Raw genomic sequence first — 144,179 nt, 5'->3', positions numbered from 1 at the left:
ATGGAATGGATTGGAATGGAATGGAATGGAATGGAATGGAATGGAATGGAATGGAATGGAATTCAATAGAATAGAATGGAATGGAATGGAATGGAATGGAATGGAATGGAATGGAATGGAATCGAATGGAATCGAATGGAATCGAATGGAGTCGAATGGAATGGAGTGGAATAGAATGGAATCAACCCGAATAGAACGGAACGGAACGGAACGGAATGGAACGGAACGGAACGGAATGGAATGTAGTGAAATGGAATGGAATCGAATGGAATCGAATGGAACCAAATGGAATGGAATGGAAGGGAATGGAATGGAATGGAATGGAATGGAATGGAATCAACCCGAGTAGAATGTAATGGATTGGAATGGAATGGAATGGAATGGAATGGAATCGAGTGGAATGGAATGGAATGGAATGGAATGGAATGGAATGGAATGGAATGGAATCAACCCGAGTAGAACGGAATGGAATGGAATGGAATGGAATGGAATGGAATGGAATGGAATTCAATGGAATAGAATGAAATGGAATGGAATGGAATGGAATGGAATGGAATGGAATGGAATGGAATGGAATGGAATGGAATCGAATGGAATCGAATGGAATCGAATGGAATGGAGTGGAATAGCATGGAATCAACCCGAGTAGAATGGAATGGAATGGAACGGAACGGAAAGGAACGGAACTGAACGGAACGGAACGGAACGGAACGGAATGGAATGGAGTGAAATGGAATGGAATCGAAAGGAATCGAATGGAATGGAATGGAATGGAATGGAATGGAATCGAATGGAATCGAATGGAATCGAATGGAATGGAAAGGAATAGTATGGAATCAACCCGAGTAGAAAGGAATGGAATGGAATGGAATGGAATGGAATGGAATGGAATGGAATGGAATGGAATGGAATGGAATGGAATCGAAAGGAATGGAATGGAATGGAATGGAATGGAATGGAATGGAATGGAATGGAATGGAATGGAATCAACCCGAGTAGAATGGATAGGATTGGAATGGAATGGAATGGAATCGAATGGAATGGAGTGGAATAGAATGGAATCAACCCGTGTAGAATGGAATGGAATGGAACGGAATGGAACGGAACGGAACGGAATGGAATGGAATGGAACGGAACGGAATGGAATGGAGTGAAATGGAATGGAATCGAATGGAATCGAATGGAACCGAATGGAATGGAATGGAAGGGAATGGAATGGAATGGAATGGAATGGAATGGAATGGAATCAACCCGAGTAGAATGTAATGGAATGGAATGGAATGGAAAGGAATGGAATGGAATGGAATGGAATGGAATCAACTCGATTAGAACGGAATGGAATGGAATGGAATGGAATGGAATGGAGTGGAATGGAATGGAATGGAATTCAATGGAATAGAAAGGAATGGAATGGAATGGAATGGAAGGGAATGGAATGGAATGGAATGGAATGGAGTGGAATGGAGTGGAATGGAATCAACCCGAGTAGAATGGAATGGATTGGAATGGAATGGAATGGAATGGAATGGTATGGAATAGAATGGAATCGAATGGAATCGAATGGAATGGAATGGAATGAACCCGAGTAGAACGGAATGGAATGGAATGGAATGGAATGCAATGGAATGGAATGGAATGGAATGGAATGGAATGGAATGGAATGGAATGGAATGGAATGGAATGGAATGGAATGGAATGGAATGGAATGGAATAGAATGGAATGGAATGGAATGCAATGGAATGAACCCGAGTAGAATGGAACGGAATGGAATGGAATGGAGTGGAATGGAATGGAATGGAATGGAATGGAATGGAATGGAATGGAATGGAATGGAATGGAATGGAATCAACCCGAGTAGAATGGAACGGAATGGAATGGAATGGAATGGAATGGAATGGGATGGAATCAACACGAGTAGAACGTAATGGAATGGAATGGAATGGAATGGAATGGGATGGAATCAAACCGAGTAGAACGGAATGGAATGGAATGGAATGGAATGGAATGGAATGGAATGGAATGGAATGGAATTCAATGGAATAGAATGGAATGGGATGGAATGGAATGGAATGGAATGGAATGGAATGGAATCGAACGGAATCGAATGGAATCGAATGGAATGGAATGGAATGGATTGGAATGGTATGGAATGGAATGGAATGGAATGGAATTCAATGGAATAGAATGGAATGGAATGGAATGGAATGGAACGAACCCGAGTAGAACGGAATGGAATGGAATGGAATTGAATGGAATGGAATGGAATGGAATGGAATGGAATGGAATGAAATCAAGCCGAGTAGAATGGAATGCATTGGAATGGAATGGAATGGAATGGAATGGAATGGAATGGAATGGAATTCAATAGAATAGAATGGAAGGGAATGGAATGGAATGGAATGGAATGGAATGGAATGGAATGGAATCGAATGGAATCGAATGGAATCGAATGGAATGGAGTGGAATAGAATGGAATCAACCCGAATAGAACGGAACGGAACGCAACGGAATGGAACGGAACGGAACGGAATGGAATGTAGTGAAATGGAATGGAATCGAATGGAATCGAATGGAACCGAATGGAATGGAATGGAAGGGAATGGAATGGAATGGAATGGAATGGAATGGAATGGAATGGAATGGAATCAACCCGAGTAGAATGGAATGGATTGAAATGGAATGGAATGGAATGGAATGGAATGGAATGGAATCGAGTGGAATGGAATGGAATGGAATGGAATGGAATGGAATGGAATGGAATGGAATGGAATGGAATGGAATGGAACGGAATCAACCCGAGTAGAACGGAATGGAATGGAATGGAATGGAATGGAATGGAATTCAATGGAATAGAATGAAATGGAATGGAATGCAATGGAATGGAATGGAATGGAATGGAATGGAATGGAATGGAATGGAATCGAATGGAATCGAATGGAATCGAATGGAATGGAGTGGAATAGCATGGAATCAACCCGAGTAGAACGGAATGGAATGGAACGGAACGGAAAGGAACGGAACGGAACGGAACGGAACGGAACGGAACGGAATGGAATGGAGTGAAATGGAATGGAATCGAATGGAATCGAATGGAATGTAATGGAATGGAATGGAATGGAATGGAATGGAATGGAATGGAATACAATGGAATGGAATGGAATGGAATGGAATGGAATCGAATGGAATCGAATGGAATCGAATGGAATGGAAAGGAATAGTATGGAATCAACACGAGTAGAAAGGAATGGAATGGAATGGAATGGAATGGAATGGAATGGAATGGAATGGAATAGAATGGAATCGAAAGGAATGGAATGGAATGGAATGGAATGGAATGGAATGGAATGGAATGGAATGGAATGGAATCAACCCGAGTAGAATGGATTGGATTGGAATGGAATGGAATGGAATCGAATGGAATGGAGTGTAATAGAATGGAATCAACCCGTGTAGAACGGAATGGAATGAAACGGAATGGAACGGAACGGAACGGAATGGAATGGAACGGAACGGAACGGAATGGAATGGAGTGAAATGGAATGGAATCGAATGGAATCGAATGGAACCGAATGGAATGGAATGGAAGGTAATGGAATGGAATGGAATGGAATGGAATGTTATCAACCCGAGTAGAATGTAATGGAATGGAATGGAATGGAATGGAATGGAATGGAATGGAATGGAATGGAATGGAATGGAATCAACTCGATTAGAACGGAATGGAATGGAATGGAATGGAATGGAATGGAGTGGAATGGAATGGAATGGAATTCAATGGAATAGAATGGAATGGAATGGAATGGAATGGAAGGGAATGGAATGGAATGGAATGGAATGGAATCAACCCGAGTAGAATGGAATGGATTGGAATGGAATGGAATGGAATGGAATGGTATGGAATAGAATGGAATCGAATGGAATCGAATGGAATGGAATGGAATCCACCCGAGTAGAATGGAATGGATTGGAATGGAATGGAATGGAATGCAATGGAATTCAATAGAATAGAATGGAAGGGAATGGAATGGAATGGAATGCAATGGAATGGAATCGAATGGAATCGAATGGAATGGAGTGGAATAGAATGGAAACAATCCGAATAGAACGGAACGGAACGGAACAGAACGGAACTTAACGGAATGGAAAGGAATGGAGTGAAATGGAATGGAATCGAATGGAATCGAATGGAACTGAATGGAATGGAATGGAAGGGAATGGAATGGAATGGAATGGAATGGAATGGAATAGAATGGAATGGAATGGAATGGAATCAACCCAGGTAGAATGGAATGGATTGGAATGGAATGGAATGGAATGGAATGGAATGGAATCGAATGGAATCGAATGGAATGGAATGGAATGGAATGGAATTGAATGGAATGGAATGGAATGGAATGAAATTCTATGGAATAGAATGGAATGGAATGGAATGCAATTGAATGAACCCGAGTAGAACGGAATGGAATGGAATGGAATGGAATGGAATGGAATGGAATGGAATGGAATGGAATGGAATCGAATGGAATCGAAGGGAATGGAATGGAATGGAATCGAATGGTATAGAATGGAATGGAATGGAATGGAATGGAATGGAATGGAATGGAATGGAGTGGAATGGAATGGAATGGAATCAACCCGAGTAGAATGGAATGGATTGGAATGGAATGGAATGGAATGGAATGGAATGGAATGGAATTCAATGGAATAGAATGAAATGGAATGGAATGGAATGGAATGGAATGGAATGGAATCGAATGGAATCGAATGGAATGGAGTGGAGTAGAATGGAATCAACCCGAGTAGAACGGAATGGAATGGATCGGAATGGAACGGAATGGAACGGAATGGAACGGAACGGAACGGAACGGAACGGAATGGAATGGAGTGAAATGGAATGGAATCGAATGGAATCGAATGGAACCGTATGGAATGTAATGGAAGGGAATGGAATGGAATGGAATGGAATGGAACGGAATGGAAAGGAATGGAATGGAATGGAATCAACCCGAGTAGAATGGAATGGATTGGAATGGAATGGAATGGAATGGAATCGAATGGAATGGAATGGAATGGAATGGAATGGAATGGAATGGGATGGGATGGAATCAACCCGAGTAGAACGGAATGGAATGGAATGGAATGGAATGGAATGGAATGGAATGGAATGGAATGAAATGGAATTCAATGGAATAGAATGGAATGGAATGGAATGGAATGGAATGGAATGGAATGGAATGGAATCGAGCGGAATCGAATGGAATCGAATGGAATGGAATGGAATAGATTGGAATCAACCCGAGTATAAAGGAATGGAATGGAATGGAATGGAATGGAATATAATGGAATGGAATGTAATGCAATGAAATGGAATGGAATGGAATGGAATCGAATGGAATGGACTGGAATGAAAAGGAATGGAATGGAATGGAATGGAATGGAATGGAATGGAATCAACCCGAGTAGAATGGAATGGATTGGAATGGAATGGAATGGAGTGGATTCGAACGGAATGGAAAGGAATCGAATGGAATGGAAAGGAATGGAATGGACCCGAGTAGAACGGAATGGAATGGAATGGAATGGAATGGAATGGAATGAACCCGAGTAGAACGGAATGGAATGGAATGGAATGGAATGGAATGGAATGGAATGGAATGGAATGGAATGGAATGGAATGGAATCAACCCGAGTAGAATGGAATGGATAGGAATGGAATGGAATGGAATGGATTGGAATTCAATAGAATAGAATGGAAGGGAATGGAGTGGAATGGAATGGAATGGAATGGAATGGAATGCAATCGAATGGAATCGAATGGAATCGAATGGAATGGAGTGGAATAGAATGGAATAAACCCGAATAGAACGGAACGGAACGGAACGGAACGGAATGGAATGGAGTGAAATGGAATGGAAACAAATGGAATCGAATGGAACCGAATGGAATGGAATGGAAGGGAATAGAATGGAATGGAAGGGAATGGAATGGAATGGAATGGAATGGAATGGAATGGAATCAACCCGAGTAGAATGGAATGGATTGGAATGGAATGGAATGGAATGGAAAGGAATGGAATGGAATGGAATCGAATGGAATCGAATGGAATGGAATGGAATGGAATGGAATGGAGTGGAATGGAATGGAATCAACCCGAGTAGAACAGAATTGAATGGAAAGGAATGGAATGGAATGGAATGGAATGGAATGGAATGGAATGGAATGGAAGGGAATGGAATGGTATGGAATGGAATGGAATGAACCCGAGTAGAACGGAATGGAATGGAATGGAATAGAATTGAATGGAATGGAATGGAATGGAATGGAATGGAATGGAATCGAATGGAATCGAATGGAATCGAATGGAATGGAACGGAATGGAATGGAATCGAATGGAATCGAATGGAATGGAAAGGAATCGAATCGAATGGAATCAAATGGAATGGAATGGAATGGAATGGAATGGAATGGAATGGAATGGAATGGAATGGAATCAACCCGTGTAGAATGCAATGGATTGGAATGGAATGGAATGGAATGGAATGGAATTCAATGGAATCGAATGGATTGGAACGGAATAGAATGGAATCGAATGGAATCGAATGGAATGGAAAGGAATCGAATCGAATGGAATCGAATGGATTGGAATGGAATGGAATGGAATGGAATGGAATGGAATGGAATGGAATGGAATGGAATGGAATGGAATCAACCCGAGTAGAACGGAATGGAATGGAATGGAATGGATTGGAATGGTATGGAATGGAATGGAATGGAATGGAATTCAATGGAATAGAATGGAATGGAATGGAATGGAATGGAACGAACCCGAGTAGAACGGAATGGAATGGAATGGAATTGAATGGAATGGAATGGAATGGAATGGAATGGAATGGAATGGAATCAAGCCGAGAAGAATGGAATGGATTGGAATGGAATGGAATGGAATGGAATGGAATGGAATGGAATGTAATGGAATGGAATTCAATAGAATAGAATGGAAGGGAATGGAATGGAATGGAATGGAATGGAATGGAATGGAATCGAATGGAATCGAATGGAATCGAATGGAGTCGAATGGAATGGAGTGGAATAGAATGGAATCAACCCGAATAGAACGGAACGGAACGGAACGGAATGGAACGGAACGGAACGGAATGGAATGTAGTGAAATGGAATGGAATCGAATGGAATCGAATGGAACCAAATGGAATGGAATGGAAGGGAATGGAATGGAATGGAATGGAATGGAATGGAATGGAATGGAATGGAATGGAATGGAATGGAATGGAATGGAATGGAATCAACCCGAGTAGAATGGAATGGATTGGAATGGAATGGAATGGAATGGAATGGAATCGAGTGGAATGGAATGGAATGGAATCAACCCGAGTAGAATGGAATGGATTGGAATGGAATGGAATGGAATGGAATGGAATGGAATTCAATGGAATAGAATGAAATGGAATGGAATGGAATGGAATGGAATGGAATGGAATGGAATCGAATGGAATCGAATGGAATGGAGTGGAGTAGAATGGAATCAACCCGAGTAGAACGGAATGGAATGGATCGGAATGGAACGGAATGGAACGGAATGGAACGGAACGGAACGGAACGGAACGGAATGGAATGGAGTGAAATGGAATGGAATCGAATGGAATCGAATGGAACCGTATGGAATGTAATGGAAGGGAATGGAATGGAATGGAATGGAATGGAACGGAATGGAAAGGAATGGAATGGAATGGAATCAACCCGAGTAGAATGGAATGGATTGGAATGGAATGGAATGGAATGGAATCGAATGGAATGGAATGGAATGGAATGGAATGGAATGGAATGGAATGGAATGGGATGGAATCAACCCGAGTAGAACGGAATGGAATGGAATGGAATGGAATGGAATGGAATGGAATGGAATGGAATGGAATGGAATTCAATGGAATAGAATGGAATGGAATGGAATGGAATGGAATGGAATGGAATGGAATGGAATCGAACGGAATCGAATGGAATCGAATGGAATGGAATGGAATAGATTGGAATCAACCCGAGTATAAAGGAATGGAATGGAATGGAATGGAATGGAATATAATGGAATGGAATGTAATGCAATGAAATGGAATGGAATGGAATGGAATCGAATGGAATGGACTGGAATGAAAAGGAATGGAATGGAATGGAATGGAATGGAATGGAATGGAATGGAATGGAATGGAATGGAATCAACCCGAGTAGAATGGAATGGATTGGAATGGAATGGAATGGAGTGGATTCGAACGGAATGGAAAGGAATCGAATGGAATGGAAAGGAATGGAATGGACCCGAGTAGAACGGAATGGAATGGAATGGAATGGAATGGAATGGAATGAACCCGAGTAGAACGGAATGGAATGGAATGGAATGGAATGGAATGGAATGGAATGGAATGGAATGGAATGGAATGGAATGGAATGGAATGGAATGGAATGGAATGGAATGGAATCAACCCGAGTAGAATGGAATGGATAGGAATGGAATGGAATGGAATGGATTGGAATTCAATAGAATAGAATGGAAGGGAATGGAGTGGAATGGAATGGAATGGAATAGAATGGAATGCAATCGAATGGAATCGAATGGAATCGAATGGAATGGAGTGGAATAGAATGGAATAAACCCGAATAGAACGGAACGGAACGGAACGGAACGGAATGGAATGGAGTGAAATGGAATGGAATCAAATGGAATCGAATGGAACCGAATGGAATGGAATGGAAGGGAATAGAATGGAATGGAAGGGAATGGAATGGAATGGAATGGAATGGAATGGAATGGAATCAACCCGAGTAGAATGGAATGGATTGGAATGGAATGGAATGGAATGGAAAGGAATGGAATGGAATGGAATCGAATGGAATCGAATGGAATGGAATGGAATGGAATGGAATGGAGTGGAATGGAATGGAATCAACCCGAGTAGAACAGAATTGAATGGAAAGGAATGGAATGGAATGGAATGGAATGGAATGGAATGGAAGGGAATGGAATGGTATGGAATGGAATGGAATGAACCCGAGTAGAACGGAATGGAATGGAATGGAATAGAATTGAATGGAATGGAATGGAATGGAATGGAATGGAATGGAATGGAATCGAATGGAATCGAATGGAATCGAATGGAATGGAACGGAATGGAATGGAATCGAATGGAATCGAATGGAATGGAAAGGAATCGAATCGAATGGAATCGAATGGAATGGAATGGAATGGAATGGAATGGAATGGAATGGAATGGAATGGAATCAACCCGTGTAGAATGCAATGGATTGGAATGGAATGGAATGGAATGGAATGGAATTCAATGGAATCGAATGGATTGGAACGGAATGGAATGGAATCGAATGGAATCGAATGGAATGGAAAGGAATCGAATCGAATGGAATCGAATGGATTGGAATGGAATGGAATGGAATGGAATGGAATGGAATGGAATGGAATGGAATCAACCCGAGTAGAACGGAATGGAATGGAATGGAATGGATTGGAATGGTATGGAATGGAATGGAATGGAATGGAATTCAATGGAATAGAATGGAATGGAATGGAATGGAATGGAACGAACCCGAGTAGAACGGAATGGAATGGAATGGAATTGAATGGAAGGGAATGGAATGGAATGGAATGGAATGGAATGGAATTGAACGGAATGCAATGGAATGAAATCAAGCCGAGTAGAATGGAATGGATTGGAATGGAATGGAGTGGAATGGAATGGAATGTAATGGAATGGAATTCAATAGAATAGAATGGAAGGGAATGGAACGGAATGGAATGGAATGGAATGGAATGGAATCGAATGGAATCGAATGGAATCGAATGGAGTCGAATGTAATGGAGTGGAATAGAATGGAATCAACCCGAATAGAACGGAACGGAACGGAACGGAATGGAACGGAACGGAACGGAATGGAATGTAGTGAAATGGAATGGAATCGAATGGAATCGAATGGAACCAAATGGAATGGAATGGAAGGGAATGGAATGGAATGGAATGGAATGGAATGGAATGGAATGGAATGGAATGGAATGGAATGGAATCAACCCGAGTAGAATGGAATGGATTGGAATGGAATGGAATGGAATGGAATGGAATCGAGTGGAATGGAATGGAATGGAATGGAATGGAATGGAATGGAATGGAGTGGAATGGAATGGAATGGAATGGAATGGAATGGAATCAACCCAAGTAGAACGGAATGGAATGGACTGGAATGGAATGGAATGGAATGGAATTCAATGGAATAGAATGAAATGGAATGGAATGGAATGGAATGGAATGGAATGGAATGGAATGGAATGGAATGGAATGGAATCGAATGGGATCGAATGGAATGGAGTGGAATAGCATGGAATCAACCCGAGTAGAACGGAATGGAATGGAACGGAACGGAAAGGAACGGAACTGAACGGAACGGAACGGAACGGAACGGAATGGAATGGAGTGAAATGGAATGGAATCGAATGGAATCGAATGGAATGGAATGGAATGGAATGGAATGGAATCGAATGGAATCGAATGGAATCGAATGGAATGGAAAGGAATAGTATGGAATCAACCCGAGTAGAAAGGAATGGAATGGAATGGAATGGAATGGAATGGAATGGAATGGAATGGAATGGAATGGAATGGAATGGAATGGAATCGAAAGGAATGGAATGGAATGGAATGGAATGGAATGGAATGGAATGGAATGGAATCAACCCGAGTAGAATGGATTGGATTGGAATGGAATGGAATGGAATCGAATGGAATGGAGTGGAATAGAATGGAATCAACCCGTGTAGAATGGAATGGAATGGAACGGAATGGAACGGAACGGAACGGAATGGAATGGAACGGAACGGAACGGAATGGAATGGAGTGAAATGGAATGGAATGGAATGGAATCGAATGGAACCGAATGGAATGGAATGGAAGGGAATGGAATGGAATGGAATGGAATGGAATGGAATGGAATGGAATCAACCCGAGTAGAATGTAATGTAATGGAATGGAATGGAATGGAATGGAATGGAATGGAATGGAATGGAATGGAATGGAATCAACTCGATTAGAACGGAATGGAATGGAATGGAATGGAATGGAATGGAGTGGAATGGAATGGAATGGAATTCAATGGAATAGAATGGAATGGAATGCAATGGAATGAACCCGAGTAGAACGGAATGGAATGGAATGGAATGGAATGGAATGGAATGGAATGGAATGGAATGGAATCGAATGGAACGGAATCGAATGGAATGGAATGGAATTGAATGGAATGGAATAGAATGGAATGGAATGGAAAGGAATGGAATGGAATGGAATGGAATGGAATCGAATGCAATCGAATGGAATCGAAAGGAATGGAATGGAATAGAATGGAATGGAGTGGAGTGGAATGGAATGGAATGGAATGGAATGGAATGGAATGGAATGGAATGGAATGGAATGGAATGGAATGGAATGGAATCAACCCGAGTAGAATGGAATGGATTGGAATGGAATGGAATGGAATGGAATGAAATTCAATGAAATAGAATGAAATGGAATTAGAACGGAATGGAATCGAACGGAATCGAATGGAATAGAATTGAATGGAGTGGAATAGAATGGAATCGAATGGAATCGAATGGAACCGAAAGAATTGGAATGGAAGGCAATGGAAAGAAATGGAATGGAATGGAATGGAATCAACCCGAGTAGAATGGAATGGATTGGAATGGAATGGAATGGAATGGAATGGAATGGAATGGAATCGAATGGAATCGAATGGAATGGAATGGAATGGAATGGAATGGAATGGAATGGAATGGAATGGAATTGAATGGAATCGAATGGAATGGAATGGAATGGAATCTAATAAACCCGAGTTGAACGGAATGGAACGGAATGGAATGGAATGGAATGGATTGGAATGGAATGCAATGGAATTCAGTGGAATGGAATGGAATGGAATGGAATCAACCAGAGTAGAACGGAATGGAATGGAATGGAATGGAACGGAATGGAATGGAATGGAATGGAATGGAATGGAATGGAAAGGATTGAAATGGAATGGAATGGAATGGAATTCAATGGAAAAGAACGGGATCAACCCGAGTAGAAAGGAATGGAATGGAATGGAATGCAATGGAATGGAATGGAATGGAATGCAATGGAATGGAATAAACCCGAGTAGAATGGAATGGATTGGAATGGAATGGAATGGAATCGAATGGAATGGAAGGGAATCGAATGGAATGGAATGGAATGGAAAGGACCCGAGTAGAATGGAATGGAATGGAATGGAATGGAATGGAATGGAATGGAATGGAATGGAATGGAATGAACCCGAGTAGAACGGAATGGAATGGAATGGAATGGAATGGAATGGAATGGAATGGAATGGAATGGAATGGAATGGAATGGAATCAACCCGAGTAGAATGGAATGGATAGGAATGGAATGGAATGGAATGGAATGGAATTCAATAGAATAGAATGGAAGGGAATGGAATGGAATGGAATGGAATGGAATGGAATCGAATGGAATCGAATGGAATTGAATGGAATGGAGTGGAATAGAATGGAATGAACCCGAATAGAACGTAACGGACTGGAACGGAACGGAACGGAACGGAATGGAATGGAGTGAAATGGAATGGAATCGAATGGAATCGAATGGAACCGAATGGAATGGAATGGAATGGAATGGAATGGAATGGAATGGAATGGAATGGAATGGAATCGAATGCAATCGAATGGAATGGAATGGAATGGAATGGAATGGAATGGAATGGAATGGAATGGAATCAACCCCAGTAGAATGGAATGGAATGGAATGGAATGGAATGGAATGGAATGGAATGGAATGGAATGGAATGGAATGAAATTCAATGGAATAGAATGGAATGGAATGGAATGCAATGGAATGAACCCGAGTAGAACGGAATGGAATGGAATGGAATGGAATGGAATGGAATGGAATGGAATGGAATCGAGTGGAATGGAATGGAATGGAATCGAATGGCATGGAATGGAAAGGAATGGAAAGGAATGGAATGGAATGGAATGGAATGGAATGGAATGGAATCGAATGCAATCGAATGGAATCGAATGGAATGGAATGGAATGGAATGGAGTGGAGTGGAGAGGAATGGAATGGAATGGAATGGAATGGAATGGAATGGAATGGAATGGAATGGAATGGAATCAACCCGAGTAGAATGGAATGGATTGGAATGGAATGGAATAGAATGGAATGAAATTCAATGAAATAGAATGAAATGGAATGGAACGGAATGGAATCGAATGGAATCGAATGGAATAGAATTGAATGGAGTGCAATAGAATGGAATCGAATGGAATCGAATGGAACCGAATGGAATGGAATGGAAGGCAATGGAAAGAAATGGAATGGAATGGAATGGAATCAACCCGAGTAGAATGGAATGGATTGGAATGGAATGGTATGGAATGGAATGGAATGGAATGGAATCGAATGGAATCGAATGGAATGGAATGGAATGGAATGGAATGGAATGGAATGGAATTGAATGGATTGGAATCAACCCGAGTAGAATGAAATGGATAGGAATTCAATGGAATGGAATGGAATGGAATTCTATAGAATAGAATGGAATGGAATGGAATGGAATGGAATGGAATGGAATCGAATGGAATCGAATGGAATCGAATGGAATGGAGTGGAATAGAATGGAATCAACCGAAATAGAACGGAACGGAAAGGAACGTAACCGAACGGAACGGAATGGAATGGATTGAAATGGAATGGAATCGAATGGAATCGAATGGAACTGAATGGAACGGAATGGAATGGAATGGAAAGGAATAGTATGGAATCAACCCGAGTAGAAAGGAATGGAATGGAATGGAATGGAATGGAATGGAATGGAATGGAATGGAATGGAATGGAATCGAAAGGAATGGAATGGAATGGAATGGAATGGAATGGAATGGAATGGAATGGAATGGAATGGAATGGAATGGAATCAACCCGAGTAGAATGGATTGGATTGGAATGGAATGGAATGGAATCGAATGGAATGGAGTGGAATAGAATGGAATCAACCCGTGTAGAATGGAATGGAATGGAGCGGAATGGAACGGAACGGAACGGAATGGAATGGAACGGAACGGAACGGAATGGAATGGAGTGAAATGGAATGGAATCGAATGGAATCGAATGGAACCGAATGAAATGGAATGGAAGGGAATGGAATGGAATGGAATGGAATGGAATGGAATCAACCCGAGTAGAATGTAATGGAATGGAATGGAATGGAATGGAATGGAATGGAATGGAATGGAATGGAATGGAATCAACTCGATTAGAACGGAATGGAATGGAATGGAATGGAATGGAATGAAGTGGAATGGAATGGAATGGAATTCAATGGAATAGAATGGAATGGAATGGAATGGAATGGAAGGGAATGGAATGGAATGGAATGGAATGGAATGGAATGGAGTGGAATGGAATCAACCCGAGTAGAATGGAATGGATTGGAATGGAATGGAATGGAATGGAATGGTATGGAATAGAATGGAATCGAAAGGAATCGAATGGAATGGAATGGAATGAACCCGAGTAGAACGGAATGGAATGGAATGGAATGGAATGCAATGGAATGGAATGGAATGGAATGGAATGGAATGGAATGGAATGGAATGGAATGGAATGGAATAGAATGGAATGGAATGGAATGCAATGGAATGAACCCGAGTAGAATGGAACGGAATGGAATGGAATGGAGTTGAATGGAATGGAATGGAATGGAATGGAATGGAATGGAATGGAATGGAATGGAATCAACCCGAGTAGAATGGAATGGAATGGAATGGAATGGAATGGAATGGAATGGGATGGAATCAACCCGAGTAGAACGGAATGGAATGGAATGGAATGGAATGGAATGGGATGGAATCAACCCGAGTAGAACGGAATGGAATGGAATGGAATGGAATGGAATGGAATGGAATGGAATGGAATGGAATTCAATGGAATAGAATGGAATGCAATGGAATGGAATGGAATGGAATGGAATGGAATGGAATGGAATCGAACGGAATCGAATGGAATCGAACGGAATGGAATGGAATGGATTGGAATGGTATGGAATGGAATGGAATGGAATGGAATTCAATGGAATAGAATGGAATGGAATGGAATGGAATGGAATGGAACGAACCCGAGTAGAACGGAATGGAATGGAATGGAATTGAATGGAATGGAATGGAAAAGAATGGAATGGAATGGAATGGAATGGAATGGAATGGAACGGAATGCAATGGAATGAAATCAAGCCGAGTAGAATGGAATGCATTGGAATGGAATGGAATGGAATGGAATGGAATGGAATGGAATGGAATGGAATGGAATTCAATAGAATAGAATGGAAGGGAATGGAATGGAATGGAATGGAATCGAATGGAATGGAATGGAATCGAATGGAATCGAATGGAATCGAATGGAATGGAGTGGAATAGAATGGAATCAACCCGAATAGAACGGAACGGAACGGAACGGAATGGAATGGAACGGAACGGAATGGAATGTAGTGAAATGGAATGGAATCGAATGGAATCGAATGGAACCGAATGGAATGGAATGGAAGGGAATGGAATGGAATGGAATGGAATGGAATGGAATGGAATGGAATGGAATGGAATGGAATCAACCCGAGTAGAATGGAATGGATTGGAATGGAATGGAATGGAATGGAATGGAATGGAATGGAATGGAATCGAGTGGAATGGAATGGAATGGAATGGAATGGAATGGAATGGAATGGAATGGAATGGAACGGAATCAACCCGAGTAGAACGGAATGGAATGGAATGGAATGGAATGGAATGGAATGGAATTCAATGGAATAGAATGAAATGGAATGGAATGGAATGGAATGGAATGGAATGGAATGGAATGGAATGGAATGGAATGGAATCGAATGGAATCGAATGGAATCGAATGGAATGGAGTGGAATAGCATGGAATCAACCCGAGTAGAACGGAATGGAATGGAACGGAACGGAAAGGAACGGAACGGAACTGAACGGAACGGAACGGAATGGAATGGAGTGAAATGGAATGGAATCGAATGGAATCGAATGGAATGTAATGGAATGGAATGGAATGGAATGGAATGGAATGGAATACAATGGAATGGAATGGAATGGAATGGAATGGAATGGAATGGAATCGAATGGAATCGAATGGAATCGAGTGGAATGGAAAGGAATAGTATGGAATCAACACGAGTAGAAAGGAATGGAATGGAATGGAATGGAATGGAATGGAATGGAATGGAATGGAATGGAATCGAAAGGAATGGAATGGAATGGAATGGAATGGAATGGAATGGAATGGAATGGAATCAACCCGAGTAGAATGGATTGGATTGGAATGGAATGGAATGGAATCGAATGGAATGGAGTGGAATAGAATGGAACGGAACGGAACGGAATGGAATGGAACGGAACGGAACGGAATGGAATGGAGTGAAATGGAATGGAATCGAATGGAATCGAATGGAACCGAATGGAATGGAATGGAAGGTAATGGAATGGAATGGAATGGAATGGAATGTTATCAACCCGAGTAGAATGTAATGTAATGGAATGGAATGGAATGGAATGGAATGGAATGGAATGGAATGGAATGGAGTGGAATGGAATGGAATGGAATTCAATGGAATAGAATGGAATGGAATGGAATGGAATGGAAGGGAATGGAATGGAATTGAATGGAATGGAATGGAATGGAATGGAATGGAATCAACCCGAGTAGAATGGAATGGATTGGAATGGAATGGAATGGAATGGAATGGTATGGAATAGAATGGAATCGAATGGAATCGAATGGAATGGAATGGAATGGAATCAACCCGAGTAGAATGGAATGGATTGGAATGGAATGGAATGGAATGCAATGGAATTCAATAGAATAGAATGGAAGGGAATGGAATGGAATGGAATGGAATGCAATGGAATGGAATCGAATGGAATCGAATGGAATGGAGTGGAATAGAATGGAAACAATCCGAATAGAACGGAACGGAACGGAACAGAACGGAACTTCACGGAATGGAAAGGAATGGAGTGAAATGGAATGCAATCGAATGGAATCGAATGGAACTGAATGGAATGGATTGGAAGGGAATGGAATGGAATGGAATGGAATGGAATGGAATGGAATGGAATGGAATGGAATGGAATGGAATCAACCCAAGTAGAATGGAATGGATTGGAATGGAATGGAATGGAATGGAATGGAATGGAATCGAATGGAATCGAATGGAATGGAATGGAATGGAATGGAATTGAATGGAATGGAATGGAATGGAATGAAATTCTATGGAATAGAATGGAATGGAATGGAATGCAATTGAATGAACCCGAGTAGAACGGAATGGAATGGAATGGAATGGAATGGAATGGAATGGAATGGAATGGAATGGAATGGAATGGAATGGAATGGAATGGAATCGAATGGAATCGAAGGGAATGGAATGGAATGGAATCGAATGGTATAGAATGGAATGGAATGGAATGGAATGGAATGGAATGGAATGGAATGGAGTGGAATGGAATGGAATGGAATCAACCCGAGTAGAATGGAATGGATTGGAATGGAATGGAATGGAATGGAATGGAATTCAATGGAATAGAATGAAATGGAATGGAATGGAATGGAATGGAATGGAATGGAATGGAATGGAATCGAATGGAAACGAATGGAATGGAGTGGAGTAGAATGGAATCAACCCTAGTAGAACGGAATGGAATGGATCGGAATGGAACGGAATGGAACGGAATGGAACGGAACGGAACGGAACGGAACGGAATGGAATGGAGTGAAATGGAATGGAATCGAATGGAATCGAATGGAACCGTATGGAATGTAATGGAAGGGAATGGAATGGAATGGAATGGAATGGAACGGAATGGAAAGGAATGGAATGGAATGGAATCAACCCGAGTAGAATGGAATGGATTGGAATGGAATGGAATGGAATGGAATCTAATGGAATGGAATGGAATGGAATGGAATGGAATGGAATGGAATGGAATGGGATGGAATCAACCCGAGTAGAACGGAATGGAATGGAATGGAATGGAATGGAATGGAATGGAATGGAATGGAATGGAATGGAATGGAATTCAATGGAATAGAATGGAATGGAATGGAATGGAATGGAATGGAATGGAATCGAACGGAATCGAATGGAATCGAATGGAATGGAATGGAATAGATTGGAATCAACCCGAGTATAAAGGAATGGAATGGAATGGAATGGAATGGAATGGAATGGAAAATAATGGAATGGAATGTAATGCAATGAAATGGAATGGAATGGAATGGAATCGAATGGAATGGACTGGAATGAAAAGGAATGGAATGGAATGGAATGGAATGGAATGGAATGGAATGGAATGGAATGGAATGGAATCAACCTGAGTAGAATGGAATGGATTGGAATGGAATGGAATGGAGTGGATTCGAACGGAATGGAAAGGAATCGAATGGAATGGAAAGGAATGGAATGGACCCGAGTAGAACGGAATGGAATGGAATGGAATGGAATGGAATGGAATGAACCCGAGTAGAACGGAATGGAATGGAATGGAATGGAATGGAATGGAATGGAATGGAATGGAATGGAATGGAATGGAATGGAATGGAATCAACCCGAGTAGAATGGAATGGATAGGAATGGAATGGAATGGAATGGATTGGAATTCAATAGAATAGAATGGAAGGGAATGGAGTGGAATGGAATGGAATGGAATGGAATGGAATGCAATCGAATGGAATCGAATGGAATCGAATGGAATGGAGTGGAATAGAATGGAATAAACCCGAATAGAACGGAACGGAACGGAACGGAACGGAATGGAATGGAGTGAAATGGAATGGAATCAAATGGAATCGAATGGAACCGAATGGAATGGAATGGAAGGGAATAGAATGGAATGGAAGGGAATGGAATGGAATGGAATGGAATGGAATGGAATGGAATCAACCCGAGTAGAATGGAATGGATTGGAATGGAATGGAATGGAATGGAAAGGAATGGAATGGAATGGAATCGAATGGAATCGAATGGAATGGAATGGAATGGAATGGAATGGAGTGGAATGGAATGGAATCAACCCGAGTAGAACAGAATTGAATGGAAAGGAATGGAATGGAATGGAATGGAATGGAATGGAATGGAAGGGAATGGAATGGTATGGAATGGAATGGAATGAACCCGAGTAGAACGGAATGGAATGGAATGGAATAGAATTGAATGGAATGGAATGGAATGGAATGGAATGGAATGGAATGGAATCGAATGGAATCGAATGGAATCGAATGGAATGGAACGGAATGGAATGGAATCGAATGGAATCGAATGGAATGGAAAGGAATCGAATCGAATGGAATCGAATGGAATGGAATGGAATGGAATGGAATGGAATGGAATGGAATGGAATGGAATCAACCCGTGTAGAATGCAATGGATTGGAATGGAATGGAATGGAATGGAATGGAATTCAATGGAATCGAATGGATTGGAACGGAATGGAATGGAATCGAATGGAATCGAATGGAATGGAAAGGAATCGAATCGAATGGAATCGAATGGATTGGAATGGAATGGAATGGAATGGAATGGAATGGAATGGAATGGAATGGAATCAACCCGAGTAGAACGGAATGGAATGGAATGGAATGGATTGGAATGGTATGGAATGGAATGGAATGGAATGGAATTCAATGGAATAGAATGGAATGGAATGGAATGGAATGGAACGAACCCGAGTAGAACGGAATGGAATGGAATGGAATTGAATGGAATGGAATGGAATGGAATGGAATGGAATGGAATGGAATCGAACGGAATGCAATGGAATGAAATCAAGCCGAGTAGAATGGAATGGATTGGAATGGAATGGAATGGAATGGAATGGAATGTAATGGAATGGAATTCAATAGAATAGAATGGAAGGGAATGGAATGGAATGGAATGGAATGGAATGGAATGGAATCGAATGGAATCGAATGGAATCGAATGGAGTCGAATGGAATGGAGTGGAATAGAATGGAATCAACCCGAATAGAACGGAACGGAACGGAACGGAATGGAACGGAACGGAACGGAATGGAATGTAGTGAAATGGAATGGAATCGAATGGAATCGAATGGAACCAAATGGAATGGAATGGAATGGAATGGAATGGAATGGAATGGAATGGAATGGAATGGAATGGAATGGAATGGAATGGAATCAACCCGAGTAGAATGGAATGGATTGGAATGGAATGGAATGGAATGGAATGGAATCGAGTGGAATGGAATGGAATGGAATGGAATGGAAAGGAATGGAGTGGAATGGAATGGAATGGAATGGAATGGAATCAACCCGAGTAGAACGGAATGGAATGGAATGGAATGGAATGGAATGGAATGGAATGGAATTCAATGGAATAGAATGAAATGGAATGGAATGGAATGGAATGGAATGGAATGGAATGGAATGGAATCGAATGGAATCGAATGGGATCGAATGGAATGGAGTGGAATAGCATGGAGTCAACCCGAGTAGAACGGAATGGAATGGAACGGAACGGAAAGGAACGGAACTGAACGGAACGGAACGGAACGGAACGGAATGGAATGGAGTGAAATGGAATGGAATCGAATGGAATCGAATGGAATGGAATGGAATGGAATGGAATCGAATCGAATGGAATCGAATGGAATCGAATGGAATGGAAAGGAATAGTATGGAATCAACCCGAGTAGAAAGGAATGGAATGGAATGGAATGGAATGGAATGGAATGGAATGGAATGGAATGGAATGGAATCGAAAGGAATGGAATGGAATGGAATGGAATGGAATGGAATGGAATGGAATGGAATCAACCCGAGTAGAATGGATTGGATTGGAATGGAATGGAATGGAATCGAATGGAATGGAGTGGAATAGAATGGAATCAACCCGTGTAGAATGGAATGGAATGGAACGGAATGGAACGGAACGGAACGGAATGGAATGGAACGGAACGGAACGGAATGGAATGGAGTGAAATGGAATGGAATGGAATGGAATCGAATGGAACCGAATGGAATGGAATGGAAGGGAATGGAATGGAATGGAATGGAATGGAATGGAATGGAATGGAATGGAATCAACCCGAGTAGAATGTAATGGAATGGAATGGAATGGAATGGAATGGAATGGAATGGAATGGAATGGAATGGAATCAACTCGATTAGAACGGAATGGAATGGAATGGAATGGAATGGAATGAAGTGGAATGGAATGGAATGGAATTCAATGGAATAGAATGGAATGGAATGGAATGGAATGGAAGGGAATGGAATGGAATGGAATGGAATGGAATGGAATGGAGTGGAATGGAATCAACCCGAGTAGAATGGAATGGATTGGAATGGAATGGAATGGAATGGAATGGTATGGAATAGAATGGAATCGAAAGGAATCGAATGGAATGGAATGGAATGAACCCGAGTAGAACGGAATGGAATGGAATGGAATGGAATGCAATGGAATGGAATGGAATGGAATGGAATGGAATGGAATGGAATGGAATGGAATGGAATGGAATAGAATGGAATGGAATGGAATGCAATGGAATGAACCCGAGTAGAATGGAACGGAATGGAATGGAATGGAGTTGAATGGAATGGAATGGAATGGAATGGAATGGAATGGAATGGAATGGAATGGAATCAACCCGAGTAGAATGGAATGGAATGGAATGGAATGGAATGGAATGGAATGGGATGGAATCAACCCGAGTAGAACGGAATGGAATGGAATGGAATGGAATGGAATGGGATGGAATCAACCCGAGTAGAACGGAATGGAATGGAATGGAATGGAATGGAATGGAATGGAATGGAATGGAATGGAATTCAATGGAATAGAATGGAATGCAATGGAATGGAATGGAATGGAATGGAATGGAATGGAATGGAATGGAATCGAACGGAATCGAATGGAATCGAACGGAATGGAATGGAATGGATTGGAATGGTATGGAATGGAATGGAATGGAATGGAATTCAATGGAATAGAATGGAATGGAATGGAATGGAATGGAATGGAACGAACCCGAGTAGAACGGAATGGAATGGAATGGAATTGAATGGAATGGAATGGAAAAGAATGGAATGGAATGGAATGGAATGGAATGGAATGGAACGGAATGCAATGGAATGAAATCAAGCCGAGTAGAATGGAATGCATTGGAATGGAATGGAATGGAATGGAATGGAATGGAATGGAATGGAATGGAATGGAATTCAATAGAATAGAATGGAAGGGAATGGAATGGAATGGAATGGAATCGAATGGAATGGAATGGAATCGAATGGAATCGAATGGAATCGAATGGAATGGAGTGGAATAGAATGGAATCAACCCGAATAGAACGGAACGGAACGGAACGGAATGGAATGGAACGGAACGGAATGGAATGTAGTGAAATGGAATGGAATCGAATGGAATCGAATGGAACCGAATGGAATGGAATGGAAGGGAATGGAATGGAATGGAATGGAATGGAATGGAATGGAATGGAATGGAATGGAATGGAATCAACCCGAGTAGAATGGAATGGATTGGAATGGAATGGAATGGAATGGAATGGAATGGAATGGAATGGAATCGAGTGGAATGGAATGGAATGGAATGGAATGGAATGGAATGGAATGGAATGGAATGGAACGGAATCAACCCGAGTAGAACGGAATGGAATGGAATGGAATGGAATGGAATGGAATGGAATTCAATGGAATAGAATGAAATGGAATGGAATGGAATGGAATGGAATGGAATGGAATGGAATGGAATGGAATGGAATGGAATCGAATGGAATCGAATGGAATCGAATGGAATGGAGTGGAATAGCATGGAATCAACCCGAGTAGAACGGAATGGAATGGAACGGAACGGAAAGGAACGGAACGGAACTGAACGGAACGGAACGGAATGGAATGGAGTGAAATGGAATGGAATCGAATGGAATCGAATGGAATGTAATGGAATGGAATGGAATGGAATGGAATGGAATGGAATACAATGGAATGGAATGGAATGGAATGGAATGGAATGGAATGGAATCGAATGGAATCGAATGGAATCGAGTGGAATGGAAAGGAATAGTATGGAATCAACACGAGTAGAAAGGAATGGAATGGAATGGAATGGAATGGAATGGAATGGAATGGAATGGAATGGAATCGAAAGGAATGGAATGGAATGGAATGGAATGGAATGGAATGGAATGGAATGGAATCAACCCGAGTAGAATGGATTGGATTGGAATGGAATGGAATGGAATCGAATGGAATGGAGTGGAATAGAATGGAACGGAACGGAACGGAATGGAATGGAACGGAACGGAACGGAATGGAATGGAGTGAAATGGAATGGAATCGAATGGAATCGAATGGAACCGAATGGAATGGAATGGAAGGTAATGGAATGGAATGGAATGGAATGGAATGTTATCAACCCGAGTAGAATGTAATGTAATGGAATGGAATGGAATGGAATGGAATGGAATGGAATGGAATGGAGTGGAATGGAATGGAATGGAATTCAATGGAATAGAATGGAATGGAATGGAATGGAATGGAAGGGAATGGAATGGAATTGAATGGAATGGAATGGAATGGAATGGAATGGAATCAACCCGAGTAGAATGGAATGGATTGGAATGGAATGGAATGGAATGGAATGGTATGGAATAGAATGGAATCGAATGGAATCGAATGGAATGGAATGGAATGGAATCAACCCGAGTAGAATGGAATGGATTGGAATGGAATGGAATGGAATGCAATGGAATTCAATAGAATAGAATGGAAGGGAATGGAATGGAATGGAATGGAATGCAATGGAATGGAATCGAATGGAATCGAATGGAATGGAGTGGAATAGAATGGAAACAATCCGAATAGAACGGAACGGAACGGAACAGAACGGAACTTCACGGAATGGAAAGGAATGGAGTGAAATGGAATGCAATCGAATGGAATCGAATGGAACTGAATGGAATGGATTGGAAGGGAATGGAATGGAATGGAATGGAATGGAATGGAATGGAATGGAATGGAATGGAATGGAATGGAATCAACCCAAGTAGAATGGAATGGATTGGAATGGAATGGAATGGAATGGAATGGAATGGAATCGAATGGAATCGAATGGAATGGAATGGAATGGAATGGAATTGAATGGAATGGAATGGAATGGAATGAAATTCTATGGAATAGAATGGAATGGAATGGAATGCAATTGAATGAACCCGAGTAGAACGGAATGGAATGGAATGGAATGGAATGGAATGGAATGGAATGGAATGGAATGGAATGGAATGGAATGGAATGGAATGGAATCGAATGGAATCGAAGGGAATGGAATGGAATGGAATCGAATGGTATAGAATGGAATGGAATGGAATGGAATGGAATGGAATGGAATGGAATGGAGTGGAATGGAATGGAATGGAATCAACCCGAGTAGAATGGAATGGATTGGAATGGAATGGAATGGAATGGAATGGAATTCAATGGAATAGAATGAAATGGAATGGAATGGAATGGAATGGAATGGAATGGAATGGAATGGAATCGAATGGAAACGAATGGAATGGAGTGGAGTAGAATGGAATCAACCCTAGTAGAACGGAATGGAATGGATCGGAATGGAACGGAATGGAACGGAATGGAACGGAACGGAACGGAACGGAACGGAATGGAATGGAGTGAAATGGAATGGAATCGAATGGAATCGAATGGAACCGTATGGAATGTAATGGAAGGGAATGGAATGGAATGGAATGGAATGGAACGGAATGGAAAGGAATGGAATGGAATGGAATCAACCCGAGTAGAATGGAATGGATTGGAATGGAATGGAATGGAATGGAATCGAATGGAATGGAATGGAATGGAATGGAATGGAATGGAATGGAATGGAATGGGATGGAATCAACCCGAGTAGAACGGAATGGAATGGAATGGAATGGAATGGAATGGAATGGAATGGAATGGAATGGAATGGAATTCAATGGAATAGAATGGAATGGAATGGAATGGAATGGAATGGAATGGAATGGAATGGAATCGAACGGAATCGAATGGAATCGAATGGAATGGAATGGAATAGATTGGAATCAACCCGAGTATAAAGGAATGGAATGGAATGGAATGGAATGGAATGGAATGGAAAATAATGGAATGGAATGTAATGCAATGAAATGGAATGGAATGGAATGGAATCGAATGGAATGGACTGGAATGAAAAGGAATGGAATGGAATGGAATGGAATGGAATGGAATGGAATGGAATGGAATGGAATGGAATCAACCTGAGTAGAATGGAATGGATTGGAATGGAATGGAATGGAGTGGATTCGAACGGAATGGAAAGGAATCGAATGGAATGGAAAGGAATGGAATGGACCCGAGTAGAACGGAATGGAATGGAATGGAATGGAATGGAATGGAATGAACCCGAGTAGAACGGAATGGAATGGAATGGAATGGAATGGAATGGAATGGAATGGAATGGAATGGAATGGAATGGAATGGAATGGAATCAACCCGAGTAGAATGGAATGGATAGGAATGGAATGGAATGGAATGGATTGGAATTCAATAGAATAGAATGGAAGGGAATGGAGTGGAATGGAATGGAATGGAATGGAATGGAATGCAATCGAATGGAATCGAATGGAATCGAATGGAATGGAGTGGAATAGAATGGAATAAACCCGAATAGAACGGAACGGAACGGAACGGAACGGAATGGAATGGAGTGAAATGGAATGGAATCAAATGGAATCGAATGGAACCGAATGGAATGGAATGGAAGGGAATAGAATGGAATGGAAGGGAATGGAATGGAATGGAATGGAATGGAATGGAATGGAATCAACCCGAGTAGAATGGAATGGATTGGAATGGAATGGAATGGAATGGAAAGGAATGGAATGGAATGGAATCGAATGGAATCGAATGGAATGGAATGGAATGGAATGGAATGGAGTGGAATGGAATGGAATCAACCCGAGTAGAACAGAATTGAATGGAAAGGAATGGAATGGAATGGAATGGAATGGAATGGAATGGAAGGGAATGGAATGGTATGGAATGGAATGGAATGAACCCGAGTAGAACGGAATGGAATGGAATGGAATAGAATTGAATGGAATGGAATGGAATGGAATGGAATGGAATGGAATGGAATCGAATGGAATCGAATGGAATCGAATGGAATGGAACGGAATGGAATGGAATCGAATGGAATCGAATGGAATGGAAAGGAATCGAATCGAATGGAATCGAATGGAATGGAATGGAATGGAATGGAATGGAATGGAATGGAATGGAATGGAATCAACCCGTGTAGAATGCAATGGATTGGAATGGAATGGAATGGAATGGAATGGAATTCAATGGAATCGAATGGATTGGAACGGAATGGAATGGAATCGAATGGAATCGAATGGAATGGAAAGGAATCGAATCGAATGGAATTGAATGGATTGGAATGGAATGGAATGGAATGGAATGGAATGGAATGGAATGGAATGGAATCAACCCGAGTAGAACGGAATGGAATGGAATGGAATGGATTGGAATGGTATGGAATGGAATGGAATGGAATGGAATTCAATGGAATAGAATGGAATGGAATGGAATGGAATGGAACGAACCCGAGTAGAACGGAATGGAATGGAATGGAATTGAATGGAATGGAATGGAATGGAATGGAATGGAATGGAATGGAATCGAACGGAATGCAATGGAATGAAATCAAGCCGAGTAGAATGGAATGGATTGGAATGGAATGGAATGGAATGGAATGGAATGTAATGGAATGGAATTCAATAGAATAGAATGGAAGGGAATGGAATGGAATGGAATGGAATGGAATGGAATGGAATCGAATGGAATCGAATGGAATCGAATGGAGTCGAATGGAATGGAGTGGAATAGAATGGAATCAACCCGAATAGAACGGAACGGAACGGAACGGAATGGAACGGAACGGAACGGAATGGAATGTAGTGAAATGGAATGGAATCGAATGGAATCGAATGGAACCAAATGGAATGGAATGGAATGGAATGGAATGGAATGGAATGGAATGGAATGGAATGGAATGGAATGGAATGGAATGGAATCAACCCGAGTAGAATGGAATGGATTGGAATGGAATGGAATGGAATGGAATGGAATCGAGTGGAATGGAATGGAATGGAATGGAATGGAAAGGAATGGAGTGGAATGGAATGGAATGGAATGGAATGGAATCAACCCGAGTAGAACGGAATGGAATGGAATGGAATGGAATGGAATGGAATGGAATGGAATTCAATGGAATAGAATGAAATGGAATGGAATGGAATGGAATGGAATGGAATGGAATGGAATGGAATCGAATGGAATCGAATGGGATCGAATGGAATGGAGTGGAATAGCATGGAGTCAACCCGAGTAGAACGGAATGGAATGGAACGGAACGGAAAGGAACGGAACTGAACGGAACGGAACGGAACGGAACGGAATGGAATGGAGTGAAATGGAATGGAATCGAATGGAATCGAATGGAATGGAATGGAATGGAATGGAATCGAATCGAATGGAATCGAATGGAATCGAATGGAATGGAAAGGAATAGTATGGAATCAACCCGAGTAGAAAGGAATGGAATGGAATGGAATGGAATGGAATGGAATGGAATGGAATGGAATGGAATGGAATCGAAAGGAATGGAATGGAATGGAATGGAATGGAATGGAATGGAATGGAATGGAATCAACCCGAGTAGAATGGATTGGATTGGAATGGAATGGAATGGAATCGAATGGAATGGAGTGGAATAGAATGGAATCAACCCGTGTAGAATGGAATGGAATGGAACGGAATGGAACGGAACGGAACGGAATGGAATGGAACGGAACGGAACGGAATGGAATGGAGTGAAATGGAATGGAATGGAATGGAATCGAATGGAACCGAATGGAATGGAATGGAAGGGAATGGAATGGAATGGAATGGAATGGAATGGAATGGAATGGAATGGAATCAACCCGAGTAGAATGTAATGGAATGGAATGGAATGGAATGGAATGGAATGGAATGGAATGGAATGGAATGGAATCAACTCGATTAGAACGGAATGGAATGGAATGGAATGGAATGGAATGGAGTGGAATGGAATGGAATGGAATTCAATGGAATAGAATGGAATGGAATGCAATGGAATGAACCCGAGTAGAACGGAATGGAATGGAATGGAATGGAATGGAATGGAATGGAATGGAATGGAATGGAATCGAATGGAATGGAATCGAATGGAATGGAATGGAATTGAATGGAATGGAATAGAATGGAATGGAATGGAAAGGAATGGAATGGAATGGAATGGAATGGAATGGAATGGAATGGAATCGAATGCAATCGAATGGAATCGAAAGGAATGGAATGGAATGGAATGGAATGGAGTGGAGTGGAATGGAATGGAATCGAATGGAATGGAATGGAATGGAATGGAATGGAATGGAATGGAATGGAATGGAATGGAATGGAATGGAATGGAATCAACCCGAGTAGAATGGAACGGAATGGAATGGAATGGAATGGAATGGAATGGAATCAACCCGAGTAGAATGGAATGGATTGGAATGGAATGGAATGGAATGGAATGAAATTCAATGAAATAGAATGAAATGGAATTAGAACGGAATGGAATCGAACGGAATCGAATGGAATAGAATTGAATGGAGTGGAATAGAATGGAATCGAATGGAATCGAATGGAACCGAATGGAATGGAATGGAAGGCAATGGAAAGAAATGGAATGGAATGGAATGGAATCAACCCGAGTAGAATGGAATGGATTGGAATGGAATGGAATGGAATGGAATGGAATGGAATCGAATGGAATCGAATGGAATGGAATGGAATGCAATGGAATGGAATGGAATGGAATGGAATGGAATTGAATGGAATCGAATGGAATGGAATGGAATGGAATCTAATAAACCCGAGTTGAACGGAATGGAACGGAATGGAATGGAATGGAATGGATTGGAATGGAATGCAATGGAATTCAGTGGAATGGAATGGAATGGAATGGAATCAACCAGAGTAGAACGGAATGGAATGGAATGGAATGGAATGGAATGGAATGGAATGGAATGGAAAGGATTGAAATGGAATGGAATGGAATGGAATTCAATGGAATAGAACGGGATCAACCCGAGTAGAAAGGAATGGAATGGAATGGAATGCAATGGAATGGAATGGAATGGAATGCAATGGAATGGAATAAACCCGAGTAGAATGGAATGGATTGGAATGGAATGGAATGGAATGGAATGGAATGGAATGGAATCGAATGGAATCGAATGGAATCGAATGGAATGGAGTGGAATAGAATGGAATCAACCCGAATAGAATGGAACGGAAAGGAACGTAACCGAACGGAACGGAATGGAATGGATTGAAATGGAATGGAATCGAATGGAATCGAATGGAACTGTATGGAACGGAATGGAATGGAATGGAATGGAATGGAATGGAATGGAATGGAATGGAATCAACCCGAGTAGAATGGAATGGATTGGAAGTGAATGGAATGGAATGGAATGGAATGGAATTGAATGGAATCGAATGGAATGGAATGGAATGGAATCTAATCAACCCGAGTTGAACGGAATGGAACGGAATGGAATGGAATGGAATGGATTGGAATGGAATGCAATGGAATTCAGTGGAATGGAATGGAATGGAATGGAATCAACCCAAGTAGAACGGAATGGAATGGAATGGAATGGAATGGAATGGAATGGAATGGAATGGAAAGGAATGGAATGGAAAGGAATGGAATGGAATTCCATGGAATACAATAGAATGGAATGCAATGGAATGGAATGAACCCGAGTAGAACGGAATGGAATGGAATGGAATGGAATGGAATGGAATCGAATGGAATCGAATGGAATCGAATGGAATGGAATGGAATAGAATGGAATCAACCCGAGTAGAAAGGAATGGAATGGAATGGAATGGAATGGAATGGAATGGAATGGAATGGAATGGAATGGAATGCAACGAAATGGAATGGAATGGAATGGAATCGAATGGAATGGAATGGAATGGAATGGAATAGAATGGGATCAACCCGAGTAGAAAGGAATGGAATGGAATGGAATGCAATGGAATGGAATGGAATGGAATGCAATGGAATGGAATCAACCCGAGTAGAATGGAATGGATTGGAATGGAATGGAATGGAATCGAATGGAATGGAATGGAATGGAAAGGACCCGAGTAGAACGGAATTGAATGGAATGGAATGGAATGGAATGGAATGGAATGGAATGGAATGAACCCGAGTAGAACGGAATGGAATGGAATGGAATGGAATGGAATGGAATGGAATGGAATGGAATGGAATGGAATGGAATGGAATCAACCCGAGTAGAATGGAATGGATAGGAATGGAATGGAATGGAATGGAATGGAATTCAATAGAATAGAATGGAAGGGAATGGAATGGAATGGAATGGAATGGAATGGAATGGAATCGAATGGAATCGAATGGAATTGAATGGAATGGAGTGGAATAGAATGGAATGAACCCGAATAGAACGGAACGGACTGGAACGGAACGGAACGGAACGGAATGGAATGGAGTGAAATGGAATGGAATCGAATGGAATCGAATGGAACCGAATGGAATGGAATGGAATGGAATGGAATGGAATGGAATGGAATCAACCCGAGTAGAATGGAATGGATTGGAATGGAATGGAATGGAAAGGAATGGAATGGATTGGAATGGAATCGAATGGAATTGAATGGAATCGAATGGAATCGAATGGAATAGAATTGAATGGAGTGGAATAGAATGGAATCGAATGGAAACGAATGGAACCGAATGGAATGGAATGGAAGGCAATGGAAAGAAATGGAATGGAATGGAATGGAATCAACCCGAGTAGAATGGAATGGATTGGAATGGAATGGAATGGAATGGAATGGAATGGAATGGAATGGAATCGAATGGAATCGAATGGAATGGAATGGAATGGAATGGAATGGATTGGAATCAACCCGAGTAGAATGAAATGGATAGGAATTCAATGGAATGGAATGGAATGGAATTCTATAGAATAGAATGGAATGGAATGGAATGGAATGGAATGGAATGGAATGGAATCGAATGGAATCGAATGGAATCGAATGGAATGGAGTGGAATAGAATGGAATCAACCCGAATAGAACGGAACGGAAAGGAACGTAACAGAACGGAACGGAATGGAATGGATTGAAGTGGAATGGAATCGAATGGAATCGAATGGAACTGAATGGAACGGAATGGAAGGGAATGGAATGGAATGGAATGGAATGGAATGGAATGGAATGGAATGGAATGGAATGGAATGGAATCAACCCGAGTAGAATGGAATGGATTGGAATGGAATGGAATGGAATGGAATGGAATGGAATGGAATGGAATTCAATGGAATCGAATGGAATGGAATGGAATGGAATCTAATCAACCCGAGTTGAACGGAATGGAACGGAATGGAATGGAATGGAATGGATTGGAATGGAATGGAATGGAATGGAATGGAATGGAATGGAATGGAATCAACCCGAGTAGAATGGAATGGATTGGAATGGAATGGAATGGAATGGAATGGAATGGAATGGAATGGAATTGAATGGAATCGAATGGAATGGAATGGAATGGAATCTAATCAACCCGAGTTGAACGGAATGGAACGGAATGGAATGGAATGGAATGGATTGGAATGGAATGCAATGGAATTCAGTGGAATGGAATGGAATGGAATGGAATCAACCCGAGTAGAACGGAATGGAATGGAATGGAATGGAATGGAATGGAATGGAATGGAATGGAATGGAATGGAATGGAATTCAATGGAATACAATAGAATGGAATGCAATGGAATGGAATGAACCCGAGTAGAACGGAATGGAATGGAATGGAATGGAATGGAATGAAATGGAATGGAATCGAATGGAATGGAATGGAATGGAAAGGACCCGAGTAGAACGGAATGGAATGGAATGGAATGGAATGGAATGGAATGGAATGGAATGAACCCGAGTAGAACGGAATGGAATGGAATGGAATGGAATGGAATGGAATGGAATGGAATGGAATGGAATGGAATGGAATCAACCCGAGTAGAATGGAATAGATAGGAATGGAATGGAATGGAATGGAATGGAATTCAATAGAATAGAATGGAAGGGAATGGAATGGAATGGAATGGAATGGAATGGAATGGAATGGAATCGAATGGAATCGAATGGAATTGAATGGAATGGAGTGGAATAGAATGGAATGAACCCGAATAGAACGGAACGGACTGGAACGGAACGGAACGGAACGGAATGGAATGGAGTGAAATGGAATGGAATCGAATGGAATCGAATGGAACCGAATGGAATGGAATGGAATGGAATGGAATGGAATCAACCCGAGTAGAATGGAATGGATTGGAATGGAATGGAATGGAAAGGAATGGAATGGAATGGAATGGAATCGAATGGAATTGAATGGAATGGAATGGAATGGAATCAACCTGAGTTGAACGGAATGGAATGGAATGGAATGGAATGGAATGGAATGGAATGGAATGGAATCGAATGGAATTGAATGGAATCGAATGGAATGGAATGGAATGGAATGGAATCAACCTGAGTTGAATGGAATGGAATGGAATTCAATAGAATAAAATGGAAGGGAATGGAATGGAATGGAATGGAATGGAATGGAATGGAATCGAATGGAATCGAATGGAATTGAATGGAATGGAGTGGAATAGAATGGAATGGAAGGGAATCGAATGGAATGGAATGGAATGGAAAGGACCCGAGTAGAACGGAATGGAATGGAATGGAATGGAATGGAATGGAATGGAATGGAATGGAATGGAATGGAATGAACCCGAGTAGAACGGAATGGAATGGAATGGAATGGAATGGAATGGAATGGAATGGAATGGAATGGAATGGAATGGAATGGAATCAACCCGAGTAGAATGGAATGGATAGGAATGGAATGGAATGGAATGGAATGGAATTCAATAGAATAGAATGGAAGGGAATGGAATGGAATGGAATGGAATGGAATGGAATGGAATGGAATCGAATGGAATCAAATGGAATTGAATGGAATGGAGTGGAATAGAATGGAATGAACCCGAATAGAACGGAACGGACTGGAACGGAACGGAACGGAATGGAATGGAATGGAGTGAAATGGAATGGAATCGAATGGAATCGAATGGAACCGAATGGAATGGAATGGAATGGAATGGAATGGAATGGAATGGAATGGAATCGAATGGAATCGAATGGAATGGAATGGAATGGAATGGAATGGAATGGAATTGAATGGAATGGAATGGAATGGAATGGAATGGAATGGAATGGAATCAACCCCAGTAGAATGGAATGGAATGGAATGGAATGGAATGGAATGGAATGGAATGGAATGAAATTCAATGGAATAGAATGGAATGGAATGGAATGCAATGGAATGAACCCGAGTAGAACGGAATGGAATGGAATGGAATGGAATGGAATGGAATGGAATGGAATCGAATGGAATGGAATGGAATGGAATGGAATGGAAAGGAATGGAATGGAATGGAATGGAATGGAATGGAATGGAATGGAATGGAATGGAATCGAATGCAATCGAATGGAATCGAATGGAATGGAATGGAATGGAATGGAATGGAATGGAATGGAATGGAGTGGAGTGGAATGGAAAGGAATGGAATGGAATGGAATGGAATGGAATGGAATGGAATGGAATGGAATGGAATCAACCGGAGTAGAATGGAACGGAATGGAATGGAATGGAATGGAATGGAATCAACCCGGGTAGAATGGAATGGATTGGAATGGAATGGAATGGAATGGAATGAAATTCAATGAAATAGAATGAAATGGAATGGAACGGAATGGAATCGAATGGAATCGAATGGAATAGAATTGAATGGAGTGGAATAGAATGGAATCGAATGGAAACGAATGGAACCGAATGGAATGGAATGGAAGGCAATGGAAAGAAATGGAATGGAATGGAATGGAATCAACCCGAGTAGAATGGAATGGATTGGAATGGAATGGAATGGAATGGAATGGAATGGAATGGAATGGAATGGAATCGAATGGAATCGAATGGAATGGAATGGAATGGAATGGAATGGAATGGATTGGAATCAACCCGAGTAGAATGAAATGGATAGGAATTCAATGGAATGGAATGGAATGGAATTCTATAGAATAGAATGGAATGGAATGGAATGGAATGGAATGGAATGGAATGGAATCGAACTGAATCGAATGGAATCGAATGGAATGGAGTGGAATAGAATGGAATCAACCCGAATAGAACGGAACGGAAAGGAACGTAACAGAACGGAACGGAATGGAATGGATTGAAATGGAATGGAATCGAATGGAATCGAATGGAACTGAATGGAACGGAATGGAATGGAATGGAATGGAATGGAATGGAATGGAATGGAATGGAATGGAATCAACCCGAGTAGAACGGAACGGAAAGGAACGTAACAGAACGGAACGGAATGGAATGGATTGAAATGGAATGGAATCGAATGGAATCGAATGGAACTGAATGGAACGGAATGGAATGGAATGGAATGGAATGGAATGGAATGGAATGGAATGGAATGGAATTCAATGGAATACAATAGAATGGAATGCAATGGAATGGAATGAACCCGAGTAGAACGGAATGGAATGGAATGGAATGGAATGGAATGGAATCGAATGGAATCGAATGGAATCGAATGGAATGGAATGGAATAGAATGGAATCAACCCGAGTAGAAAGGAATGGAATGGAATGGAATGGAATGGAATGGAATGGAATGCAATGAAATGGAATGGAATGGAATGGAATGGAATGGAATGGAATGGAATGGAATAGAATGGGAACAAATCGAGTAGAAAGGAATGGAATGGAATGGAATGCAATGGAATGGAATGGAATGGAATGCAATGGAATGGAATCAACCCGAGTAGAATGGAATGGATTGGAATGGAATGGAATGGAATCGAATGGAATGGAATGGAATGGAAAGGACCCGAGTAGAACGGAATGGAATGGAATGGAATGGAATGGAATGGAATGGAATGGAATGGAATGAACCCGAGTAGAACGGAATGGAATGGAATGGAAAGGACCCGAGTAGAACGGAATGGAATGGAATGGAATGGAATGGAATGGAATGGAATGGAATGGAATGGAATGAACCCGAGTAGAACGGAATGGAATGGAATGGAATGGAATGGAATGGAATGGAATGGAATGGAATGGAATGGAATGGAATGGAATGGAATCAACCCGAGTAGAATGGAATGGATAGGAATGGAATGGAATGGAATGGAATGGAATGGAATGGAATTCAATAGAATAGAATGGAATGGAATGGAATGGAATGGAATGGAATGGAATGGAATCGAATGGAATCGAATGGAATTGAATGGAATGGAGTGGAATAGAATGGAATGAACCCGAATAGAACGGAATGGACTGGAACGGAACGGAACGGAACGGAATGGAATGGAGTGAAATGGAATGGAATCGAATGGAATCGAATGGAACCGAATGGAATGGAATGGAATGGAATGGAATGGAATGGAATGGAATGGAATGGAATGGAATCAACCCGAGTAGAATGGAATGGATTGGAATGCAATGGAATGGAAAGGAATGGAATGGAATGGAATGGAATCGAATGGAATTGAATGGAATCGAATGGAATGGAATGGAATGGAATGGAATCAACCTGAGTTGAACGGAATGGAATGGAATGGAATGGAATGGAGTGGAATGGAATGGAATGGAATGGAATCAACCCGAGTAGAATGGAATGGATTGGAATGGAATGGAATGGAAAGGAATGGAATGGAATGGAATGGAATCGAATGGAATTGAATGGAATCGAATGGAATCGAATGGAATAGAATTGAATGGAGTGGAATAGAATGGAATCGAATGGAAACGAATGGAACCGAATGGAATGGAATGGAAGGCAATGGAAAGAAATGGAATGGAATGGAATGGAATCAACCCGAGTAGAATGGAATGGATTGGAATGGAATGGAATGGAATGGAATGGAATGGAATGGAATGGAATGGAATCGAATGGAATCGAATGGAATGGAATGGAATGGAATGGAATGGATTGGAATCAACCCGAGTAGAATGAAATGGATAGGAATTCAATGGAATGGAATGGAATGGAATTCTATAGAATAGAATGGAATGGAATGGAATGGAATGGAATGGAATCGAATGGAATCGAATGGAATCGAATGGAATGGAGTGGAATAGAATGGAATCAACCCGAATAGAACGGAACGGAAAGGAACGTAACAGAACGGAACGGAATGGAATGGATTGAAGTGGAATGGAATCGAATGGAATCGAATGGAACTGAATGGAACGGAATGGAATGGAAGGGAATGGAATGGAATGGAATGGAATGGAATGGAATGGAATGGAATGGAATCAACCCGAGTAGAATGGAATGGATTGGAATGGAATGGAATGGAATGGAATGGAATGGAATGGAATGGAATGGAATGGAATGGAATTGAATGGAATCGAATGGAATGGAATGGAATGGAATCTAATCAACCCGAGTTGAACGGAATGGAAAGGAATGGAATGGAATGGAATGGATTGGAATGGAATGGAATGGAATGGAATGGAATGGAATGGAATCAACCCGAGTAGAATGGAATGGATTGGAATGGAATGGAATGGAATGGAATGGAATGGAATTGAATGGAATGGAATTGAATGGAATCGAATGGAATGGAATGGAATGGAATCTAATCAACCCGAGTTGAACGGAATGGAACGGAATGGAATGCAATGGAATTCAGTGGAATGGAATGGAATGGAATGGAATCAACCCGAGTAGAACGGAATGGAATGGAATGGAATGGAATGGAATGGAATGGAATGGAATGGAATGGAATGGAATGGAATGGAATGGAATTCAATGGAATACAATAGAATGGAATGCAATGGAATGGAATGAACCCGAGTAGAACGGAATGGAATGGAATGGAATGGAATGGAATGAAATGGAATGGAATCGAATGGAATGGAATGGAATGGAAAGGACCCGAGTAGAACGGAATGGAATGGAATGGAATGGAATGGAATGGAATGGAATGGAATGGAATGGAATGGAATGGAATGGAATGGAATGGAATGGAATGGAATGAACCCGAGTAGAACGGAATGGAATGGAATGGAATGGAATGGAATGGAATGGAATGGAATGGAATGGAATGGAATGGAATGGAATGGAATCAACCCGAGTAGAATGGAATGGATAGGAATGGAATGGAATGGAATGGAATGGAATTCAATAGAATAGAATGGAAGGGAATGGAATGGAATGGAATGGAATGGAATGGAATGGAATGGAATCGAATGGAATCGAATGGAATTGAATGGAATGGAGTGGAATAGAATGGAATGAACCCGAATAGAGCGGAACGGACTGGAACGGAACGGAACGGAACGGAATGGAATGGAGTGAAATGGAATGGAATCGAATGGAATCGAATGGAACCGAATGGAATGGAATGGAATGGAATGGAATGGAATCAACCCGAGTAGAATGGAATGGATTGGAATGGAATGGAATGGAAAGGAATGGAATGGAATGGAATGGAATCGAATGGAATGGAATGGAATGGAATGGAATGGAATGGAATGGAATGGAATCAACCTGAGTTGAACGGAATGGAATGGAATGGAATGGAATGGAATGGAATGGAATGGAATGGAATGGAATCGAATGGAATTGAATGGAATCGAATGGAATGGAATGGAATGGAATGGAATCAACCTGAGTTGAATGGAATGGAATGGAATTCAATAGAATAAAATGGAAGGGAATGGAATGGAATGGAATGGAATGGAATGGAATCGAATGGAATCGAATGGAATTGAATGGAATGGAGTGGAATAGAATGGAATGGAAGGGAATCGAATGGAATGGAATGGAATGGAAAGGACCCGAGTAGAACGGAATGGAATGGAATGGAATGGAATGGAATGGAATGGAATGGAATGGAATGGAATGGAATGGAATGAACCCGAGTAGAACGGAATGGAATGGAATGGAATGGAATGGAATGGAATGGAATGGAATGGAATCAACCCGAGTAGAATGGAATGGATAGGAATGGAATGGAATGGAATGGAATGGAATTCAATAGAATAGAATGGAAGGGAATGGAATGGAATGGAATGGAATGGAATGGAATGGAATCGAATGGAATCAAATGGAATTGAATGGAATGGAGTGGAATAGAATGGAATGAACCCGAATAGAACGGAACGGACTGGAACGGAACGGAACGGAATGGAATGGAATGGAGTGAAATGGAATGGAATCGAATGGAATCGAATGGAACCGAATGGAATGGAATGGAATGGAATGGAATGGAATGGAATGGAATCGAATGGAATTGAATGGAATGGAATGGAATGGAATGGAATGGAATGGAATGGAATGGAATTGAATGGAATGGAATGGAATGGAATGGAATGGAATGGAATGGAATCAACCCCAGTAGAATGGAATGGAATGGAATGGAATGGAATGGAATGGAATGGAATGGAATGGAATGGAATGGAATGGAATGAAATTCAATGGAATAGAATGGAATGGAATGGAATGCAATGGAATGAACCCGAGTAGAACGGAATGGAATGGAATGGAATGGAATGGAATGGAATGGAATGGAATCGAATGGAATGGAATGGAATGGAATGGAATGGAAAGGAATGGAATGGAATGGAATGGAATGGAATGGAATGGAATGGAATGGAATGGAATGGAATCGAATGCAATCGAATGGAATGGAATGGAATGGAATGGAATGGAATGGAATGGAATGGAATGGAATGGAATGGAGTGGAGTGGAGTGGAAAGGAATGGAATGGAATGGAATGGAATGGAATGGAATGGAATGGAATGGAATGGAATGGAATGGAATGGAATCAACCCGAGTAGAATGGAACGGAATGGAATGGAATGGAATGGAATGGAATCAACCCGGGTAGAATGGAATGGATTGGAATGGAATGGAATGGAATGGAATGAAATTCAATGAAATAGAATGAAATGGAATGGAACGGAATGGAATCGAATGGAATCGAATGGAATAGAATTGAATGGAGTGGAATAGAATGGAATCGAATGGAAACGAATGGAACCGAATGGAATGGAATGGAAGGCAATGGAAAGAAATGGAATGGAATGGAATGGAATCAACCCGAGTAGAATGGAATGGATTGGAATGGAATGGAATGGAATGGAATGGAATGGAATGGAATGGAATCGAATGGAATCGAATGGAATGGAATGGAATGGAATGGAATGGAATTGATTGGAATCAACCCGAGTAGAATGAAATGGATAGGAATTCAATGGAATGGAATGGAATGGAATTCTATAGAATAGAATGGAATGGAATGGAATGGAATGGAATGGAATGGAATGGAATCGAATTGAATCGAATGGAATCGAATGGAATGGAGTGGAATAGAATGGAATCAACCCGAATAGAACGGAACGGAAAGGAACGTAACAGAACGGAACGGAATGGAATGGATTGAAATGGAATGGAATCGAATGGAATCGAATGGAACTGAATGGAACGGAATGGAATGGAATGGAATGGAATGGAATGGAATGGAATGGAATGGAATCAACCCGAGTAGAACGGAACGGAAAGGAACGTAACAGAACGGAACGGAATGGAATGGATTGAAATGGAATGGAATCGAATGGAATCGAATGGAACTGAATGGAACGGAATGGAATGGAATGGAATGGAATTGAAAGGAATGGAATGGAATGGAATGGAATGGAATTCAATGGAATACAATAGAATGGAATGCAATGGAATGGAATGAACCCGAGTTGAACGGAATGGAATGGAATGGAATGGAATGGAATGGAATCGAATGGAATCGAATGGAATCGAATGGAATGGAATGGAATAGAATGGAATCAACCCGAGTAGAAAGGAATGGAATGGAATGGAATGGAATGGAATGGAATGGAATGGAATGGAATGGAATGGAATGCAATGAAATGGAATGGAATGGAATGGAATGGAATGGAATGGAATGGAATGGAATAGAATGGGAACAACCCGAGTAGAAAGGAATGGAATGGAATGGAATGCAATGGAATGGAATGGAATGGAATGCAATGGAATGGAATCAACCCGAGTAGAATGGAATGGATTGGAATGGAATGGAATGGAATCGAATGGAATGGAATGGAATGGAAAGGACCCGAGTAGAACGGAATGGAATGGAATGGAATGGAATGGAATGGAATGGAATGGAATGGAATGGAATGGAATGAACCCGAGTAGAACGGAACGGAATGGAATGGAATGGAATGGAATGGAATGGAATGGAATGGAATGGAATGGAATCAACCCGAGTAGAATGGAATGGATAGGAATGGAATGGAATGGAATGGAATTCAATAGAATAGAATGGAAGGGAATGGAATGGAATGGAATGGAATGGAATGGAATGGAATCGAATGGAATCGAATGGAATTGAATGGAATGGAGTGGAATAGAATGGAATGAACCCGAATAGAACGGAATGGACTGGAACGGAACGGAACGGAACGGAATGGAATGGAGTGAAATGGAATGGAATCGAATGGAATCGAATGGAACCGAATGGAATGGAATGGAATGGAATGGAATGGAATGGAATGGAATGGAATCAACCCGAGTAGAATGGAATGGATTGGAATGCAATGGAATGGAAAGGAATGGAATGGAATGGAATGGAATCGAATGGAATTGAATGGAATGGAATGGAATGGAATGGAATCAACCTGAGTTGAACGGAATGGAATGGAATGGAATGGAATGGAGTGGAATGGAATGGAATGGAATGGAATGGAATGGAATGGTATGGAATGGAATGGAATTCAATGGAATAGAATGGAATGGAATGGAATGGAATGGAATCAACCCGAGTAGAAAGGAATGGAATGGAATGGAATGGAATGGAATGGAATGGAATGGAATGAACCCGAGTAGAACGGAATGGAATGGAATGGAATGGAATGGAATGGAATGGAATGGAATGGAATGGAATGGAATGGAATCGAATGGAATGGAATGGAATGGAATGGAATGGAATGGAATGGAATGGAATGGAATGGGATCAACCCGAGTAGAAAGGAATGGAATGGAATGGAATGCAATGGAATGGAATGGAATGGAATGCAATGGAATGGAATCAACCCGAGTAGAATGGAATGGATTGGAATGGAATGGAATGGAATCGAATGGAATGGAATGGAATGGAAAGGAACCGAGTAGAACGGAATGGAATGGAATGGAATGGAATGGAATGGAATGGAATGGAATGGAATGGAATGGAATGGAATAAACTCGAGTAGAACGGAATGGAATGGAATGGAATGGAATGGAATGGAATGGAATGGAATGGAATGGAATGGAATGGAATCAACCCGAGTAGAATGGAATGGATAGGAATGGAATGGAATGGAATGGAATGGAATTAAATAGAATAGAATGGAATGGAATGGAATGGAATGGAATGGAATGGAATGGAATGGAATGGAATGGAATCAACCCGAGTAGAATGGAATGGATAGGAATGGAATGGAATGGAATGGAATGGAATTAAATAGAATAGAATAGAATGGAACGGAACGGAACGGAACGGAATGGAATGGAGTGAAATGGAATGGAATCGAATGGAATCGAATGGAACCGAATGGAATGGAATGGAATGGAATGGAATGGAATCAACCCGAGTAGAATGGAATGGATTGGAATGGAATGGAATGGAATGAAATGGAACGGAATGGAATGGAATGGAATCGAATGGAATTGAATGGAATCGAATGGAATGGAATGGAATGGAATGGAATCAACCTGAGTTGAACGGAATGGAATGGAATGGAATGGAATGGAATGGAATGGAATGGAATGGCATGGAATGGAATGGAATGGAATGGAATGGAATTCTATGGAATGGAATGGAATGGAATCAACCCGAGTAGAACGGAATGCAATGGAATGGAATGGAATGGAATGGAATGGAATGGAATGGTATGGAATGGAATGGAATTCAATGGAATAGAATGGAATGGAATGGAATGGAATGGAATCAACCCGAGTAGAAAGGAATGGAATGGAATGGAATGGAATGGAATGGAATGGAATGGAATGGAATGGAATGGAATGGAATGGAATGGAATGGAATTCAATGCAATAGAATGGAATGGAATGGAATGGAACGGAATGGAATGAACCCGAGTAGAACGGAATGGAATGGAATGGAATGGAATGGAATGGAATGGAATGGAATGGAATGGAATGGAATGGATTGGAATGGAATCGAATGGAATGGAATGGAATGGAATGGAATGGAATGGAATGGAATGGAATCGAATGGAATGGAATGGAATGGAATGGAATGGAATGGAATGGAATGGAATGGAATGGAATGGAATGGAATGGAATCAACCCGAGTAGAATGGAATGGATTGGAATGGAATGGAATGGAATGGAATGAAATTCAATGAAATAGAATGAAATGGAATGGAGTGGAATGGAACGGAATGGAATCGAATGGAATCGAATGGAATAGAATTGAATGGAGTGGAATAGAATGGAATCGAATGGAATCGAATGGAACCGAATGGAATGGAATGGAAGGCAATGGAAAGGAATGGAATGGAATGGAATGGAATGGAATCAACCCGAGTAGAATGGAATGGATTGGAATGGAATGGAATGGAATGGAATTGAATGGAATGGAATCGAATGGAATGGAATGGGATGGAATGGAATGGAATGGAATGGAATGGAATGGATTGGAATCAACCCAAGTAGAATGAAATGGATAGGAATTTAATGGAATGGAATGGAATGGAATTCAATAGAATAGAATGGAATGGAATGGAATGGAATGGAATGGAATCGAATGGAATCGAAGGGAATCGAATCGAATGGAGTGGAATAGAATGGAATCAACCCGAATAGAACAGAACGGAAAGGAACGGAACGGAACGGAACGGAATGGAATGGATTGAAATGGAATGGAATGGAATGGAATCGAATGGTACCGAATGGAACGGAATGGAAGGGAATGGAATGGAATGGAATGGAATGGAATGGAATGGAATGGAATGGAATGGAATGGAATGGAATGGAATGGAATGGAATGCAATGAAATGGAATGGAATGGAATGGAATCGAATGGAAAGGACTGGAACGAAATGGAATGGAATGGAATGGAATGGAATGGAATGGAATGGAATGGAATGGAATGGAATGGAGTTCAATGGAATAGAATGGAATGGAATGGAATGGAATGGAATGGAATGGAATCGAACGGAATCGAATGGAATCGAATGGAATGGAATGGAATAGAATGGAATCAACCCGAGTAGAACGGAATGGAATGGGATGGAATGGAATGGAATGGAATGGAATGGAATGGAATGGAATCGAATGGAATCAAACGGAATGGAATGGAATGGAATGGAATCGAATGGAATCTAATGGAATTGAATGGAATGGAATGGAATAGATAGGAATCAACCAGAGTAGTACGGAATGGAATGGAATGGAATGGAATGGAATGGAATGGAATGGAATGGAATGGAATAGAATTTAATGCAATGAAATGGAATGGAATGGAGTTGATTCGAATGGAATGTACTGGAATGGAATGGAATGCAATCAACCCGAGTAGAATGGAATGGATTGGAAAGGAATGGAATGGAATCGAATGGAATGGAATGGAATGGAATGAACCCGAGTAGAACGGAATGGAATGGAATGGAATGGAATGGAATGGAATGGAATGGAATGGAATGGAATGGAATGGAATCGAATGGAATGGAGTGGAATAGAATGGAATCAACCCGAATAGAACGGAACGGAAAGGAACAGAACGGAACTTAACGGAATGGAATGGAATGGAGTGGAATGGAATGGAGTGAAAAGGAATGGAATCGAATGGAATCGAATGGAACCGAATGGAATGGAATGGAAGGGAATGGAATGGAATGGAATGGAATGGAATGGAATGGAATGGAATCAACCCGAGTAGAATGGAATGGATTGGAATGGAATGGAATGGAATGGAATGGAATGGAATGGAATGGAATGGAATCGAATGGAATGGAATGGAATGGAATGGAATGGAATGGAATGGAATGGAATGGAATGGAATGGAATCGAATGCAATCGAATGGAATCGAATGGAATGGAATGGAATGGAATGGAATGGAATGGAGTGGAATGGAATGGAATGGAATGGAATGGAATGGAATGGAATGGAATGGAATGGAATGGAATCAACCCGAGTAGAATGGAATGGATTGGAATGGAATGGAATGGAATGGAATGGAATGGAATGGAATCGAATGGAATCGAATGGAGTGGAATGGAATAGAATGGAATGGAATGGAATGGAATGGAATGGAATGGAGTGGAATGGAATGGAATGGAATGGAATGGAATGCAATGGAAAGGAATGGAATGGAATGGAATGGAATCAACCCGAGTAGAATGGAATGGATTGGAATGGAATGGAATGGAATGGAATGGAATGGAATGGAATGGAATGGTATGGAATGGAATGGAATTCAATGGAATAGAATGGAATGGAATGGAATGGAATGGAATCAACCCGAGTAGAAAGGAATGGAATGGAATGGAATGGAATGGAATGGAATGGAATGGAATGAACCCGAGTAGAACGGAATGGAATGGAATGGAATGGAATGGAATGGAATGGAATCGAATGGAATGGAATGGAATGGAATGGAATGGAATGGAATGGAATGGAATGGAATGGAATGGAATCGAATGCAATCGAATGGAATCGAATGGAATGGAATGGAATGGAATGGAATGGAATGGAGTGGAATGGAATGGAATGGAATGGAATGGAATGGAATGGAATGGAATGGAATGGAATGGAATCAACCCGAGTAGAATGGAATGGATTGGAATGGAATGGAATGGAATGGAATGGAATGGAATGGAATCGAATGGAATCGAATGGAGTGGAATGGAATAGAATGGAATGGAATGGAATGGAATGGAATGGAATGGAGTGGAATGGAATGGAATGGAATGGAATGGAATGCAATGGAAAGGAATGGAATGGAATGGAATGGAATCAACCCGAGTAGAATGGAATGGATTGGAATGGAATGGAATGGAATGGAATGGAATGGAATGGAATGGAATGGTATGGAATGGAATGGAATTCAATGGAATAGAATGGAATGGAATGGAATGGAATGGAATCAACCCGAGTAGAAAGGAATGGAATGGAATGGAATGGAATGGAATGGAATGGAATGGAATGAACCCGAGTAGAACGGAATGGAATGGAATGGAATGGAATGGAATGGAATGGAATGGAATGGAATGGAATGGAATGGAATGGAATGGAATGGAATGGAATGGAATGGAATTCAATGCAATAGAATGGAATGGAATGGAATGGAATGGAATGGAATCGAACGGAATCGAATGGAATCGAATGGAATGGAATGGAATAGAATGGAATCAACCCGAGTAGAACGGAATGGAATGGGATGGAATGGAATGGAATGGAATGGAATGGAATGGAATGGAATCGAATGGAATCAAACGGAATGGAATGGAATGGAATGGAATCGAATGGAATCTAATGGAATTGAATGGAATGGAATGGAATAGATAGGAATCAACCAGAGTAGTACGGAATGGAATGGAATGGAATGGAATGGAATGGAATGGAATGGAATGGAATGGAATAGAATTTAATGCAATGAAATGGAATGGAATGGAGTTGATTCGAATGGAATGTACTGGAATGGAATGGAATGCAATCAACCCGAGTAGAATGGAATGGATTGGAAAGGAATGGAATGGAATCGAATGGAATGGAATGGAATGGAATGAACCCGAGTAGAACGGAATGGAATGGAATGGAATGGAATGGAATGGAATGGAATGGAATGGAATGGAATGGAATGGAATCGAATGGAATGGAGTGGAATAGAATGGAATCAACCCGAATAGAACGGAACGGAAAGGAACAGAACGGAACTTAACGGAATGGAATGGAATGGAGTGGAATGGAATGGAGTGAAAAGGAATGGAATCGAATGGAATCGAATGGAACCGAATGGAATGGAATGGAAGGGAATGGAATGGAATGGAATGGAATGGAATGGAATGGAATGGAATCAACCCGAGTAGAATGGAATGGATTGGAATGGAATGGAATGGAATGGAATGGAATGGAATGGAATGGAATGGAATCGAATGGAATGGAATGGAATGGAATGGAATGGAATGGAATGGAATGGAATGGAATGGAATGGAATCGAATGCAATCGAATGGAATCGAATGGAATGGAATGGAATGGAATGGAATGGAATGGAGTGGAATGGAATGGAATGGAATGGAATGGAATGGAATGGAATGGAATGGAATGGAATGGAATCAACCCGAGTAGAATGGAATGGATTGGAATGGAATGGAATGGAATGGAATGGAATGGAATGGAATCGAATGGAATCGAATGGAGTGGAATGGAATAGAATGGAATGGAATGGAATGGAATGGAATGGAATGGAGTGGAATGGAATGGAATGGAATGGAATGGAATGCAATGGAAAGGAATGGAATGGAATGGAATGGAATCAACCCGAGTAGAATGGAATGGATTGGAATGGAATGGAATGGAATGGAATGGAATGGAATGGAATGGAATGGTATGGAATGGAATGGAATTCAATGGAATAGAATGGAATGGAATGGAATGGAATGGAATCAACCCGAGTAGAAAGGAATGGAATGGAATGGAATGGAATGGAATGGAATGGAATGGAATGAACCCGAGTAGAACGGAATGGAATGGAATGGAATGGAATGGAATGGAATGGAATGGAATGGAATGGAATGGAATGGAATGGAATGGAATGGAATGGAATGGAATTCAATGCAATAGAATGGAATGGAATGGAATGGAATGGAATGGAATGAACCCGAGTAGAACGGAATGGAATGGAATGGAATGGAATGGAATGGAATGGAATGGAATGGAATGGAATGGAATGGATTGGAATGGAATCGAATGGAATGGAATGGAATGGAATGGAATGGAATGGAATGGAATGGAATCGAATGGAATCGAATGGAATGGAATGGAATGGAATGGAATGGAATGGAATGGAATGGAATGGAATGGAATGGAATGGAATGGAATCAACCCGAGTAGAATGGAATGGATTGGAATGGAATGGAATGGAATGGAATGAAATTCAATGAAATAGAATGAAATGGAATGGAGTGGAATGGAACGGAATGGAATCGAATGGAATCGAATGGAATAGAATTGAATGGAGTGGAATAGAATGGAATCGAATGGAATCGAATGGAACCGAATGGAATGGAATGGAAGGCAATGGAAAGGAATGGAATGGAATGGAATGGAATGGAATCAACCCGAGTAGAATGGAATGGATTGGAATGGAATGGAATGGAATGGAATAGAATGGAATGGAATCGAATGGAATGGAATGGGATGGAATGGAATGGAATGGAATGGAATGGAATGGATTGGAATCAACCCAAGTAGAATGAAATGGATAGGAATTTAATGGAATGGAATGGAATGGAATTCAATAGAATAGAATGGAATGGAATGGAATGGAATGGAATGGAATCGAATGGAATCGAAGGGAATCGAATCGAATAGAGTGGAATAGAATGGAATCAACCCGAATAGAACAGAACGGAAAGGAACGGAACGGAACGGAACGGAATGGAATGGATTGAAATGGAATGGAATGGAATGGAATCGAATGGTACCGAATGGAACGGAATGGAAGGGAATGGAATGGAATGGAATGGAATGGAATGGAATGGAATGGAATGGAATGGAATGGAATGGAATGGAATGCAATGAAATGGAATGGAATGGAATGGAATCGAATGGAAAGGACTGGAACGAAATGGAATGGAATGGAATGGAATGGAATGGAATGGAATGGAATGGAATGGAGTTCAATGGAATAGAATGGAATTTAATGGAATGGAATGGAATGGAATGGAATCGAACGGAATCGAATGGAATCGAATGGAATGGAATGGAATAGAATGGAATCAACCCGAGTAGAACGGAATGGAATGGGATGGAATGGAATGGAATGGAATGGAATGGAATGGAATGGAATCGAATGGAATCAAACGGAATCGAATGGAATGGAATGGAATCGAATGGAATCTAATGGAATTGAATGGAATGGAATGGAATAGATAGGAATCAACCAGAGTAGTACGGAATGGAATGGAATGGAATGGAATGGAATGGAATGGAATGGAATGGAATGGAATGGAATGGAATGGAATAGAATGGAATGCAATGAAATGGAATGGAATGGAGTTGATTCGAATGGAATGTACTGGAATGGAATGGAATGCAATCAACCCGAGTAGAATGGAATGGATTGGAAAGGAATGGAATGGAATCGAATGGAATGGAATGGAATGGAATGAACCCGAGTAGAACGGAATGGAATGGAATGGAATGGAATGGAATGGAATGGAATGGAATGGAATGGAATGGAATGGAATGGAATCGAATGGAATGGAGTGGAATAGAATGGAATCAACCCGAATAGAACGGAACGGAAAGGAACACAACGGAACTTAACGGAATGGAATGGAATGGAGTGGAATGGAATGGAGTGAAATGGAATGGAATCGAATGGAATCGAATGGAACCGAATGGAATGGAATGGAAGGGAATGGAATGGAATGGAATGGAATGGAATGGAATGGAATGGAATCAACCCGAGTAGAATGGAATGGATTGGAATGGAATGGAATGGAATGGAATGGAATGGAATGGAATGGAATCGAATGGAATGGAATGGAATGGAATGGAATGGAATGGAATGGAATGGAATGGAATGGAATGGAATCGAATGCAATCGAATGGAATCGAATGGAATGGAATTGAATGGAATGGAATGGAATGGAGTGGAATGGAATGGAATGGAATGGAATGGAATGGAATGGAATGGAATGGAATGGAATGGAATGGAATCAACCCGAGTAGAATGGAATGGATTGGAATGGAATGGAATGGAATGGAATGGAATGGAATGGAATCGAATGGAATCGAATGGAGTGGAATGGAATGGAATGGAATGGAATGGAATGGAATGGAGTGGAATGGAATGGAATGGAATGGAATGGAATGCAATGGAAAGGAATGGAATGGAATGGAATGGAATCAACCCGAGTAGAATGGAATGGATTGGAATGGAATGGAATGGAATGGAATGGAATGGAATCGAATGGAATGGAATGGAATGGAATGGAATGGAATGGAATGGAATGGAATGGAATGGATTGGAATCAACCCGAGTAGAATGAAATGGATAGGAATTTAATGGAATGGAATGGAATGGAATTCAATAGAATAGAATGGAATGGAATGGAATGGAATGGAATGGAATGGATTGAAATAGAATGGAATCGAATGGAATTGAATGGAACCGAATGGAACGGAATGGAATGGAATGGAATGGAATGGAATGGAATGGAATGGAATGCAATGAAATGGAATGGAATGGAATGGAATCGAATGGAATGGACTGGAATGAAATGGAATGGAATGGAATGGAATGGAATGGAATGGAATGGAATGGAATGGAATGGAATGGAATCAACCCGAGTTGAATGGAATGGATTGGAATGGAATGGAATGGAATCGAATGGAACAGAACGGAATGGAGTGGAATGGAATGGAATGGAATGGACCCGAGTAGAACGGAAAGGAATGGAATGGAATCGAATGGAATCAAATGGAATGGAATGGAATGGAATGAACCCGAATACAGCGGAATGTAATGGAATGGAATGAAATGGAATGGAAAGGAATGGAATCAACACCAGTAGAATGGAATGGATAGGAATGGAATGGAATGGAATGCAATGGAATTCAATAGAATAGAATGGAAGGGAATGGAATGGAATGGAATGGAATGGAATGGAATGGAATGGAATGGAATCGAATGGAATCGAATGGAATGGAGTGGAATAGAATGGAATCAACCCGAATAGAACGGAACGGAACGGAACAGAACGGAACTTAACGGAATGGAATGGAATGGAGTGAAATGGAATGGAATCGAATGGAATCGAATGGAACCGAATGGAATGGAATGGAAGGGAATGGAATGGAATGGAATGGAATGGAATGGAATGGAATGGAATCAACCCGAGTAGAATGGAATGGATTGGAATGCAATGGAATGGAAAGGAATGGAATGGAATGGAATGGAATCGAATGGAATTGAATGGAATCGAATGGAATGGAATGGAATGGAATGGAATCAACCTGAGTTGAACGGAATGGAATGGAATGGAATGGAGTGGAATGGAATGGAATGGAATGGAATCAACCCGAGTAGAATGGAATGGATTGGAATGGAATGGAATGGAAAGGAATGGAATGGAATGGAATGGAATCGAATGGAATTGAATGGAATCGAATGGAATCGAATGGAATAGAATTGAATGGAGTGGAATAGAATGGAATCGAATGGAAACGAATGGAACCGAATGGAATGGAATGGAAGGCAATGGAAAGAAATGGAATGGAATGGAATGGAATCAACCCGAGTAGAATGGAATGGATTGGAATGGAATGGAATGGAATGGAATGGAATGGAATGGAATGGAATGGAATCGAATGGAATCGAATGGAATGGAATGGAATGGAATGGAATGGATTGGAATCAACCCGAGTAGAATGAAATGGATAGGAATTCAATGGAATGGAATGGAATGGAATTCTATAGAATAGAATGGAATGGAATGGAATGGAATGGAATGGAATCGAATGGAATCGAATGGAATCGAATGGAATGGAGTGGAATAGAATGGAATCAACCCGAATAGAACGGAACGGAAAGGAACGTAACAGAACGGAACGGAATGGAATGGATTGAAGTGGAATGGAATCGAATGGAATCGAATGGAACTGAATGGAACGGAATGGAATGGAAGGGAATGGAATGGAATGGAATGGAATGGAATGGAATGGAATGGAATGGAATCAACCCGAGTAGAATGGAATGGATTGGAATGGAATGGAATGGAATGGAATGGAATGGAATGGAATGGAATGGAATGGAATGGAATGGAATTGAATGGAATCGAATGGAATGGAATGGAATGGAATCTAATCAACCCGAGTTGAACGGAATGGAAAGGAATGGAATGGAATGGAATGGATTGGAATGGAATGGAATGGAATGGAATGGAATGGAATGGAATCAACCCGAGTAGAATGGAATGGATTGGAATGGAATGGAATGGAATGGAATGGAATGGAATTGAATGGAATGGAATTGAATGGAATCGAATGGAATGGAATGGAATGGAATCTAATCAACCCGAGTTGAACGGAATGGAACGGAATGGAATGGAATGGAATGGATTGGAATGGAATGCAATGGAATTCAGTGGAATGGAATGGAATGGAATGGAATCAACCCGAGTAGAACGGAATGGAATGGAATGGAATGGAATGGAATGGAATGGAATGGAATGGAATGGAATGGAATGGAATGGAATGGAATTCAATGGAATACAATAGAATGGAATGCAATGGAATGGAATGAACCCGAGTAGAACGGAATGGAATGGAATGGAATGGAATGGAATGAAATGGAATGGAATCGAATGGAATGGAATGGAATGGAAAGGACCCGAGTAGAACGGAATGGAATGGAATGGAATGGAATGGAATGGAATGGAATGGAATGGAATGGAATGGAATGGAATGGAATGGAATGGAATGAACCCGAGTAGAACGGAATGGAATGGAATGGAATGGAATGGAATGGAATGGAATGGAATGGAATGGAATGGAATGGAATGGAATCAACCCGAGTAGAATGGAATGGATAGGAATGGAATGGAATGGAATGGAATGGAATTCAATAGAATAGAATGGAAGGGAATGGAATGGAATGGAATGGAATGGAATGGAATGGAATGGAATCGAATGGAATCGAATGGAATTGAATGGAATGGAGTGGAATAGAATGGAATGAACCCGAATAGAGCGGAACGGACTGGAACGGAACGGAACGGAACGGAATGGAATGGAGTGAAATGGAATGGAATCGAATGGAATCGAATGGAACCGAATGGAATGGAATGGAATGGAATGGAATGGAATCAACCCGAGTAGAATGGAATGGATTGGAATGGAATGGAATGGAAAGGAATGGAATGGAATGGAATGGAATCGAATGGAATGGAATGGAATGGAATGGAATGGAATGGAATGGAATGGAATCAACCTGAGTTGAACGGAATGGAATGGAATGGAATGGAATGGAATGGAATGGAATGGAATGGAATCGAATGGAATTGAATGGAATCGAATGGAATGGAATGGAATGGAATGGAATCAACCTGAGTTGAATGGAATGGAATGGAATTCAATAGAATAAAATGGAAGGGAATGGAATGGAATGGAATGGAATGGAATGGAATCGAATGGAATCGAATGGAATTGAATGGAATGGAGTGGAATAGAATGGAATGGAAGGGAATCGAATGGAATGGAATGGAATGGAAAGGACCCGAGTAGAACGGAATGGAATGGAATGGAATGGAATGGAATGGAATGGAATGGAATGGAATGGAATGGAATGGAATGAACCCGAGTAGAACGGAATGGAATGGAATGGAATGGAATGGAATGGAATGGAATGGAATGGAATGGAATGGAATCAACCCGAGCAGAATGGAATGGATAGGAATGGAATGGAATGGAATGGAATGGAATTCAATAGAATAGAATGGAAGGGAATGGAATGGAATGGAATGGAATGGAATGGAATGGAATCGAATGGAATCAAATGGAATTGAATGGAATGGAGTGGAATAGAATGGAATGAACCCGAATAGAACGGAACGGACTGGAACGGAACGGAACGGAATGGAATGGAATGGAGTGAAATGGAATGGAATCGAATGGAATCGAATGGAACCGAATGGAATGGAATGGAATGGAATGGAATGGAATGGAATGGAATCGAATGGAATTGAATGGAATGGAATGGAATGGAATGGAATGGAATGGAATGGAATGGAATTGAATGGAATGGAATGGAATGGAATGGAATGGAATGGAATGGAATCAACCCCAGTAGAATGGAATGGAATGGAATGGAATGGAATGGAATGGAATGGAATGGAATGGAATGGAATGGAATGGAATGGAATGAAATTCAATGGAATAGAATGGAATGGAATGGAATGCAATGGAATGAACCCGAGTAGAACGGAATGGAATGGAATGGAATGGAATGGAATGGAATGGAATGGAATCGAATGGAATGGAATGGAATGGAATGGAATGGAAAGGAATGGAATGGAATGGAATGGAATGGAATGGAATGGAATGGAATGGAATGGAATGGAATGGAATCGAATGCAATCGAATGGAATGGAATGGAATGGAATGGAATGGAATGGAATGGAATGGAATGGAATGGAATGGAGTGGAGTGGAATGGAAAGGAATGGAATGGAATGGAATGGAATGGAATGGAATGGAATGGAATGGAATGGAATGGAATGGAATCAACCCGAGTAGAATGGAACGGAATGGAATGGAATGGAATGGAATGGAATCAACCCGGGTAGAATGGAATGGATTGGAATGGAATGGAATGGAATGGAATGAAATTCAATGAAATAGAATGAAATGGAATGGAACGGAATGGAATCGAATGGAATCGAATGGAATAGAATTGAATGGAGTGGAATAGAATGGAATCGAATGGAAACGAATGGAACCGAATGGAATGGAATGGAAGGCAATGGAAAGAAATGGAATGGAATGGAATGGAATCAACCCGAGTAGAATGGAATGGATTGGAATGGAATGGAATGGAATGGAATGGAATGGAATGGAATGGAATGGAATCGAATGGAATCGAATGGAATGGAATGGAATGGAATGGAATGGAATTGATTGGAATCAACCCGAGTAGAATGAAATGGATAGGAATTCAATGGAATGGAATGGAATGGAATGGAATGGAATGGAATGGAATGGAATGGAATCGAATTGAATCGAATGGAATCGAATGGAATGGAGTGGAATAGAATGGAATCAACCCGAATAGAACGGAACGGAAAGGAACGTAACAGAACGGAACGGAATGGAATGGATTGAAATGGAATGGAATCGAATGGAATCGAATGGAACTGAATGGAACGGAATGGAATGGAATGGAATGGAATGGAATGGAATGGAATGGAATGGAATCAACCCGAGTAGAACGGAACGGAAAGGAACGTAACAGAACGGAACGGAATGGAATGGATTGAAATGGAATGGAATCGAATGGAATCGAATGGAACTGAATGGAACGGAATGGAATGGAATGGAATGGAATTGAAAGGAATGGAATGGAATGGAATGGAATGGAATTCAATGGAATACAATAGAATGGAATGCAATGGAATGGAATGAACCCGAGTTGAACGGAATGGAATGGAATGGAATGGAATGGAATGGAATCGAATGGAATCGAATGGAATCGAATGGAATGGAATGGAATAGAATGGAATCAACCCGAGTAGAAAGGAATGGAATGGAATGGAATGGAATGGAATGGAATGGAATGGAATGGAATGGAATGGAATGCAATGAAATGGAATGGAATGGAATGGAATGGAATGGAATGGAATGGAATAGAATGGGAACAACCCGAGTAGAAAGGAATGGAATGGAATGGAATGCAATGGAATGGAATGGAATGGAATGCAATGGAATGGAATCAACCCGAGTAGAATGGAATGGATTGGAATGGAATGGAATGGAATCGAATGGAATGGAATGGAATGGAAAGGACCCGAGTAGAACGGAATGGAATGGAATGGAATGGAATGGAATGGAATGGAATGGAATGGAATGGAATGGAATGGAATGGAATGAACCCGAGTAGAACGGAACGGAATGGAATGGAATGGAATGGAATGGAATGGAATGGAATGGAATGGAATGGAATCAACCCGAGTAGAATGGAATGGATAGGAATGGAATGGAATGGAATGGAATTCAATAGAATAGAATGGAAGGGAATGGAATGGAATGGAATGGAATGGAATGGAATGGAATCGAATGGAATCGAATGGAATTGAATGGAATGGAGTGGAATAGAATGGAATGAACCCGAATAGAACGGAATGGACTGGAACGGAACGGAACGGAACGGAATGGAATGGAGTGAAATGGAATGGAATCGAATGGAATCGAATGGAACCGAATGGAATGGAATGGAATGGAATGGAATGGAATGGAATGGAATGGAATCAACCCGAGTAGAATGGAATGGATTGGAATGCAATGGAATGGAAAGGAATGGAATGGAATGGAATGGAATCGAATGGAATTGAATGGAATGGAATGGAATGGAATGGAATGGAATGGAATCAACCTGAGTTGAACGGAATGGAATGGAATGGAATGGAATGGAGTGGAATGGAATGGAATGGAATGGAATGGAATGGAATGGTATGGAATGGAATGGAATTCAATGGAATAGAATGGAATGGAATGGAATGGAATGGAATCAACCCGAGTAGAAAGGAATGGAATGGAATGGAATGGAATGGAATGGAATGGAATGGAATGAACCCGAGTAGAACGGAATGGAATGGAATGGAATGGAATGGAATGGAATGGAATGGAATGGAATGGAATGGAATGGAATGGAATCGAATGGAATGGAATGGAATGGAATGGAATGGAATGGAATGGAATGGAATGGAATGGGATCAACCCGAGTAGAAAGGAATGGAATGGAATGGAATGCAATGGAATGGAATGGAATGGAATGCAATGGAATGGAATCAACCCGAGTAGAATGGAATGGATTGGAATGGAATGGAATGGAATCGAATGGAATGGAATGGAATGGAAAGGAACCGAGTAGAACGGAATGGAATGGAATGGAATGGAATGGAATGGAATGGAATGGAATGGAATGGAATGGAATGGAATAAACTCGAGTAGAACGGAATGGAATGGAATGGAATGGAATGGAATGGAATGGAATGGAATGGAATGGAATGGAATGGAATGGAATCAACCCGAGTAGAATGGAATGGATAGGAATGGAATGGAATGGAATGGAATGGAATTAAATAGAATAGAATGGAATGGAATGGAATGGAATGGAATGGAATGGAATGGAATGTAATGGAATGGAATGGAATGGAATCAACCCGAGTAGAATGGAATGGATAGGAATGGAATGGAATGGAATGGAATGGAATTAAATAGAATAGAATAGAATGGAACGGAACGGAACGGAACGGAATGGAATGGAGTGAAATGGAATGGAATCGAATGGAATCGAATGGAACCGAATGGAATGGAATGGAATGGAATGGAATGGAATCAACCCGAGTAGAATGGAATGGATTGGAATGGAATGGAATGGAATGAAATGGAACGGAATGGAATGGAATGGAATCGAATGGAATTGAATGGAATCGAATGGAATGGAATGGAATGGAATGGAATCAACCTGAGTTGAACGGAATGGAATGGAATGGAATGGAATGGAATGGAATGGAATGGAATGGCATGGAATGGAATGGAATGGAATGGAATGGAATTCTATGGAATGGAATGGAATGGAATCAACCCGAGTAGAACGGAATGCAATGGAATGGAATGGAATGGAATGGAATGGAATGGAATGGAATGGAATGGTATGGAATGGAATGGAATTCAATGGAATAGAATGGAATGGAATGGAATGGAATGGAATCAACCCGAGTAGAAAGGAATGGAATGGAATGGAATGGAATGGAATGGAATGGAATGGAATGGAATGGAATGGAATGGAATGGAATGGAATGGAATGGAATTCAATGCAATAGAATGGAATGGAATGGAATGGAATGGAATGGAATGAACCCGAGTAGAACGGAATGGAATGGAATGGAATGGAATGGAATGGAATGGAATGGAATGGAATGGAATGGAATGGAATGGATTGGAATGGAATCGAATGGAATGGAATGGAATGGAATGGAATGGAATGGAATGGAATGGAATCGAATGGAATGGAATGGAATGGAATGGAATGGAATGGAATGGAATGGAATGGAATGGAATGGAATGGAATGGAATGGAATCAACCCGAGTAGAATGGAATGGATTGGAATGGAATGGAATGGAATGGAATGAAATTCAATGAAATAGAATGAAATGGAATGGAGTGGAATGGAACGGAATGGAATCGAATGGAATCGAATGGAATAGAATTGAATGGAGTGGAATAGAATGGAATCGAATGGAATCGAATGGAACCGAATGGAATGGAATGGAAGGCAATGGAAAGGAATGGAATGGAATGGAATGGAATGGAATCAACCCGAGTAGAATGGAATGGATTGGAATGGAATGGAATGGAATGGAATTGAATGGAATGGAATCGAATGGAATGGAATGGGATGGAATGGAATGGAATGGAATGGAATGGAATGGATTGGAATCAACCCAAGTAGAATGAAATGGATAGGAATTTAATGGAATGGAATGGAATGGAATTCAATAGAATAGAATGGAATGGAATGGAATGGAATGGAATGGAATCGAATGGAATCGAAGGGAATCGAATCGAATGGAGTGGAATAGAATGGAATCAACCCGAATAGAACAGAACGGAAAGGAACGGAACGGAACGGAACGGAATGGAATGGATTGAAATGGAATGGAATGGAATGGAATCGAATGGTACCGAATGGAACGGAATGGAAGGGAATGGAATGGAATGGAATGGAATGGAATGGAATGGAATGGAATGGAATGGAATGGAATGGAATGGAATGGAATGCAATGAAATGGAATGGAATGGAATGGAATCGAATGGAAAGGACTGGAACGAAATGGAATGGAATGGAATGGAATGGAATGGAATGGAATGGAATGGAATGGAATGGAATGGAGTTCAATGGAATAGAATGGAATGGAATGGAATGGAATGGAATGGAATGGAATCGAACGGAATCGAATGGAATCGAATGGAATGGAATGGAATAGAATGGAATCAACCCGAGTAGAACGGAATGGAATGGGATGGAATGGAATGGAATGGAATGGAATGGAATGGAATGGAATCGAATGGAATCAAACGGAATGGAATGGAATGGAATGGAATCGAATGGAATCTAATGGAATTGAATGGAATGGAATGGAATAGATAGGAATCAACCAGAGTAGTACGGAATGGAATGGAATGGAATGGAATGGAATGGAATGGAATGGAATGGAATGGAATAGAATTTAATGCAATGAAATGGAATGGAATGGAGTTGATTCGAATGGAATGTACTGGAATGGAATGGAATGAAATCAACCCGAGTAGAATGGAATGGATTGGAAAGGAATGGAATGGAATCGAATGGAATGGAATGGAATGGAATGAACCCGAGTAGAACGGAATGGAATGGAATGGAATGGAATGGAATGGAATGGAATGGAATGGAATGGAATGGAATGGAATGGAATGGAATCGAATGGAATGGAGTGGAATAGAATGGAATCAACCCGAATAGAACGGAACGGAAAGGAACAGAACGGAACTTAACGGAATGGAATGGAATGGAGTGGAATGGAATGGAGTGAAATGGAATGGAATCGAATGGAATCGAATGGAACCGAATGGAATGGAATGGAAGGGAATGGAATGGAATGGAATGGAATGGAATGGAATGGAATGGAATCAACCCGAGTAGAATGGAATGGATTGGAATGGAATGGAATGGAATGGAATGGAATGGAATGGAATGGAATGGAATGGAATCGAATGGAATGGAATGGAATGGAATGGAATGGAATGGAATGGAATGGAATCGAATGCAATCGAATGGAATCGAATGGAATGGAATGGAATGGAATGGAATGGAATGGAGTGGAATGGAATGGAATGGAATGGAATGGAATGGAATGGAATGGAATGGAATGGAATGGAATCAACCCGAGTAGAATGGAATGGATTGGAATGGAATGGAATGGAATGGAATGGAATGGAATGGAATCGAATGGAATCGAATGGAGTGGAATGGAATAGAATGGAATGGAATGGAATGGAATGGAATGGAATGGAGTGGAATGGAATGGAATGGAATGGAATGGAATGGAATGCAATGGAAAGGAATGGAATGGAATGGAATGGAATCAACCCGAGTAGAATGGAATGGATTGGAATGGAATGGAATGGAATGGAATGGAATGGAATGGTATGGAATGGAATGGAATTCAATGGAATAGAATGGAATGGAATGGAATGGAATGGAATCAACCCGAGTAGAAAGGAATGGAATGGAATGGAATGGAATGGAATGGAATGGAATGGAATGAACCCGAGTAGAACGGAATGGAATGGAATGGAATGGAATGGAATGGAATGGAATGGAATGGAATGGAATGGAATGGAATGGAATGGAATGGAATGGAATTCAATGCAATAGAATGGAATGGAATGGAATGGAATGGAATGGAATGGAATGAACCCGAGTAGAACGGAATGGAATGGAATGGAATGGAATGGAATGGAATGGAATGGAATGGAATGGAATGGAATGGAATGGATTGGAATGGAATCGAATGGAATGGAATGGAATGGAATGGAATGGAATGGAATGGAATGGAATCGAATGGAATCGAATGGAATGGAATGGAATGGAATGGAATGGAATGGAATGGAATGGAATGGAATGGAATGGAATGGAATGGAATCAACCCGAGTAGAATGGAATGGATTGGAATGGAATGGAATGGAATGGAATGAAATTCAATGAAATAGAATGAAATGGAATGGAGTGGAATGGAACGGAATGGAATCGAATGGAATCGAATGGAATAGAATTGAATGGAGTGGAATAGAATGGAATCGAATGGAATCGAATGGAACCGAATGGAATGGAATGGAAGGCAATGGAAAGGAATGGAATGGAATGGAATGGAATGGAATCAACCCGAGTAGAATGGAATGGATTGGAATGGAATGGAATGGAATGGAATAGAATGGAATGGAATCGAATGGAATGGAATGGGATGGAATGGAATGGAATGGAATGGAATGGAATGGATTGGAATCAACCCAAGTAGAATGAAATGGATAGGAATTTAATGGAATGGAATGGAATGGAATTCAATAGAATAGAATGGAATGGAATGGAATGGAATGGAATGGAATCGAATGGAATCGAAGGGAATCGAATCGAATAGAGTGGAATAGAATGGAATCAACCCGAATAGAACAGAACGGAAAGGAACGGAACGGAACGGAACGGAATGGAATGGATTGAAATGGAATGGAATGGAATGGAATCGAATGGTACCGAATGGAACGGAATGGAAGGGAATGGAATGGAATGGAATGGAATGGAATGGAATGGAATGGAATGGAATGGAATGGAATGGAATGGAATGCAATGAAATGGAATGGAATGGAATGGAATCGAATGGAAAGGACTGGAACGAAATGGAATGGAATGGAATGGAATGGAATGGAATGGAATGGAATGGAATGGAGTTCAATGGAATAGAATGGAATGGAATGGAATGGAATGGAATGGAATGGAATCGAACGGAATCGAATGGAATCGAATGGAATGGAATGGAATAGAATGGAATCAACCCGAGTAGAACGGAATGGAATGGGATGGAATGGAATGGAATGGAATGGAATGGAATGGAATGGAATCGAATGGAATCAAACGGAATCGAATGGAATGGAATGGAATCGAATGGAATCTAATGGAATTGAATGGAATGGAATGGAATAGATAGGAATCAACCAGAGTAGTACGGAATGGAATGGAATGGAATGGAATGGAATGGAATGGAATGGAATGGAATGGAATGGAATGGAATGGAATGGAATGGAATAGAATGGAATGCAATGAAATGGAATGGAATGGAGTTGATTCGAATGGAATGTACTGGAATGGAATGGAATGCAATCAACCCGAGTAGAATGGAATGGATTGGAAAGGAATGGAATGGAATCGAATGGAATGGAATGGAATGGAATGAACCCGAGTAGAACGGAATGGAATGGAATGGAATGGAATGGAATGGAATGGAATGGAATGGAATGGAAAGGAATGGAATGGAATCGAATGGAATGGAGTGGAATAGAATGGAATCAACCCGAATAGAACGGAACGGAAAGGAACACAACGGAACTTAACGGAATGGAATGGAATGGAGTGGAATGGAATGGAGTGAAATGGAATGGAATCGAATGGAATCGAATGGAACCGAATGGAATGGAATGGAAGGGAATGGAATGGAATGGAATGGAATGGAATGGAATGGAATGGAATCAACCCGAGTAGAATGGAATGGATTGGAATGGAATGGAATGGAATGGAATGGAATGGAATGGAATCGAATGGAATGGAATGGAATGGAATGGAATGGAATGGAATGGAATGGAATGGAATGGAATGGAATGGAATCGAATGCAATCGAATGGAATCGAATGGAATGGAATTGAATGGAATGGAATGGAATGGAGTGGAATGGAATGGAATGGAATGGAATGGAATGGAATGGAATGGAATGGAATGGAATGGAATGGAATGGAATGGAATGGAATGGAATCGAATGGAATGGAATGGAATGGAATGGAATGGAATGGAATGGAATGGAATGGAATGGAATGGAATCGAATGCAATCGAATGGAATCGAATGGAATGGAATTGAATGGAATGGAATGGAATGGAGTGGAATGGAATGGAATGGAATGGAATGGAATGGAGTGGAGTGGAATGGAAAGGAATGGAATGGAATGGAATGGAATGGAATGGAATGGAATGGAATGGAATGGAATGGAATGGAATCAACCCGAGTAGAATGGAACGGAATGGAATGGAATGGAATGGAATGGAATCAACCCGGGTAGAATGGAATGGATTGGAATGGAATGGAATGGAATGGAATGAAATTCAATGAAATAGAATGAAATGGAATGGAACGGAATGGAATCGAATGGAATCGAATGGAATAGAATTGAATGGAGTGGAATAGAATGGAATCGAATGGAAACGAATGGAACCGAATGGAATGGAATGGAATGGAATGAACCCGAGTAGAACGGAATGGAATGGAATGGAATGGAATGGAATGGAATGGAATGGAATGGAATGGAATGGAATGGAATCGAATGGAATGGAGTGGAATAGAATGGAATCAACCCGAATAGAACGGAACGGAAAGGAACACAACGGAACTTAACGGAATGGAATGGAATGGAGTGGAATGGAATGGAGTGAAATGGAATGGAATCGAATGGAATCGAATGGAACCGAATGGAATGGAATGGAAGGGAATGGAATGGAATGGAATGGAATGGAATGGAATGGAATGGAATCAACCCGAGTAGAATGGAATGGATTGGAATGGAATGGAATGGAATGGAATGGAATGGAATGGAATGGAATCGAATGGAATGGAATGGAATGGAATGGAATGGAATGGAATGGAATGGAATGGAATGGAATGGAATCGAATGCAATCGAATGGAATCGAATGGAATGGAATTGAATGGAATGGAATGGAATGGAGTGGAATGGAATGGAATGGAATGGAATGGAATGGAATGGAATGGAATGGAATGGAATGGAATGGAATGGAATCAACCCGAGTAGAATGGAATGGATTGGAATGGAATGGAATGGAATGGAATGGAATGGAATGGAATCGAATGGAATCGAATGGAGTGGAATGGAATGGAATGGAATGGAATGGAATGGAATGGAATGGAATGGAGTGGAATGGAATGGAATGGAATGGAATGGAATGCAATGGAAAGGAATGGAATGGAATGGAATGGAATCAACCCGAGTAGAATGGAATGGATTGGAATGGAATGGAATGGAATGGAATGGAATGGAATCGAATGGAATGGAATGGAATGGAATGGAATGGAATGGAATGGAATGGAATGGAATGGATTGGAATCAACCCGAGTAGAATGAAATGGATAGGAATTTAATGGAATGGAATGGAATGGAATTCAATAGAATAGAATGGAATGGAATGGAATGGAATGGAATGGAATGGATTGAAATAGAATGGAATCGAATGGAATTGAATGGAACCGAATGGAACGGAATGGAATGGAATGGAATGGAATGGAATGGAATGGAATGGAATGCAATGAAATGGAATGGAATGGAATGGAATCGAATGGAATGGACTGGAATGAAATGGAATGGAATGGAATGGAATGGAATGGAATGGAATGGAATGGAATGGAATGGAATGGAATCAACCCGAGTTGAATGGAATGGATTGGAATGGAATGGAATGGAATCGAATGGAACAGAACGGAATGGAGTGGAATGGAATGGAATGGAATGGACCCGAGTAGAACGGAAAGGAATGGAATGGAATCGAATGGAATCAAATGGAATGGAATGGAATGGAATGAACCCGAATACAGCGGAATGTAATGGAATGGAATGAAATGGAATGGAAAGGAATGGAATCAACACCAGTAGAATGGAATGGATAGGAATGGAATGGAATGGAATGCAATGGAATTCAATAGAATAGAATGGAAGGGAATGGAATGGAATGGAATGGAATGGAATGGAATGGAATGGAATGGAATGGAATCGAATGGAATCGAATGGAATGGAGTGGAATAGAATGGAATCAACCCGAATAGAACGGAACGGAACGGAACAGAACGGAACTTAACGGAATGGAATGGAATGGAGTGAAATGGAATGGAATCGAATGGAATCGAATGGAACCGAATGGAATGGAATGGAAGGGAATGGAATGGAATGGAATGGAATGGAATGGAATGGAATGGAATCAACCCGAGTAGAATGGAATGGATTGGAATGCAATGGAATGGAAAGGAATGGAATGGAATGGAATGGAATCGAATGGAATTGAATGGAATCGAATGGAATGGAATGGAATGGAATGGAATCAACCTGAGTTGAACGGAATGGAATGGAATGGAATGGAATGGAGTGGAATGGAATGGAATGGAATGGAATCAACCCGAGTAGAATGGAATGGATTGGAATGGAATGGAATGGAAAGGAATGGAATGGAATGGAATGGAATCGAATGGAATTGAATGGAATCGAATGGAATCGAATGGAATAGAATTGAATGGAGTGGAATAGAATGGAATCGAATGGAAACGAATGGAACCGAATGGAATGGAATGGAAGGCAATGGAAAGAAATGGAATGGAATGGAATGGAATCAACCCGAGTAGAATGGAATGGATTGGAATGGAATGGAATGGAATGGAATGGAATGGAATGGAATGGAATGGAATCGAATGGAATCGAATGGAATGGAATGGAATGGAATGGAATGGATTGGAATCAACCCGAGTAGAATGAAATGGATAGGAATTCAATGGAATGGAATGGAATGGAATTCTATAGAATAGAATGGAATGGAATGGAATGGAATGGAATGGAATCGAATGGAATCGAATGGAATCGAATGGAATGGAGTGGAATAGAATGGAATCAACCCGAATAGAACGGAACGGAAAGGAACGTAACAGAACGGAACGGAATGGAATGGATTGAAGTGGAATGGAATCGAATGGAATCGAATGGAACTGAATGGAACGGAATGGAATGGAAGGGAATGGAATGGAATGGAATGGAATGGAATGGAATGGAATGGAATGGAATCAACCCGAGTAGAATGGAATGGATTGGAATGGAATGGAATGGAATGGAATGGAATGGAATGGAATGGAATGGAATGGAATTGAATGGAATCGAATGGAATGGAATGGAATGGAATCTAATCAACCCGAGTTGAACGGAATGGAAAGGAATGGAATGGAATGGAATGGATTGGAATGGAATGGAATGGAATGGAATGGAATGGAATGGAATCAACCCGAGTAGAATGGAATGGATTGGAATGGAATGGAATGGAATGGAATGGAATGGAATTGAATGGAATGGAATTGAATGGAATCGAATGGAATGGAATGGAATGGAATCTAATCAACCCGAGTTGAACGGAATGGAACGGAATGGAATGGAATGGAATGGATTGGAATGGAATGCAATGGAATTCAGTGGAATGGAATGGAATGGAATGGAATCAACCCGAGTAGAACGGAATGGAATGGAATGGAATGGAATGGAATGGAATGGAATGGAATGGAATGGAATGGAATGGAATGGAATGGAATTCAATGGAATACAATAGAATGGAATGCAATGGAATGGAATGAACCCGAGTAGAACGGAATGGAATGGAATGGAATGGAATGGAATGAAATGGAATGGAATCGAATGGAATGGAATGGAATGGAAAGGACCCGAGTAGAACGGAATGGAATGGAATGGAATGGAATGGAATGGAATGGAATGGAATGGAATGGAATGGAATGGAATGGAATGAACCCGAGTAGAACGGAATGGAATGGAATGGAATGGAATGGAATGGAATGGAATGGAATGGAATGGAATGGAATGGAATGGAATGGAATCAACCCGAGTAGAATGGAATGGATAGGAATGGAATGGAATGGAATGGAATGGAATTCAATAGAATAGAATGGAAGGGAATGGAATGGAATGGAATGGAATGGAATGGAATGGAATGGAATCGAATGGAATCGAATGGAATTGAATGGAATGGAGTGGAATAGAATGGAATGAACCCGAATAGAGCGGAACGGACTGGAACGGAACGGAACGGAACGGAATGGAATGGAGTGAAATGGAATGGAATCGAATGGAATCGAATGGAACCGAATGGAATGGAATGGAATGGAATGGAATGGAATCAACCCGAGTAGAATGGAATGGATTGGAATGGAATGGAATGGAAAGGAATGGAATGGAATGGAATGGAATCGAATGGAATGGAATGGAATGGAATGGAATGGAATGGAATGGAATGGAATCAACCTGAGTTGAACGGAATGGAATGGAATGGAATGGAATGGAATGGAATGGAATGGAATGGAATCGAATGGAATTGAATGGAATCGAATGGAATGGAATGGAATGGAATGGAATCAACCTGAGTTGAATGGAATGGAATGGAATTCAATAGAATAAAATGGAAGGGAATGGAATGGAATGGAATGGAATGGAATGGAATCGAATGGAATCGAATGGAATTGAATGGAATGGAGTGGAATAGAATGGAATGGAAGGGAATCGATTGGAATGGAATGGAATGGAAAGGACCCGAGTAGAACGGAATGGAATGGAATGGAATGGAATGGAATGGAATGGAATGGAATGGAATGGAATGGAATGGAATGAACCCGAGTAGAACGGAATGGAATGGAATGGAATGGAATGGAATGGAATGGAATGGAATGGAATGGAATGGAATCAACCCGAGCAGAATGGAATGGATAGGAATGGAATGGAATGGAATGGAATGGAATTCAATAGAATAGAATGGAAGGGAATGGAATGGAATGGAATGGAATGGAATGGAATGGAATCGAATGGAATCAAATGGAATTGAATGGAATGGAGTGGAATAGAATGGAATGAACCCGAATAGAACGGAACGGACTGGAACGGAACGGAACGGAATGGAATGGAATGGAGTGAAATGGAATGGAATCGAATGGAATCGAATGGAACCGAATGGAATGGAATGGAATGGAATGGAATGGAATGGAATGGAATCGAATGGAATTGAATGGAATGGAATGGAATGGAATGGAATGGAATGGAATGGAATGGAATTGAATGGAATGGAATGGAATGGAATGGAATGGAATGGAATGGAATCAACCCCAGTAGAATGGAATGGAATGGAATGGAATGGAATGGAATGGAATGGAATGGAATGGAATGGAATGGAATGGAATGGAATGAAATTCAATGGAATAGAATGGAATGGAATGGAATGCAATGGAATGAACCCGAGTAGAACGGAATGGAATGGAATGGAATGGAATGGAATGGAATGGAATGGAATCGAATGGAATGGAATGGAATGGAATGGAATGGAAAGGAATGGAATGGAATGGAATGGAATGGAATGGAATGGAATGGAATGGAATGGAATGGAATCGAATGCAATCGAATGGAATGGAATGGAATGGAATGGAATGGAATGGAATGGAATGGAATGGAATGGAATGGAGTGGAGTGGAATGGAAAGGAATGGAATGGAATGGAATGGAATGGAATGGAATGGAATGGAATGGAATGGAATGGAATGGAATCAACCCGAGTAGAATGGAACGGAATGGAATGGAATGGAATGGAATGGAATCAACCCGGGTAGAATGGAATGGATTGGAATGGAATGGAATGGAATGGAATGAAATTCAATGAAATAGAATGAAATGGAATGGAACGGAATGGAATCGAATGGAATCGAATGGAATAGAATTGAATGGAGTGTAATAGAATGGAATCGAATGGAAACGAATGGAACCGAATGGAATGGAATGGAAGGCAATGGAAAGAAATGGAATGGAATGGAATGGAATCAACCCGAGTAGAATGGAATGGATTGGAATGGAATGGAATGGAATGGAATGGAATGGAATGGAATGGAATGGAATCGAATGGAATCGAATGGAATGGAATGGAATGGAATGGAATGGAATTGATTGGAATCAACCCGAGTAGAATGAAATGGATAGGAATTCAATGGAATGGAATGGAATGGAATGGAATGGAATGGAATGGAATGGAATGGAATCGAATTGAATCGAATGGAATCGAATGGAATGGAGTGGAATAGAATGGAATCAACCCGAATAGAACGGAACGGAAAGGAACGTAACAGAACGGAACGGAATGGAATGGATTGAAATGGAATGGAATCGAATGGAATCGAATGGAACTGAATGGAACGGAATGGAATGGAATGGAATGGAATGGAATGGAATGGAATGGAATGGAATCAACCCGAGTAGAACGGAACGGAAAGGAACGTAACAGAACGGAACGGAATGGAATGGATTGAAATGGAATGGAATCGAATGGAATCGAATGGAACTGAATGGAACGGAATGGAATGGAATGGAATGGAATTGAAAGGAATGGAATGGAATGGAATGGAATGGAATTCAATGGAATACAATAGAATGGAATGCAATGGAATGGAATGAACCCGAGTTGAACGGAATGGAATGGAATGGAATGGAATGGAATGGAATCGAATGGAATCGAATGGAATCGAATGGAATGGAATGGAATAGAATGGAATCAACCCGAGTAGAAAGGAATGGAATGGAATGGAATGGAATGGAATGGAATGGAATGGAATGGAATGGAATGGAATGCAATGAAATGGAATGGAATGGAATGGAATGGAATGGAATGGAATGGAATAGAATGGGAACAACCCGAGTAGAAAGGAATGGAATGGAATGGAATGCAATGGAATGGAATGGAATGGAATGCAATGGAATGGAATCAACCCGAGTAGAATGGAATGGATTGGAATGGAATGGAATGGAATCGAATGGAATGGAATGGAATGGAAAGGACCCGAGTAGAACGGAATGGAATGGAATGGAATGGAATGGAATGGAATGGAATGGAATGGAATGGAATGGAATGGAATGGAATGAACCCGAGTAGAACGGAACGGAATGGAATGGAATGGAATGGAATGGAATGGAATGGAATGGAATGGAATGGAATGGAATCAACCCGAGTAGAATGGAATGGATAGGAATGGAATGGAATGGAATGGAATTCAATAGAATAGAATGGAAGGGAATGGAATGGAATGGAATGGAATGGAATGGAATGGAATCGAATGGAATCGAATGGAATTGAATGGAATGGAGTGGAATAGAATGGAATGAACCCGAATAGAACGGAATGGACTGGAACGGAACGGAACGGAACGGAATGGAATGGAGTGAAATGGAATGGAATCGAATGGAATCGAATGGAACCGAATGGAATGGAATGGAATGGAATGGAATGGAATGGAATGGAATGGAATCAACCCGAGTAGAATGGAATGGATTGGAATGCAATGGAATGGAAAGGAATGGAATGGAATGGAATGGAATCGAATGGAATTGAATGGAATGGAATGGAATGGAATGGAATGGAATGGAATCAACCTGAGTTGAACGGAATGGAATGGAATGGAATGGAATGGAGTGGAATGGAATGGAATGGAATGGAATGGAATGGAATGGTATGGAATGGAATGGAATTCAATGGAATAGAATGGAATGGAATGGAATGGAATGGAATCAACCCGAGTAGAAAGGAATGGAATGGAATGGAATGGAATGGAATGGAATGGAATGGAATGAACCCGAGTAGAACGGAATGGAATGGAATGGAATGGAATGGAATGGAATGGAATGGAATGGAATGGAATGGAATGGAATCAACCCGAGTAGAATGGAATGGATAGGAATGGAATGGAATGGAATGGAATGGAATTAAATAGAATAGAATGGAATGGAATGGAATGGAATGGAATGGAATGGAATGGAATGTAATGGAATGGAATGGAATGGAATCAACCCGAGTAGAATGGAATGGATAGGAATGGAATGGAATGGAATGGAATGGAATTAAATAGAATAGAATAGAATGGAACGGAACGGAACGGAACGGAATGGAATGGAGTGAAATGGAATGGAATCGAATGGAATCGAATGGAACCGAATGGAATGGAATGGAATGGAATGGAATGGAATCAACCCGAGTAGAATGGAATGGATTGGAATGGAATGGAATGGAATGAAATGGAACGGAATGGAATGGAATGGAATCGAATGGAATTGAATGGAATCGAATGGAATGGAATGGAATGGAATGGAATCAACCTGAGTTGAACGGAATGGAATGGAATGGAATGGAATGGAATGGAATGGAATGGAATGGCATGGAATGGAATGGAATGGAATGGAATGGAATTCTATGGAATGGAATGGAATGGAATCAACCCGAGTAGAACGGAATGCAATGGAATGGAATGGAATGGAATGGAATGGAATGGAATGGAATGGAATGGTATGGAATGGAATGGAATTCAATGGAATAGAATGGAATGGAATGGAATGGAATGGAATCAACCCGAGTAGAAAGGAATGGAATGGAATGGAATGGAATGGAATGGAATGGAATGGAATGGAATGGAATGGAATGGAATGGAATGGAATGGAATGGAATGGAATTCAATGCAATAGAATGGAATGGAATGGAATGGAATGGAATGGAATGAACCCGAGTAGAACGGAATGGAATGGAATGGAATGGAATGGAATGGAATGGAATGGAATGGAATGGAATGGAATGGAATGGATTGGAATGGAATCGAATGGAATGGAATGGAATGGAATGGAATGGAATGGAATGGAATGGAATCGAATGGAATGGAATGGAATGGAATGGAATGGAATGGAATGGAATGGAATGGAATGGAATGGAATGGAATGGAATCAACCCGAGTAGAATGGAATGGATTGGAATGGAATGGAATGGAATGGAATGAAATTCAATGAAATAGAATGAAATGGAATGGAGTGGAATGGAACGGAATGGAATCGAATGGAATCGAATGGAATAGAATTGAATGGAGTGGAATAGAATGGAATCGAATGGAATCGAATGGAACCGAATGGAATGGAATGGAAGGCAATGGAAAGGAATGGAATGGAATGGAATGGAATGGAATCAACCCGAGTAGAATGGAATGGATTGGAATGGAATGGAATGGAATGGAATTGAATGGAATGGAATCGAATGGAATGGAATGGGATGGAATGGAATGGAATGGAATGGAATGGAATGGATTGGAATCAACCCAAGTAGAATGAAATGGATAGGAATTTAATGGAATGGAATGGAATGGAATTCAATAGAATAGAATGGAATGGAATGGAATGGAATGGAATGGAATCGAATGGAATCGAAGGGAATCGAATCGAATGGAGTGGAATAGAATGGAATCAACCCGAATAGAACAGAACGGAAAGGAACGGAACGGAACGGAACGGAATGGAATGGATTGAAATGGAATGGAATGGAATGGAATCGAATGGTACCGAATGGAACGGAATGGAAGGGAATGGAATGGAATGGAATGGAATGGAATGGAATGGAATGGAATGGAATGGAATGGAATGGAATGGAATGCAATGAAATGGAATGGAATGGAATGGAATCGAATGGAAAGGACTGGAACGAAATGGAATGGAATGGAATGGAATGGAATGGAATGGAATGGAATGGAATGGAATGGAATGGAGTTCAATGGAATAGAATGGAATGGAATGGAATGGAATGGAATGGAATGGAATCGAACGGAATCGAATGGAATCGAATGGAATGGAATGGAATAGAATGGAATCAACCCGAGTAGAACGGAATGGAATGGGATGGAATGGAATGGAATGGAATGGAATGGAATGGAATGGAATCGAATGGAATCAAACGGAATGGAATGGAATGGAATGGAATCGAATGGAATCTAATGGAATTGAATGGAATGGAATGGAATAGATAGGAATCAACCAGAGTAGTACGGAATGGAATGGAATGGAATGGAATGGAATGGAATGGAATGGAATGGAATGGAATAGAATTTAATGCAATGAAATGGAATGGAATGGAGTTGATTCGAATGGAATGTACTGGAATGGAATGGAATGAAATCAACCCGAGTAGAATGGAATGGATTGGAAAGGAATGGAATGGAATCGAATGGAATGGAATGGAATGGAATGAACCCGAGTAGAACGGAATGGAATGGAATGGAATGGAATGGAATGGAATGGAATGGAATGGAATGGAATGGAATGGAATGGAATGGAATCGAATGGAATGGAGTGGAATAGAATGGAATCAACCCGAATAGAACGGAACGGAAAGGAACAGAACGGAACTTAACGGAATGGAATGGAATGGAGTGGAATGGAATGGAGTGAAATGGAATGGAATCGAATGGAATCGAATGGAACCGAATGGAATGGAATGGAAGGGAATGGAATGGAATGGAATGGAATGGAATGGAATGGAATGGAATCAACCCGAGTAGAATGGAATGGATTGGAATGGAATGGAATGGAATGGAATGGAATGGAATGGAATGGAATGGAATGGAATCGAATGGAATGGAATGGAATGGAATGGAATGGAATGGAATGGAATGGAATCGAATGCAATCGAATGGAATCGAATGGAATGGAATGGAATGGAATGGAATGGAATGGAGTGGAATGGAATGGAATGGAATGGAATGGAATGGAATGGAATGGAATGGAATGGAATCAACCCGAGTAGAATGGAATGGATTGGAATGGAATGGAATGGAATGGAATGGAATGGAATGGAATCGAATGGAATCGAATGGAGTGGAATGGAATAGAATGGAATGGAATGGAATGGAATGGAATGGAATGGAGTGGAATGGAATGGAATGGAATGGAATGGAATGGAATGCAATGGAAAGGAATGGAATGGAATGGAATGGAATCAACCCGAGTAGAATGGAATGGATTGGAATGGAATGGAATGGAATGGAATGGAATGGAATGGTATGGAATGGAATGGAATTCAATGGAATAGAATGGAATGGAATGGAATGGAATGGAATCAACCCGAGTAGAAAGGAATGGAATGGAATGGAATGGAATGGAATGGAATGGAATGGAATGAACCCGAGTAGAACGGAATGGAATGGAATGGAATGGAATGGAATGGAATGGAATGGAATGGAATGGAATGGAATGGAATGGAATGGAATGGAATTCAATGCAATAGAATGGAATGGAATGGAATGGAATGGAATGGAATGGAATGAACCCGAGTAGAACGGAATGGAATGGAATGGAATGGAATGGAATGGAATGGAATGGAATGGAATGGAATGGAATGGAATGGATTGGAATGGAATCGAATGGAATGGAATGGAATGGAATGGAATGGAATGGAATGGAATGGAATCGAATGGAATCGAATGGAATGGAATGGAATGGAATGGAATGGAATGGAATGGAATGGAATGGAATGGAATGGAATGGAATGGAATGGAATCAACCCGAGTAGAATGGAATGGATTGGAATGGAATGGAATGGAATGGAATGAAATTCAATGAAATAGAATGAAATGGAATGGAGTGGAATGGAACGGAATGGAATCGAATGGAATCGAATGGAATAGAATTGAATGGAGTGGAATAGAATGGAATCGAATGGAATCGAATGGAACCGAATGGAATGGAATGGAAGGCAATGGAAAGGAATGGAATGGAATGGAATGGAATGGAATCAACCCGAGTAGAATGGAATGGATTGGAATGGAATGGAATGGAATGGAATAGAATGGAATGGAATCGAATGGAATGGAATGGGATGGAATGGAATGGAATGGAATGGAATGGAATGGATTGGAATCAACCCAAGTAGAATGAAATGGATAGGAATTTAATGGAATGGAATGGAATGGAATTCAATAGAATAGAATGGAATGGAATGGAATGGAATGGAATGGAATCGAATGGAATCGAAGGGAATCGAATCGAATAGAGTGGAATAGAATGGAATCAACCCGAATAGAACAGAACGGAAAGGAACGGAACGGAACGGAACGGAATGGAATGGATTGAAATGGAATGGAATGGAATGGAATCGAATGGTACCGAATGGAACGGAATGGAAGGGAATGGAATGGAATGGAATGGAATGGAATGGAATGGAATGGAATGGAATGGAATGGAATGGAATGGAATGCAATGAAATGGAATGGAATGGAATGGAATCGAATGGAAAGGACTGGAACGAAATGGAATGGAATGGAATGGAATGGAATGGAATGGAATGGAATGGAATGGAGTTCAATGGAATAGAATGGAATGGAATGGAATGGAATGGAATGGAATGGAATCGAACGGAATCGAATGGAATCGAATGGAATGGAATGGAATAGAATGGAATCAACCCGAGTAGAACGGAATGGAATGGGATGGAATGGAATGGAATGGAATGGAATGGAATGGAATGGAATCGAATGGAATCAAACGGAATCGAATGGAATGGAATGGAATCGAATGGAATCTAATGGAATTGAATGGAATGGAATGGAATAGATAGGAATCAACCAGAGTAGTACGGAATGGAATGGAATGGAATGGAATGGAATGGAATGGAATGGAATGGAATGGAATGGAATGGAATGGAATGGAATGGAATAGAATGGAATGCAATGAAATGGAATGGAATGGAGTTGATTCGAATGGAATGTACTGGAATGGAATGGAATGCAATCAACCCGAGTAGAATGGAATGGATTGGAAAGGAATGGAATGGAATCGAATGGAATGGAATGGAATGGAATGAACCCGAGTAGAACGGAATGGAATGGAATGGAATGGAATGGAATGGAATGGAATGGAATGGAATGGAAAGGAATGGAATGGAATCGAATGGAATGGAGTGGAATAGAATGGAATCAACCCGAATAGAACGGAACGGAAAGGAACACAACGGAACTTAACGGAATGGAATGGAATGGAGTGGAATGGAATGGAGTGAAATGGAATGGAATCGAATGGAATCGAATGGAACCGAATGGAATGGAATGGAAGGGAATGGAATGGAATGGAATGGAATGGAATGGAATGGAATGGAATCAACCCGAGTAGAATGGAATGGATTGGAATGGAATGGAATGGAATGGAATGGAATGGAATGGAATCGAATGGAATGGAATGGAATGGAATGGAATGGAATGGAATGGAATGGAATGGAATGGAATGGAATCGAATGCAATCGAATGGAATCGAATGGAATGGAATTGAATGGAATGGAATGGAATGGAGTGGAATGGAATGGAATGGAATGGAATGGAATGGAATGGAATGGAATGGAATGGAATGGAATGGAATGGAATCAACCCGAGTAGAATGGAATGGATTGGAATGGAATGGAATGGAATGGAATGGAATGGAATGGAATCGAATGGAATCGAATGGAGTGGAATGGAATGGAATGGAATGGAATGGAATGGAATGGAATGGAATGGAGTGGAATGGAATGGAATGGAATGGAATGGAATGCAATGGAAAGGAATGGAATGGAATGGAATGGAATCAACCCGAGTAGAATGGAATGGATTGGAATGGAATGGAATGGAATGGAATGGAATGGAATCGAATGGAATGGAATGGAATGGAATGGAATGGAATGGAATGGAATGGAATGGAATGGATTGGAATCAACCCGAGTAGAATGAAATGGATAGGAATTTAATGGAATGGAATGGAATGGAATTCAATAGAATAGAATGGAATGGAATGGAATGGAATGGAATGGAATGGATTGAAATGGAATGGAATCGAATGGAATTGAATGGAACCGAATGGAACGGAATGGAATGGAATGGAATGGAATGGAATGGAATGGAATGGAATGCAATGAAATGGAATGGAATGGAATGGAATCGAATGGAATGGACTGGAATGAAATGGAATGGAATGGAATGGAATGGAATGGAATGGAATGGAATGGAATGGAATGGAATGGAATCAACCCGAGTTGAATGGAATGGATTGGAATGGAATGGAATGGAATCGAATGGAACAGAACGGAATGGAGTGGAATGGAATGGAATGGAATGGACCCGAGTAGAACGGAAAGGAATGGAATGGAATCGAATGGAATCAAATGGAATGGAATGGAATGGAATGAACCCGAATACAGCGGAATGTAATGGAATGGAATGAAATGGAATGGAAAGGAATGGAATCAACACCAGTAGAATGGAATGGATAGGAATGGAATGGAATGGAATGCAATGGAATTCAATAGAATAGAATGGAAGGGAATGGAATGGAATGGAATGGAATGGAATGGAATGGAATGGAATGGAATCGAATGGAATCGAATGGAATGGAGTGGAATAGAATGGAATCAACCCGAATAGAACGGAACGGAACGGAACAGAACGGAACTTAACGGAATGGAATGGAATGGAGTGAAATGGAATGGAATCGAATGGAATCGAATGGAACCGAATGGAATGGAATGGAAGGGAATGGAATGGAATGGAATGGAATGGAATGGAATGGAATGGAATCAACCCGAGTAGAATGGAATGGATTGGAATGGAATGTAATGGAAGGGAATGGAATGGAATCGAATGGAATCGAATGGAATGGAATGGAATGGAATGGAATGGAACGGAATGGAATGGAATCAACCCCAGTAGAATGGAATGGAATGGAATGGAGTGGAATGGAATGGAATGGAATGGAATGGAATGAAATTCATTGGAATAGAATGGAATGGAATGGAATGCAATGGAATGAACCCTAGTAGAACGGAATGGAATGGAATGGAATGGAATGGAATGGAATGGAATGGAATGGAATGGAATCGAATCGAATGGAATCGAATGGAATGGAATGGAATGGAATCGAATGGAATAGAATGGAATGGAATGGAAAGGAATGGAATGGAATGGAATGGAATGGAATGGAATGGAATGGAATCGAAAGCAATCGAATGGAATGGAATGGAATGGAATGGAATGGAATGGAATGGAATGGAGTGGAGTGGAGTGGAATGGAATGGAATGGAATGGAATGGAATGGAATGGAATGGAATGGAATGGAATGGAATGGAATGGAATGGAATGGAATGGAATGGAATCAACCCGAGTAGAATGGAGTGGAATGGAATGGAATGGAATGGAATGGAATCAACCCGAGTAGAATGGAATGGATTGGAATGGAATGGAATGGAATGGAATGAAATTCAATGAAATAGAATAAAATGGAATGGAACGGAATGGAATCGAATGGAATCGAATGGAATGGAATTGAATGGAGTGGAATAGAATGGAATCGAATGGAATCGAATGGAACCGAATGGAATGGAAAGGAAGGGAATGGAATGAAACGGAATGGAATGGAATGGAATGGAATCAACCCGAGTAGAATGGAATGGAATGGAATGGAATGGAATGGAATGGAATGGAATGGAATGGAATTCAATGGAATGGAATGGAATGGAATGGAATGGAATGGAATGGAATGGAATCGAATGGAATCGAATGGAATCGAATGGAATGGAGTGGAATAGAATGGAATCAACCCGAATAGAACGGAACGGAAAGGAACGGAACGGAACGGAACGGAATGGAATGGATTGAAATGGAATGGAATCGAATGGAATCGAATGGAACCGAATGGAACGGAATGGAAGGGAATGGAATGGAATGGAATGGAATGGAATGGAATGGAATGGAATGGAATCAACCCGAGTAGAATGGAATGGATTGGAATGGAATGGAATGGAATGGAATGGAATGGAATGGAATGGAATGGAATTGAATGGAATCGAATGGAATGGAATGGAATGGAATCTAATCAACCCGAGTTGAACGTAATGGAACGGAATGGAATGGAATGGAATGGATTGGAATGGAATGCAATGGAATTCAGTGGAATGGAATGGAATGGAATGGAATCAACCCGAGTAGAACGGAATGGAATGGAATGGAATGGAATGGAATGGAATGGAATGGAATGGAAAGGAATGGAATGGAATGGAATGGAATGGAATTCAATGGAATACAATAGAATGGAATGCAATGGAATGGAATGAACCCGAGTAGAACGGAATGGAATGGAATGGAATGGAATGGAATGGAATCGAATGGAATCGAATGGAATCGAATGGAATGGAATGGAATAGAATGGGATCAACCCGAGTAGAAAGGAATGGAATGGAATGGAATGGAATGGAATGGAATGGAATGGAATGGAATGGAATGGAATGGAATGCAATGAAATGGAATGGAATGGAATGGAATCGAATGGAATGGAATGGAATGGAATGGAATAGAATGGGATCAACCCGAGTAGAAAGGAATGGAATGGAATGGAATGGAATGGAATGCAATGGAATGGAATCAACCCGAGTAGAATGGAATGGATTGGAATGGAATGGAATGGAATCGAATGGAATGGAAGGGAATCGAATGGAATGGAATGGAATGGAAAGGACCCGAGTAGAATGGAATGGAATGGAATGGAATGGAATGGAATGGAATGGAATGGAATGGAATGGAATGGAATGGAATGAACCCGAGTAGAACGGAATGGAATGGAATGGAATGGAATGGAATGGAATGGAATGGAATGGAATGGAATGGAATGGAATGGAATGGAATGGAATCAACCCGAGGAGAATGGAATGGATAGGAATGGAATGGAATGGAATGGAATGGAATTCAATAGAATAGAATGGAAGGGAATGGAATGGAATGGAATGGAATGGAATCGAATGGAATCGAATGGAATTGAATGGAATGGAGTTGAATAGAATGGAATGAACCCGAATAGAACGGAACGGACTGGAATCGAACGGAACGGATCGGAATGGAATGGAGTGAAATGGAATGGAATCGAATGGAATCGAATGGAACCGAATGGAATGGAATGGAATGGAATGGAATGGAATGGAATGGAATGGAGTGGAATAGAATGGAATCAACCCGAGTAGAATGGAATGGATTGGAATGGAATGGAATGGAATGGAATGGAATGGAATGGAATCGAATGGAATTGAATGGAATGGAATGGAATGGAATGGAATGGAATGGAATGGAATGGAATGGAATGGAATCAACCCGAGTTGAACGGAATGGAATGGAATAGAATGGAATGGAATGGAATGGAATGGAATGGAATGGAATGGAATGGAATCAACCCGAGTAGAACGGAATGCAATGGAATGGAATGGAATGGAATGGAATGGAATGGAATGGAATGGAATGGAATGGAATGGAATGGTATGGAATGGAATGGAATTCAATGGAATAGAATGGAATGGAATGGAATGGAATGGAATCAACCCGAGTAGAAAGGAATGGAATGGAATGGAATGGAATGGAATGGAATGGAATGGAAAGAAATGGAATGGAATTCAATGCAATAGAATGGAATGGAATGGAATGGAATGGAATGGAATGAACCCGAGTAGAACGGAATGGAATGGAATGGAATGGAATGGAATGGAATGGAATGGAATGGAATGGAATGGAATGGAATGGAATCGAATGGAATGGAATGGAATGGAATGGAATCGAATGGAATCGAATGGAATCGAATGGAATCGAATGGAATGGAATGGAATGGAATGGAATGGAATGGAATGGAATCAACCCGAGTAGAATGGAATGGATTGGAATGGAATGGAATGGAATGGAATGAAATTCAATGAAATAGAATGAAACGGAATGGAATGGAATGGAACGGAATGGAATCGAATGGAATCGAATGGAGTAGAATTGAATGGAGTGGAATAGAATGGAATCGAATGGAATCGAATGGAACCGAATGGAATGGAATGGAAGGCAATGGAAAGGAATGGAATGGAATGGAATGGAATCAACCCGAGTAGAATGGAATGGATTGGAATGGAATGGAATGGAATGGAATGGAATGGAATGGAATGGAATCAACCCGAGTAGAATGGAATGGATTGGAATGGAATGTATTGGAATGGAATGGAATGGAATGGAATGGAATCGAATGGAATCGAATGGAATGGAATGGAATGGAATGGAATGGAATGGAACGGAATGGAATGGAATCAACCCCAGTAGAATGGAATGGAATGGAATGGAATGGAATGGAATGGAATGGAATGAAATTCAATGGAATAGAATGGAATGGAATGGAATGCAATGGAATGAACACGAGTAGAACGGAATGGAATGGAATGGAATGGAATGGAATGGAATGGAATGGAATGGAATGGAATCGAATCGATTGGAATGGAATGGAATGTAATGGAATGGAATGGAAAGGAATGGAATGGAATGGAATGGAATGGAATGGAATGGAATCGAATGCAATCGAATGGAATGGAATGGAATGGAGTGGAATGGAATGGAATGGAATGGAGTGGAGTGGAGTGGAATGGAATGGAATGGAATGGAATGGAATGGAATGGAATCGAATGGAATCGAATGGAATGGAATCAACCCGAGTAGAATGGAACGGAATGGAATGGAATGAAATGGAATGGAATCAACCCGAGTAGAATGGAATGGATTGGAATGGAATGGAATGGAATGGAATGAAATTCAATGAAATAGAATGAAATGGAATGGAACGGAATGGAATCGAATGGAATCGAATGGAATAGAATTGAATGGAGTGGAATAGAATGGAATCGAATGGAATCGAATGGAACCGAATGGAATGGAAAGGAAGGGAATGGAATGAAACGGAATGGAATGGAATGGAATGGAATCAACCCGAGTAGAATGGAATGGAATGGAATGGAATGGAATGGAATGGAATGGAATTCAATAGAATAGAATGGAATGGAATGGAATGGAATGGAATGGAATGGAATGGAATGGAATGGAGTGGAATGGAATGGAGTGGAATAGAATGGAATCAACCCGAGTAGAATGGAATGGATTGGAATGGAATGGAATGGAATGGAATGGAATGGAATCGAATGGAATTGAATGGAATGGAATGGAATGGAATGGAATGGAATGGAGTGGAATGGAATGGAATGGAATGGAATGGAATCAACCCGAGTTGAACGGAATGGAATGGAATGGAATGGAATGGAATGGAATGGAATGGAATGGAATGGAATGGAATGGAATGGAATGGAATGGAATCAACCCGAGTAGAACGGAATGCAATGGAATGGAATGGAATGGAATGGAATGGAATGGAATGGAATGGAATGGAATGGAATGGTATGGAATGCAATGGAATTCAATGGAATAGAATGGAATGGAATGGAATGGAATGGAATCAACCCGAGTAGAAAGGAATGGAATGGAATGGAATGGAATGGAATGGAATGGAATGGAATGGAAAGAAATGGAATGGAATTCAATGCAATAGAATGGAATGGAATGGAATGGAATGGAATGGAATGAACCCGAGTAGAACGGAATGGAATGGAATGGAATGGAATGGAATGGAATGGAATGGAATGGAATGGAATGGAATGGAATCGAATGGAATGGAATGGAATGGAATGGAATCGAATGGAATCGAATGGAATCGAATGGAATCGAATGGAATGGAATGGAATGGAATGGAATGGAATGGAATGGAATCAACCCGAGTAGAATGGAATGGATTGGAATGGAATGGAATGGAATGGAATGAAATTCAATGAAATAGAATGAAACGGAATGGAATGGAATGGAACGGAATGGAATCGAATGGAATCGAATGGAATAGAATTGAATGGAGTGGAATAGAATGGAATCGAATGGAATCGAATGGAACCGAATGGAATGGAATGGAAGGCAATGGAAAAGAATGGAATGGAATGGAATGGAATCAACCCGAGTAGAATGGAATGGATTGGAATGGAATGGAATGGAATGGAATGGAATGGAATGGAATGGATTGGAATCAACCCGAGTAGAATGAAATGGATAGGAATTTAATGGAATGGAATGGAATGGAATGGAATGGAATCAACCCGAGTAGAATGGAATGGATTGCAATGGAATGGAATGGAATCGAATGGAACAGAACGGAATGGAATGGAATGGAATGGAATGGAATGGACCCGAGTAGAACGGAAAGGAACGGAATGGAATCGAATGCAATCAAATGGAATGGAAAGGAATGGAATGAACCCGAGTAGAGCGGAATGGAATGGAATGGAATGAAATGGAATGGAAAGGAATGGAATCAACCCGAGTAGAATGGAATGGATAGGAATGGAATGGAATGAAATGCAATGGAATTCAATAGAATAGAATGGAAGGGAATGGAATGGAATGGAATGGAATGGAATGGAATGGAATGGAATCGAATGGAATCGAATTGAATGGAGTGGAATAGAATGGAATAATCCCGAATAGAACGGAACGGAACGGAATGGAATGGAGTGAAATGGAATGGAATCGAATGGAATCGAATGGAACCGAATGGAATGGAATGGAAGGGAATGGAATGGAATGGAATGGAATGGAATGGAATGGAATCAACCCGAGTAGAATATAATGGAATGGAATGGAATGGAATGGAATGGAATGGAATGGAATGGAATGGAATCAACTCGATTAGAACGGAATGGAATGGAATGGAATGGAATGGAATGGAGTGGAATGGAATGGAATGGAATTCAATGGAATAGAATGGAATGGAATGGAATGGAATGGAATGGAATGGAATGGAATGGAATGGAATGGAATGGAATGGAGTTCAATGGAATAGAATGGAATGGAATGGAATGGAATGGAATGGAATGGAATGGAATGGAATGGAATCGAATGGAATCGAATGGAATCGAATGGAATGGAATGGAATAGAATGGAATCAACCCGAGTAGAACGGAATGGAATGGAATGGAATGGAATGCAATGAAATGGAATGGAATGGAATGGAATCGAATGGAAAGGACTGGAACGAAATGGAATGGAATGGAATGGAATGGAATGGAATGGAATGGAATGGAATGGAATGGAATGGAGTTCTATGGAATAGAATGGAATGGAATGGAATGGAATGGAATGGAATGGAATGGAATGGAATGGAATGGAATCGAATGGAATCGAATGGAATGGAATGGAATAGAATGGAATCAACCCGAGTAGAACGGAATGGAATGGAATGGAATGTAATGGAATGGAATGGAATGGAATCGAATGGAATCAAACGGAATCGAATGGAATGGAATGGAATCGAATGGAATCTAATGGAATTGAATGGAATGGAATGGAATAGATAGGAATCAACCAGAGTAGTACGGAATGGAATGGAATGGAATGGAATGGAATGGAATGGAATGCAATGGAATGGAATGGAATGGAATGGAATGGAATAGAATGGAATGCAATGAAATGGAATGGAATGGAGTTGATTCGAATGGAATGGACTGGAATGGAATGGAATGGAATGGAATGCAATCAACCCGAGTAGAATGGAATGGATTGGAAAGGAATGGAATGGAATGGTATGGAATGGAATGGAATGGAATGGAATGAACCCGAGTAGAACGGAATGGAATGGAATGGAATGGAATGGAATGGAATGGAATGGAATGGAATGGAATGGAATGGAATCGAATGGAATGGAGTGGAATAGAATGGAATCAACCCGAATAGAACGGAACGGAAAGGAACAGAACGGAACTTAACGGAATGGAATGGAATGGAGTGGAATGGAATGGAGTGAAATGGAATGGAATCGAATGGAATCGAATGGAACCGAATGGAATGGAATGGAAGGGAATGGAATGGAATGGAATGGAATGGAATGGAATGGAATGGAATCAACCCGAGTAGAATGGAATGGATTGGAATGGAATGGAATGGAATGGAATGGAATGGAATCGATTGGAATCGAAAGGAATCGAATGGAATCGAATGGAATGGAATGGAATGGAATGGAATGGAATGGAATGGAATGGAATGGAATGGAATCGAATGCAATCGAATGGAATGGAATGGAATGGAATGGAATGGAATGGAATGGAATGGAGTGGAATGGAATGGAATGGAATCGAATGGAATGGAATGGAATGGAATGGAATGGAATGGAATGGAATGGAATGGAATGGAATGGAATGGAATGGAATGGAATGGATTCAACCCGAGTAGAATGGAACGGAATGGAATGGAATGGAATGGAATGGAATGGAATCAACCCGAGTAGAATGGAATGGATTGGAATGGAATGTAATGAAATGGAATGGAATGAAATTCAATGAAATAGAATGAAATGGAATGGAATGGAATGGAACGGAATGGAATCGAATGGAATCGAATGGAATAGAATTGAATAGAGTGGAATAGAATGGAATCGAATGGAATCGAATGGAACCGAATGGAATGGAATGGAAGGCAATGGAAAGGAATGGAATGGAATGGAATGGAATCAACCCAAGTAGAATGGAATGGATTGGAATGGAATGGAATGGAATGGAATGGAATGGAATGGAATGGAACGGTATGGAATGGAATCGAATGGAATGGAATGGAATGGAATGGAATGGAATGGAATGGAATGGAATGGAATGGAATGGAATGGATTGGAATCAACCCGAGTAGAATGAAATGGATAGGAATTTAATGGAATGGAATGGAATGGAATTCAATAGAATAGAATGGAATGGAATGGAATGGAATGGAATGGAATGGAATGGAATGGAATCGAATGGAATCGAATGGAATCGAATGGAATGGAGTGGAATAGAATGGAATCAACCCGAATAGAACGGAACGGAAAGGAACAGAACGGAACTTAACGGAATGGAATGGAATGGAGTGAAATGGAATGGAATCGAATGGAATCGAATGGAACCGAATGGAATGGAATGGAATGGAATGGAATGGAATGGAATGGAATGGAATGGAATGGAATGGAATGGAATGGAATGGAATGGAATGGAATGGAATCAACCCGAGTAGAATGGAATGGATTGGAATGGAATGTATTGGAATGGAATGGAATGGAATGGAATGGAATCGAATGGAATCGAATGGAATGGAATGGAATGGAATGGAATGGAATGGAACGGAATGGAATGGAATCAACCCCAGTAGAATGGAATGGAATGGAATGGAATGGAATGGAATGGAATGGAATGGAATGGAATGAAATTCAATGGAATAGAATGGAATGGAATGGAATGCAATGGAATGAACCCGAGTAGAACGGAATGGAATGGAATGGAATGGAATGGAATGGAATGGAATGGAATCGAATCGATTGGAATGGAATGGAATGGAATGGAATGGAATGGAAAGGAATGGAATGGAATGGAATGGAATGGAATGGAATGGAATCGAATGCAATCGAATGGAATGGAATGGAATGGAATGGAATGGAATGGAATGGAATGGAGTGGAGTGGAGTGGAATGGAATGGAATGGAATGGAATGGAATGGAATGGAATCGAATGGAATCGAATGGAATGGAATCAACCCGAGTAGAATGGAACGGAATGGAATGGAATGAAATGGAATGGAATCAACCCGAGTAGAATGGAATGGATTGGAATGGAATGGAATGGAATGGAATGAAATTCAAAGAAATAGAATGAAATGGAATGGAACGGAATGGAATCGAATGGAATCGAATGGAATAGAATTGAATGGAGTGGAATAGAATGGAATCGAATGGAATCGAATGGAACCGAATGGAATGGAAAGGAAGGGAATGGAATGAAACGGAATGGAATGGAATGGAATGGAATCAACCCGAGTAAAATGGAATGGAATGGAATGGAATGGAATGGAATGGAATGGAATGGAATGGAATGGAATGGAATTCAATAGAATAGAATGGAATGGAATGGAATGGAATGGAATGGAATGGAATGGAAAGGAATCGAATGGAATCGAATGGAATCGAATGGAATCGAATGGAATGGAGTGGAATAGAATGGAATCAACCCGAATAGAACGGAACGGAAAGGAACGGAACGGAACGGAACGGAATGGAATGGATTGAAATGGAATGTTATCGAATGGAATCGAATGGAACCGAATGGAACGGAATGGAAGGGAATGGAATGGAATGGAATGGAATGGAATGGAATGGAATGGAATGGAATGGAATGGAATGGAATGGAATGGAATGGAATCAACCCGAGTAGAATGGAAAGGATTGGAATGGAATGGAATGGAATGGAATGGAATGGAATGCAATGGAATTGAATGGAATCGAATGGAATGGAATGGAATGGAATTGAATCTAATCAACCCGAGTTGAACGTAATGGAACGGAATGGAATGGAATGGAATGGATTGGAATGGAATGCAATGGAATTCAGTGGAATGGAATGGAATGGAATGGAATCAACCCGAGTAGAACGGAATGGAATGGAATGGAATGGAATGGAATGGAATGGAATGGAATGGAATGGAATGGAATGGAAAGGAATGGAATGGAATGGAATGGAATGGAATGGAATTCAATGGAATACAATAGAATGGAATGCAATGGAATGGAATGAACCCGAGTAGAACGGAATGGAATGGAATGGAATGGAATGGAATCGAATGGAATCGAATGGAATGGAATGGAATAGAATGGAATCTACCCGAGTAGAAAGGAATGGAATGGAATGGAATGGAATGGAATGGAATGGAATGGAATGGAATGGAATGGAATGGAATGCAATGGAATGGAATGGAATGGAATGGAATGGAATGGAATGGAATGGAATAGAATGGGATCAACCCGAGTAGAAAGGAATGGAATGGAATGGAATGCAATGGAATGGAATGTAATAGAATGCAATGGAATGGAATCAACCCGAGTAGAATGGAATGGATTGGAATGGAATGGAATGGAATCGAATGGAATGGAAGGGAATCGAATGTAATGGAATGGAATGGAAAGGACCCGAGTAGAACGGAATGGAATGGAATGGAATGGAATGGAATGGAATGGAATGGAATGGAATAGAATGGAATGGAATGGAATGGAATGAACCCGAGTAGAACGGAATGGAATGGAATGGAATTGAATGGAATGGAATGGAATGGAATGGAATGGAATCAACCCGAGTAGAATGGAATGGATAGGAATGGAATGGAATGGAATGGAATGGAATTCAATAGAATAGAATGGAAGGGAATGGAATGGAATGGAATGGAATCGAATGGAATCGAATTGAATTGAATGGAATGGAGTGGAATAGAATGGAATGGACCCGAATAGAACGGAACGGATTGGAACGGAACGGAACGGAACGGAATGGAATGGAGTGAAATGGAATAGAATCGAATGGAATCGAATGGAACCGAATGGAATGGAATGGAAGGGAATGGAATGGAATGGAATGGAATGGAATGGAATGGAATGGATTGGAATCAACCCGAGTAGAATGAAATGGATAGGAATTTAATGGAATGGAATGGAATGGAATTCAATAGAATAGAATGGAATGGAATGGAATGGAATCGAATGGAATCGAATGGAATTGAATGGAATGGAGTGGAATAGAATGGAATCAACCCGAATAGAACGGAACGGAAAGGAACAGAACGGAACTTAACGGAATGGAATGGAATGGAGTGAAATGGAATGGAATCGAATGGAATCGAATGGAACCGAATGGAATGGAATGGAAGGGAATGGAATGGAATGGAATGGAATGGAATGGAATGGAATGGAATGGAATGGAATCAACCCGAGTAGAATGGAATGGATTGGAATGGAATGTATTGGAATGGAATGGAATGGAATGGAATGGAATAGAATGGAATCGAATGGAATGGAATGGAATGGAATGGAATGGAATGGAACGGAATGGAATGGAATCAACCCCAGTAGAATGGAATGGAATGGAATGGAATGGAATGGAATGGAATGGAATGGAATGGAATGGAATGGAATGAAATTCAATGGAATAGAATGGAATGGAATGGAATGCAATGGAATGAACCCGAGTAGAACGGAATGGAATGGAATGGAATGGAATGGAATGGAATGGAATGGAATCGAATCGATTGGAATGGAATGGAATGGAATGGAATGGAATGGAAAGGAATGGAATGGAATGGAATGGAATGGAATGGAATGGAATCGAATGCAATCGAATGGAATGGAATGGAATGGAATGGAATGGAATGGAGTGGAGTGGAGTGGAATGGAATGGAATGGAATGGAATGGAATGGAATGGAATGGAATCGAATGGAATCGAATGGAATGGAATCAACCCGAGTAGAATGGCACGGAATGGAATGGAATGAAATGGAATGGAATCAACCCGAGTAGAATGGAATGGATTGGAATGGAATGGAATGGAATGGAATGAAATTCAATGAAATAGAATGAAATGGAATGGAACGGAATGGAATCGAATGGAATCGAATGGAATAGAATTGAATGGAGTGGAATAGAATGGAATCGAATGGAATCGAATGGAACCGAATGGAATGGAAAGGAAGGGAATGGAATGAAACGGAATGGAATGGAATGGAATGGAATCAACCCGAGTAGAATGGAATGGAATGGAATGGAATGGAATGGAATGGAATGGAATGGAATGGAATGGAATGGAATGGAATTCAATAGAATAGAATGGAATGGAATGGAATGGAATGGAATGGAATGGAATGGAATGGAATGGAATCGAATGGAATCGAATGGAATCGAATGGAATGGAGTGGAATAGAATGGAATCAACCCGAATAGAACGGAACGGAAAGGAACGGAACGGAACGGAACGGAATGGAATGGATTGAAATGGAATGGAATCGAATGGAATCGAATGGAACCGAATGGAACGGAATGGAAGGGAAAGGAATGGAATGGAATGGAATGGAATGGAATGGAATGGAATGGAATGGAATGGAATGGAATGGAATGGAATCAACCCGAGTAGAATGGAATGGATAGGAATGGAATGGAATGGAATGGAATGGAATGGAATGCAATGGAATTGAATGGAATCGAATGGAATGGAATGGAATGGAATCTAATCAACCCGAGTTGAACGTAATGGAACGGAATGGAATGGAATGGAATGGATTGGAATGGAATGCAATGGAATTCAGTGGAATGGAATGGAATGGAATGGAATCAACCCGAGTAGAACGGAATGGAATGGAATGGAATGGAATGGAATGGAATGGAATGGAATGGAATGGAATGGAATGGAAAGGAATGGAATGGAATGGAGTGGAATGGAATGGAATTCAATGGAATACAATAGAATGGAATGCAATGGAATGGAATGAACCCGAGTAGAACGGAATGGAATGGAATGGAATGGAATGGAATGGAATGGAATGGAATCGAATGGAATCGAATGGAATGGAATGGAATAGAATGGAATCAACCCGAGTAGAAAGGAATGGAATGGAATGGAATGGAATGGAATGGAATGGAATGGAATGGAATGGAATGGAATGGAATGGAATGCAATGGAATGGAATGGAATCGAATGGAATGGAATGGAATGGAATGGAATAGAATGGGATCAACCCGAGTAGAAAGGAATGGAATGGAATGGAATGCAATGGAATGGAATGTAATAGAATGCAATGGAATGGAATCAACCCGAGTAGAATGGAATGGATTGGAATGGAATGGAATGGAATCGAATGGAATGGAAGGGAATCGAATGTAATGGAATGGAATGGAAAGGACCCGAGTAGAACGGAATGGAATGGAATGGAATGGAATGGAATGGAATGGAATGGAATAGAATGGAATGGAATGGAATGGAATGAACCCGAGTAGAACGGAATGGAATGGAATGGAATTGAATGGAATGGAATGGAATGGAATGGAATGGAATGGAATCAACCCGAGTAGAATGGAATGGATAGGAATGGAATGGAATGGAATGGAATGGAATTCAATAGAATAGAATGGAAGGGAATGGAATGGAATGGAATGGAATCGAATGGAATCGAATTGAATTGAATGGAATGGAGTGGAATAGAATGGAATGGACCCGAATAGAACGGAACGGACTGGAACGGAACGGAACGGAACGGAATGGAATGGAGTGAAATGGAATAGAATCGAATGGAATCGAATGGAACCGAACGGAATGGAATGGAATGGAATGGAATGGAATGGAATGGAATGGAATGGAATGGAATAGAATCGAATGGAATGGAATGGAATGGAATGGAATGGAATGGAATGGAATGGAATGGAATGGAATGGAATGGAATCAACCCCAGTAGAATGGAATGGAATGGAATGGAATGGAATGGAATGGAATGGAATGGAATGGAATTCAATGGAATAGAATGGAATGGAATGGAATGCAATGGAATGAACCCGAGTAGAACGGAATGGAATGGAATGGAATGGAATGGAATGGAATGGAATGGAGTGGAATCGAATCGAATGGAATCGAATGGAATGGAATGGAATGGAATGGAATGGAATGGAATGGAAAGGAATGGAATGGAATGGAATGGAATGGAATGGAATGGAATGGAATGGAATGGAATGGAATGGAATGGAATGGAATGCAATCGAATGGAATCGAATGGAATGGAATGGAATGGAATGGAATGGAATGGAATGGAATGGAGTGGAGTGGAATGGAATGGAATGGAATGGAATGGAATGGAATGGAATGGAATGGAATGGAATGGAATGGAATCAACCCGAGTAGAATGGAACGGAATGGAATGGAATGGAATGGAATGGAATCAACCCGAGTAGAATGGAATGGATTGGAATGGAATGGAATGGAATGGAATGAAATTCAATGAAATAGAATGAAATCGAATGGAACGGAATGGAATCGAATGGAATCGAATGGAATAGAACTGAATGGAGTGGAATAGAATGGAGTCGAATGGAATCGAATGGAACCGAATGGAATGGAATGGAAGGCAATGGAAAGAAATGGAATGGAATGGAATGGAATCAACCCGAGTAGAATGGAATGGATTGGAAAGGAATGGAATGGAATGGAATGGAATGCAATGAAATGGAATGGAAGGGAATGGATTCGAATGGAATGGAATGGAATGGAATGGAATAGAATGGGATCAACCCGAGTAGAAAGGAATGGAATGGAATGGAATGGAATGGAATGGAATGGAATGGAATGGAATGGAATGCAATGAAATGGAATGGAAGGGAATGGAATCGAATGGAATGGAATGGAATGGAATGGAATAGAATGGGATCAACCCGAGTAGAAAGGAATGGAATGGAATGGAATGGAATGGAATGCAATGGAATGGAATCAACCCGAGTAGAATGGAATGGATTGGAATGGAATGGAATGGAATCGAATGGAATGGAAGGGAATCGAATGGAATGGAATGGAATGGAAAGGACCCGAGTAGAATGGAATGGAATGGAATGGAATGGAATGGAATGGAATGGAATGGAATGGAATGGAATGGAATGGAATGAACCCGAGTAGAACGGAATGGAATGGAATGGAATGGAATGGAATGGAATGGAATGGAATGGAATGGAAAGGAATGGAATGGAATGTAATGGAATCAACCCGAGTAGAATGGAATGGATAGGAATGGAATGGAATGGAATGGAATGGAATTCAATAGAATAGAATGGAAGGGAATGGAATGGAATGGAATGGAATGGAATGGAATGGAATCGAATGGAATCGAATGGAATTGAATGGATTGGAGTGGAATAGAATGGAATGAACCCGAATAGAACGGAACGGACTGGAACGGAACGGAACGGAATGGAATGGAGTGAAATGGAATGGAATCGAATGGAAACGAATGGAATGGAATGGAATGGAATGGAATGGAATGGAATGGAGTGGAATAGAATGGAATAAACCCGAGTAGAATGGAATGGATTGGAATGGAATGGAATGGAATGGAATGGAATGGAATGGAATGGAATGGAATCGAATGGAATTGAATGGAATGGAATGGAATGGAATGGAATGGAATGGAATTCAATGCAATAGAATGGAATGGAATGGAATGGAATGGAATGGAATGAACCCGAGTAGAATGGAATGGAATGGAATGGAATGGAATGGAATGGAATGGAATGGAATGGAATGGAATGGAATGGAATGGAATCGAATGGAATCGAATGGAATGGAATGGAATGGAATGGAATGGAATGGAATGGAATGGAATGGAATGGAATCAACCCCAGTAGAATGGAATGGAATGGAATGGAATGGAATGGAATGGAATGGAATGGAATGGAATGGAATGGAATGGAATTCAATGGAATAGAATGGAATGGAATGGAATGCAATGGAATGAACCCGAGTAGAACGGAATGGAATGGAATGGAATGGAATGGAATGGAATGGAATGGAGTGGAATCGAATCGAATGGAATCGAATGGAATGGAATGGAATGGAATGGAATGGAATGGAATGGAAAGGAATGGAATGGAATGGAATGGAATGGAATGGAATGGAATGGAATGGAATGGAATGGAATCGAATGCAATCGAATGGAATGGAATGGAATGGAATGGAATGGAATGGAATGGAATGGAATGGAATGGAATGGAGTGGAGTGGAATGGAATGGAATGGAATGGAATGGAATGGAATGGAATGGAATGGAATGGAATGGAATCAACCCGAGTAGAATGGAACGGAATGGAATGGAATGGAATGGAATGGAATCAACCCGAGTAGAATGGAATGGATTGGAATGGAATGGAATGGAATGGAATGAAATTCAATGAAATAGAATGAAATCGAATGGAACGGAATGGAATCGAATGGAATCGAATGGAATAGAACTGAATGGAGTGGAATAGAATGGAGTCGAATGGAATCGAATGGAACCGAATGGAATGGAATGGAAGGCAATGGAAAGAAATGGAATGGAATGGAATGGAATCAACCCGAGTAGAATGGAATGGATTGGAAAGGAATGGAATGGAATGGAATGGAATGCAATGAAATGGAATGGAAGGGAATGGAATCGAATGGAATGGAATGGAATGGAATGAAATGGAATAGAATGGGATCAACCCGAGTAGAAAGGAATGGAATGGAATGGAATGGAATGGAATGGAATGGAATGGAATGGAATGCAATGAAATGGAATGGAAGGGAATGGAATCGAATGGAATGGAATGGAATGGAATGGAATAGAATGGGATCAACCCGAGTAGAAAGGAATGGAATGGAATGGAATGGAATGGAATGCAATGGAATGGAATCAACCCGAGTAGAATGGAATGGATTGGAATGGAATGGAATGGAATCGAATGGAATGGAAGGGAATCGAATGGAATGGAATGGAATGGAAAGGACCCGAGTAGAATGGAATGGAATGGAATGGAATGGAATGGAATGGAACGGAATGGAATGGAATGGAATGGAATGAACCCGAGTAGAACGGAATGGAATGGAATGGAATGGAATGGAATGGAATGGAATGGAATGGAAAGGAATGGAATGGAATGGAATGGAATCAACCCGAGTAGAATGGAATGGATAGGAATGGAATGGAATGGAATGGAATGGAATTCAATAGAATAGAATGGAAGGGAATGGAATGGAATGGAATGGAATGGAATCGAATGGAATCGATTGGAATTGAATGGAATGGAGTGGAATAGAATGGAATGAACCCGAATAGAACGGAACGGACTGGAACGGAACGGAACGGAATGGAATGGAGTGAAATGGAATGGAATCGAATGGAATCGAATGGAAACGAATGGAATGGAATGGAATGGAATGGAATGGAATGGAATGGAGTGGAATAGAATGGAATAAACACGAGTAGAATGGAATGGATTGGAATGGAATGGAATGGAATGGAATGGAATGGAATGGAATGGAATGGAATCGAATGGAATTGAATGGAATGGAATGGAATGGAATGGAATGGAATTCAATGCAATAGAATGGAATGGAATGGAATGGAATGGAATGGAATGAACCCGAGTAGAATGGAATGGAATGGAATGGAATGGAATGGAATGGAATGGAATGGAATGGAATGGAATGGAATGGAATCGAATGGAATCGAATGGAATGGAATGGAATGGAATGGAATGGAATGGAATGGAATCGAATGGAATGGAATGGAATGGAATGGAATGGAATGGAATGGAATGGAATGGAATGGAATGGAATGGAATCAACCCGAGTAGAATGGAATGGATTGGAATGGAATGGAATGGAATGGAATGAAATTCAATGAAATAGAATGAAACGGAATGGAATGGAATGGAACGGAATGGAATCGAATGGAATCGAATGGAATAGAATTGAATGGAGTGGAATAGAATGGAATCGAATGGAATCGAATCGAACCGAATGGAATGGAATGGAAGGCAAAGGAAAGGAATGGAATGGAATGGAATGGAATCAACCCGAGTAGAATGGAATGGATTGGAATGGAATGGAATGGAATGGAATGGAATGGAATGGAATGGAATGGAATCGAATGGAATCGAATGGAATGGAATGGAATGGAATGGAATGGAATGGAATGGAATGGAATGGATTGGAATAAACCCGAGTAGAATGAAATGGATAGGAATTTAATGGAATGGAATGGAATTGAATGGAATGGAATCAACCCGAGTAGAATGGAATGGATTGCAATGGAATGGAATGGAATCGAATGGAACAGAACGGAATGGAATGGAATGGAATGGAATGGAATGGAATGGAATGGAATGGAATGGAAAGGAATGGAATCAACCCGAGTAGAATGGAATGGATAGGAATGGAATGGAATGGAATGCAATGGAATTCAATAGAATAGAATGGAAGGGAATGGAATGGAATGGAATGGAATGGAATGGAATGGAATGGAATGGAATGGAATCGAATGGAATCTAATGGAATGGAGTGGAATAGAATGGAATCATCCCGAATAGAACGGAACGGAACGGAATGGAATGGAGTGAAATGGAATGGAATCGAATGGAATTGAATGGAACCGAATGGAATGGAATGGAAGGGAATGGAATGGAATGGAATGGAATGGAATGGAATCAACCCGAGTAGAATATAATGGAATGGAATGGAATGGAATGGAATGGAAAGGAATGGAATGGAATGGAATCAACTCGATTAGAACGGAATGGAATGGAATGGAATGGAATGGAATGGAATGGAGTGGAATGGAATGCAATGGAATTCAATAGAATAGAATGGAAGGGAATGGAATGGAATGGAATGGAATGAAATGGAATGGAAAGGAATGGAATCAACCCGAGTAGAATGGAATGGATAGGAATGGAATGGAATGGAATGCAATGGAATTCAATAGAATAGAATGGAAGGGAATGGAATGGAATGGAATGGAATGGAATGGAATGGAATGGAATGGAATCGAATGGAATGGAATGGAATGGAATGGAATAGAATGGGATCAACCCGAGTAGAAAGGAATGGAATGGAATGGAATGGAATGGAATGCAATGGAATGGAATCAACCCGAGTAGAATGGAATGGATTGGAATGGAATGGAATGGAATCGAATGGAATGGAAGGGAATCGAATGGAATAGAATGGAATGGAAAGGACCCGAGTAGAATGGAATGGAATGGAATGGAATGGAATGGAATGGAATGGAATGGAATGGAATGGAATGGAATGGAATGAACCCGAGTAGAACGGAATGGAATGGAATGGAATGGAATGGAATGGAATGGAATGGAATGGAATGGAATGGAAAGGAATGGAATGGAATGGAATGGAATCAACCCGAGTAGAATGGAATGGATAGGAATGGAATGGAATGGAATGGAATGGAATTCAATAGAATAGAATGGAAGGGAATGGAATGGAATGGAATGGAATGGAATGGAATGGAATGGAATGGAATCGAATGGAATCGAATGGAATTGAATGGAATGGAGTGGAATAGAATGGAATGAACCCGAATAGAACGGAACGGACTGGAACGGAACGGAACGGAACGGAATGGAATGGAGTGAAATGGAATGGAATCGAATGGAATCGAATGGAAACGAATGGAATGGAATGGAATGGAATGGAATGGAATGGAATGGAGTGGAATAGAATGGAATAAACCCGAGTAGAATGGAATGGATTGGAATGGAATGGAATGGAATGGAATGGAATGGAATGGAATGGAATCGAATGGAATTGAATGGAATGGAATGGAATGGAATGGAATGGAATTCAATGCAATAGAATGGAATGGAATGGAATGGAATGGAATGGAATGAACCCGAGTAGAATGGAATGGAATGGAATGGAATGGAATGGAATGGAATGGATTGGAATGGAATGGAATGGAATGGAATGGAATGGAATGGAATGGAATCGAATGGAATCGAATGGAATGGAATGGAATGGAATGGAATGGAATGGAATGGAATGGAATCGAATGGAATGGAATGGAATGGAATGGAATGGAATGGAATGGAATGGAATGGAATGGAATGGAATGGAATGGAATGGAATGGAATGGAATCAACCCGAGTAGAATGGAATGGATTGGAATGGAATGGAATGGAATGGAATGAAATTCAATGAAATAGAATGAAACGGAATGGAATGGAATGGAACGGAATGGAATAGAATGGAATCGAATGGAATAGAATTGAATGGAGTGGAATAGAATGGAATCGAATGGAATCGAATCGAACCGAATGGAATGGAATGGAAGGTTAAGGAAAGGAATGGAATGGAATGAAATGGAATCAACCCGAGTAGAATGGAATGGATTGGAATGGAATGGAATGGAATGGAATGGAATGGAATGGAATGGAATGGAATGGAATCGAATGGAATGGAATGGAATGGAATGGAATGGAATGGAATGGATTGGAATAAACCCGAGTAGAATGAAATGGATAGGAATTTAATGGAATGGAATGGAATTGAATGGAATGGAATCAACCCGAGTAGAATGGAATGGATTGCAATGGAATGGAATGGAATCGAATGGAACAGAACGGAATGGAATGGAATGGAATGGAATGGAATGGAATGGAATGGAATGGAATGGAATGGAAAGGAATGGAATCAACCCGAGTAGAATGGAATGGATAGGAATGGAATGGAATGGAATGCAATGGAATTCAATAGAGTGGAATGGAAGGGAATGGAATGGAATGGAATGGAATGGAATGGAATGGAATGGAATCGAATGGAATCTAATGGAATGGAGTGGAATAGAATGGAATCATCCCGAATAGAACGGAACGGAACGGAATGGAATGGAGTGAAATGGAATGGAATCGAATGGAATTGAATGGAACCGAATGGAATGGAATGGAAGGGAATGGAATGGAATGGAATGGAATGGAATGGAATCAACCCGAGTAGAATATAATGGAATGGAATGGAATGGAATGGAATGGAAAGGAATGGAATGGAATGGAATCAACTCGATTAGAACGGAATGGAATGGAATGGAATGGAATGGAATGGAATGGAGTGGAATGGAATGCAATGGAATTCAATAGAATAGAATGGAAGGGAATGGAATGGAATGGAATGGAATGAAATGGAATGGAAAGGAATGGAATCAACCCGAGTAGAATGGAATGGATAGGAATGGAATGGAATGGAATGCAATGGAATTCAATAGAATAGAATGGAAGGGAATGGAATGGAATGGAATGGAATGGAATGGAATGGAATGGAATGGAATCGAATGGAATCGAATGGAATGGAGTGGAATAGAATGGAATCAACCCGAATAGAACGGAACGGAACGGAACAGAACGGAACTTAACGGAATGGAATGGAATGGAGTGAAATGGAATGGAATTGAATGGAATCGAATGGAATCGAATGGAATGGAATGGAAGGGAATGGAATGGAATGGAATGGAATGGAACGGAATGGAATGGAATGGAATGGAATGGAATGGAATGGAATGGAATCAACCCGAGTAGAATGGAATGGATTGGAATGGAATGGAATGGAATGGAATGAAATTCAATGAAATAGAATGAAATGGAATGGAACGGAATGGAATCGAATGGAATCGAATGGAATAGAACTGAATGGAGTGGAATAGAATGGAGTCGAATGGAATCGAATGGAACCGAATGGAATGGAATGGAAGGCAATGGAAAGAAATAGAATGGAATGGAATGGAATCAACCCGAGTAGAATGGAATGGATTGGAAAGGAATGGAATGGAATGGAATGGAATGGAATGGAATCAACCCGAGTAGAATGGAATGGATTGCAATGGAATGGAATGGAATCGAATGGAACAGAACGGAATGGAATGGAATGGAATGGAATGGAATGGAATGGAATGGAATGGAATGGAATGGAATGGAAAGGAATGGAATCAACCCGAGTAGAATGGAATGGATAGGAATGGAATGGAATGGAATGCAATGGAATTCAATAGAATAGAATGGAAGGGAATGGAATGGAATGGAATGGAATGGAATGGAATGGAATGGAATGGAATGGAATCGAATGGAATCTAATGGAATGGAGTGGAATAGAATGGAATCATCCCGAATAGAACGGAACGGAACGGAATGGAATGGAGTGAAATGGAATGGAATCGAATGGAATTGAATGGAACCGAATGGAATGGAATGGAAGGGAATGGAATGGAATGGAATGGAATGGAATGGAATCAACCCGAGTAGAATATAATGGAATGGAATGGAATGGAATGGAATGGAAAGGAATGGAATGGAATGGAATCAACTCGATTAGAACGGAATGGAATGGAATGGAATGGAATGGAATGGAATGGAGTGGAATGGAATGCAATGGAATTCAATAGAATAGAATGGAAGGGAATGGAATGGAATGGAATGGAATGAAATGGAATGGAAAGGAATGGAATCAACCCGAGTAGAATGGAATGGATAGGAATGGAATGGAATGGAATGCAATGGAATTCAATAGAATAGAATGGAAGGGAATGGAATGGAATGGAATGGAATGGAATGGAATGGAATGGAATGGAATCGAATGGAATGGAATGGAATGGAATGGAATAGAATGGGATCAACCCGAGTAGAAAGGAATGGAATGGAATGGAATGGAATGGAATGCAATGGAATGGAATCAACCCGAGTAGAATGGAATGGATTGGAATGGAATGGAATGGAATCGAATGGAATGGAAGGGAATCGAATGGAATGGAATGGAATGGAAAGGACCCGAGTAGAATGGAATGGAATGGAATGGAATGGAATGGAATGGAATGGAATGGAATGGAATGGAATGGAATGAACCCGAGTAGAACGGAATGGAATGGAATGGAATGGAATGGAATGGAATGGAATGGAATGGAAAGGAATGGAATGGAATGGAATGGAATCAACCCGAGTAGAATGGAATGGATAGGAATGGAATGGAATGGAATGGAATGGAATTCAATAGAATAGAATGGAAGGGAATGGAATGGAATGGAATGGAATGGAATGGAATGGAATGGAATGGAATCGAATGGAATCGAATGGAATTGAATGGAATGGAGTGGAATAGAATGGAATGAACCCGAATAGAACGGAACGGACTGGAACGGAACGGAACGGAACGGAATGGAATGGAGTGAAATGGAATGGAATCGAATGGAATCGAATGGAAACGAATGGAATGGAATGGAATGGAATGGAATGGAAAGGAATGGAGTGGAATAGAATGGAATAAACCCGAGTACAATGGAATGGATTGGAATGGAATGGAATGGAATGGAATGGAATGGAATGGAATGGAATCGAATGGAATTGAATGGAATGGAATGGAATGGAATGGAATGGAATTCAATGCAATAGAATGGAATGGAATGGAATGGAATGGAATGGAATGAACCCGAGTAGAATGGAATGGAATGGAATGGAATGGAATGGAATGGATTGGAATGGAATGGAATGGAATGGAATGGAATGGAATGGAATGGAATCGAATGGAATCGAATGGAATGGAATGGAATGGAATGGAATGGAATGGAATGGAATCGAATGGAATGGAATGGAATGGAATGGAATGGAATGGAATGGAATGGAATGGAATGGAATGGAATGGAATGGAATCAACCCGAGTAGAATGGAATGGATTGGAATGGAATGGAATGGAATGGAATGAAATTCAATGAAATAGAATGAAACGGAATGGAATGGAATGGAACGGAATGGAATAGAATGGAATCGAATGGAATAGAATTGAATGGAGTGGAATAGAATGGAATCGAATGGAATCGAATCGAACCGAATGGAATGGAATGGAAGGTTAAGGAAAGGAATGGAATGGAATGAAATGGAATCAACCCGAGTAGAATGGAATGGATTGGAATGGAATGGAATGGAATGGAATGGAATGGAATGGAATGGAATGGAATGGAATGGAATGGAATCGAATGGAATGGAATGGAATGGAATGGAATGGAATGGAATGGATTGGAATAAACCCGAGTAGAATGAAATGGATAGGAATTTAATGGAATGGAATGGAATTGAATGGAATGGAATCAACCCGAGTAGAATGGAATGGATTGCAATGGAATGGAATGGAATCGAATGGAACAGAACGGAATGGAATGGAATGGAATGGAATGGAATGGAATGGAATGGAATGGAATGGAATGGAATGGAATGGAAAGGAATGGAATCAACCCGAGTAGAATGGAATGGATAGGAATGGAATGGAATGGAATGCAATGGAATTCAATAGAGTGGAATGGAAGGGAATGGAATGGAATGGAATGGAATGGAATGGAATGGAATGGAATCGAATGGAATCTAATGGAATGGAGTGGAATAGAATGGAATCATCCCGAATAGAACGGAACGGAACGGAATGGAATGGAGTGAAATGGAATGGAATCGAATGGAATTGAATGGAACCGAATGGAATGGAATGGAAGGGAATGGAATGGAATGGAATGGAATGGAATGGAATCAACCCGAGTAGAATATAATGGAATGGAATGGAATGGAATGGAATGGAATGGAAAGGAATGGAATGGAATGGAATCAACTCGATTAGAACGGAATGGAATGGAATGGAATGGAATGGAATGGAATGGAGTGGAATGGAATGCAATGGAATTCAATAGAATAGAATGGAAGGGAATGGAATGGAATGGAATGGAATGAAATGGAATGGAAAGGAATGGAATCAACCCGAGTAGAATGGAATGGATAGGAATGGAATGGAATGGAATGCAATGGAATTCAATAGAATAGAATGGAAGGGAATGGAATGGAATGGAATGGAATGGAATGGAATGGAATGGAATGGAATCGAATGGAATCGAATGGAATGGAGTGGAATAGAATGGAATCAACCCGAATAGAACGGAACGGAACGGAACAGAACGGAACTTAACGGAATGGAATGGAATGGAGTGAAATGGAATGGAATTGAATGGAATCGAATGGAATCGAATGGAATGGAATGGAAGGGAATGGAATGGAATGGAATGGAATGGAACGGAATGGAATGGAATGGAATGGAATGGAATGGAATGGAATGGAATCAACCCGAGTAGAATGGAATGGATTGGAATGGAATGGAATGGAATGGAATGAAATTCAATGAAATAGAATGAAATGGAATGGAACGGAATGGAATCGAATGGAATCGAATGGAATAGAACTGAATGGAGTGGAATAGAATGGAGTCGAATGGAATCGAATGGAACCGAATGGAATGGAATGGAAGGCAATGGAAAGAAATAGAATGGAATGGAATGGAATCAACCCGAGTAGAATGGAATGGATTGGAAAGGAATGGAATGGAATGGAATGGAATGGAATGGAATGGAATGGAATGGAATCGAATGGAATCGAATGGAATAGAATGGAATGGAATGGAATAGAATGGAATCAACCCGAGTAGAAAGGAATGGAATGGAATGGAATGGAATGGAATGGAATGGAATGGAATGCAATGAAATGGAATGGAAGGGAATGGAATCGAATGGAATGGAATGGAATGGAATGGAATAGAATGGGATCAACCCGAGTAGAAAGGAATGGAATGGAATGGAATGGAATGGAATGGAATGCAATGCAATGGAATGGAATCAACCCGAATAGAATGGAATGGATTGGAATGGAATGGAATGGAATCAAATGGAATGGAAGGGAATCGAATGGAATGGAATGGAATGGAAAGGACCCGAGTAGAATGGAATGGAATGGAATGGAATGGAATGTAATGGAATGGAATGGAATGGAATGGAATGAACCCGAGTAGAACGGAATGGAATGGAATGGAATGGAATGGAATGGAATGGAATGGAATGGAATGGAATGGAAAGGAATGGAATGGAATGGAATGGAATCAACCCGAGTAGAATGGAATGGATAGGAATGGAATGGAATGGAATGGAATGGAATTCAATAGAATAGAATGGAAGGGAATGGAATGGAATGGAATGGAATGGAATGGAATGGAATCGAATGGAATCGAATGGAATTGAATGGAATGGAGTGGAATAGAATGGAATGAACCCGAATAGAACAGAACGGACTGGAACGGAACGGAACGGAACGGAATGGAATGGAGTGAAATGGAATGGAATCGAATGGAATCGAATGGAAACGAATGGAATGGAATGGAATGGAATGGAATGGAATGGAATGGAGTGGAATAGAATGGAATCAACCCGAGTAGAATGGAATGGATTGGAATGGAATGGAAAGGAATGGAATGGAATGGAATGGAATGGAATCGAATGGAATTGAATGGAATGGAATGGAATGGAATGGAATGGAATTCAATGCAATAGAATGGAATGGAATGGAATGGTATGGAATGGAATGGAATGAACCCGAGTAGAATGGAATGGAATGGAATGGAATGGAATGGAATAGAATGGAATGGAATGGAATGGAATGGAATCGAATGGAATCGAATGGAATGGAATGGAATGGAATGGAATGGAATGGAATGGAATGGAATCGAATGGAATGGAATGGAATCGAATGGAATGGAATGGAATGGAATGGAATGGAATGGAATGGAATGGAATCAACCCGAGTAGAATGGAATGGATTGGAATGGAATGGAACGGAATGGAATGAAATTCAATGAAATAGAATGAAACGGAATGGAATGGAATGGAACGGAATGGAATCGAATGGAATCGAATGGAATAGAATTGAATGGAGTGGAATAGAATGGAATCGAATGGAATCGAATCGAACCGAATGGAATGGAATGGAAGGCAAAGGAAAGGAATGGAATGGAATGAAATGGAATCAACCCGAGTAGAATGGAATGGATTGGAATGGAATGGAATGGAATGGAATGGAATGCAATGGAATGGAATGGAATCGAATGGAATCGAATGGAATGGAATGGAATGGAATGGAATGGAATGGAATGGAATGGAATGGATTGGAATAAACCCGAGTAGAATGAAAAGGATAGGAATTTAATGGAATGGAATGGAATTGAATGGAATGGAATCAACCCGAGTAGAATGGAATGGATTGCAATGGAATGGAATGGAATCGAATGGAACAGAACGGAATGGAATGGAATGGAATGGAATGGAATGGAATGGAATGGAATGGAATGGAATGGAATGGAATGGAATGGAAAGGAATGGAATCAACCCGAGTAGAATGGAATGGATAGGAATGGAATGGAATGGAATGCAATGGAATTCAATAGAATAGAATGGAAGGGAATGGAATGGAATGGAATGGAATGGAATGGAATGGAATGGAATGGAATGGAATCGAATGGAATCGAATGGAATGGAGTGGAATAGAATGGAATCATCCCGAATAGAACGGAACGGAACGGAATGGAATGGAGTGAAATGGAATGGAATCGAATGGAATTGAATGGAACCGAATGGAATGGAATGGAAGGGAATTGAATGGAATGGAATGGAATGGAATGGAATCAACCCGAGTAGAATATAATGGAATGGAATGGAATGGAATGGAATGGAAAGGAATGGAATGGAATGGAATCAACTCGATTAGAACGGAATGGAATGGAATGGAATGGAATGGAATGGAATGGAGTGGAATGGAATGCAATGGAATTCAATAGAATAGAATGGAAGGGAATGGAATGGAATGGAATGGAATGAAATGGAATGGAAAGGAATGGAATCAACCCGAGTAGAATGGAATGGATAGGAATGGAATGGAATGGAATGCAATGGAATTCAATAGAATAGAATGGAAGGGAATGGAATGGAATGGAATGGAATGGAATGGAATGGAATGGAATGGAATCGAATGGAATCGAATGGAATGGAGTGGAATAGAATGGAATCAACCCGAATAGAACGGAACGGAACGGAACAGAACGGAACTTAACGGAATGGAATGGAATGGAGTGAAATGGAATGGAATTGAATGGAATCGAATGGAACCGAATGGAATGGAATGGAAGGGAATGGAATGGAATGGAATGGAATGGAACGGAACGGAATGGAATGGAATGGAATGGAATGGAACGGAATGAAATTCAATGGAATAGAATGTAATGGAATGGAATGCAATGGAATGAACCCGAGTAGAACGGAATGGAATGGAATGGAATGGAATGGAATGGAATGGAATGGAATCGAATCGAATGGAATCGAATGGGATGGAATGGAATGGAATCGAATGGAATAGAATGGAATGGAATGGAAAGGAATGGAATGGAATGGAATGGAATGGAATGGAATGGAATGGAATGGAATGGAATCGAATGCAATCGAATGGAATCGAAAGGAATGGAATGGAATGGAATGGAATGGAATGGAGTGGAGTGGAATGGATTGGAATGGAATGGAATGGAACGGAATGGAATGGACTGGAATGGAATGGAATCAACCCGAGTAGAATGGAATGGATTGGAATGGAATGGAATGGAATGGAATGAAATTCAATGAAATAGAATGAAATGGAATTAGAACGGAATGTAATCGAATGGAATCGAATGGAATAGAATTGAATGGAGTGGAATAGAATGGAATCGAATGGAATCGAATGGAACCGAATGGAATGGAATGGAAGGCAATGGAAAGAATTGGAATGGAATGGAATGGAATCAACCCGAGTAGAATGGAATGGATTGGAATGGAATGGAATCCAATGGAATCGAATGGAATGGAATGGAATGGAATGGAATGGAATGGAATGGAATGGAATGGAATGGATTGGAGTCAACCCGAGTAGAATGAAATGGATAGGAATTTAATGGAATGGAATGGAATGGAATTCTATAGAATAGAATAGAATGGAATGGAATGGAATGGAATGGAATGGAATGGAATCGAATGGAATCGAATGGAATCGAATGGAATGGAGTGGAATAGAATGGAATCAACCCGAACAGAACGGAACGGAAAGGAACGTAACGGAACGGAACGGAATGGAATGGATTGAAATGGAATGGAATCGAATGGAATCGAATGCAACCGAATGGAACGGAATGGAAGGGAATGGAATGGAAAGGAATGGAATGGAATGGAATGGAATGGAATGGAATCGAATGGAATGGAATGGAATGGAATCTAATCAACCCGAGTTGAACGTAATGGAACGGAATGGAATGGAATGGAATGGAATGGAATCAACCCTAGTAGAACGGAATGGAATGGAATGGAATGGAATGGAATGGAATGGAATGGAATGGAATGGAATGGAAAGGAATGGAATGGAATGGAATGGAATGGAATTCAATGGAATACAATAGAATGGAATGCAATGGAATGGAATGAACCCGAGTAGAACGGAATGGAACGGAATGGAATGGAATGGAATGGAATCGAATGGAATCGAATGGAATCGAATGGAATGGAATGGAATAGAATGGAATCAACCCGAGTAGAAAGGAATGGAATGGAATGGAATGGAATGGAATGGAATGGAATGGAATGGAATGGAATGGAATGGAATGCAATGAAATGGAATGGAATGGAATGGAATCGAATGGAATGGAATGGAATGGAATGGAATAGAATGGGATCAACCCGAGTAGAAAGGAATGGAATGGAATGGAATGGAATGCAATGGAATGGAATGTAATAGAATGCAATGGAATGGAATCAACCCGAGTAGAATGGAATGGATTGGAATGGAATGGAATGGAATCGAATGGAATGGAAGGGAATCGAATGGAATGGAAAGGAATGGAAAGGACCCGAGTAGAACGGAATGGAATGGAATGGAATGGAATGGAATGGAATGGAATGGAATGGAATGGAATGGAATGAACCCGAGTAGAACGGAATGGAATGGAATGGAATGGAATGGAATGGAATGGAATGGAATGGAATGGAATGGAATCAATCCGAGTAGAATGGAATGGATAGGAATGGAATGGAATGGAATGGAATGGAATTCAGTAGAATAGAATGGAAGGGAATGGAATGGAATGGAATGGAATGGAATGGAATCGAATGGAATCGAATGGAATTGAATGGAATGGAGTGGAATAGAATGGAATGGACCCGAATAGAACGGAACGGACTGGAACGGAACGGAACGGAACGGAATGGAATGGAGTGAAATGGAATGGAATCGAATGGAATCGAATGGAACCGAATGGAATGGAATGGAATGGAATGGAATGGAATGGAATGGAATGGAATGGAATGGAATCGAATGGAATCGAATGGAATCGAATGGAATGGAATGGAATGGAATGGAATGGAATGGAATCAACCCCAGTAGAATGGAATGGAATGGAATGGAATGGAATGGAATGGAATGGAATGGAATGGAATGGAATGGAATGGAATGGAATGGAATGAAATTCAATGGAATAGAATGGAATGGAATGGAATGCAATGGAATGAACCCGAGTAGAACGGAATGGAATGGAATGGAATGGAATGGAATGGAATGGAATGGAATGGAATCGAATCATAAGGAAGGGAATGGAATGGAATGGAATGGAATGGAATGGAATGGAATGGAATGGAATGGAATGGAAAGGAATGGAATGGAATGGAATGGAATGGAATGGAACGGAATAGAATGCTATCGAATGGAATCGAATGGAATGGAATGGAATGGAATGGAATGGAATGGAGTGGAGTGGAGTGGAGTGGAGTGGAATGGAATGGAATGGAATGGAATGGAATGGAATGGAATGGAATGGAATGGAATGGAATGGAATGGAATGGAATGGAATCAACCCGAGTAGAATGGAACGGAAAGGAATGGAATGGAATGGAATGGAATCAACCCGAGTAGAATGGAATGGATTGGCATGGAATGGAATGGAATGGAATGAAATTCAATGAAATAGAATGAAATGGAATGGAACGGAATGGAATCGAATGGAATCGAATGGAATAGAACTGAATGGAGTGGAATAGAATGGAATCGAATGGAACCGAATTGAATCGAATGGAATGGAATGGAAGGCAATGGAAAGAAATGGAATGGAATGGAATGGAATCAACCCGAGTAGAATGGAATGGATTGGAATGGAATGGAATGGAATGGAATGGAATGGAATGGAATGGAATCTACCCGAGTAGAATGGAATGGATTGGAATGGAATGGAATGGAATGGAATGGAATGGAATGGAATGGAATTGAATGGAATCGAATGGAATGGAATGGAATGGAATCTAATCAACCCGAGTTGAACGGAATGGAACGGAATGGAATGGAATGGAATGGATTGGAATGGAATGCAATGGAATTCAGTGGAATGGAATGGAATGGAATGGAATCAACCCGAGTAGAACGGAATGGAATGGAATGGAATGGAATGGAATGGAATGGAATGGAATGGAATGGAATGGAATGGAATGGAATGGAAAGGAATGGAATGGAATGGAAAGGAATGGAGTTCAATGGAATACAATAGAATGGAATGCAATGGAATGGAATGAACCCGAGTAGAACGGAATGGAATGGAATGGAATGGAATGGAATGGAATGGAATGGAATGGAATCGAATGGAATCGAATGGAATCGAAAGGAATGGAATGGAATAGAACGGAATCAACCCGAGTAGAAAGGAATGGAATGGAATGGAATGGAATGGAATGGAATGGAATGCAATGGAATGGAATGGAATGCAATGAAATGGAATGGAATGGAATGGAATGCAATGAAATGGAATGGAATGGAATGGAATCGAATGGAATGTAATGGAATGGAATGGAATAGAATGGGATCAACCCGAGTAGAAAGGAATGGAATGGAATGGAATGCAATGGAATGGAATGGAATGCAATGGAATGGAATCAACCCGAGTAGAATGGAATGGATTGGAATGGAATGGAATGGAATCGAATGGAATGGAATGGAATGGAAAGGACCCGAGTAGAACGGAATGGAATGGAATGGAATGGAATGGAATGGAGTGGAATGGAATGGAATGAACCTGAGTAGAACGGAATGGAATGGAATGGAATGGAATGGAATGGAATGGAATGGAATGGAATGGAACGGAAAGGAATGGAATCAACCCGAGTAGAATGGAATGGATAGGAATGGAATGGAATGGAATGGAATGGAATTCTATAGAATAGAATGGAAGGGAATGGAATGGAATGGAATGGAATGGAATGGAATGGAATGGAATGGAATGGAATGAACCTGAGTAGAACGGAATGGAATGGAATGGAATGGAATGGAATGGAATGGAATGGAATGGAATGGAATGGAATGGAATGGAATCAACCCGAGTAGAATGGAACGGAATGGAATGGAATGGAATGGAATGGAATCAACCCGAGTAGAATGGAATGGTTTGGAATGGAATGGAATGGAATGGAATGAAATTCAATGAAATAGAATGAAATGGAATGGAACGGAATGGAATCGAATGGAATCGAATGGAATAGAACTGAATGGAGTGGAATAGAATGGAATCGAATGGAACCGAATGGAACCGAATGGAATGGAATGGAAGGCAATGGAAAGAAATGGAATGGAATGGAATGGAATCAACCCGAGTAGAATGGAATGGATTGGAATGGAATGGAATGGAATGGAATGGAATGGAATCAACCCGAGTAGAATGGAATGGATTGGAATGGAATGGAATGGAATGGAATGGAATGGAATGGAATGGAATGGAATTGAATGGAATCGAATGGAATGGAATGGAATGGAATCTAATCAACCCGAGTTGAACGGAATGGAACGGAATGGAATGGAATGGAATGGATTGGAATGGAATGCAATGGAATTCAGTGGAATGGAATGGAATGGAATGTAATCAACCCGAGTAGAACGGAATGGAATGGAATGGAATGGAATGGAATGGAATGGAATGGAATGGAATGGAATGGAAAGGAATGGAATGGAATGGAAAGGAATGGAATTCAATGGAATACAATAGAATGGAATGCAATGGAATGGAATGAACCCGAGTAGAACGGAATGGAATGGAATGGAATGGAATGGAATGGAATGGAATGGAATGGAATCGAATGGAATCGAATGGAATGGAATGGAATAGAATGGAATCAACCCGAGTAGAAAGGAATGGAATGGAATGGAATGGAATGGAATGGAATGGAATGCAATGAAATGGAATGGAATGGAATGGAATCGAATGGAATGTAATGGAATGGAATGGAATAGAATGGGATCAACCCGAGTAGAAAGGAATGGAATGGAATGGAATGCAATGGAATGGAATGGAATGCAATGGAATGGAATCAAACCGAGTAGAATGGAATGGATTGGAATGGAATGGAATGGAATCGAATGGAATGGAATGGAATGGAAAGGACCCGAGTAGAACGGAATGGAATGGAATGGAATGGAATGGAATGGAATGGAATGGAATGAACCTGAGTAGAACGGAATGGAATGGAATGGAATGGAATGGAATGGAATGGAATGGAATGGAATGGAATGGAATGGAATGCAATGGAATGGAATGGAATCAACCCGAGTAGAATGGGATGGATAGGAATGGAATGGAATGGAATGGAATGGAATTCAATAGAATAGAATGGAAGGGAATGGAATGGAATGGAATGGAATGGAATGGAATGGAATCAACCCGAGTAGAATGGAATGGATTGGAATGGAATGGAATGGAATGGAATGGAATGGAATGGAATGGAATCGAATGGAATTGAATGGAATCGAATGGAATGGAATGGAATGGAATGGAATCGAATGGAATCGAATGGAATCGAATGGAATGGAATGGAATAGAATGGAATCAACCCGAGTAGAAAGGAATGGAATGGAATGGAATGGAATGGAATGGAATGGAATGCAATGAAATGGAATGGAATGGAATAGAATCGAATGGAATGTAATGGAATGGAATGGAATAGAATGGGATCAACCCGAGTAGAAAGGAATGGAATGGAATGGAATGCAATGGAATGGAATGGAATGCAATGGAATGGAATCAACCCGAGTAGAATGGAATGGATTGGAATGGAATGGAATGGAATCGAATGGAATGGAATGGAATGGAAAGGACCCGAGTAGAACGGAATGGAATGGAATGGAATGGAATGGAATGGAATGGAATGAACCTGAGTAGAACGGAATGGAATGGAATGGAATGGAATGGAATGGAATGGAATGGAATGGAATGGAATGGAATGGAATGGAATCAACCCGAGTAGAATGGAATGGATAGGAATGGAATGGAATGGAATGGAATGGAATTCAATAGAATAGAATGGAAGGGAATGGAATGGAATGGAATGGAATGGAATGGAATGGAATCGAATGGAATCGAATGGAATTGAATGGAATGGAGTGGAATAGAATGGAATGAACCCGAATAGAACGGAACGGACTGGAACGGAACGGAAGAGAACGGAATGGAATGGAGTGAAATGGAAAGGAATCGAATGGAATCGAATGGAACCGAATGGAATGGAATGGAATGGAATGGAATGGAATGGAATGGAATGGAATGGAATGGAATCAACCCGAGTAGAATGGAATGGATTGGAATGGAATGGAATGGAATGGAATGGAATGGAATGGAATGGAATCGAATGGAATTGAATGGAATCGAATGGAATGGAATGGAATGGAATGGAATCAACCCGAGTTGAACGGAATGGAATGGAATGGAATGGAGTGGAATGGAATGGAATGGAATGGAATGGAATGGAATGGAATGGAATGGAATGCAATGGAATGGAATCAACCCGAGTAGAACGGAATGCAATGGAATGGAATGGAATGGAATGGAATGGAATGGAATGGAATGGTATGGAATGGAATGGAATTCAATGGAAAAGAATGGAATGGAATGTAAGGGAATGGAATCAACCCGAGTAGAAAGGAATGGAATGGAATGGAAAGGAATGGAATGGAATGGAATGGAATGGAATGGAATGGAATGGAATGGAATGGAATCGAATGGAATCGAATGGAATCGAATGGAATGGAATGGAATGGAATGGAATGGAATGGAATGGAATGGAATCAACCCGAGTAGAATGGAATGGATTGGAATGGAATGGAATGGAATGGAATGGAATGAAATTCAATGAAATAGAATGAAATGGAATGGAATGGAATGGAACGGAATGGAATCGAATGGAATCGAATGGAATAGAATTGAATGGAGTGGAATAGAATGGAATCGAATGGAATCGAATGCAACCGAATGGAATGGAATGGAAGGCAATGGAAAGGAATGGAATGGAATGGAATGGAATCAACCCGAGTAGAATGGAATGGACTGGAATGGAATGGTATGGAATGGAATGGAATGGAATGGAATCGAATGGAATGGAATGGAATGGAATGGACTGGATTGGAATGGAATGGAATGGAATGGATTGGAATCAACCCGAGTAGAATGAAATGGATAGGAATTTAATGGAATGGAATGGAATGGAATTCAATAGAATAGAATGGAATGGAATGGAATGGAATGGAATGGAATGGAATGGAATCGAATGGAATCGAAGGGAATCGAATGGAATGGAGTGGAATAGAATGGAATCAACCCGAATAGAACGGAACGGAACGGAATGGAATGGATTGAAATGGAATGGAATCGAATGGAATCGAATGGAACCGAATGGAACGGAATGGAATGGAATGGAATGGAATGGAATGGAATGGAATGGAATGGAATGGAATGGAATGGAATGGAATGCAATGAAATGGAATGGAATCGAATGGAATCGAATGGAATGGACTGGAACGAAATGGAATGGAATGGAACGGAATGGAATGGAATGGAATGGAATGGAATGGAATTGAATGGAATGGAATGGAGTTCAATGGAATAGAATGGAATGGAATGGAATGGAATGGAATGGAATGGAATGGAATCGAATGGAATGGAATGGAATGGAATGGAATAGAATGGAATCAACCCGAGTTGAACGGAATGGAATGGAATGGAATGGAATGGAATGGAATGGAATGGAATGGAATGGAATGGAATGGAATCGAATGGAATCAAATGGAATCGAATGGAATGGAATGGAATCGAATGGAATCGAATGGAATTGAATGGAATGGAATGGAATAGAATGGAATCAACCAGAGTAGAACGGAATGGAATGGAGTGGAATGGAATGGAATAGAATGGAACGGAATGGAATGGAATAGAATGGAATGCAATGAAATTGAATGGAATGGAGTTGATTCGAATGGAATGGACTGGAATGGAATGGAATGGAATGGAATGCAATCAACCCGAGTAGAATGGAATGGATTGGAAAGGAATGGAATGGAATCGAATGGAATGGAATGGAATGGAATGAACCCGAGTAGAACGGAATGGAATGGAATGCAATGGAATGGAATGGAATGGAATGGAATCAACCCGAGTAGAATGGAACGGAATGGAATGGAATGGAATGGAATGGAATCAACCCGAGTAGAATGGAATGGATTGGAATGGAATGGAATGGAATGGAATGAAATTCAATGAAATAGAATGAAATGGAACGGAACGGAATGGAATCGAAAGGAATCGAATGGAATAGAATTGAATGGAGTGGAATAGAATGGAATCGAATGGAATCAAATGGAACCGAATGGAATGGAATGGAAGGCAATGGAAAGAAATGGAATGGAATGGAATGGAATCAACCCCAGTAGAATGGAATGGATTGGAATGGAATGGAATGGAATGGAATGGAATGGAATGGAATGGAATCGAATGGAATCGAATGGAATGGAATGGAATGGAATGGAATGGAATGGAATTGAATGGAATGGAATGGAGTTCAATGGAATAGAATGGAATGGAATGGAATGGAATGGAATGGAATGGAATGGAATCGAATGGAATGGAATGGAATGGAATGGAATAGAATAGAATCAACCCGAGTTGAACGGAATGGAATGGAATGGAATGGAATGGAATGGAATGGAATGCAATGGAATGGAATGGAATGGAATCGAATGGAATCAAATGGAATCGAATGGAATGGAATGGAATCGAATGGAATCGAATGGAATTGAATGGAATGGAATGGAATAGAATGGAATCAACCAGAGTAGAACGGAATGGAATGGAGTGGAATGGAATGGAATGGAATGGAATGGAATGGAATGGAATGGAATGGAATAGAATGGAATGCAATGAAATTGAATGGAATGGAGTTGATTCGAATGGAATGGACTGGAATGGAATGGAATGGAATGGAATGCAATCAACCCGAGTAGAATGGAATGGATTGGAAAGGAATGGAATGGAATCGAATGGAATGGAATGGAATGGAATGAACCCGAGTAGAACGGAATGGAATGGAATGCAATGGAATGGAATGGAATGGAATGGAATCAACCCGAGTAGAATGGAACGGAATGGAATGGAATGGAATGGAATGGAATCAACCCGAGTAGAATGGAATGGATTGGAATGGAATGGAATGGAATGGAATGAAATTCAATGAAATAGAATGAAATGGAACGGAACGGAATGGAATCGAATGGAATCGAATGGAATAGAATTGAATGGAGTGGAATAGAATGGAATCGAATGGAATCGAATGGAACCGAATGGAATGGAATGGAAGGCAATGGAAAGAAATGGAATGGAATGGAATGGAATCAACCCCAGTAGAATGGAATGGATTGGAATGGAATGGAATGGAATGGAATGGAATGGAATGGAATGGATTGGAATCAACCCGAGTAGAATGAAATGGATAGGAATTTAATGGAATGGAATGGAATGGAATTCTATAGAATAGAATGGAATGGAATGGAATGGAATGGAATGGAATGGAATGGAATGGAATGGAATGGAATCGAATGGAATCGAATGGAATGGAGTGGAATAGAATGGAATCAACCCGAATAGAGCGGAACGGAAAGGAACGGAACGGAACGGAACGGAATGGAATGGATTGAAATGGAATGGAATCGAATGGAATCGAATGGAACCGAATGGAACGGAATGGAAGGGAATGGAAGGGAATGGAATGGAATGGAATGGAATGGAATGGAATGGAATGGAATGGAATCGAATGGAATGGAATGGAATGGAATCTAATCAACCCGAGTTGAACGTAATGGAACGGAATGGAATGGAATGGAATGGATTGGAATGGAATGCAATGGAATTCAGTGGAATGGAATGGAATGGAATGGAATCAACCCGAGTAGAACGGAATGGAATGGAATGGAATGGAATGGAATGGAATGGAATGGAATGGAATGGAATGGAAAGGAATGGAATGGAATGGAATGGAATGGAATTCAATGGAATACAATAGAATGGAATGCAATGGAATGGAATGAACACGAGTAGAACGGAATGGAATGGAATGGAATGGAATGGAATGGAATCGAATGGAATCGAATGGAATCGAATGGAATGGAATGGAATGGAATGGAATAGAATGCAATCAACCCGAGTAGAAAGGAATGGAATGGAATGGAATGGAATGGAATGGAATGGAATGGAATGGAATGGAATGCAATGAAATGGAATGGAATGGAATGGAATCGAATGGAATGGAATGGAATGGAATGGAATAGAATGGGATCAACCCGAGTAGAAAGGAATGGAATGGAATGGAATGGAATGGAATGGAATGGAATGCAATGGAATGGAATCAACCCGAGTAGAATGGAATGGATTGGAATGGAATGGAATGGAATCGAATGGAATTGAAGGGAATCGAATGGAATGGAATGGAATGGAAAGGACCCGAGTAGAACGGAATGGAATGGAATGGAATGGAATGGAATGGGATGGAATGGAATGGAATGGAATGAACCCGAGTAGAACGGAATGGAATGGAATGGAATGGAATGGAATGGAATGGAATGGAATGGAATGGAATGGAATGGAAAGGAATGGAATGGAATCAACCCGAGTAGAATGGAATGGATAGGAATGGAATGGAATGGAATGGAATGGAAATCAATAGAATAGAATGGAAGGGAATGGAATGGAATGGAATGGAATGGAATGGAATGGAATCGAATGGAATCGAATGGAATTGAATGGAATGGAGTGGAATAGAATGGAATGAACCCGAATAGAACGGAACGGACTGGAACGGAACGGAACGGAACGGAATGGAATGGAGTGAAATGGAATGGAATCGAATGGAATCGAATGGAACCGAATGGAAAGGAATGGAATGGAATGGAATGGAATGGAATGGAATGGAATCAACCCGAGTAGAATGGAATGGATTGGAATGGAATGGAATGGAATGGAACGGAATGGAATGGAATGGAATCGAATGGAATTGAATGGAATCGAATGGAATTGAATGGAATGGAATGGAATGGAATGGAATGGAATCAAACCAAGTAGAAGGGAATGGAATGGAATGGAATGGAATGGAATGGAATGGAATAGAATGGAATGCAATGAAATGGAATGGAATGGAGTTGATTTGAATGGAATGGACTGGAATGGAATGGAATGGAATGGAATGCAATCAACCCGAGTAGAATGGAATGGATTGGAAAGGAATGGAATGGAATCGAATGGAATGGAATGGAATGGAATGGAATGGAATCAACCTGAGTAGAATGGAACGGAATGGAATGGAATGGAATGGAATGGAATCAACCCGAGTAGAATGGAATGGATTGGAGTGGAATGGAATGGAATGGAATGAAATTCAATGAAATAGAATGAAATGGAACGGAACGGAATGGAATCGAATGGAATCGAATGGAATAGAATTGAATGGAGTGGAATAGAATGGAATCGAATGGAATCGAATGGAACCGAATGGAATGGAATGGAAGGCAATGGAAAGAAATGGAATGGAATGGAATGGAATCAACCCCAGTAGAATGGAATGGATTGGAATGGAATGGAATGGAATGGAATGGAATGGAATGGAATCGAATGGAATCGAATGGAATGGAATGGAATGGAATGGAATGGAATGGAATGGATTGGAATCAACCCGAGTAGAATGAAATGGATGGGAATTTAATGGAATGGAATGGAATGGAATTCTATAGAATAGAATGGAATGGAATGGAATGGAATGGAATGGAATGGAATGGAATCGAATGGAATCGAATGGAATCGAATGGAATGGAGTGGAATAGAATGGAATCAACCCGAATAGAACGGAACGGAAAGGAACGGAACGGAACGGAACGGAATGGAATGGATTGAAATGGAATGGAATCGAATGGAATAGAATGGAACCGAATGGAACGGAATGGAAGGGAATGGAATGGAATGGAATGGAATGGAATGGAATGGAATGGAATGGAATGGAATCGAATGGAATGGAATGGAATGGAATCTAATCAACCCGAGTTGAACGTAATGGAACGGAATGGAATGGAATGGAATGGATTGGAATGGAATGCAATGGAATTCAGTGGAATGGAATGGAATGGAATGGAATCAACCCGAGTAGAACGGAATGGAATGGAATGGAATGGAATGGAATGGAATGGAAAGGAATGGAATGGAATGGAATGGAATGGAATTCAATGGAATACAGTAGAATGGAATGCAATGGAATGGAATGAACACGAGTAGAACGGAATGGAATGGAATGGCATGGAATGGAATGGAATCGAGTGGAATCGAATGGAACCGAATGGAATGGAATGGAAGGCAATGGAAAGAAATGGAATGGAATGGAATGGAATCAACCCGAGTAGAATGGAATGGATTGGAATGGAATGGAATGGAATGGAATGGAATGGAATGGAATGGAATCAACCCGAGTAGAATGGAATGGATTGGAATGGAATGGAATGGAATGGAATGGAATGGAATGGAATGGAATGGAATGGAATGGAATGGAATTGAATGGAATCGAATGGAATGGAATGGAATGGAATCTAATCAACCCGAGTTGAACGGAATGGAACGGAATGGAATGGAATGGAATGGATTGGAATGGAATGCAATGGAATTCAGTGGAATGGAATGGAATGGAATGGAATCAACCCGAGTAGAACGGAATGGAATGGAATGGAATGGAATGGAATGGAATGGAATGGAATGGAATGGAAAGGAATGGAATGGAATGGAAAGGAATGGAATTCAATGGAATAAAATAGAATGGAATGCAATGGAATGGAATGAACCCGAGTAGAACGGAATGGAATGGAATGGAATGGAATGGAATGGAATGGAATGGAATCGAATGGAATCGAATGGAATCGAATGGAATGGAATGGAATAGAATGGAATCAACCCGAGTAGAAAGGAATGGAATGGAATGGAATGGAATGGAATGGAATGGAATGCAATGAAATGGAATGGAATGGAATGGAATCGAATGGAATGTAATGGAATGGAATGGAATAGAATGGGATCAACCCGAGTAGAAAGGAATGGAATGGAATGGAATGCAATGGAATGGAATGGAATGCAATGGAATGGAATCAACCCGAGTAGAATGGAATGGATTGGAATGGAATGGAATGGAATCGAATGGAATGGAATGGAATGGAAAGGACCCGAGTAGAACGGAATGGAATGGAATGGAATGGAATGGAATGGAATGGAATGGAATGGAATGAACCTGAGTAGAACGGAATGGAATGGAATGGAATGGAATGGAATGGAATGGAATGGAATGGAATGGAATGGAATGCAATGGAATGGAATGGAATCAACCCGAGTAGAATGGGATGGATAGGAATGGAATGGAATGGAATGGAATGGAATTCAATAGAATAGAATGGAAGGGAATGGAATGGAATGGAATGGAATGGAATGGAATGGAATGGAATCGAATGGAATCGAATGGAATTGAATGGAATGGAGTGGAATAGAATGGAATGAACCCGAATAGAACGGAACGGACTGGAACGGAACGGAACAGAACGGAATGGAATGGAGTGAAATGGAATGGAATCGAATGGAATCGAATGGAACCGAATGGAATGGAATGGAATGGAATGGAATGGAATGGAATGGAATGGAATGGAATGGAATCAACCCGAGTAGAATGGAATGGATTGGAATGGAATGGAATGGAATGGAATGGAATGGAATGGAATGGAATGGAATCGAATGGAATTGAATGGAATCGAATGGAATGGAATGGAATGGAATGGAATCGAATGGAATCGAATGGAATCGAATGGAATGGAATGGAATAGAATGGAATCAACCCGAGTAGAAAGGAATGGAATGGAATGGAATGGAATGGAATGGAATGGAATGGAATGCAATGAAATGGAATGGAATGGAATAGAATCGAATGGAATGTAATGGAATGGAATGGAATAGAATGGGATCAACCCGAGTGGAAAGGAATGGAATGGAATGGAATGCAATGGAATGGAATGGAATGCAATGGAATGGAATCAACCCGAGTAGAATGGAATGGATTGGAATGGAATGGAATGGAATCGAATGGAATGGAATGGAATGGAAAGGACCCGAGTAGAACGGAATGGAATGGAATGGAATGGAATGGAATGGAATGGAATGGAATGGAATGAACCTGAGTAGAACGGAATGGAATGGAATGGAATGGAATGGAATGGAATGGAATGGAATGGAATGGAATGGAATGGAATGGAATGGAATGGAATCAACCCGAGTAGAATGGAATGGATAGGAATGGAATGGAATGGAATGGAATGGAATTCAATAGAATAGAATGGAAGGGAATGGAATGGAATGGAATGGAATGGAATGCAATGGAATCGAATGGAATCGAATGGAATTGAATGGAATGGAGTGGAATACAATGGAATGAACCCGAATAGAACGGAACGGACTGGAAAGGAACGGAACAGAACAGAATGGAATGGAGTGAAATGGAATGGAATCGAATGGAATCGAATGGAACCGAATGGAATGGAATGGAATGGAATGGAATGGAATGGAATGGAATGGAATGGAATCAACCCGAGTAGAATGGAATGGATTGGAATGGAATGGAATGGAATGGAATGGAATGGAATGGAATCGAATGGAATTGAATGGAATCGAATGGAATGGAATGCAATGGAATGGAATCAACCCGAGTTGAACGGAATGGAATGGAATGGAATGGAGTGGAATGGAATGGAATGGAATGGAATGGAATGGAATGGAATGGAATGGAATGGAATGGAATCAACCCGAGTAGAACGGAATGCAATGGAATGGAATGGAATGGAATGGAATGGAGTGGAATGGAATGGAATGGTATGGAATGGAATGGAATTCAATGGAATAGAATGGAATGGAATGTAAGGGAATGGAATCAACCCGAGTAGAAAGGAATGGAATGGAATGGAATGGAATGGAATGGAATGGAATGGAATGGAATGGAATGGAATCGAATGGAATCGAATGGAATCGAATGGAATGGAATGGAATGGAATGGAATGGAATGGAATGGAATGGAATCAACCCGAGTAGAATGGAATGGATTGGAATGGAATGGAATGGAATGGAATGAAATTCAATGAAATAGAATGAAATGGAATGGAATGGAATGGAATGGAATGGAATCGAATGGAATCGAATGGAATAGAATTGAATGGAGTGGAATAGAATGGAATCGAATGGAATCGAATGGAACCGAATGGAATGGAATGGAAGGCAATGGAAAGAAATGGAATGGAATGGAATGGAATCAACCCGAGTAGAATGGAATGGACTGGAATGGAATGGAATGGAATGGAATGGAATCGAATGGAATCGAATGGAATGGAATGGAATGGAATGGAATGGATTGGAATGGAATGGAATGGAATGGATTGGAATCAACCCGAGTAGAATGAAATGGATAGGAATTTAATGGAATGGAATGGAATGGAATTCAATAGAATAGAATGGAATGGAATGGAATGGAATGGAACGGAATGGAATGGAATCGAATGGAATCGAAGGGAATCGAATGGAATGGAGTGGAATAGAATGGAATCAACCCGAATAGAACGGAACGGAAAGGAACGGAACGGAACGGAACGGAATGGAATGGATTGAAATGGAATGGAATCGAATGGAATCGAATGGAACCGAATGGAACGGAATGGAATGGAATGGAATGGAATGGAATGGAATGGAATGGAATGGAATGGAATGGAATGGAATGCAATGAAATGGAATGGAATCGAATGGAATCGAATGGAATGGACTGGAACGAAATGGAATGGAATGGAACGGAATGGAATGGAATGGAATGGAATGGAATGGAATTGAATGGAATGGAATGGAGTTCAATGGAATAGAATGGAATGGAATGGAATGGAATGGAATGGAATGGAATGGAATCGAATGGAATGGAATGGAATGGAATGGAATGGAATAGAATGGAATCAACCCGAGTTGAACGGAATGGAATGGAATGGAATGGAATGGAATGGAATGGAATGGAATGGAATGGAATGGAATCGAATGGAATCAAATGGAATCGAATGGAATGGAATGGAATCGAATGGAATCGAATGGAATTGAATGGAATGGAATGGAATAGAATGGAATCAACCAGAGTAGAACGGAATGGAATGGAGTGGAATGGAATGGAATGGAATGGAATGGAATGGAATGGAATGGAATGGAATGGAATGGAATAGAATGGAATGCAATGAAATTGAATGGAATGGAGTTGATTCGAATGGAATGGACTGGAATGGAATGGAATGGAATGGAATGCAATCAACCCGAGTAGAATGGAATGGATTGGAAAGGAATGGAATGGAATCGAATGGAATGGAATGGAATGGAATGAACCCGAGTAGAACGGAATGGAATGGAATGCAAAGGAATGGAATGGAATGGAATGGAATCAACCCGAGTAGAATGGAACGGAATGGAATGGAATGGAATGGAATGGAATCAACCCGAGTAGAATGGAATGGATTGGAATGGAATGGAATGGAATGGAATGAAATTCAATGAAATAGAATGAAATGGAACGGAACGGAATGGAATCGAATGGAATCGAATGGAATAGAATTGAATGGAGTGGAATAGAATGGAATCGAATGGAATCGAATGGAACCGAATGGAATGGAATGGAAGGCAATGGAAAGAAATGGAATGGAATGGAATGGAATCAACCCCAGTAGAATGGAATGGATTGGAATGGAATGGAATGGAATGGAATGGAATGGAATGGAATCGAATGGAATCGAATGGAATGGAATGGAATGGAATGGAATGGAATGGAATGGAATTGAATGGAATGGAATGGAGTTCAATGGAATAGAATGGAATGGAATGGAATGGAATGGAATGGAATGGAATGGAATGGAATCGAATGGAATGGAATGGAATGGAATGGAATAGAATGGAATCAACCCGAGTTGAACGGAATGGAATGGAATGGAATGGAATGGAATGGAATGGAATGGAATGGAATGGAATGGAATGGAATGGAATCGAATGGAATCAAATGGAATCGAATGGAATGGAATGGAATCGAATGGAATCGAATGGAATTGAATGGAATGGAATGGAATAGAATGGAATCAACCAGAGTAGAACGGAATGGAATGGAGTGGAATGGAATGGAATGGAATGGAATGGAATGGAATGGAATGGAATGGAATGGAATGGAATAGAATGGAATGCAATGAAATTGAATGGAATGGAGTTGATTCGAATGGAATGGACTGGAATGGAATGGAATGGAATGGAATGCAATCAACCCGAGTAGAATGGAATGGATTGGAAAGGAATGGAATGGAATCGAATGGAATGGAATGGAATGGAATGAACCCGAGTAGAACGGAATGGAATGGAATGCAATGGAATGGAATGGAATGGAATGGAATCAACCCGAGTAGAATGGAACGGAATGGAATGGAATGGAATGGAATGGAATCAACCCGAGTAGAATGGAATGGATTGGAATGGAATGGAATGGAATGGAATGAAATTCAATGAAATAGAATGAAATGGAACGGAACGGAATGGAATCGAATGGAATCGAATGGAATAGAATTGAATGGAGTGGAATAGAATGGAATCGAATGGAATCGAATGGAACCGAGTGGAATGGAATGGAAGGCAATGGAAAGAAATGGAATGGAATGGAATGGAATCAACCCCAGTAGAATGTAATGGATTGGAATGGAATGGAATGGAATGGAATGGAATGGAATGGAATCGAATGGAATCGAATGGAATGGAATGGAATGGAATGGAATGGAATGGAATGGAATGGAATGGATTGGAATCAACCCGAGTAGAATGAAATGGATAGGAATTTAATGGAATGGAATGGAATGGAATTCTATAGAATAGAATGGAATGGAATGGAATGGAATGGAATGGAATGGAATGGAATGGAATGGAATCGAATGGAATCGAATGGAATGGAGTGGAATAGAATGGAATCAACCCGAATAGAGCGGAACGGAAAGGAACGGAACGGAACGGAACGGAATGGAATGGATTGAAATGGAATGGAATCGAATGGAATCGAATGGAACCGAATGGAACGGAATGGAAGGGAATGGAAGGGAATGGAATGGAATGGAATGGAATGGAATGGAATGGAATGGAATGGAGTGGAATCGAATGGAATGGAATGGAATGGAATCTAATCAACCCGAGTTGAACGTAATGGAACGGAATGGAATGGAATGGAATGGATTGGAATGGAATGCAATGGAATTCAGTGGAATGGAATGGAATGGAATGGAATCAACCCGAGTAGAACGGAATGGAATGGAATGGAATGGAATGGAATGGAATGGAATGGAATGGAATGGAATGGAATGGAATCAACCCGAGTAGAATGGAATGGATAGGAATGGAATGGAATGGAATGGAATGGAATTCAATAGAATAGAATGGAAGGGAATGGAATGGAATGGAATGCAATGGAATCGAATGGAATCGAATGGAATTGAATGGAATGGAGTGGAATAGAATGGAATGAACCCGAATAGAACGGAACGGACTGGAACGGAACGGAACAGAACGGAATGGAATGGAGTGAAATGGAATGGAATCGAATGGAATCGAATGGAACCGAATGGAATGGAATGGAATGGAATGGAATGGAATGGAATGGAATGGAATGGAATCAACCCGAGTAGAATGGAATGGATTGGAATGGAATGGAATGGAATGGAATGGAATGGAATGGAATGGAATCGAATGGAATTGAATGGAATCGAATGGAATGGAATGGAATGGAATGGAATCAACCCGAGTTGAACGGAATGGAATGGAATGGAATGGAGTGGAATGGAATGGAATGGAATGGAATGGAATGGAATGGAATGGAATGGAATGGAATGGAATCAACCCGAGTAGAACGGAATGCAATGGAATGGAATGGAATGGAATGGAATGGAATGGAATGGAATGGAATGGTATGGAATGGAATGGAATTCAATGGAATAGAATGGAATGGAATGTAAGGGAATGGAATCAACCCGAGTAGAAAGGAATGGAATGGAATGGAATGGAATGGAATGGAATGGAATGGAATGGAATCGAATGGAATCGAATGGAATCGAATGGAATGGAATGGAATGGAATGGAATGGAATGGAATGGAATCAACCCGAGTAGAATGGAATGGATTGGAATGGAATGGAATGGAATGGAATGAAATTCAATGAAATAGAATGAAATGGAATGGAATGGAATGGAACGGAATGGAATCGAATGGAATCGAATGGAATAGAATTGAATGGAGTGGTATAGAATGGAATCGAATGGAATCGAATGGAACCGAATGGAATGGAATGGAAGGCAATGGAAAGGAATGGAATGGAATGGAATGGAATCAACCCGAGTAGAATGGAATGGACTGGAATGGAATGGAATGGAATGGAATGGAATGGAATGGAATCGAATGGAATGGAATGGAATGGAATGGAATGGATTGGAATGGAATGGAATGGAATGGATTGGAATCAACCCGAGTAGAATGAAATGGATAGGAATTTAATGGAATGGAATGGAATGGAATTCAATAGAATAGAATGGAATGGAATGGAATGGAATGGAATGGAATGGAATCGAATGGAATCGAAGGGAATCGAATGGAATGGAGTGGAATAGAATGGAATCAACCCGAATAGAACGGAACGGAAAGGAACGGAACGGAACGGAACGGAATGGAATGGATTGAAATGGAATGGAATCGAATGGAATCGAATGGAACCGAATGGAACGGAATGGAATGGAATGGAATGGAATGGAATGGAATGGAATGGAATGGAATGGAATGGAATGGAATGCAATGGAATGGAATGGAATCGAATGGAATCGAATGGAATGGACTGGAACGAAATGGAATGGAATGGAACGGAATGGAATGGAATGGAATGGAATGGAATGGAATTGAATGGAATGGAATGGAGTTCAATGGAATAGAATGGAATGGAATGGAATGGAATGGAATGGAATGGAATGGAATCGAATGGAATGGAATGGAATGGAATGGAATAGAATGGAATCAACCCGAGTTGAACGGAATGTAATGGAATGTAATGGAATGGAATGGAATGGAATGGAATGGAATGGAATGGAATGGAATCGAATGGAATCAAATGGAATCGAATGGAATGGAATGGAATCGAATGGAATCGAATGGAATTGAATGGAATGGAATGGAATAGAATGGAATCAACCAGAGTAGAACGGAATGGAATGGAGTGGAATGGAATGGAATGGAATGGAATGGAATGGAATGGAATGGAATGGAATGGAATGGAATGGAATGGAATTGAATGGAATGCAATGAAATTGAATGGAATGGAGTTGATTCGAATGGAATGGACTGGAATGGAATGGAATGGAATGGAATGCAATCAACCCGAGTAGAATGGAATGGATTGGAAAGGAATGGAATGGAATCGAATGGAATGGAATGGAATGGAATGGACCCGAGTAGAACGGAATGGAATGGAATGCAATGGAATGGAATGGAATGGAATGGAATCAACCCGAGTAGAATGGAACGGAATGGAATGGAATGGAATGGAATGGAATCAACCCGAGTAGAATGGAATGGATTGGAATGGAATGGAATGGAATGGAATGAAATTCAATGAAATAGAATGAAATGGAACGGAACGGAATGGAATCGAATGGAATCGAATGGAATAGAATTGAATGGAGTGGAATAGAATGGAATCGAATGGAATCGAATGGAACCGAATGGAATGGAATGGAAGGCAATGGAAAGAAATGGAATGGAATGGAATGGAATCAACCCCAGTAGAATGGAATGGATTGGAATGGAATGGAATGGAATGGAATGGAATGGAATGGAATGGAATGGAATGGAATGGAATCGAATGGAATCGAATGGAACGGAATGGAATGGAATGGAATGGAATGGAATGGAATTGAATGGAATGGAATGGAGTTCAATGGAATAGAATGGAATGGAATGGAATGGAATGGAATGGAATGGAATGGAATGGAATGGAATGGAATCGAATGGAATGGAATGGAATGGAATGGAATAGAATGGAATCAACCCGAGTTGAACGGAATGGAATGGAATGGAATGGAATGGAATGGAATGGAATGGAATGGAATGGAATGGAATGGAATGGAATCGAATGGAATCAAATGGAATCGAATGGAATGGAATGGAATCGAATGGAATCGAATGGAATTGAATGGAATGGAATGGAATAGAATGGAATCAACCAGAGTAGAACGGAATGGAATGGAGTGGAATGGAATGGAATGGAATGGAATGGAATGGAATGGAATGGAATGGAATGGAATGGAATAGAATGGAATGCAATGAAATTGAATGGAATGGAGTTGATTCGAATGGAATGGACTGGAATGGAATGGAATGGAATGGAATGCAATCAACCCGAGTAGAATGGAATGGATTGGAAAGGAATGGAATGGAATCGAATGGAATGGAATGGAATGGAATGAACCCGAGTAGAACGGAATGGAATGGAATGCAATGGAATGGAATGGAATGGAATGGAATCAACCCGAGTAGAATGGAACGGAATGGAATGGAATGGAATGGAATGGAATCAACCCGAGTAGAATGGAATGGATTGGAATGGAATGGAATGGAATGGAATGAAATTCAATGAAATAGAATGAAATGGAACGGAACGGAATGGAATCGAATGGAATCGAATGGAATAGAATTGAATGGAGTGGAATAGAATGGAATCGAATGGAATCGAATGGAACCGAGTGGAATGGAATGGAAGGCAATGGAAAGAAATGGAATGGAATGGAATGGAATCAACCCCAGTAGAATGTAATGGATTGGAATGGAATGGAATGGAATGGAATGGAATGGAATGGAATCGAATGGAATCGAATGGAATGGAATGGAATGGAATGGAATGGAATGGAATGGAATGGATTGGAATCAACCCGAGTAGAATGAAATGGATAGGAATTTAATGGAATGGAATGGAATGGAATTCTATAGAATAGAATGGAATGGAATGGAATGGAATGGAATGGAATGGAATGGAATGGAATGGAATCGAATGGAATCGAATGGAATGGAGTGGAATAGAATGGAATCAACCCGAATAGAGCGGAACGGAAAGGAACGGAACGGAACGGAACGGAATGGAATGGATTGAAATGGAATGGAATCGAATGGAATCGAATGGAACCGAATGGAACGGAATGGAAGGGAATGGAAGGGAATGGAATGGAATGGAATGGAATGGAATGGAATGGAATGGAATCGAATGGAATGGAATGGAATGGAATCTAATCAACCCGAGTTGAACGTAATGGAACGGAATGGAATGGAATGGAATGGATTGGAATGGAATGCAATGGAATTCAGTGGAATGGAATGGAATGGAATGGAATCAACCCGAGTAGAACGGAATGGAATGGAATGGAATGGAATGGAATGGAATGGAATGGAATGGAATGGAAAGGAATGGAATGGAATGGAATGGAATGGAATTCAATGGAATACAATAGAATGGAATGCAATGGAATGGAATGAACACGAGTAGAACGGAATGGAATGGAATGGAATGGAATGGAATGGAATGGAATCGAATGGAATCGAATGGAATCGAATGGAATGGAATGGAATGGAATGGAATAGAATGCAATCAACCCGAGTAGAAAGGAATGGAATGGAATGGAATGGAATGGAATGGAATGGAATGGAATGGAATGGAATGCAATGAAATGGAATGGAATGGAATGGAATCGAATGGAATGGAATGGAATGGAATGGAATAGAATGGGATCAACCCGAGTAGAAAGGAATGGAATGGAATGGAATGGAATGGAATGGAATGGAATGCAATGGAATGGAATCAACCCGAGTAGAATGGAATGGATTGGAATGGAATGGAATGGAATCGAATGGAATTGAAGGGAATCGAATGGAATGGAATGGAATGGAAAGGACCCGAGTAGAACGGAATGGAATGGAATGGAATGGAATGGAATGGAATGGGATGGAATGGAATGGAATGGAATGAACCCGAGTAGAACGGAATGGAATGGAATGGAATGGAATGGAATGGAATGGAATGGAATGGAATGGAATGGAATGGAATGGAATGGAATGGAATGGAATGGAATCAACCCGAGTAGAATGGAATGGATAGGAATGGAATGGAATGGAATGGAATGGAAATCAATAGAATAGAATGGAAGGGAATGGAATGGAATGGAATGGAATGGAATGGAATGGAATCGAATGGAATCGAATGGAATTGAATGGAATGGAGTGGAATAGAATGGAATGAACCCGAATAGAACGGAACGGACTGGAACGGAACGGAACGGAACGGAATGGAATGGAGTGAAATGGAATGGAATCGAATGGAATCGAATGGAACCGAATGGAATGGAATGGAATGGAATGGAATGGAATGGAATGGAATCAACCCGAGTAGAATGGAAAGATTGGAATGGAATGGAATGGAATGGAACGGAATGGAATGGAATGGAATCGAATGGAATTGAATGGAATCGAATGGAATTGAATGGAATGGAATGGAATGGAATGGAATGGAATCAAACCAAGTAGAAGGGAATGGAATGGAATGGAATGGAATGGAATGGAATAGAATGGAATGCAATGAAATGGAATGGAATGGAGTTGATTTGAATGGAATGGACTGGAATGGAATGGAATGGAATGGAATGCAATCAACCCGAGTAGAATGGAATGGATTGGATAGGAATGGAATGGAATCGAATGGAATGGAATGGAATGGAATGGAATGGAATCAACCTGAGTAGAATGGAACGGAATGGAATGGAATGGAATGGAATGGAATCAACCCGAGTAGAATGGAATGGATTGGAATGGAATGGAATGGAATGGAATGAAATTCAATGAAATAGAATGAAATGGAACGGAACGGAATGGAATCGAATGGAATCGAATGGAATAGAATTGAATGGAGTGGAATAGAATGGAATCGAATGGAATCGAATGGAACCGAATGGAATGGAATGGAAGGCAATGGAAAGAAATGGAATGGAATGGAATGGAATCAACCCCAGTAGAATGGAATGGATTGGAATGGAATGGAATGGAATGGAATGGAATGGAATGGAATGGAATCGAATGGAATCGAATGGAATGGAATGGAATGGAATGGAATGGAATGGAATGGAATGGAATGGAATGGAATGGAATGGATTGGAATCAACCCGAGTAGAATGAAATGGATAGGAATTTAATGGAATGGAATGGAATGGAATTCTATAGAATAGAATGGAATGGAATGGAATGGAATGGAATGGAATGGAATGGAATGGAATCGAATGGAATCGAATGGAATCGAATGGAATGGAGTGGAATAGAATGGAATCAACCCGAATAGAACGGAACGGAAAGGAACGGAACGGAACGGAACGGAATGGAATGGATTGAAATGGAATGGAATCGAATGGAATAGAATGGAACCGAATGGAACGGAATGGAAGGGAATGGAATGGAATGGAATGGAATGGAATGGAATGGAATGGAATGGAATGGAATGGAATCGAATGGAATGGAATGGAATGGAATCTAATCAACCCGAGTTGAACGTAATGGAACGGAATGGAATGGAATGGAATGGATTGGAATGGAATGCAATGGAATTCAGTGGAATGGAATGGAATGGAATGGAATCAACCCGAGTAGAACGGAATGGAATGGAATGGAATGGAATGGAATGGAATGGAATGGAATGGAAAGGAATGGAATGGAATGGAATGGAATGGAATGGAATTCAATGGAATACAGTAGAATGGAATGCAATGGAATGGAATGAACACGAGTAGAACGGAATGGAATGGAATGGAATGGAATGGAATGGAATCGAGTGGAATCGAATGGAATCGAACAGAATGGAATGGAATGGAATGGAATAGAATGCAATCAACCCGAGTAGAAAGGAATGGAATGGATTGGAATGGAATGGAATGGAATGGAATGCAATGGAATGGAATGGAATGAAATGAAATGGAATGGAATGGAATGGAATCGAATGGAATGGAATGGAATGGAATGGAATAGAATGGGATCAACCCGAGTAGAAAGGAATGGAATGGATTGGAATGGAATGGAATGGAATGGAATGCAATGGAATGGAATCAACCCGAGTAGAATGGAATGGATTGGAATGGAATGGAGTGGAATCGAATGGAATTGAAGGGAATCGAATGGAATGGAATGGAATGGAAAGGACCCGAGTAGAACGGAATGGAATGGAATGGAATGGAATGGAATGGGATGGAATGGAATGGAATGGAATGAACCCGAGTAGAACGGAATGGAATGGAATGGAATGGAATGGAATGGAATGGAATGGAATGGAATGGAATGGAATGGAATGGAATGGAATCAACCCGAGTAGAATGGAATGGATAGGAATGGAATGGAATGGAATGGAATGGAATTCAATAGAATAGAATGGAAGGGAATGGAATGGAATGGAATGGAATGGAATGGAATGGAATGGAATGGAATGGAATCGAATGGAATCGAATGGAATTGAATGGAATGGAGTGGAATAGAATGGAATGAACCCGAATAGAACGGAACGGACTGGAACGGAACGGAACGGAACGGAATGGAATGGAGTGAAATGGATTGGAATCGAATGGAATCGAATGGAACCGAATGGAATGGAATGGAATGGAATGGAATGGAATGGAATGGAATGGAATCAACCCGAGTAGAATGGAATGGATTGGAATGGAATGGAATGGAATGGAACGGAATGGAATGGAATGGAATCGAATGGAATTGAATGGAATCGAATGGAATTGAATGGAATGGAATGGAATCAACCCGAGTTGAACGGAATGGAATGGAATGGAATGGAATGGAATGGAATGGAATGGAATGGAATGGAATCGAATCGAATGGAATCGAATGGAATGGAATGGAATGGAATGGAATGGAATGGAATGGAATGGAATGGAATCGAATGGAATGGAATGGAATGGAATCGAATGGAATGGAATGGAATGGAATGGAATGGAATGGAATCGAATGGAATGGAATGGAATGGAATGGAATGGAATGGAATGGAATGGAATGGAATGGAATGGAATGGAATGGAATCAACCCGAGTAGAATGGAATGGACTGGAATGGAATGGAATGGAATGGAATGAAATTCAATGAAATAGAATGAAATGGAATGGAATGGAATGGAACGGAATGGAATCGAATGGAATCGAATGGAATAGAATTGAATGGAGTGGAATAGAATGGAATCGAATGGAATCGAATGGAACCGAATGGAATGGAATGGAAGGCAATGGAAAGGAATGGAATGGAATGGAAAGAAATCAACCCGAGTAGAATGGAATGGAATGGAATCGAATGGAATGGAATGGAATGGAATGGAATGGAATGGAATCGAATGGAATGGAATGGAATGGAATGGAATGGAATGGAATGGAATGGAATGGAATGGATTGGAATCAACCCGAGTAGAATGAAATGGATAGGAATTTAATGGAATGGAATGGAATGGAATTCAATAGAATAGAGTGGAATGGAATGGAATGGAATGGAATGGAATGGAATCGAATGGAATCGAATGGAATCGAATGGAATGGAGTGGAATAGAATGGAATCAACCCGAATAGAACGGAACGGAAAGGAACGGAACGGAACGGAACGGAATGGAATGGATTGAAATGGAATGGAATCGAATGGAATTGAATGGAACCGAATGGAATGGAATGGAATGGAATGGAATGGAATGGAATGGAATGGAATGGAATGGAATGGAATGGAATGGAATGCAATGAAATGGAATGGAATGGAAGGGAATCGAATGGAATGGACTGGAATGAAATGGAATGGAATGGAATGGAATGGAATGGAATGGAATGGAATGGAATCAACCCGAGTAGAATGGAATGGATTGCAAAGGAATGGAATGGAATCGAATGGAACAGAACGGAATGGAATGGAATGGAATGGAATGGAATGGACCCGAGTAGAACGGAAAGGAACGGAATGGAATCGAATGCAATCAAATGGAATGGAATGGAATGGAATGAACCCGAGTAGAGCGGAATGGAATGGAATGGAATGAAATGGAATGGAAAGGAATGGAATCAACCCGAGTAGAATGGAATGGATAGGAATGGAATGGAATGGAATGCAATGGAATTCAGTAGAATAGAATGGAAGGGAATGGAATGGAATGGAATGGAATGGAATGGAATGGAATGGAATGGAATGGAATCGAATGGAATCGAATGGAATGGAGTGGAATAGAATGGAATCATCCCGAATAGAACGGAACGGAACGGAACAGAACGGAACTTAACGGAATGGAATGGAATGGAGTGAAATGGAATGGAATCGAATGGAATCGAATGGAACCGAATGGAATGGAATGGAAGGGAATGGAATGGAATGGAATGGAATGGAATGGAATGGAATCAACCCGAGTAGAATGGAATGGATTGGAATGGAATGGAATGGAATGGAATGGAATGGAATGGAATCGAATGGAATCGAATGGAATCGAATGGAATGGAATGGAATGGAATGGAATGGAATGGAAAGGAATGGAATCAACCCCAGTAGAATGGAATGGAATGGAATGGAATGGAATGGAATGGAATGGAATGAAATTCAATGGAATAGAATGGAATGGAATGGAATGCAATGGAATGAACCCGAGTAGAACGGAATGGAATGGAATGGAATGGAATGGAATGGAATGGAATGGAATTGAATGGAATCGAATGGAATGGAATGGAATGGAATCGAATGGAATAGAATGGAATGGAATGGAAAGGAATGGAATGGAATGGAATGGAATGGAATGGAATGGAAAGAAATGGAATGGAATCGAATGCAATCGAATGGAATGGAATGGAATGGAATGGAATGGAATGGAATGGAATGAAATGGAATGGAATGGAATGGAATGGAATGGAATGGAATGGAATCAACCCGAGTAGAATGGAACGGAATGGAATGGAATGGAATGGAATGGAATGGAATCAACCCGAGTAGAATGGAATGGATTGGAATGGAATGGAATGGAATGGAATGAACCGGAGTAGAACGGAATGGAAGGGAATGGAATGGAATGGAATGGGATGGAATGGAATGGAATGGAATCAACCCGAGTAGAATGGAATGGATAGGAATGGAATGGAATGGAATGCAATGGAATTCAATAGAATAGAATGGAAGGGAATGGAATGGAATGGAATGGAATGGAATGGAATGGAATGGAATCGAATGGAATCGAATGGAATGGAGTGGAATAGAATGGAATCAAACCGAATAGAACGGAACGGAACGGAACGGAATGGAACGGAATGGAATGGAATGGAGTGAAATGGAATGGAATCGAATTGAATCGAATGGAAACGAATGGCATGGAATAGAAGGGAATGGAATGGAATGGAATGGAATGGAATGGAATGGAATGGAATGGAATCAACCCGAGTAGAATGCAATGGAATGGAATGGAATGGAATGGAATGGAATGGAATGGAATGGAATGGAATGGAATGGAATGGAATGGAATGGAATGGAATGGAATGGAATGGAATGGAATGGAATGGAATGGAATGGAATCAACCCGAGTAGAATGGAACGGAATGGAATGGAATGGAATGGAATGGAATCAACCCGAGTAGAATGGAATGGATTGGAATGGAATGGAATGGAATGGAATGAAATTCAATGAAATAGAATGAAATGGAACGGAACGGAATGGAATCGAATGGAATCGAATGGAATAGAATTGAATGGAGTGGAATAGAATGGAATCGAATGGAATCGAATGGAACCGAGTGGAATGGAATGGAAGGCAATGGAAAGAAATGGAATGGAATGGAATGGAATCAACCCCAGTAGAATGTAATGGATTGGAATGGAATGGAATGGAATGGAATGGAATGGAATGGAATCGAATGGAATCGAATGGAATGGAATGGAATGGAATGGAATGGAATGGAATGGAATGGATTGGAATCAACCCGAGTAGAATGAAATGGATAGGAATTTAATGGAATGGAATGGAATGGAATTCTATAGAATAGAATGGAATGGAATGGAATGGAATGGAATGGAATGGAATGGAATGGAATCGAATGGAATCGAATGGAATGGAGTGGAATAGAATGGAATCAACCCGAATAGAGCGGAACGGAAAGGAACGGAACGGAACGGAACGGAATGGAATGGATTGAAATGGAATGGAATCGAATGGAATCGAATGGAACCGAATGGAACGGAATGGAAGGGAATGGAAGGGAATGGAATGGAATGGAATGGAATGGAATGGAATGGAATGGAATGGAATCGAATGGAATGGAATGGAATGGAATCTAATCAACCCGAGTTGAACGTAATGGAACGGAATGGAATGGAATGGAATGGATTGGAATGGAATGCAATGGAATTCAGTGGAATGGAATGGAATGGAATGGAATCAACCCGAGTAGAACGGAATGGAATGGAATGGAATGGAATGGAATGGAATGGAATGGAATGGAATGGAAAGGAATGGAATGGAATGGAATGGAATGGAATTCAATGGAATACAATAGAATGGAATGCAATGGAATGGAATGAACACGAGTAGAACGGAATGGAATGGAATGGAATGGAATGGAATGGAATCGAATGGAATCGAATGGAATCGAATGGAATGGAATGGAATGGAATGGAATAGAATGCAATCAACCCGAGTAGAAAGGAATGGAATGGAATGGAATGGAATGGAATGGAATGGAATGGAATGGAATGGAATGCAATGAAATGGAATGGAATGGAATGGAATCGAATGGAATGGAATGGAATGGAATGGAATAGAATGGGATCAACCCGAGTAGAAAGGAATGGAATGGAATGGAATGGAATGGAATGGAATGGAATGCAATGGAATGGAATCAACCCGAGTAGAATGGAATGGATTGGAATGGAATGGAATGGAATCGAATGGAATTGAAGGGAATCGAATGGAATGGAATGGAATGGAAAGGACCCGAGTAGAACGGAATGGAATGGAATGGAATGGAATGGAATGGAATGGGATGGAATGGAATGGAATGGAATGAACCCGAGTAGAACGGAATGGAATGGAATGGAATGGAATGGAATGGAATGGAATGGAATGGAATGGAATGGAATGGAATGGAATGGAATGGAATGGAATGGAATGGAATGGAATGGAATGGAATGGAATGGAATCAACCCGAGTAGAATGGAATGGATAGGAATGGAATGGAATGGAAGGGAATGGAAATCAATAGAATAGAATGGAAGGGAATGGAATGGAATGGAATGGAATGGAATGGAATGGAATCGAATGGAATCGAATGGAATTGAATGGAATGGAGTGGAATAGAATGGAATGAACCCGAATAGAACGGAACGGACTGGAACGGAACGGAACGGAACGGAATGGAATGGAGTGAAATGGAATGGAATCGAATGGAATCGAATGGAACCGAATGGAATGGAATGGAATGGAATGGAATGGAATGGAATGGAATCAACCCGAGTAGAATGGAAAGATTGGAATGGAATGGAATGGAATGGAACGGAATGGAATGGAATGGAATCGAATGGAATTGAATGGAATCGAATGGAATTGAATGGAATGGAATGGAATGGAATGGAATGGAATCAAACCAAGTAGAAGGGAATGGAATGGAATGGAATGGAATGGAATGGAATAGAATGGAATGCAATGAAATGGAATGGAATGGAGTTGATTTGAATGGAATGGACTGGAATGGAATGGAATGGAATGGAATGCAATCAACCCGAGTAGAATGGAATGGATTGGAAAGGAATGGAATGGAATCGAATGGAATGGAATGGAATGGAATGGAATGGAATCAACCTGAGTAGAATGGAACGGAATGGAATGGAATGGAATGGAATGGAATCAACCCGAGTAGAATGGAATGGATTGGAATGGAATGGAATGGAATGGAATGAAATTCAATGAAATAGAATGAAATGGAACGGAACGGAATGGAATCGAATGGAATCGAATGGAATAGAATTGAATGGAGTGGAATAGAATGGAATCGAATGGAATCGAATGGAACCGAATGGAATGGAATGGAAGGCAATGGAAAGAAATGGAATGGAATGGAATGGAATCAACCCCAGTAGAATGGAATGGATTGGAATGGAATGGAATGGAATGGAATGGAATGGAATGGAATGGAATCGAATGGAATCGAATGGAATGGAATGGAATGGAATGGAATGGAATGGAATGGAATGGAATGGAATGGAATGGATTGGAATCAACCCGAGTAGAATGAAATGGATAGGAATTTAATGGAATGGAATGGAATGGAATTCTATAGAATAGAATGGAATGGAATGGAATGGAATGGAATGGAATGGAATGGAATGGAATCGAATGGAATCGAATGGAATCGAATGGAATGGAGTGGAATAGAATGGAATCAACCCGAATAGAACGGAACGGAAAGGAACGGAACGGAACGGAACGGAATGGAATGGATTGAAATGGAATGGAATCGAATGGAATAGAATGGAACCGAATGGAACGGAATGGAAGGGAATGGAATGGAATGGAATGGAATGGAATGGAATGGAATGGAATGGAATGGAATGGAATGGAATCGAATGGAATGGAATGGAATGGAATCTAATCAACCCGAGTTGAACGTAATGGAACGGAATGGAATGGAATGGAATGGATTGGAATGGAATGCAATGGAATTCAGTGGAATGGAATGGAATGGAATGGAATCAACCCGAGTAGAACGGAATGGAATGGAATGGAATGGAATGGAATGGAATGGAATGGAATGGAATGGAAAGGAATGGAATGGAATGGAATGGAATGGAATGGAATTCAATGGAATACAGTAGAATGGAATGCAATGGAATGGAATGAACACGAGTAGAACGGAATGGAATGGAATGGAATGGAATGGAATGGAATCGAGTGGAATCGAATGGAATCGAATAGAATGGAATGGAATGGAATGGAATAGAATGCAATCAACCCGAGTAGAAAGGAATGGAATGGATTGGAATGGAATGGAATGGAATGGAATGCAATGGAATGGAATGGAATGAAATGAAATGGAATGGAATGGAATGGAATCGAATGGAATGGAATGGAATGGAATGGAATAGAATGGGATCAACCCGAGTAGAAAGGAATGGAATGGATTGGAATGGAATGGAATGGAATGGAATGCAATGGAATGGAATCAACCCGAGTAGAATGGAATGGATTGGAATGGAATGGAGTGGAATCGAATGGAATTGAAGGGAATCGAATGGAATGGAATGGAATGGAAAGGACCCGAGTAGAACGGAATGGAATGGAATGGAATGGAATGGAATGGGATGGAATGGAATGGAATGGAATGAACCCGAGTAGAACGGAATGGAATGGAATGGAATGGAATGGAATGGAATGGAATGGAATGGAATGGAATGGAATGGAATGGAATGGAATCAACCCGAGTAGAATGGAATGGATAGGAATGGAATGGAATGGAATGGAATGGAATTCAATAGAATAGAATGGAAGGGAATGGAATGGAATGGAATGGAATGGAATGGAATGGAATGGAATGGAATCGAATGGAATCGAATGGAATTGAATGGAATGGAGTGGAATAGAATGGAATGAACCCGAATAGAACGGAACGGACTGGAACGGAACGGAACGGAACGGAATGGAATGGAGTGAAATGGATTGGAATCGAATGGAATCGAATGGAACCGAATGGAATGGAATGGAATGGAATGGAATGGAATGGAATGGAATGGAATCAACCCGAGTAGAATGGAATGGATTGGAATGGAATGGAATGGAATGGAACGGAATGGAATGGAATGGAATCGAATGGAATTGAATGGAATCGAATGGAATTGAATGGAATGGAATGGAATCAACCCGAGTTGAACGAAATGGAATGGAATGGAATGGAATGGAATGGAATGGAATGGAATGGAATGGAATGGAATGGAATGGAATGGAATGGAATCAACCCGAGTAGAACGGAATGCAATGGAATGGAATGGAATGGAATGGAATGGAATGGAATGGAATGGAATGGAATGGTATGGAATGGAATGGAATTCAATGGAATAGAATGGAATGGAATGGAATGGAATGGAATCAACCCGAGTAGAAAGGAATGGAATGGAATGGAATGGAATGGAATGGAATGGAATGGAATGGAATGGAATGGAATGGAATGGAATGGAATGAAATTCAATGCAATAGAATGGAATGAAATGGAATGGAATGGAATGGAATGAACCCGAGTAGAACGGAATGGAATGGAATGGAATGGAATGGAATGGAATGGAATGGAATGGAATGGAATGGAATCGAATCGAATGGAATCGAATGGAATGGAATGGAATGGAATGGAATGGAATGGAATGGAATGGAATCGAATGGAATGGAATGGAATGGAATCGAATGGAATGGAATGGAATGGAATGGAATGGAATGGAATGGAATCGAATGGAATGGAATGGAATGGAATGGAATGGAATGGAATGGAATGGAATGGAATGGAATGGAATGGAATCAACCCGAGTAGAATGGAATGGACTGGAATGGAATGGAATGGAATGGAATGAAATTCAATGAAATAGAATGAAATGGAATGGAATGGAATGGAACGGAATGGAATCGAATGGAATCGAATGGAATAGAATTGAATGGAGTGGAATAGAATGGAATAGAATGGAATCGAATGGAACCGAATGGAATGGAATGGAAGGCAATGGAAAGGAATGGAATGGAATGGAAAGAAATCAACCCGAGTAGAATGGAATGGAATGGAATCGAATGGAATGGAATGGAATGGAATGGAATGGAATGGAATGGAATCGAATGGAATGGAATGGAATGGAATGGAATGGAATGGAATGGAATGGAATGGAATGGAATGGATTGGAATCAACCCGAGTAGAATGAAATGGATAGGAATTTAATGGAATGGAATGGAATGGAATTCAATAGAATAGAGTGGAATGGAATGGAATGGAATGGAATGGAATGGAATGGAATGGAATGGAATGGAATCGAATGGAATCGAATGGAATCGAATGGAATGGAGTGGAATAGAATGGAATCAACCCGAATAGAACGGAACGGAAAGGAACGGAACGGAACGGAACGGAATGGAATGGATTGAAATGGAATGGAATCGAATGGAATAGAATGGAACCGAATGGAACGGAATGGAAGGGAATGGAATGGAATGGAATGGAATGGAATGGAATGGAATGGAATGGAATGGAATGGAATGGAATCGAATGGAATGGAATGGAATGGAATCTAATCAACCCGAGTTGAACGTAATGGAACGGAATGGAATGGAATGGAATGGATTGGAATGGAATGCAATGGAATTCAGTGGAATGGAATGGAATGGAATGGAATCAACCCGAGTAGAACGGAATGGAATGGAATGGAATGGAATGGAATGGAATGGAATGGAATGGAAAGGAATGGAATGGAATGGAATGGAATGGAATGGAATTCAATGGAATACAGTAGAATGGAATGCAATGGAATGGAATGAACACGAGTAGAACGGAATGGAATGGAATGGAATGGAATGGAATGGAATCGAGTGGAATCGAATGGAATCGAATAGAATGGAATGGAATGGAATGGAATAGAATGCAATCAACCCGAGTAGAAAGGAATGGAATGGATTGGAATGGAATGGAATGGAATGGAATGCAATGGAATGGAATGGAATGAAATGAAATGGAATGGAATGGAATGGAATCGAATGGAATGGAATGGAATGGAATGGAATAGAATGGGATCAACCCGAGTAGAAAGGAATGGAATGGATTGGAATGGAATGGAATGGAATGGAATGCAATGGAATGGAATCAACCCGAGTAGAATGGAATGGATTGGAATGGAATGGAGTGGAATCGAATGGAATTGAAGGGAATCGAATGGAATGGAATGGAATGGAAAGGACCCGAGTAGAACGGAATGGAATGGAATGGAATGGAATGGAATGGGATGGAATGGAATGGAATGGAATGAACCCGAGTAGAACGGAATGGAATGGAATGGAATGGAATGGAATGGAATGGAATGGAATGGAATGGAATGGAATGGAATGGAATCAACCCGAGTAGAATGGAATGGATAGGAATGGAATGGAATGGAATGGAATGGAATTCAATAGAATAGAATGGAAGGGAATGGAATGGAATGGAATGGAATGGAATGGAATGGAATGGAATGGAATCGAATGGAATCGAATGGAATTGAATGGAATGGAGTGGAATAGAATGGAATGAACCCGAATAGAACGGAACGGACTGGAACGGAACGGAACGGAACGGAATGGAATGGAGTGAAATGGATTGGAATCGAATGGAATCGAATGGAACCGAATGGAATGGAATGGAATGGAATGGAATGGAATGGAATGGAATGGAATCAACCCGAGTAGAATGGAATGGATTGGAATGGAATGGAATGGAATGGAACGGAATGGAATGGAATGGAATCGAATGGAATTGAATGGAATCGAATGGAATTGAATGGAATGGAATGGAATCAACCCGAGTTGAACGAAATGGAATGGAATGGAATGGAATGGAATGGAATGGAATGGAATGGAATGGAATGGAATGGAATGGAATGGAATGGAATCAACCCGAGTAGAACGGAATGCAATGGAATGGAATGGAATGGAATGGAATGGAATGGAATGGAATGGAATGGAATGGTATGGAATGGAATGGAATTCAATGGAATAGAATGGAATGGAATGGAATGGAATGGAATCAACCCGAGTAGAAAGGAATGGAATGGAATGGAATGGAATGGAATGGAATGGAATGGAATGGAATGGAATGGAATGGAATGGAATGGAATGAAATTCAATGCAATAGAATGGAATGAAATGGAATGGAATGGAATGGAATGAACCCGAGTAGAACGGAATGGAATGGAATGGAATGGAATGGAATGGAATGGAATGGAATGGAATGGAATGGAATCGAATCGAATGGAATCGAATGGAATGGAATGGAATGGAATGGAATGGAATGGAATGGAATGGAATCGAATGGAATGGAATGGAATGGAATCGAATGGAATGGAATGGAATGGAATGGAATGGAATGGAATCGAATGGAATGGAATGGAATGGAATGGAATGGAATGGAATGGAATGGAATGGAATGGAATGGAATGGAATCAACCCGAGTAGAATGGAATGGACTGGAATGGAATGGAATGGAATGGAATGAAATTCAATGAAATAGAATGAAATGGAATGGAATGGAATGGAACGGAATGGAATCGAATGGAATCGAATGGAATAGAATTGAATGGAGTGGAATAGAATGGAATCGAATGGAATCGAATGGAACCGAATGGAATGGAATGGAAGGCAATGGAAAGGAATGGAATGGAATGGAAAGAAATCAACCCGAGTAGAATGGAATGGAATGGAATCGAATGGAATGGAATGGAATGGAATGGAATGGAATGGAATCGAATGGAATGGAATGGAATGGAATGGAATGGAATGGAATGGAATGGAATGGAATGGAATGGATTGGAATCAACCCGAGTAGAATGAAATGGATAGGAATTTAATGGAATGGAATGGAATGGAATTCAATAGAATAGAGTGGAATGGAATGGAATGGAATGGAATGGAATGGAATCGAATGGAATCGAATGGAATCGAATGGAATGGAGTGGAATAGAATGGAATCAACCCGAATAGAACGGAACGGAAAGGAACGGAACGGAACGGAACGGAATGGAATGGATTGAAATGGAATGGAATCGAATGGAATTGAATGGAACCGAATGGAATGGAATGGAATGGAATGGAATGGAATGGAATGGAATGGAATGGAATGGAATGGAATGGAATGCAATGAAATGGAATGGAATGGAAGGGAATCGAATGGAATGGACTGGAATGAAATGGAATGGAATGGAATGGAATGGAATGGAATGGAATGGAATGGAATCAACCCGAGTAGAATGGAATGGATTGCAATGGAATGGAATGGAATCGAATGGAACAGAACGGAATGGAATGGAATGGAATGGAATGGAATGGACCCGAGTAGAACGGAAAGGAACGGAATGGAATCGAATGCAATCAAATGGAATGGAATGGAATGGAATGAACCCGAGTAGAGCGGAATGGAATGGAATGGAATGAAATGGAATGGAAAGGAATGGAATCAACCCGAGTAGAATGGAATGGATAGGAATGGAATGGAATGGAATGCAATGGAATTCAGTAGAATAGAATGGAAGGGAATGGAATGGAATGGAATGGAATGGAATGGAATGGAATGGAATGGAATGGAATCGAATGGAATCGAATGGAATGGAGTGGAATAGAATGGAATCATCCCGAATACAACGGAACGGAACGGAACAGAACGGAACTTAACGGAATGGAATGGAATGGAGTGAAATGGAATGGAATCGAATGGAATCGAATGGAACCGAATGGAATGGAATGGAAGGGAATGGAATGGAATGGAATGGAATGGAATGGAATGGAATCAACCCGAGTAGAATGGAATGGATTGGAATGGAATGGAATGGAATGGAATGGAATGGAATGGAATCGAATGGAATCGAATGGAATCGAATGGAATGGAATGGAATGGAATGGAATGGAATGGAAAGGAATGGAATCAACCCCAGTAGAATGGAATGGAATGGAATGGAATGGAATGGAATGGAATGGAATGGAATGGAATGAAATTCAATGGAATAGAATGGAATGGAATGGAATGCAATGGAATGAACCCGAGTAGAACGGAATGGAATGGAATGGAATGGAATGGAATGGAATGGAATGGAATTGAATGGAATCGAATGGAATGGAATGGAATGGAATCGAATGGAATAGAATGGAATGGAATGGAAAGGAATGGAATGGAATGGAATGGAATGGAATGGAATGGAAAGAAATGGAATGGAATCGAATGCAATCGAATGGAATGGAATGGAATGGAATGGAATGGAATGGAATGGAATGAAATGGAATGGAATGGAATGGAATGGAATGGAATGGAATGGAATCAACCCGAGTAGAATGGAACGGAATGGAATGGAATGGAATGGAATGGAATGGAATCAACCCGAGTAGAATGGAATGGATTGGAATGGAATGGAATGGAATGGAATGAACCGGAGTAGAACGGAATGGAAGGGAATGGAATGGAATGGAATGGGATGGAATGGAATGGAATGGAATCAACCCGAGTAGAATGGAATGGATAGGAATGGAATGGAATGGAATGCAATGGAATTCAATAGAATAGAATGGAAGGGAATGGAATGGAATGGAATGGAATGGAATGGAATGGAATCGAATGGAATCGAATGGAATGGAGTGGAATAGAATGGAATCAAACCGAATAGAACGGAACGGAACGGAACGGAACGGAACGGAATGGAATGGAATGGAGTGAAATGGAATGGAATCGAATTGAATCGAATGGAAACGAATGGCATGGAATAGAAGGGAATGGAATGGAATGGAATGGAATGGAATGGAATGGAATGGAATGGAATGGAATCAACCCGAGTAGAATGCAATGGAATGGAATGGAATGGAATGGAATGGAATGGAATGGAATGGAATGGAGTGAAATGGAATGGAATCGAATTGAATCGAATGGAAACGAATGGCATGGAATAGAAGGGAATGGAATGGAATGGAATGGAATGGAATGGAATGGAATGGAATGGAATGGAATCAACCCGAGTAGAATGCAATGGAATGGAATGGAATGGAATGGAATGGAATGGAATGGAATGGAATGGAATGGAATGGAATGGAATGGAAACGAATGGAATGGAATGGAATGGAATGGAATGGAATGGAATGGAATGGAATGGAATGGAATGGAATGGAATCGAATGGAATCGAATGGAATCGAATGGAATGGAGTGGAATAGAATGGAATCAACCCGAATAGAACGGAACGGAAAGGAACGGAACGGAACGGAACGGAATGGAATGGATTGAAATGGAATGGAATCGAATGGAATCGAATGGAACGGAATGGAACGGAATGGAATGGAATGGAATGGAATGGAATGGAATGGAATGGAATGGAATGGAATCAACCCGAGTAGAATGGAATGGATTGGAATGGAATGGAATGGAATGGAATGGAATGGAATGGAATGGAATGGAATGGAATGGAATGGAATCGAATGGAATTCCATGGAATGGAATGGAATGGAATGGAATGGAATGGAATGGAATGGAATCAACCCGAGTTGAACGGAATGGATTGGAATGGAATGGAATGGAATGGAATGGATTGGAATGGAATGGAATGGAATGGAATTCAACGGAATGGAATGGAATGGAATGGAATCAACCCGAGTAGAACGGAATGGAATGGAATGGAATGGAATGGAATGGAATGGAATGGAATGGAATGGAATGGAATGGAATGGAATAGAATGGAATCGAAGGGAATGGAATGGAATGGAATCGAATGGAATAGAATGGAATGGAATGGAATGGAATGGAATGGAATGGAATGGAATGGAATGGAATGGAGTGGAATGGAATGGAATGGAATCAACCCGAGTAGAATGGAATGGAATGGAATGGAATGGAATGGAATGGAATGGAATGGAATGGAATGGAATGGAATGGAATGCAATGAAATGGAATGGAATGGAATGGAATCGAATGGAATGGACTGGAATGAAATGGAATGGAATGGAATGGAATGGAATGGAATGGAATGGCATGGAATGGAATGGAATC

The sequence above is a fragment of the Gorilla gorilla genome, chromosome 17, assembly GCF_029281585.2.
Source record: "Gorilla gorilla gorilla isolate KB3781 chromosome 17, NHGRI_mGorGor1-v2.1_pri, whole genome shotgun sequence".
NCBI classification, from domain to species: Eukaryota; Metazoa; Chordata; class Mammalia; order Primates; family Hominidae; genus Gorilla; species Gorilla gorilla.
This window is presented reverse-complemented; position numbering follows the sequence as displayed.